Raw genomic sequence first — 144,179 nt, 5'->3', positions numbered from 1 at the left:
TCTCTCTAACAGCCGGGAGACCAGTTTCACTAGTAGTGGTGGGGAGGAGAGCAGAGCTAGGCCTAAACAGATGGTGGTTATAGGGGATTCGATCATTAGGAAAGTGGACAGGGTAATCTGTCAAGCGGATCGCTTCAACCGGACAGTTTGCTGTCTTCCTGGTGCCAGGGTTCGGCATGTGGTTGATCGGGTTGACACATTATTGGGAGGGGCTGGGCATGACCCGGCTGTCTTGGTACATATCGGTACTAACGACAAAATGAACGGTAGGTGGGGGACTTTAAAGAGTGAGTTCAGGGATCTAGGCTCTAAGATTAGGCAAAGGTCCTCCAATGTCATTTTTTCGGAAATTTTGCCGGTGCCACGTGCAAGTTTAGGGAGACAGCGGGAGCTTAGGGAGCTAAATGCGTGGCTAAAGTCTTGGTGTAGGAAGGAAGGGTTTGGGTTCCTAGAGCACTGGGCTGACTTTTCCTTGGGGTACAATCTATACAGCCCTGACGGATTGCACCTCAATGGAAGGGGGTCTGCTGTGCTAGGGGAGAGAATGGTTAAGAGGTTGGAGGAGTGTTTAAACTAGACAAGGGGGGGGTGGGTGAGCTAGAATTCCATGGGAAAATTAGTGTAGACTGGGTAGGGGGACTAGCAAAGGGTTGTGGGGGAGGAGTGAGGGGGGCATATAGTTTATCAGATAAGGAGCTTCCGTTACAAGGAAAGCAGTCTCATAATTGCCTTAGCTCTAATTCTCCCTTAGCTAATGTAAACATCAGAGGGAGAAGTAGTAATCTCCGCTGCATGCTGGGTAATGCGCGTAGCTTGTCGGGTAAATTAGGGGAGCTGCAAGCTATTGCATGTATTGAAAATTATGATTTAATTGGTATCACTGAGACCTGGTGGGATGATAAATGCGACTGGGCTGTGAATTTAAATGGTTATACACTTTTTAGGAGGGACAGAGAGATTAAAAAGGGTGGAGGGGTTTGTCTTTACGTAAAGTCAGACTTAAAGCCATGTAATAAAGACATTACCAATGAAAACGTCGAATCTCTTTGGGTAGAAATTTCAGTAGGGCTGAAGGTCACAAAGAAAATGATCATTGGTGTATGTTATAAACCACCCCGTATAGATGAGGGGGATGAGGCCCAGCTATTGTTGCAAATGGAGGAGGCTTCAAAACTGGGTCAAGTTGTCAAGTTGTTGTTATGGGGGACTTTAATTATCCGGACATTGACTGGAGTAATGGGGGGGCTAAGTCAGAAAAAGCTAGTAGGTTTGTAAATATGCTAAATGACAACTTTTTATTTCAGGCGGTTCAAGAACCCACTAGGAATGACGCTATTTTGGACCTGGCGATTTCTAATAATATTGAACTTATCTCTAACATTTGTGTGGGTGAGCATTTGGGGAACAGTGATCCCAACATGGTCTCCTTTGAGATAATGCTGCAGAGACAGCGCTATAAGGGAGTTACTAAAACACTCAATTTTAGACATGCAGACTTTGCCAGTATAAGGGCATCTCTGCAATGTGTCAACTGGGAAAGGCTTTTCATGGGGTTAGACACAGAAGGAAAATGGAACATCTTTAAAACATTGCTTTGTAGGTATACACAACAGTATATCCCCCTTGTAAGCAAGGAGAGGCATCGCAAAGCAAAACCTTTATGGCTGAATAAAAGTGTTATTGTCGAGGTTGGTAAGAAAAAACGTGCTTTTAGGGCATTCAAGTTAGCTGGGACAGCGGAAACTTTCATCAGGTACAAGGAAGCAAATAAAGCATGCAAAAAAGCTATCAGGCAAGCTAAAATAGAGATGGAAAGGGATATTGCAGCTAGGAGTAAAAAGAATCCAAAATTATTTTTTAATTATGTGAATAGTAAAAAAATGAAGCAAGAAGGGGTGGGAACCTTATTATCACGGGGGGGTACGTTGGTTGATGAAAACGGGGGAAAAGCTGAAATTTTGAACTCTTATTTTTCATCTGTCTATACATCTGAGGAGCCAGATAATGAAGGCTTCCCTTGTAATATGCCCAGTGCTAGTAATTTAGCTACTGACGCATGGGTCACTCGGGAGGAAATTCAAAAGAGACTTGAACATGTAAAGGTAAACAAAGGTCCAGGGCCGGATGGGATTCATCCCAGGGTATTAAATGAGCTGAGCGCTGTGATTGCCAAACCTCTTCACTTAATTTTTCAGGATTCATTGAGGTCTGGCATGGTGCCAAGAGACTGGCGGATTGCTAATGTGGTGCCGTTATTTAAAAAGGGATCCCGTTCTCAGCCTGAAAACTATAGGCCTGTTAGTCTGACATCAGTAGTAGGAAAGCTTTTGGAAGGGGTAATAAGGGATAGGGTACTTGAATACATTGCAGTTCACAATACTATTAGTTTGTGCCAGCATGGTTTTATGCGTAACAGATCTTGCCAGACTAATTTAGTTGCCTTTTATGAGGAGGTGAGTAGGAACCTCGATGCTGGAATGGCAGTTGATGTCATCTACTTGGACTTTGCTAAAGCGTTTGATACAGTACCTCACAGAAGGTTAATGATCAAATTAAGGAATATTGGCCTAGAACATAATATTTGTAATTGGATAGAGAACTGGCTGAAGGATAGAGTACAAAGAGTGGTTGTAAATGGAACATTTTCTAATTGGACCAGTGTGGTTAGTGGAGTACCGCAGGGGTCAGTCCTTGGGCCTTTGCTGTTTAACTTGTTTATTAATGACCTGGAGGTGGGCATAGACAGTATTGTTTCTATTTTTGCTGATGACACTAAATTGTGCAAAACTATAAGTTCCATGCAGGATGTGCCGCTTTGCAGAGCGATTTGACAAAATTAGATAACTGGGCAGCAAACTGGAAAATGAGGTTCAATGTTGATAAGTGCAAAGTTATGCACTTTGGTAGAAATAATATAAACGCAAACTATCTACTGAATGGTAGTGTGTTGGGGGTATCCTTAATGGAGAAGGATCTAGGGGTTTTTGTTGATAACAAGTTGTCTAATTCCAGGCAGTGTCATTCTGTGGCTACTAAAGCAAATAAAGTGCTGTCTTGTATAAAAAAGGGCATTGACTCAAGGGATGAGAACATAATTTTGCCCCTTTATAGGTCCCTGGTAAGGCCTCACCTTGAGTATGCAGTGCAGTTTTGGGCTCCAGTCCTTAAGAAGGATATTAATGAGCTGGAGAGAGTGCAGAGACGTGCAACTAAACTGGTTAAGGGGATGGAAGATTTAAACTATGAGGTTAGACTGTCGAGGTTGGGGTTGTTTTCTCTGGAAAAGAGGCGCTTGCGAGGGGACATGATTACTCTGTACAAGTACATTAGAGGGGATTATAGGCAGTTGGGGGGTGTTCTTTTTTCCCATAAAAACAATCAACGCACCAGAGGCCCCCCCTTTAGATTAGAGGAAAGGAGTTTCCATTTGAAGCAGCGTAGGTGGTTTTTCACGGTGAGGGCAGTGAGGTTATGGAATGCCCTTCCTAGTGATGTGGTAATGGCAGATTCTGTTAATGCCTTTAAGAGGGGCCTGGATGAGTTCTTGATCAATCAGAATATCCAAGGCTATTGTGATACTAATATCTACAGTTAGTACTAGTGGTTGTATTTATAGTTTATGTATGTGAGTGTATAGATTGGTAGGTGTGGGTTAGGTGTGCTGGGTTTACTTGGATGGGTTGAACTTGATGGACACTGGTCTTTTTTCAACCCTATGTAACTATGTAACTATGTAATACATGAGTGATACTCAGAGTTCCCTGTATAACTCAGCCTGCAGCCTTGTGCCTTTATATGGGGGGCACAGAACCCCTCAGTGACTGCTAATATCCTTATCATTTACAGTAGGGGGTACATTATCCCTTATAATACATGAGTGATACTCAGAGTTCCCTGTATAACTCAGCCTGCAGCCTTGTGCCTTTATATGGGGGGCACAGAACCCCTCAGTGACTGCTAATATCCTTATCATTTGTAAGGGTTAATCTCTTTAACTCTGTCTGTGCTTCTCTGCACTGTATCTAAGCAGTCACGAACCGGTTCGATTTAATCTGTGCGTCGGCGAAACATCTGATATCGTCTGCGCATGTGCGCTGATCAGGGAACTTGTACAAACGATACAACCAGTATGTGTATTGCAAACAAGTTCAAATTTATTTTGTTTTGATATTACTTATATAGTAGATAGAAAAACACATCCCATTATGCTTACGTATCATGGGTGGGTACATATGCCTTGCAATTATTAGTAGAAATACAGAAATTATTTAAGTAGCTGCTGAAGCTTTATTATGATCTCTTAGCCTTGAAAATTAGCTGAGATAATCAAGGCCAGAGCAACTTGGACAGACAAGATAGTGAGGATAATCATAACAACTGAAGTAATACTTTCTCAGACCTTCGTGATTCAAAACAAAATTGTGTAAATTCAGCATTAAGCAATTTTAACCCCTATCACAGCATTTAGTAATTTAATCCCTATCAATCCCCCTTTTAGTCACATAAGTGACTACATATGTGAAGCATGTATAAGCTTAAGTTGTTCAGACGGAGCATGTGAAATCATTTTTTGAATACGTTTACGATAAGTACATGAGAGATATAAATTGAAAAATACAAGTAAAATAAACACAGTAATAACAGCAAAAAGTGGATAAAAAGACTTTGCATAATAGCAGAACCTGTTGGAGACCAGCCAGTTGGGGTTGCAGCTCATCTTGTATTTTAGAGCCCAGAGAGAGCAATTTGTTCTTGGTAGCAACAGTCTTAATAGCAATGTCATGCAATTGGGTATCATGCTTACGATAAGCAGCAATCATGTTAGTGTTATGGATAATAAGTGATTGATGTACAGTATTGGGAATCTGATATTCACCTACAGGTAAGGTAGGCGGGAAATACACAAAGGAACGATGGACAGTGGGGATAGGAGAAAAATAATAGGTATAATTATACCAACGTAAAAGGGTGACCTTAGTGAGGCAACCACTGAAAGGTAGTGAGGAATCTATAGCAGGAATTAATTTGAGTTGTTCTAGTTGAGAAATGGAAATCATCTTTTGTATGTGTTTGCAAAAGGTACATGACAAATACAAGTTGAACAAAAAATAAGCAAAAGAAATATAGCTACAACAATGATAAATGGATAGAAGATGCTTTGAACAATAGAATAGCCAATGTGTGACCAACCTGAGAATATATCATACCAATGATGCTGTAAATTGTCCTGTATTTGAGATCCTAGGGATATTAACTTGTTCTAAGTTGCTACTGTTTTAATAGCTGTGTCATACAGTTATTGGTCATGTGACAAGCGGCTATAGCATTAGTATTATCAGTGATTAAGGAACAGTACACTGAAGTAGGGATCTGATACTGATCTAAGGTAAAGCAGATGGGAAATACATGAATGACTTATGAACAGTAGGAAATGGGAGAAAAATAGTAAATACAATTGAAACATCGTAGCAGAGTGACATTGGCAAAGCAGCCACTAAAAGTTAGAGAAGAATCAACAGCATAAACACCGACAGGAAAGTCTGTAGCTAGGCAAACATACTGTGGGACAACTGTAATCATTACAGAATAGTCAGATAAACATTCTAATGACATACATTCAAATCTTTGTGTAAAAAGTAAGGTTCATATATTGATGACAAGCAAGAGCATAGTTATTAGCAAGAAAAGAAAAAAAAAGCAAGTTTAGCAGAGCGTTGTGGTTTACTTGGTATTCAGCCTTGAGCATTTTAACCTTGATGGTATTGGCAAAAAGAAAAACAAAAACAGCTTGTCCAATAACAGGATGGCTAAGATTATTTAAGAAGGACAGAGACAAAAAAGAAAAAAACATGTATATAGATTTTTAGCACTAAGTTCATAATCATATTAACCCTTCAATCCCCTCTTAGATCATGAAATGATCAACTATACATATGATTATCTAGTTTCTTTAGATGTGATTGCTTAGAATATTGAAGCACAGAGGGCCGCTGACTAGAAGAAGAATGTGTATTTCTTATTCAGGGGCCCAATAGATAAACCTCTTCTCATTGGTAGTCGTCTATCATCCCCTGATACTGTATTTGCTACAACAAAATATCAACCTTACTACTACATACAATATCAAACATATTAGGAATTTTAAGCATATTTTCAAGTTCTAAAAGGGTTATATGTTAGATTACCTAGGTATTGGATCATTTGCTTGTCTAATGTTAATGGAGTAACTTGTGATTCAACAACAGTAGGGCCCATTGAGCAATAATATGGAATGTAGTTTTAAGGTGAGAAGCAGCTGTAGGTAACTTGTTACATAAAATTTTCATATCAACACCATTAAGAACCTCTAGCGTGGTACCTGTCCCACGTTTAGTACGGGAAGAAAGATAGCAAATGGGAACTACTGGAATAGAAACCATTAATAAAAACTAACACAAGGTCTACAGGAAGAGAAAAATTAGTGACATAAGTCCAGGTATAAGTAGTGGACACAATGTTATTCAAAAAAGGTTAAATCATAAACAACAGAAAAGTAAAGAATAATAGATTGGAATGCAGTGATATTAGATATGGAACAGTTACAGGTGGTGTTAGAAAACATAAAATAACCTTTTAACAGATCTGGAACCTTATAGATAGAGAAAGTTGCAGACATATTCCATATAGTACAGTGATTATTAGCAGAGCAAGTAATATTATCTTTAAGTGTAAATAGTAATAGCATTGAACCAACCTCATTGCATTATCCTAATCCCATTAAAACCTTGAAACAAAGAAACTAATAAGGTAAGGTGATTAAGCTTCACGTTTAACCTTAGATACTGTAGATAAATTGGTTGTAGAAATAGGAAAAATGTAATTAATGGGAGGCTTATAACAGAGACTGAAAAGTTTCTGCAAATGAAGAAGAGTAGATGCAGTTAAGTAATATTCACAATGGGATAAACATCAAAAGGAAAATAAGAGGCTGCACCAAAGTGCATATTTTGTCTATTTCCTGTTCATTACAGGTAGTTATCAGTTCTTGAGTTTCTCTCTGATCATCCTCCTGCTCATCCTGGTCATTCTGTCTGTCCTGATGTCTTGGGGCGGTGTTATCAGGCAAGAAGAGGTCATCTTTGGTAGTGTTATAATCTTTAGAAGGTACTGGTGGTGGTAGCAACTCGGGCAAGTTTCACTCTCGAAGCGTGAATCCACTGGTCACTGGAGTCTGTTAGAATGGAGGTTTGTGTGATGGCAATCACTGTGGTTTTGGGTCCAAATGGAAATCCCCCGTTTCGATAATGATGCAGCTGTCGAACAACAAGAGAGTCTTCAGGGCAGAAGGTATATGTAGGTTCCTGTGTGGGTAAACGAAAAGATAAAGAGACATCACCATAGTTGCCATTCAAAGTAATGATAAAGTTATGTACATATTCTTATTTGAATAGTTCTAAATCACCGGGAATAATAAGTGGACTTCTAACTCAAGGAGTTAGTAGTTAATGGACCTGACTAAATGACTATATCAGGGAGTTGCACAACTACGTAGTCTGCCTGGTACTCGTGATCTAAGGTCCTGGAACAAGAACCCTCAACGAAAATGTTAATAGTATTCTCTAAGGGATATCCTATAAATCCCCTTTTGGGTAGTACTATTATGAATTTCTGTAACACACAGAGCTTGTAACAATGGATTGCTATCAGGATTAGAAAAATATAATAATGCATTGAAAACTGCTGCGGGACCTTTTGTTGTAGAAGCATATTCAATAGTTAAAATTTTACGTGCCAAGTAAGATGTCTCCACTAAGGCATTGGGAAGTCTTATGTTGGGTGGTAATGTTTTCTAGCAAATGTGTGACTTGGTGTGAAGTATGCAAGATAGTATTGTGACCAATCGTGACTGACTATGACATTTCTACAGCCATAGCACTAGCTGCTAAAGCTTTGAGACACGCCGGCATCCCCTGTACCGGAACAAGCATTACTTTGGAAAAATGGGCTACCGGACGCAAATTGCCTCCAGACTCCTGAGCATAGACTGCAGTCATGGTTTTACAGGTGTCCTTACAATAATTTGGTAGTCCTAAAGCAGGGGCTTGAACCAGAGATTTATTAAGCTGATAAAACACATTTTGCATAGCTGGTGACCATATAATTAACGCATATTGATCTTTCTTTGTGCACTGCCCAAGAATATTGTATTAGTATTCGACAGACTCAGCCCCCATCTGAGTTTTGTGTTTAGCAATTTTGTGACCTTCAAGTGCAAGGTGTTGTAAAAGACTAACCATGTGAGCAACATTAGCAGCCTGATTAGGACTACACAACAGTAGGTCATTGACATACTGAAGCAGGACGGAACCATGGCTAGGAGTCCATGACTTCAAGGAGTATTGGAGCATCAGGGAATGGCCACTGATGAAATCCAATAACCTTAGGGATGATGGGTCTAGGTATATTAGGTCCCATCAAAAATAAAAGCCAATAGTAACTGTGTCTCAAGGTCAACTGGGACCGAGGAAAAAACATTACTTTAAATCAAAACTGTGAATACAAACACATCACAGGGTATAGATGTAAGTAGAACTGTCATATCTGGAATAATGAACACAATAAGTGTAATTAAAGCGTTAATGGCCTTTAGGTCTTGGATTAAACAATATTCAGACCCTTTTTTTTTTTTAGGCACTGGGTTGACAGGTGTGTTGTAAGGGGAGAACAATCAGGCGTGAAATGCCTTGCTGTAGGAAGGAGTTAACAAGGGGACAAATACCATTTACTGATAGGATACTGTTTGAGAAAACAGGGTGAGAATGCGGGCGTATAGAAGCTTTGTATGGGGTACAGTCAACTAGTTACGTTTGGAATCTACCGACACTGAAATGGGAATTCCTATTAAAGGGAAGATAGTATTGGTTTTGGGAACAAAAATATTGAATGCAGTTTTGTGGCTTATTAACATAATAACCTCAATCTCTATTCCCCCTTTCCTCTATTTTGGAATGGGACATTGGGCTGTTACCAATAGGCATTGTCAGTGTCCCGTTTCTCTTTCTTTGTACTCTAATAACAACATGCTGCTTTTTTCTCTAACACTTTCTTATCTTTCTTATAAAAATAGCAGTGAGGCTAGGCCATTCAGAAATGAACTAAAACAAGTTTATAACTTTAATTGTGCCATATGTCCTCTAATATTCTCTGAAACCTTTTTGTTTACAGGCTAAGGCAACTGCCATAGACTATCAGTCCATAATCTTTCCATTTCTACATGCATTGACCCTGACACATACATACAGGATAGATAAGGCAGGCATCAGGATTTTTCTAGGATCTGGAGCATTTATTAAAATGTTCCTAAAATCTGTAGGAGTTAGGGGTTTCATAATTAATTGAGCTCCTAAAGTGAGAAAGGGCATAGCTTTGTTAGGCTGTGTATTAAAGGAGTTGTACCAGAACTACGTAACCCCATTTTTCTATCTAATTGCTACCTCTTGGGCTAGTAAGATGTTTGTAAACACACAGAAAAGCTCTTTTAGGCAGAGCCCTCTTCACCTCTTGTATCGGTTATTGATTGCTTTATAAATAAATGTTAACAAGAATAATAATAATATAAAAGGATATAAGTTATCATTGGACAGATGTAAGTGTTCCTTTCAGGGCTGGGGTCTTTTTGCAGTGGGAGCTGTAGTTCCAAACAGATTCCTTTAGCATCACTTAGTCCTCGGGCTGCAGTTCCCTCAGTGAAGATGGGATCTGTTGCAAAAGAGAACACCTGGCCATGCACTTTAGTTAGTTCATAAGTTAATTGAGATACAAAATTATTTTTTTATTATTTTATTATATTAGACAAGTACAATAATCATTGGGAAACAAACAATCCCAAACGGGATTAATAAGGTACATAAGTAGATCAATACAATGAGCAATTCAAACAATTTTACAAATGACTATGGATGAAAAGGTAATGGCAGAAAAACATGGATTATTGTGATACAATTGGATAAGATTAATACTATATTAAACAATTCTTATTGATACAATTAAACAGGCTAGTGGAGTTTGGAAATATTCATGGAACTATGGATAGTAAAGAAATGAGTCCAAATGAGAACTATCATTGGGAGAAAGGGTATGCATGAGGAATCTCCATTTAGACAAGAATCTTGTGCGGTTTTTTGTATTACTAAATTTGAAAGCAATGGCTTCATTTGTACAGAGAATTTGTAACTCCGAAATGACCTCCAATAATAATGGGGGGTTTGGATCGATCCACTTTTTGAAAATAATCCTCTTTGCTGCTGCCAAAATAAGGTTCAGGTAATTTTTTGGAGTAGGAAATGTTCCCAAATTTAGGCTGAATTAGGCGAGACACTTTTATAATGTCTTCTGAAAAATTTAATAAGGCAGATTTTGGAGTCAGATTATGTTTAAAGTCCAATGTAGATTTTAAATGGCTCTCAATGACTTGCCAAAAACTTTTAATATGAGGGCAATCCCAAAGTAGATGAATAATGTTTGGAAGCGGTGTATTACATTTGGGACAATTTTTAAGGAAATTTGTTTTTTTGCAATCAAAGTTAAAACCTTTATAGACTAGATGGATTAGTCTAAAGTTTTGCTCCCTCCAGATTTCTGTGTGGATGAGTTTATCAAAACGCTTTATGCAATTTGTTAAGGTTTCTGGGGAAATTTCTGTATGTAGATAGATGGACCATTTTTTAGAGATACAAAATTAGTTAAAGCATCAGAGTGTAATTGTAACTGTTGGGGAAACAAACATTCAGCGCTGCGGAATATGTTGGAGCTTTATAAATAAATGTTAATAATAATAATAGTAACACCTTAATCTGGGAGCTGACCCAAACAAAATTTTAAAGAAAGACAGTTTACAATTTCTTTCTTTCCTTTTTATCTGATATTTCTTCCCCTCTCTGGCTGCCATCAGCTCACATACTGAGATCCCTTCACCCACCTTACTATTGGTTTGATCCCTGGAACCCAGCAGAGAGAGATATCCAGGGTCCTAAATTTCTAACTCGGTTTTGCTCATCTTGTTCACACTCTAACATCCCTTCTGTAATACCAAAGAAAAGTCCACATACACAATTATGACACGACATGGCTCCCACGCACACTGTACTAGGTTAACCCACCAAAGTTATGACACCCCACACACACAATCGCAATTCGCATGTGATTATCCCCTTTCCAACATGTACACCTCTCAACTGGAATGTAACCATTAACCCCTCTTATCCCTGCCCATAAGAATCCTCCTGCCACTGAACTTCATGGACACAACCTTAGATTGTTAACAGAGACCAATTATAGGGAGGCAAAAGAAAACATAGAAAAACAGAAAACATCAAGCAATAAATACCATGTACAGGTTCAGTAAATGGGCTGCAGGCAAGAGGAACCTGTCTTTGCTGGCTGCCAGGAAGCCACTGGGACTACGGACTAATTCACAATAGGATATGGGGATGACACGGTAAAGAAACTAAAACCTAGGTTCTTATCATGTCCCGGAGGTGATCAGTCTCCGTCCCGTCCCGTGTCAACTGTCCAGAATCCTTATATTTGGCTTAAAGACAGACAGGACCTGCAGTCTCACATTGGGCTCAAATTGTTAAAGACATAATCAGTCCTCACGGTATTTATTCCTGTCCGAATTAGTTCAACAAAGCGTATGGGTGCGCACCGATAGAATCATACTGACACCAGGTTCAGTATTCCTTGCAAGTTTTATCACGAATGGGTATTGGTAATTTCTTAGAATTTTTTATTTTTATTTCCTTTATTTTCAACTTCGTATAATGAAAATTAATTGCAACAATTCCAAAAAAAGCAAACAGGCTGTACTGGGATCAAGGTCCCTACAAAACCTTATTAGCTCATTCAGAGGTATTCCTTAATGTTGCAATAAATTTTAGATGACCGGTTTAAAAATATAACATTTACTTCTAAAGAAAATAACAAAGACACAACGCAGGCAAACAGTAATTCATCCAACAGTATCGCAACAAGAGACCCGTACCTACCTAATGCCCCTCCTTTAGAGGTTTACCTTTGATTTTCTCTCACGATCAAATCTTAATACCATAAATTTCCAAAATTGAAAATATAAACACATTTGGCAAAGCAAAGTCGTTAGGGCTGAACTGAGATCAAGGTCCCAACAAGACCCACAATGACTTGCGATCACTCTTAATACCCGGTGTGCTTATATGAGCAGATACATAAAATACAGTTACAGGTACAACACAGAGATACACATGCAGAGACGAATCAGTCAGTAAATAATGTTTCCCACACACGTCCTGAGAATTCCCTATTCTCTTATTAACTATATCTCTACCCTAGAGACTATTTTAATCACATCTCTACCCTAGAGACTGTTTAACCTCTACCCTAGAGGACCTCTACCCTAGAGGATTATAATTAGACTGCTAGCTGTACCCTTTTTAAATCGGCTTGTAGGGAAGAGCCAGAGGTAAGAGGAAAACCATCAATTAAGATGTAAATTCTACTTACCGCTGGATTTTCCTGCCGATCCCACATTTCTGACACCAAACTGTAAGGGTTAATCTCTTTAACTCTGTCTGTGCTTCTCTGCACTGTATCTAAGCAGTCACGATCCGGTTCGCTTTAAATCTGTGTGTCGGCGAAACATCTGATATCGTCTGCGCATGTGCGCTGATCAGGGAACTTGTACAAACGATACAACCAGTATGTGTATTGCAAACAAGTTCAACTTTATTTTGTTTTGATATTACTTATATAGTAGATAGAAAAACACATCCCATTATGCTTACGTATCATGGGTGGGTACATTGCAATTATTAGTAGAAATACAGAAATTATTAAAGTAGCTACTGAAGCTTTATTATGATCTCTTAGCCTTGAATATTAGCTGAGATAATCAAGGCCAGAGCAACTTGGACACAGACAAGATAATGAGGATAATCATAACAACTGAAATAATACTTTCTCAGACCTTCGTGATTTAAAACAAAATTTGTATAAATTCAGCATTAAGCAATTTAACCCTATCATGGGGTGCCTTAAATACAGCATATTTAGCAGCCTGAAACAGCCCTGGAACAGCCCCTTATAGCAGGACTGGCTAAAGGGCAAGGATAGTGATGCAGCTGCATTGGATCCCAGATTTTAGGGTGCCCCATGATTGTGCTGATAAAGAGCTGTAGGTATCATGACTGGCTAAACATGGCACTCTGCTAAAGTAAATAACATGGCATTGGACTTATCAGCCTGGTACATTTATATAAAGTGCCCTGCATCCCTGTGGCACCTCTGCATAATGTTCTGTATTTGCCGGCAGTTATTGTTACCAACAGGCAGGTTCCCGGCGAGTGCAGAGTAGTGATTGTGTAACTGGGAATTGGCTGTTCACCCTCTGGTTAATATGCCGGCTTGTGATTTATATGGATATAACTGGGACCATTGCAAATGTATTAACTGAGACCTCTGCGATAATCACTCACATACACAGCCATGTGGGAAATGCTTTAAAAAGTGTTTAATCCAATAAATTCCATTTCCATTCAGGTCGGGCAGAAATTGAATTAAGCTAAGTTCCTTAATTAAAATGGGAAACTTCCTTCCTTTCCAGGCATCACAGGGCTAAAGGCAGCTCTGGGAATGGGGTTCCTGCTGGGCAGTGGGCAGGGCCCTAACTAATGATTCTCACCCAGTCACCATCATCCCAACCTACCCAGAATGCAGCATGAAGGGGCTCAGTGAAGGAGGCAGTGAAGGTGTGTAAGTGCCTGATTGGCTCACTCAGCTCATAAAAGGACAGGCGTTCGGCCTCATAGTCCAATGAGATCCTGATTCTCCTGCAGGAAGGGACGTGGGGTAACTGGGTGTCTTTCCTGTCATGTCTCACTGTATAGTTATTATTATCCCATCTGTACAAACACCAGGACTTGTTATTATTCCCAATCCTAGACTTGTGCCCTCCCCTCTCTATACTGGGATAGGCCACCCCTACCCCCCAGTCCCCTGATTCACTGCCCTCCACTTCCCAGTAATGTCGCCCTGAGGGGAAACTCCTGGTGCTTAAAGCCTGAAGCTCATCCTGAGATCTCTCTGGGGTTTGTGGGCGACGCTGGGCTGTAAATGAGTAGGAAGCAGATTTCCCGTCCCCTGATACAGATACATCATTCCCAGCCGTGTTTATATCTAGTAACAGGCCTGTAGCCTCCTGCCCATAGATCCTTCCCTTTACCCCAGTCACAATCCCAGCTAAGCCTGTGAGTAATGTCTCTGAGATCCGAACCACATCCAGATCCCCTACAGCCGGGACCTTTATACCCCCTCTCTCTCTGCCCTCAGTATCTGCCCCCTCAGTATCCTCTCTCTCTCTGCCCTCATTATCTGCCCCCTCAGTATCCTCTCTCTCTCTGCCCTCAGTATCTGACCCCTCAGCCCCACAAAAGGCAGCTCCATGGGATTCCCATTGTTCCTGTAGGACAGTGAGTGGATCCGCCATGTTGCACAGCTCCTCAATGTGACGTATCTTCCTGGACAGCTCATCCTTCTTAAATTTTAGTTGGTTGATCAGTTCATTGAATGGAAGAGAAAGCTCCTCTCTCTGCCTGGACACCTCACCAAGGACTTGATTCTCTAGGGCTTCCAGCTCTTCCCTGATGCCCCTAAACAGGGCAGTGACTCTCTCTGTCTCACCGGCTGCCACTTCTGCCACTTCTCTCCCGCGCTCCTGCAGCCTCTGGGCTCCTCTCTCAGTCTCCTCTCTCTCTGGGCTCAGTTTCTCCAGAACTTTCCTCAGTTTCTCTTTCTTCTTCTCAGAGGCCTCACTCAGCAGCTCCACCCTGTGGCCCCGGTGCTCCCCGGCCAGGCAGCAGGACACACAGATACAGGCAGAGTCCTCACAGCAGTGATACTCCAGAACCTTGTGATGTACAGAACATTTTCTCCCCATAAAGGAAACAGTGGGCTTAGTGAGTACATGTTCTGCTGACTGGCAGTACCCCCTCAGGTGGGTATCACACAGAGAAGCCTCACACAGAAGACAGGATTTAGCAGCAGGTACAGGAGAGAGGAGACAGTAAGTGCAGAAGATCCCAGTCTCCCCCGTCTCAGTTGGACGAAATCGATCTGCTATGTTCCCCAGAGCTCTGTTCCTGTGCAGGGCAGGGCGCTTCCGAAACTTCTTCATACATTCAGGACATGAATAATCTCCTGATATCTTCTGGGAACCCAGCACTACCCCAATGCAGCCCCGGCAGAAGGTATGGCCACAGGGCAGGGATACCGGATCAGTATAAATGCTCAGGCAGATGGAGCAGCTCAGCTCGTCTCTCAGATCAGCAGCCGCCATCGCTGGAATCAGGAATGAAACTAAAGTTTTCTCTCTCACTTTATAACCAGTGGGACTTTTTTTATCTCCCTGTATCAGACAGGACAGGGCAAGTTCATTATTTAGACAGTACCTTCCTGTTAACTCTTTAACTTCCCATTCTTTTATCCCCATTAATGGACTCCCTCAGGAAATGAATGGGGGGTGATTACAGAGTTAATTGAGTATTTCCCAGCAGGCACAGCACACACACACTCCCTAGAGAGCCAAAGTGCCAGTTCTGCCAGTTACAGGCCCATCAGCATTAGCGCTTCTCTCACTGCCAGACTCAGGCTGGGTCTCTCCCTGAACCTAATAGTATCTCTATGGATTGTTGCTGAAAAGACTAAACAGGACTGCTGCAATTAAAGACATGCATAAAGCCAAGCCTAGAGTTGTCACTGTGACATTTCTTAATAATACGGAAAAATATCTAATTTTTCAAGCATAAAAAAAAAATTGAAAAAATGACTGAAGTAAAAAAGAAAAAAAAATCAAGTTTTTATTATATCAGTCACACACATTGACAGTCATTAATTTCTATAAATATTACATTTTCACTGATGTATCAGGATAAACTAAAAGATTTTTTGGCCTGATGGAACTCCTGTATATAGTGATCCTAAAAAATCTATCCAATTTGTGGCACAACTGGAAAAACAAGGACTAAAAAGTGCAAAGGGCCATGATATAGATTATAGAATGTTTGCATGCATCAGCCTTGGACTAAGGAGTTGGCAGCACCAAGTGAGGATGATATGGTGTTTGAATCTTGGATTCTGACCTGTTTTGCAGTGATGCTGTAGGGCAGGGCCCCCCAACATTTCTTACTTATGAGTCACTTTAAAATGTAAGATTTGGGGAGCAACACAAGCACCATAAAAGTTCATAGAGGTACCAAATAAGGGCTCTGATTGGCTATTAGGGGCCTCTATGCACCCTATCAGCTTACAGGGGGCTTTATTTGGTAGGGAATCTTGTTTTTATTCAACCTAAACTTATAACCAAGTCAGGAATTCAAAAATAACTCCCTGGTTTGGGGGCACTGAGAGCAACATCCAAGGGGTTGGGGAGCAACATGTTGCCCCCGAGCCACTGGTTGGGGATCACTGGTGTAGACTATATGTCCAAATAAATGAAAGAAGAGAGAAAATATAAAAAAAGATAATAAAAAAAAACTGATAAAAAACAAACCAAGTTCTTGTACCTGAATTCTTACCATCTTTTTGACAATAGCATCCAAGTTTAATGGGAAAACAAATATTGAACACAAAAACTCCAATACCTCAATCTTTGTGCAACCACAAAAAGCTTTACCACAAAAATCAGTTGTTGGTGAGAAACACTTTTTGACAGTAACTGAAGTGACATAATTACTAAAGGCTCTCATTGAACTGACAGTTGATAAAGCAACTGACAAACTTCATTTGGAAATAGGTAAAATGTATCAGCAGTTGGGACGTCATGATAGGAACTTTACTGAACTGGAATCAACTCTTTCTTCTATGTATGATAACTCTAACAAAGAGTAAATGAAAATGTAATTTTGGGGAAAAAGTTTGCAAACTTTTTTTGAAGGATGATGACCTTGAGAACAGATCTAGACGTTATGATTTGTGAGCAATCGGAATTTCACAAATTGGAGTTTTTGATCTTTAGCTAATTACTAAAATATTTTTTTTCTGGATTTAATACTATGAAAGTAGAAAGACTCCATAGGATTGGACCACTCAAAGACATACATCACACCAAGCCTAGAGTTGTCATTGCCAAATTCCTCAGTTATTCTGAAAAAAATAACCTATTCCAAGAGTACGAAAAAAATCAAAGGGCTGGAGTTAGAAGGGATAAAATCCTTATTTTTTAAGTTTATTCACTATAGGGTCAATTCACTAAAGTGCGTTGAAACAAGCGCTATTAAATGCAAACGAGCATGCGTTAAAAAATTTTTTGCTTCTTATTTTTTGCGACTTAACGCACGATTCATGAAAAGGATACTTGCGTTAATTTAGACACGATGTTGTTCATGTTATTTAAGTCACGATGAGCATTTTTCTAGTGTTATTTTCCGCACGTGTTAATTCCCGCTACGCGCAATATATTTCACCGCTTGCTATATTAGCGCACCATTTAACGCACGTAACCATTATGTTCGTAAACTACTTTTCTGCAAATGACAATTTCCCTGCAAACTGGCGGCTGCATGACTCTGGGGCCAACACAGATTTGAATAAATCCCACTGCAAAGTCCATGTTGTGTTGCCAAAAGCTTACAAACCACAATTTTTTTAAGTACCGCCTGCCCCAAGTAGGTGTTAATTTTCGCACAGACTAATGCGATATTTAGCGCGTCTAAGTGTTTGTGAATCATGCGTTAGTATTATTTCTGCACGAGAATTAACGCAATGGGTTAAAATTAATGCATTTGGTTGCGCACTATTTAATGCACGCGATATGCGACTTAACGCATGTAATAATAGTTTAGCAAATCACGCTTTTTTTTCGCGTCAATTTTAATGCAAAAAAGCATGCGATAACGCTTATTGACCTTTAGTGAATCAACCCTTATGTCTCTCTCAAAAGAGGAAAGAATTTTTTAAAGCCGCCAGTCACTGCTACCTGTGACTTACCTTTTCCCTGTTTCCAGCAAATATGAAAATCTTTTTGCCTACTGGAATTTGTATCTGCAACAATACTAAAGAGGCTACCCATCTGGAATATCTGGAAAAATCAGGATCTTAAAAGTTCAAAATCTTCTTGGTCTAGCAATAAGAATTATAGTATGAGTCCCCCAGAGAGATCAGAGAGGAGAAAAGCATGAGAGGTAATACCCAGAGTCTAGACAAGTCCAAGATGGTAAACAAGGATCAAGATCCAGATTGTCTCTTCCCATCTAAACTACTATCTCTGCCACTTTCAAGTGAAGATGATATGGTGGATATGGTTACATCTTCAAAATCTTCTTTATATTAGATAGAGGTTCTCTGCATTCTGATTATCTCTCTTAAGAAGTGGGTTGATAGACCTCTATTTCTAGGGGAAAAATTTGGTCATTTATGTTATTTCTCATTTTGGGCATGCATTTCTGTGTTTGGTCACTTGTTATATTACTAATTATGATCTTCGTTAAAATGGGAATTGTTTAATTTATTTGTCTAACTGTCTAAATTATTTGTGGTAGCTTATTCTTTCGATTAGTGATTTTATATCTTGGTGTCTCTAGAATCTAAGAGAATTGCTCATCTTTATGATCTTAAATCTTAGTATAATTACATTAAATATAGTCTCTCTTCACATTAATGGTTTAAACCATTACATCAAAATAAAAATGTTCTCCATTATCTTAAAAGATTAAAATGCGATATAGCTCTCCTATAAAAGACTCACCTTAATGAGCTAGATAATGATACCATGAACAGAGACCAGGTTGGTGAGACAGCATTCTCCTGAGATATTAAAAAAAGTAGAGTGGATATGTTATTTCATCACAACTTAAAAACCCCAAATTTGGCAATAAATAAAAATAAGCATAGCAGTGTTAGATTATGATGAACAATTTGTGTTTTATATTATGAATCCTGTGGCAAGCAGCAATAGGGATGTGAATTGAGAATCACTTTAATGGGCAAAAGAGTCTCTCTCTTCCAGATGACAAAAAAAAAAATAATAATAATAAAATAAAGCGACAGGTCTGGAGAAGACAGCAGGAACATGCGGGGATGTTAAACTGTTAGCTGGAAAAGTGTCCTTAGAAATATTGTGATATTAATGGTCAATTTGTTTTTCAGGTACCAGTACAAGAAGAACTCAGAAGGTTCATATAATTATGGTCTGTGCAATAAGGATTATGCAGGAATGATAGTCAATTCAATAATGAAGTAATGAGCTGGAGAAACTGTGCTTTGTGAAGTCTCAAAAAGTGGTCAATCAACAACTTACTTACACTGAGCAGCCAGCAAGGTTAGCAGCCTTGTACTGAGTATGCAGATAGAGTAACACAGGCAGCAAGGGTTAATAGTTTTTGCAGAGAAACAACCAGCATTTAAACTGCTGTTTGCAGGAACAAGCAGGCAGACAAGTAAAAACCCTTTAAGCAGTTATGAGTCACAAAATTTTTCAGAAGCCAGCACGATGAGGAATGAAGCAGGGAACGTGCCGAGTCAAGCCAGATATCCACCCACATAAGCAAAGGTACAGGAGGGATGAGCTGAAAGCCAACAATCTTCACCAAAGGTCAAACAAATGACCAGCCCCTTCCAGAAGGCCAAACAATAACTGCACAACCCGCTGCACGTATGCATCTCTTAAAAAACCCGATGAGGCAAATTGCAAACTCCGAAATGGAGTAGCGGTGCCTCACAGGAAGATATGATTATGCTGAAGTATTAAATAATGATAGAATGTGGTTCTTTGTTTCTATTTATGCTCCTAATCATACAAAAGAAAGTACCTTTGCTGATCTAAATCATAGAATTTCTGCATTACCCAAGTCAAATGTTATTTTAGGAAGTGATTTTTGGATCAGTGATATACTGAATACATTTGGTCTTAGCAATTAGTGATGGGTGAAATGTTTCGCCAGGCATGGATTCGCGGCGAATTTCCGTGTTTCGCGAAATGGATGAAGCAAATTTGGCCCACTTCCAAAAATTGTCACCGGCATCAAAAAAGAATAGTCGCAGGCGTCAAAAGAATATCACACGACAAAATAATAGTCACGGGCGACAAAAGAATAGTCGCATGCCATTTTCGCCGTTTCGTGAATTTTTCGCTGTTTCGCAGATCTTTTGAAAGATTCACAAATTTTTCGGCAAAGCGAAACGGAACAGATTCGCTCATCACTTTTAGCGATATTTGGAGCTTATTCCATCCAACAGAAAAGGAGCTTACTGAGTTTTCTTTTCAGTATAAGTTTCAGACTAGAACCAATAATATTTTAGTTTCAAATAGTATAGTAGGCAAAACTCTTATAGGTCATATAGGTACCAATGATCAATCTGATTGTGCTCCAGTTTCAGTTCATATTTTTAACTCTGACGCATGCAAACATTCTATATCATTCTGTGGCTACTAAAGCAAATAAAGTGCTGTCTTGTATAAAAAAGGGCATTGACTCAAGGGATGAGAACATACTTTTGCCCCTTTATAGGTCCCTGGTAAGGCCTCACCTTGAGTATGCAGTGCAGTTCTGGGCTCCAGTCCTTAAGAAGGATATTAATGAGCTGGAGAGAGTGCAGAGACTGCAACTAAACTGGTTAAGGGGATGGAAGGGTTAAACTATGAGGTGGGACTGTCAGGGTTGGGGTTGTTTTCTCTGGAAAAGAGGCACTTGCGAGGGGACATGATTATGGGGGATGTTCTTTTTTCCCATAAAAACAATCAACGCACCAGAGGCCCCCCCTATAGATTAGAGGAACGGAGCTTCCATTTGAAGCAGCGTAGGGGGTTCCTCACGGTGAGGGCAGTGAGGGGGTTGGGGAATGCCCTGCCGGGGGATGTTGGGTAGGGGGTTCCTCATGGTGAGGACAGTGAGGGGGTTGGGGAATGCCCTGCCGGGGGATGTTGGGTAGGGGGTTCCTCACGGTGAGGGCAGTGAGGGGGTTGGGGAATGCCCTGCCGGGGGATGTTGGGTAGGGGGTTCCTCACGGTGAGGGCAGTGAGGGGGTTGGGGAATGCCCTGCCGGGGGATGTTGGGTAGGGGGTTCCTCACGATGAGGACAGTGAGGGGGTTGGGGAATGCCCTGCCGGGGGATGTTGGGTAGGGGGTTCCTCACGGTGAGGACAGTGAGGGGGTTGGGGAATGCCCTGCCGGGGGATGTTGGGTAAGGGGTTCCTCACGGTGAGGGCAGTGAGGGGGTTGGGGAATGCCCTGCCGGGGGATGTTGGGTAGGGGGTTCCTCATGGTGAGGACAGTGAGGAGGTTGGGGAATGCCCTGCCGGGGGATGTTGGGTAGGGGGTTCCTCACGGTGAGGGCAGTGAGGGGGTTGGGGAATGCCCTGCCGGGGGATGTTGGGTAGGGGGTTCCTCACGTTGAGGGCAGTGAGGGGGTTGGGGAATGCCCTGCTGGGGGATGTTGGGTAGGGGGTTCCTCACGGTGAGGGCAGTGAGGGGGTTGGGGAATGCCCTGCCGGGGGATGTTGGGTAGGGGGTTCCTCACGGTGAGGGCAGTGAGGGGGTTGGGGAATGCCCTGCCGGGGGATGTTGGGTAGGGGGTTCCTCATGGTGAGGGCAGTGAGGGGGTTGGGGAATGCCCTGCTGGGGGATGTTGGGTAGGGGGTTCCTCACGGTGAGGACAGTGAGGGGGTTGGGGAATGCCCTGCCGGGGGATGTTGGGTAGGGGGTTCCTCACGGTGAGGACAGTGAGGAGGTTGGGGAATGCCCTGCCGGGGGATGTTGGGTAGGGGGTTCCTCACGGTGAGGGCAGTGAGGGGGTTGGGGAATGCCCTGCCTGGGGATGTTGGGTAGGGGTTTCCTCACGGTGAGGGCAGTGAGGTTGGGGAACGCCCTGCCTAGAGATGGGGTAATGGCAGATTCTGTTAATGCCTATAAGAGGGGCCTGGATGAGTTCTTGAACAATCAGAATATCCAAGGCTATTGTGATACTAATACCTACAGTTAGTATTAGTGGGTGTATATATAGTTTATGTATGTGAGTGTATAGATCGGTAAGTATAGGGTGTGGGTGCTGAGTTTACTTGCTGGGTTGAACTTGATGGTCTCTGGTCTTTTTTCAACCCTATGTAACTATGTAACTATATGTAACTATGTAACTATGAGTAACATATAAAGCAATCAGTAACCGATACAAGAGGGGAAGAGAGCCCTGCCCAAAAGAGCTTACACTCTACAAGGAGTAACATATAAAGCAATCAGTAACTGATACAAGAGGGGAAGAGAGCCCTGCCCAAAAGAGCTTACACTCTACAAGGAGTAACATATAAAGCAATCAGTAACCGATACAGGAGGGGAAGAGAGCCCTGCCCCAAAGAGCTTACACTCTACAAGGAGTAACATATAAAGCAATCAGTAACCGATACAGGAGGGGAAGGGAGCCCTGCCCAAAATAGCTTACACTCTACAAGGAGTAACATATAAAGCAATCAGTAACCGATACAAGAGGGGAAGGGAGCCCTGCCCAAAAGAGCTTACAATCTACAAGGAGTAACATATAAAGCAATCAGTAACCGATACAAGAGGTGAAGAGAGCCCTGCCCAAAAGAGCTTACAATCTACAAAGAGGTGTGGGGATATCCCAGTTGTATGTAACTATCTCAGTTTTTGCTGACTGATTAAAGGGATACCACAAAGCAAAGATAAGGCAGATACCAAGTGGCGGCAGTCTCAGTGTTTATGTTGCCTAATACTTAGAGGACTAAATTATCTTATAAAACCGCAAACCTCAAGGATCTTATAGGGAAAACAGTGTTAAGATAAATGTTAAGGAGAAAGAGTTTTAAGAATCACTATTAGGAGACACGGTTGGCTTAAGCTGCAGCTTTTTTTCAGTTAAGCCCCCAGCAGCCCCCCCACACACCCTCAAGTATCAATTTGGCATTCCAGTAGTAAAAAATGTTCATATATTAATATCAAAAAGACTATCAAATGTTAAAAGATCTGCACCACAGTGCCTTGGGGCACATTTTGCTTGATTAGCTTTCTCAAAAGGCAAAAGAGTCTACAGGCTTGTTGTTGGCGTTATTTTAAATGCACATCCCAATAATCCCTCCTTCCCCTCCCTCCATGTCATCCCGCCTCCTTCTACATGTGACACAGCACGCTCACTCTGAAGCGTCCGGTTGCCTAGCAACCTGCTCAACCAGGAAGCGACAAGCATTTGGCTTCCCCTGCCGTGCCACACTCCCCACCTCTATCTCCCTCACTCTGCATTTGGGGGGCAGCACTGACACTTCTCTCCCATTAGTGCCTCAATGTAGCCGCAATCTATCTCCCCACCCATCTGCATTCTATCTTCAAGGCGAGCGGGCAGCGTCTTTACGTAGGGTTGCCTAGCAACCACACAACTCCCACTCTATATAGATATAGAGTGTAACCTCTACGGGGCAGGGACCTCCATCCTCTTGTGTCTTTGACTCTTAACTTGTTGCAACTGTATTTATTGTTATACTTTGAATTTATCTATTATTATCTTAATAACCCCCATTTGTATTAATGTATTCAACTGTACAGCGCTGCGTACATAAGTAGCACTTTATAAATAAAGATATACATATATACTCTCCTGTACACAGTGACAGTACTTTCAAATAATTGCACTTTCCTTATTTATTTAGCACAAATCACTTTATGGAATCAATTAATGAACCCCTGATTGGTATTTGGAGCTGAATCAAATAGTGGGAAGTTATTTTGAAAAGTGTTTTCTAATTAAGGGGTTATCTTTCTCTTCTTCATCTAATACTTTAAATTTTATTCCCCCAGGAAAACACTAGTTTCAGAGAAAATTTATTGGATAAGTGTTATAAATATTCTTTCTCTAATATATTTGTGTAAGTACTATGGTCAACAGCTTCCCAATACAATACAAAGTATATATGTATTCATTTAAAGTATTAAATGTGTATGCATGTGTGTTAGAGTGAATGTGTGTGTAAGGGTGTGTGTGTAAGTGTAAGTGTGAGACCAGCCTTTTGTTACTGATATACAGGGCCGGAACTAGGGGTAGGCAGAAGAGGCAGCTGCCTAGGGTGCAACGATTGGGGAGCGCCAGGCAGCCTCTCCTGCCTACCCCTAATCCTGCTACTTGTCATTGCCCCTGCCGCTTGTAATTAGTGGTGGAGGCAATGACCGATCGGATTGCAACCCCCTTGCGTTTGCTTTGGCGCGCATGCGCCGTTCGGGGGGAGGGGGAGTGGCCGAATGTCTAAGCACATGCAAGGGTGTGGGTGGCGACCGGGTTGCCTAGGGCACCCGGTTGGCTTGGCCCGCCCCTGCTGATATATAACCCTGTTGGAAAACCCCTCCCCCACTGTATACATTCCATGTGTTTCCTATAACGTGACCACATTCCAGACTTAAGGAACAATGGGGTATGTGAGGGATAGTGTGAATGGCAAGTCAGTTGCACACTTTTAACATGTTAACCCATTCAGGCCTGGGGTTTAACTTATTTTGCAATACCCAATATTTAACAATTTCCCCTTTGCACACTGACTTGACAAGAACACAATATTTGTATGCAAACTAAAAAATGAGAGAGAGAGTCCTTGAAAACCCAGTCTACAAATTTCCAGGAATTCTTTGCAATGCATCAAATGTCCATTACACAAATGACAACTGATGTAATATTATGTAATGAGATGGTAAACAGTGATAATTTAAAAGAATTAAAAATAATCTATTATCTATAGGCGGTTCCATCTTCTGATCATCCATTCACAGCCTCTTGGGTTGAGTTTAAAAATCTTTCATTACAGTCTTTGCTCATTGCCCTGTGTTTCACTGCAATTGCCGTTGAACTTCTTACCCCACCTTTCATGGTGTTGCATTAAAGTGTCAGCAAACATCAAAAGTGGCAAATAAAAGTATGGTACTCAATTATGGGAGTCAGTTTTACCAAATTACAGTCTCTGGCATTCCTTGTTACATTCTGTTACTCCATATTCATCCAACATTTCTCCTGTGAATGAATCCAGATGGGCTCCCTGTAGCTTGGGTAAATCCCCAGCACCCTGCAACCCTTTGTCCTGTAGGGCCCAACGGATTTACGCCTTGGCTCTTATAGTAGATCCGCCACTAAGCACCTGTATAGAATCAGGGAGTTGTACCCGTACCGGCATCACCAATGCCCCTCTGGGGTTCTTGGCATTTTTGCAGCCATAACGTAGGCCGTACCCTATGAAAGGAAGGTGTGACTTGAATAAGCAGTAATAACACAGTCTTTAGCAGGATCTTAGGAAAAACAGTCTGTTAGAGACTGAACCAGACACAGTTGTTAAAGTTAATAATCAAATAATTTCTCAGATAACCCTTATGAATGTTATTCCTTCCATGTTAATTTCCCCCTGAGTCAAAGTCTTTGTTACAAATCACTTTACTCCTAAACCTGCACTTCCCTTTAAAGGATGTTGTTCCTCCCGCTGTTTGGCAGAGTCGTGCCCAGCGCGGCCTATAGCTACTGCTAAACTGCACATTTATATTAATCTAAAATTCTATCACTGTATTACCCTGTCATTCTCATGAATATGATGTTATGCATTTCATGATTAATAATGTCCTTCTTATTGAAATCATAAATCTCTTGTAAATGCATGACAAACATAAATAGGGAAAAAATTATAAAGAAAAATTAAAACATGTAAAAATGATGCCTTCTTCCCAGTACTTAAAAACATGTGTTTAAAGGAGAATGCAAGTCAAAATTTTAAAAGCATACTGCCCAAAAATCCTCCTTTTGTTTAGTACAAACCCCACACTTTTGGCTCAGCCAATCACATAGTTACTCAGTCACACTTACTGCACATTTTCTAGAACAGGCAGCCATCTCTAAAAAGGTATTCTCCCTTCCTTTCCCTCCTTGCTTCATACTGCCCATGTGTTTCATTCCCTCCCCCCCCTCCCCTCTGCCAGATCTGCTTCTGATTGGCTGGTGGGCATGTTGTGCTCAGAACAGGAGACAGGATCAAGTTACACACATGCTCAGAGAATAGGAAGGCTGCCGCTGGCACCTACAGGAAGGGGAGAGAGATTTCAGTGACTGTAGGCTTCACACTGCTGTAGGCTGCCAGCACCATATCTCAGAGAAGCAAGCAGGGATCTGGGAATTTAGATATGCAGTAAGTACTTACACAGAATGCCTTTAGACTTACTTTTAATTTATATTAACCTTTCATTTTCCTTTAAGGCATAGACATAAAAATTGTTCTTGTCCACTTACATTACTTTAACCTTTTAAAATGCTGTAAATAATAACTATTTCCCTGGTCCCAACATAATTGCATATTAAGGAAACATTCTTAAAATATATAATCTGTTATCTATCGCATTATACTTTTATCCATGTGATACTTTTACCCATGATCAGCACATATTATATTTCCTATAAAATTATAAAAGGAATATTTCAGCAGCTGATGTTATTCAGATGTTTCTTCTCATCCAGATCAGTGTCTAAGGTGTATTACTTGTAAAATAGAATATTAAATCCCCAACTTTGCTGTTATTTTGCAGAGCCGGCCCATTAGCCATGAGAACTTTACTCTTATTTATACAAATAATGATAACACATATACATGTTGTTAAAATGAGAATAATTTCTTTGTTCTTTGCTGGGAAATGTATTTGTCACTGGTGTCTTATGGTCTTTTTGTTTTCATTATTGTTAATAATTGTTAACTATTGACACATACACTTTTTACCCTGTATTAACTATATCATATATAGATCAGTAGTATGTGTGTATATTATTATTATATTATTATAGAACCACATGTCTCAACTTTCATGGGCTTTAATAACTAAAGGTAACCATGTGTCCCTGTGTAATAGGATAACAAACCCGTCTGTTTGAGAGACCTTTAGAAACAAAGGTTCTCGACCAATTACCCAGACTCCATGTTACAACAAATAACCTTACATAGTCAAAAGGGCGAGTATTTCTGTTATTTGAAACCTTAAAAAAACATAATCCTATCCATCCCAGCAGTTGCCTCATACCTTAATAATTCCTGCCTACATTAAAGTTGGCCATCATTTCTGCATTTTATCTTAATATGCAGCACAAAGATAACATTTCTATAATGACATCTTCTTTCATAGGTTTAGATATAGTATCTAGATAACATTTCTTATTTATATTAAGTTAGTTAACCTCTCACAACAATGCACCATCTCTGCTGGAATCCAGTTCAATGGGATGACTACTATCATACATAATTAGTTAAACTAATTAACCCATGCAATTTAAACTTTGATGGATATTATATTTTGTTACATGTAAAAAATGAACACTGAGTATGACTGAGTATACTTCAAAAAACATAGACTAAAACATATGTAAATGCAGTTGATAATCTTGCAAGAAAAATATCGGATCCATAAACATAACTTCCATAGTTGCTAAACATATACATCTTATAATCATCTTTGATAGTTTCAAACATTTTATCACATAACTGGCCGGGTCATATGATAATCCAAACTATCAAAGGTCTATAAGATGTATATGGAGTACTCTTCCAACATATTCAAAATCTGAATGGATTAAAACATATGTTATCAATAATAATTTATACTGAAAAATGATGTGAATTAGGATTTTCCTGCATTGGAACCATGCCTGTATGTTACCCAACCACTCAGACTGTAAGCTCTACGGGGCAGGGACCTCCTTCCTACTGTGTCTCATACCACATGGCACTTATATATATACATATATGTATTTATTTATTATATCACTTGTCCTCCCTGTGTGTAATTGTGTATTCTGTAAGACTGTACAGTGCTGCGTACCCTTGTGGCGCTTTATAAATAAAGTTATACATACATACATACATACATGCAATCATGCTCCTGTTACTCACTACAAACAAACATATAACAAACTTATGAGACAAAGGATTAACAGACAATAAAAAAATTCCTTAAACAATCATCACATAAATCTACACTGCAGGCACTGTCTGTCCATGGGCTGCAAGGAGACACATTTCCTTTATTATCCTTGGTCTGTTCCGCAGAGGGAGAAACCCATCTGAAAAAGCACAAAAACTTGGAGCAAATTTCACAATTAGTAAATAAGATATAACTTGGGTACTCTAATTCACTAATTTTACAAGATCCCAACATTCTTTAAACCTTCAGGAATTTCATCTGTTTAACTTTTACATATCCCTTATATATCACTCAGGGCCTAAGCCTTCCCTTTACTCTCTGTGACTCCCCTAACAGATTTTACTATATTCATGCTTTCTAGCTCACACATATCAAATTTCCCATCTTTCACCATTACTCTTTAGCCAAATAAAACCAAAATATTGGGTTGTACTAATGCAATTATAGATTAGAATGCATTTACTCTCTTGTTCCTGTACTTATTCGGTAAAGGTTAGTAAAATAATTCCCTTCTTGGCCAATATGCCAAAATTTCCTATAATAATAATTTCTCTCTGTTTATTAAACAATTTACATGATTTGTTTATCGTCCCAACTTTTATACAGTAGAAGTATGCTTATAATATGAACGCAAATCAGTCCCTGGTGTAACCTGAGTATTAACAGTGAACCAAAGTCTTTAAATTACATCATTTATTGTACTGATCTCTAGTTTATAGGGGAAACCAAATCAAAATCTTTGTGAATCTGATTTTGATAATGAAAAGTCAACATAGAGTCCTACACAAACTTCTATAGATGTCACTATTTTAGGTATATTGGTCAGTGGAAACACAACATTCTCCTGGTTCTAGTAAATCAGACTAGAAAAACATGGCACCCTGGGATGGGGGTGGGTAGATTTTTGTCTGCCATGTTTAAAAGAAAAACAGTGCTGATGCCTTGCTGACTACTCTGAATCTTAAAAATTTACCAAAATAATTCCCAACCCAGTCATTGAACCAGCGTTAGAAATTTGAAACAATCAACACCCAAACCTCCTTTATTTGAGCATCACAAGCAAACTTAGATGCCTTTGAGCAATAGATTAATAAATATTGCTCCACAACTTTTGGGTGAGGCCATTCTATCTCCTTAAATGTTCACTGTCTCCCTTATACCCATTATAATATCTGGGCTGCATAATCTCAAGAATAATTTCCTGACATTCAGGCTACAGGCAGTAAATATTTTATATTTAGAACCCATAATGCATATAGAGACACTTTAAGCTACAAATAAAACAAGATACAATTCTAATGTTTATGATTCCACTGCCAAAATAGCTTTTCAACAAACCTAACTTGGCATTTGGCTAACTAGGGGGTTATTATTTGCAGAAATTCGACAGTATAAAACTTTTAACATACATTAAACTTTCCTGCTTCTGCAGGTTAATGAAAAACAGTACAATCACAATAACACTGCTATATATTTCCATGTAAATGTTTTTTCTCAATAGGTATACCCAATCTTATTCATTTACACAATGTTTACAAACCTTTAAGGAACAAGTACATTCCTTTAGCACTAACCCTATAATGTGATTATTCCTTTTCTCAGTAACAATGAGTAACTCCTTTTCTCTTCAGTCCTGGGTCTGTTCATGGGACCCTGGGAGCGGCCATTCTGTGCATCAGGTTCCCTTGCCTGTGTAACAGCACAGACCTGAGCTTGCTCATGCATCATTTCAGAATCTTTATCAACTTTCATTTGCTTTTTAAATAATTTATATCTTTTAAAGCACTTTTTTAAATAATGCCCTGCCCGACCGCAAAAATGGCAGATATATGCCTCAATCTTTGCTTTATTTGATTGGCATATTTCCCTTATCACGTGACTGTTTGAGGGGTGTGAGTTCTGCAGTATAAGCAGTCTCCTGTACTTATCTATATGTGAGGCTGCTTTCTGAAGAGTATCAAGACTGCAAGCAAAAATATTAGCTCCAGGATCTAGATATTTAAACTTGTTTACAAAAGCTTTTATCATTTGCTGTGTAACTTGATCTTCTCCAATACCCATAACCAGTCTGTAAACTGCTCAAACATAACCAGAAATATAAAGGGGGTCATCATCTATAGAGGTCTCGAGATTATTAAGCACCTCTATATCAAGCACATTCTCACCATTAATTATATAATTAAGCATTAATAGCCGGTCCCTTCTTGTGCCGTGTATTAGATTCCCATCTGTATCAGTGCCGGGAGCACTCACAGGGATTGATAACCTCTGGGAAATACGTGCCGGCACCCACAGTTTAACCGCTTTATTCTTCTGTTCTTCACTTAAATCATATCTCTCTATATGAGACTCAAACAGATCACAGTTCATTAAAACATTCTTGTTTGCATTAAAATGTGTAATCTTTTTCACAATTTTTAAAAGCTGTTTATTAACTTTTAACTGCAGTCTATCATAATCTAAAGTTGGGTCACTGAGATCCGGAATAAATGTAGATCTCTGTTCTTTTGTAATAACCGAAACCTGGTTATTCCTTTGCAAAACTGATTGTACTGCTGCCAATCTCAGTTCATGCTGAGCAATCCCCTTAGCCAGACAGTCAGTACTAACTGTGTCACTTTCCACTTTTCCCTCATCAGAATGAGAATTAGTCTTTCCTACATAATTTCCCTTCCTACCTGAGCACATCAACATATTAAATGTTTTCACCATTAACATAACATTGTTAATCTTGTGCTTCATTTTACAAAATGACATTCCTTCTTCCAACTTTAAATTTGCCCCCACACACTGACTGTACAGATCTGACCATATCTCTGCATCAGATATAATTCTATGAGGGATTTTAAACTCGAATTTGCTTTTTCTAGCCAAATTATCAAGAAAATCCATCCTCACCGGTTCTTTTACTCATATAGACATCTGGAAGCTTCAGTTCAGCTACACCCTTCTGTCCCCCTTTGAAGCTGACAGAGTGTGTATATGTGTAGTGTCATGGTCTATAGTTTGGTTGGACTCGCCATCTGTTATAAATATCCTTTGTCTAATATATATGTGTAAGTACTATGGTCAACAAACACCACTCACCAAGGTGATATTTTAAGTATATTTAATGTGTGGAAAAGAGTTACAGAAGTTACATACAAATTACCAATGGTTAAGCCTGACAAAAACAATATTGACAGCTTCCCAATACAATACAAAGTATGTATGTATTCATTTAAAGTAGTAAAAATGTATGTATGTGTGTGAGAGTGAATGTGTGTAAGGGTGTGTGTGTAAGGGTGTGTGTGTCTGTATATCTGTGAGACCAGCCTTTTGTTGCTGATATATATCCCTGTTGGAAACTCCCCACTGTATTACCCCTAAGACCATATGTTTCCAATTAATCACATTCCAGACTTAAGGAACAATGGGGTATGTGAGGGATAGTGTGAATGGCAAGTCAGTTGCACACTTGTAACATGTAACCCATTCACGTCTGGGGTATAACTTTTTTGCAATACCCAATATTTAACAATAAGAGAATTTCTTCTTTCCCCATTCCCCTTTTCCTGTAATAAGTTAATTGTTTAAAAAGTAACAACTGGAAGTTCAGCAAATGCTGCTTTCAATACCAATTATATTTACACAGAACTTTTAAAGCACTAAAACAATTTAATCAATTCACATTGGAAAGTTGCCTGGAATTATGTTTTCTTTTATTAGGCAAAAACCTTTTTTTAGGGTTGTCATGACCATTAAACCATCATGAATTCTTGTGTGCCAGAAGCTCTGATACATACAGAACTTGGAAAATAAGAAGCCTAATAACTTTAGCAAAGTTTAGCAGTTTGATAGTTTGCAGTAGAAATACATATTCCCAGAATGCACACATTCTAAAAATATATCGTTTTCTGCAGGCAACTTACTCCTAGGGGCATTTTGCACCCAACAATGTAAAGTAATCTTATTTATGGTGATGGGATTTGAAAATTCAGTATTGAACTGATGTTGGAGTCGCAAATCTCCATAAAACTAAATATTTAGCACTGGCACACTCAGCAGACACAGGGATTAAAATCATTTGTATTTTTCACCCATAATAAAATATATTTTTCATACATTTCTCTAAACTACGAATAATTTTTTTAACTTTTAAGAATTTTTAGCATATAGAATTGTATATATTAATACAGAAGTGCAATAACACAAAACATTTAGACAGATTTACAAAACTTAAATTATCCTAAAATTAAAAAGAAATAGTTTTCTTAAATAAAAACCTTTCCTCTTAGAAATGCACGTACAGTAAAATCACATAACCCAATCCTGTATAATCTGTACTGTACAAATGCAAGTGCTGTATTACACAAACTGAAATTTATATAATTGCCAAAACTAGAGGCCCAAGCTGAAGGCAGTACAGAACTGCATGTAGCACCACCAGCAGCACCCCAAGCAGTACAGCCTGCAGCACCCACCAGCAGCACCCCAAGCAGTACAGCCTGCAGCACTACCAGCAGCACCCCAAGCAGTACAGCCTGCAGCAGCACCAGCATCCCCCCAAGCAGTACAGCCTGCAGCACCACCAGCATCCCCCCAAGCAGTACAGCCTGCAGCACTACCAGCAGCACCCCAAGCAGTACAGCCTGCAGCACCACCAGCAGCACCCCAAGCAGTACAGCCTGCAGCACCACCAGCAGCACCCCAAGCAGTACAGCCTGCAGCACCCCAAGCAGTACAGCCTGCAGCACCACCAGCAGCACCCCAAGCAGTACAGCCTTCAGCAGCACCCCAAGCAGTACAGCCTGCAGCAGCACCCCAAGCAGTACAGCCTACAGCAGCACCCCAAGCAGTACAGCCTGCAGCAGCACCACCAGCAGCACCCCAAGCAGTACAGCCCGCAGCAGCACCCCAAGCAGTACAGCCTGCAGCAGCACCAGCAGCACCCCAAGCAGTACAGCCTGCAGCAGCACCACCAGCAGCACCCCAAGCAGTACAGCCCGCAGCAGCACCCCAAGCAGTACAGCCTGCAGCAGCACCAGCAGCACCCCAAGCAGTACAGCCTACAGCACCACCAGCAGCACCCCAAGCAGTACAGCCTGCAGCAGCACCCCAAGCAGTACAGCCTGCAGCAGCACCAGCAGCACCCCAAGCAGTACAGCCTGCAGCACCCACCAGCAGCACCCCAAGCAGTACAGCCTGCAGAAGCACCAGCAGGAGGGTGCTAGAGATGGTATCAGTAGGAGAAGAGATGGCATTACCCAGTGTGGGGAGAGATCCTGTTAGAGCTCCCTCTAGGGGTGATAGGCTGAGGGAGTTACCAGACCAGCCAGAGTCGCTTCTCTAGGGCTTCCAGCTCTTCCCTGATGCCCCTAAACAGGGCAGTGACTCTCTCTGTCTCACCGGCTGCCGCTTCTGCCACTTCTCTCCTGCGCTCCTGCAGCCTCTGGGCTCCTCTCTCAGTCTCCTCTCTCTCTGGGCTCAGTTTCTCCAGAACTTTCCTCAGTTTCTCTTTCTTCTTCTCAGAGGCCTCACTCAGCAGCTCCACCCTGTGGCCCCGGTGCCCCCCGGCCAGGCAACAATACACACAGATACAGACAGAGTCCTCACAGCAGTGATACTCCAGAATCTTGTGATGTACAGAACATTTTCTCCCCATAAAGGAAGCGGTGGGCTCAGTGAGTACATGTTCTGCTGACTGGCAGTGCCCCCTCAGGTGGGTATCACACAGAGAAGCCTCACACAGGAGACAGGATTTAGCAGCAGGTACAGGAGAGAGGAGACAGTAGGAGCAGGGAATCCCAGTCTCCCCCAGAACTGTCTCAGTCCGACGGAACCTCTCTGCTATGTTCCCCAGAGCTCTGTTCCTGGGCAGGGCAGGGCGCTCCTGATACTCAGCTCTGCATTCAGGGCAGGAATAAGCCCCAGATCCCTCCTGGGTACCCAGCACCAACCCAATGCAGCCCCGGCAGAAGTTATGGCCACAGGGCAGGGATACCGGATCAGTATAAATGCTCAGGCAGATGGAGCAGATCAGCTCGTCTCTCAGATCAGCAGCCGCCATCGCTGAAATCAGGAACAAGAAATGAAACTGAACTTTCCTCTCTCTCTATAACCAGTTGGACTTGTTTTATCTCCCCCTCTCACACAGAGTGGGGCAAGTTTGTTGTTTGGACTTTGACTTCCTGTTAACTCCTAAACTCCTATGTACTCTATAGATGGCAATAGTGGCAGCTCTGCCCATTTAGATGACCTATCAGCATTACCACTTATTATTAGGGAACAATCATAAATTATCAGGATGGGGGTACAGGGGGTCATTTATATTCCTTCATCTCTTTATATCAGTTGTAGGACCCCTGTTTATTACAAACTAATGCAAAGAGCTGTGCCACTGGCACTATATAAATAACTGATAATGATCATTTTCCTCCTGGAACCAATAGGTCCCTATAACTGATAAAAGAGAAATATTGTACTAAATTATCCGTTACCTTCTGGGTAGCCGGGCAAGGTATGGGTTCCTTTAACAGCCTGGTACAAAGTAGAGATAATACACTTGCTGAATTTATGGTGAGAGTGAATGCAGCAATCTCTCTTTTACTAGAACAGGTAAACAAAAACTATAAGGGAACAAGTATAAATAATATCAGTAAGTATAAACCAACACAATAGTATGATTTATTAACCCCTGGGGGGCACCACATATAACTGAGAGTTCAGGCCGGGGGGCCGGGGACACTTTATGCTGGTTCCACTTATCTGTAACCCAAGGTGTGACATCCATAAGATCCAGTACATTAGAATTATAATGCGGTGAAGGAAATCTATCCAGTGTTCCCAGGGATTACAGTGCCCAGCATTTAGTCCTGGTTCTCCTCTTGGGTAGAACTGGGCCACTAACTAAGCAGGGGTGACTGACTCTAATGGGCACCGGAACCTGGGGCTCTAACCTACTCTGATCAGAGAAGGGACCTGACTACTGAACCTTCTGGTTCTTATAAAACAATTCCGTAAATCCCTAACTGGGCCCTAAATCTGCACTAGTTACAGCGAGGGCCTATTGGAACTTAGCAAAGTTTAGCAGTTTGATAGTTTGCAGTAGAAATACATATTCCCAGAATGCACACATTCTAAAAATATATCGTTTTCTGCAGGCAACTTACTCCTAGGGGCATTTTGCACCCAACAATGTAAAGTAATCTTATTTATGGTGATGGGATTTGAAAATTCAGTATTGAACTGATGTTGGAGTCACAAATCTCCATAAAACTAAATATTTAGCACTGGCACACTCAGCAGACACAGGGATTAAAATCATTTGTATTTTTCACCCATAATAAAATATATTTTTCATACATTTCTCTAAACTACGAATAATTTTTTTAACTTTTAAGAATTTTTAGCATATAGAATTGTATATATTAATACAGAAGTGCAATAACACAAAACATTTAGACAGATTTACAAAACTTAATTATCCTAAAATTAAAAAGAAATAGTTTTCTTAAATAAAAACCTTTCCTCTTAGAAATGCACGTACAGTAAAATCACATAACCCAATCCTGTATAATCTGTACTGTACAAATGCAAGTGCTGTATTACACAAACTGAAATTTATATAATTGCCAAAACTAGAGGCCCAAGCTGAAGGCAGTACAGAACTGCATGTAGCACCACCAGCAGCACCCCAAGCAGTACAGCCTGCAGCACCACCAGCAGCACCCCAAGCAGTACAGCCTGCAGCACTACCAGCAGCACCCCAAGCAGTACAGCCTGCAGCACCACCAGCAGCACCCCAAGCAGTACAGCCTGCAGCACCACCAGCAGCACCCCAAGCAGTACAGCCTGCAGCACCACCAGCAGCACCCCAAGCAGTACAGCCTGCAGCACCCCAAGCAGTACAGCCTGCAGCACCACCAGCAGCACCCCAAGCAGTACAGCCTTCAGCAGCACCCCAAGCAGTACAGCCTGCAGCAGCACCCCAAGCAGTACAGCCTGCAGCACCACCAGCAGCACCCCAAGCAGTACAGCCCGCAGCAGCACCCCAAGCAGTACAGCCTGCAGCACCACCAGCAGCACCCCAAGCAGTACAGCCCGCAGCAGCACCCCAAGCAGTACAGCCTGCAGCAGCACCAGCAGCACCCCAAGCAGTACAGCCTGCAGCAGCACCACCAGCAGCACCCCAAGCAGTACAGCCCGCAGCAGCACCCCAAGCAGTACAGCCTGCAGCAGCACCAGCAGCACCCCAAGCAGTACAGCCTACAGCACCACCAGCAGCACCCCAAGCAGTACAGCCTGCAGCAGCACCCCAAGCAGTACAGCCTGCAGCAGCACCAGCAGCACCCCAAGCAGTACAGCCTGCAGCACCCACCAGCAGCACCCCAAGCAGTACAGCCTGCAGAAGCACCAGCAGGAGGGTGCTAGAGATGGTATCAGTAGGAGAAGAGATGGCATTACCCAGTGTGGGGAGAGATCCTGTTAGAGCTCCCTCTAGGGGTGATAGGCTGAGGGAGTTACCAGACCAGCCAAAGACCCCAAAAAGAAGGGTGGAAGGGTTAGCACTCGGGGGGGCGGGTGGTGGGGTTGACCAACGGTGGCAGCCTCAAGGCACCTGGAAGACAAATCCGGCATTGGTGAGAACTCAAGCAGATTGTGTTTAAAGAACCAAGTCATTGGTTTCCAGCTGGGCAGTGGGCAGGGCCCGAACTAATGATTCTCACATAGACACCATTATACCCCACTACCCAGAATGCAGCATGAAGGGGCTCAGTGAAGGAGGCAGTGAAGGTGTGTAAGTGCCTGATTGGCTCACTCAGCTCATAAAAGGACAGGCGTCCGGCCTCATAGTCCAATGAGATCCTGATTCTCCTGCAGGAAGGGGCGTGGGGTAACTGTGTGTCTTTCCTGTCATGTCTCACTGTATAGTTATTATTCCATCTGTACAAACCCCAGGACTTGTTATTATTCCCAATGAGAGACTGATCCCCTCCCCTCTCTATACTGGGATAGGCCGCCCCTACCCTCCAGTACCCTGATTCACTGACCTCCACTTCCCAGTAATGTCGCCCTGAGGGGAAACTCCTGCTGCTTAAAGCCTGAGGAACCTGAAATCTCTCTGGGGTTTGTGGGTGACGCTGGTCTGTATGTGAGTAGGAAGCAGATTTCCCATCCCCTGATACAGATACATGATTCCCAGCCGTGTTTATATCCAGTACCAGCTCTGTAGCCTCCTGCCCATAGATCAGCCTTCCCTCTACCCCAGTCACAATCCCAGCTAAGCCTGTGAGTAATGTCTCTGAGATCCGACCCACATCCAGATGCCCTACAGCCGGGACCTTTATACCCCCTCTCTCTCTGCCCTCAGTATCTGCCCCCTCAGTATCCTCTCTCTCTCTGCCCTCAGTATCTGCCCCCTCAGCCCCACAAAAGGCAGCTCCATGGGATTCCCATTGTTCCTGTAGGACAGTGAGTGGATCTGCCATGTTGCACAGCTCCTCAATGTGACGGATCTTCCTGGACAGCTCGTCCTTCTTTATTTCCAGCTGTTGGATCAGCTCAGTGAGTTGGAGGCAAAGCTCCTCTTTCTGCCTGGAGATGTCACTCAGGAGTCGCTTCTCTAGGGCTTCCAGCTCTTCCCTGATGCCCCTAAACAGGGCAGTGACTCTCTCTGTCTCACCGGCTGCCACTTCTGCCACTTCTCTCCTGCGCTCCTGCAGCCTCTGGGCTCCTCTCTCAGTCTCCTCTCTCTCTGGGCTCAGTTTCTCCAGAACTTTCCTCAGTTTCTCTTTCTTCTTCTCAGAGGCCTCACTCAGCAGCTCCACCCTGTGGCCCCGGTGCTCCCCGGCCAGGCAACAATACACACAGATAAAGGCAGAGTCCTCACAGCAGTGATACTCCAGAACCTTGTGATGTACAGAACATTTTCTCCCCATAAAGGAAGCGGTGGGCTCAGTGAGTACATGTTCTGCTGACTGGCAGTGCCCCCTCAGGTGGGTATCACACAGAGAAGCCTCACACAGGAGACAGGATTTAGCAGCAGGTACAGGAGAGAGGAGACAGTAGGAGCAGGGAATCCCAGTCTCCCCCGGCTCTGTCTCAGTCGGACGGAACCTCTCTGCTATGTTCCCCAGAGCTCTGTTCCTGGGCAGGGCAGGGCGCTCCTGATACTCAGCTCTGCATTCAGGGCAGGAATAAGCCCCAGATCCCTCCTGGGTACCCAGCACCCCCCCAATGCAGTCCCGGCAGAAGTTATGGCCACAGGGCAGGGATACCGGATCAGTATAAATGCTCAGGCAGATGGAGCAGATCAGCTCGTCTCTCAGATCAGCAGCCGCCATCGCTGAAATCAGGAACAAGAAATGAAACTGAACTTTCCTCTCTCTTTATAACCAGTTGGACTTGTTTTATCTCCCCCTCTCACACAGAGTGGGGCAAGTTTGTTGTTTGGACTTTGACTTCCTGTTAACCCCTAAACTCCTATGTACTCTATAGATGGCAATAGTGGCAGCTCTGCCCATTTAGATGACCTATCAGCATTACCACTTATTATTAGGGAACAATCATAAATTATCAGGATGGGGTACAGGGGGTCATTTATATTCCTTCATCTCTTTATATCGGTTGTAGGACCCCTGTTTATTACAAACTAATGCAAAGAGCTGTGCCACTGGCACTATATAAATAACTGATAATGATCATTTTCCTCCTGGAACCAATAGGTCCCTATAACTGATAAAAGAGAAATATTGTACTAAATTATCCGTTGCCTTCTGGGTAGCCGGGCAAGGTATGGGTTCCTTTAACAGCCTGGTACAAAGTAGAGATAATACACTTGCTGAATTTATGGTGAGAGTGAATGCAGCAATCTCTCTTTTACTAGAACAGGTAAACAAAAACTATAAGGGAACAAGTATAAATAATATCAGTAAGTATAAACCAACACACTAGTATGATTTATTAACCCCTGGGGGGCACCACATATAACTGAGAGTTCAGGCCGGGGGGCCGGGGACACTTTATGCTGGTGCCACTTATCTGTAACCCAAGGTGTGACATCCATAAGATCCAGTACATTAGAATTATAATGCGGTGAAGGAAATCTATCCAGTGTTCCCAGGGATTACAGTGCCCAGCATTTAGTCCTGGTTCTCCTCTTGGGTAGAACTGGGCCACTAACTAAGCAGGGGTGACTGACTCTAATGGGCACCGGAACCTGGGGCTCTAACCTACTCTGATCAGAGAAGGGACCTGACTACTGAACCTTCTGGTTCTTATAAAACAATTCCGTAAATCCCTAACTGGGCCCTAAATCTGCACTAGTTACAGCGAGGGCCTATTGGAACTGGAACCTAATTGTCCTAAGGTGCAAGGAGAGTAAAATCCTTCCCTGACTGACACTTACTAGCACTGACTGACACTTACTGGCACTGACTGACACTGACTGACACTTACTAGCACTGACTGACACTTACTGGCACAGTAAGGGGAACCTGCAGTTGGTGCAGCCTTTCCTGCACTTTTTTCCAACCATGCATCTCTCTCTCCCTGCTGCCAGCTCTGTGCTTTCCCCTTGCCTTATTGCCTTGGCTTCCTCTTTCCCATCTCTCCTTGCAAAGTCACATGGTCTCAGCCTTACTGTTTCCAGATTGTCTAAGGCTGCCCCCTGCAGGCTGGAGGTGACATTTGCACAGTACTCATTTGCCTGCCTGTTACACTGCCCCCTCCTTTGAAAAGATGCATCCTCGTATCTGGTTAACTGAACACAATAGTCTGAATGCCACTTGGGTGCCTTTCTCTGTCTCTGGGGCCTGGCTTGTAAGTTAGGAGGATCTGTATGTCGTAGTATCTATATACTCCAATGATCCTCCACTAGGGATATAGGATTCTCGCCCACAGTGAGTGTCACTCTTGGATTTAAATAAATACTTACTCAAATCAAGCCTGGCCCCGAAGTTCCCCCTGGGCCTGACCTGAACCATTCAGATTCACAAAGGATTTTACCCAGACAGCTTTATTAGAGATATACATTAATACAGAGTATTAAATAATAGCTCATACGGCCTGAAAGCTCGTGAGGACGTGAGGGAACAAATTCAATATAAAAATGTTGCCATTTAACCATTTCTTCCTACTTGGGGCTGATCCCATGGCAGCCAATCATTAGCCTTGTTTTAGCATAACTGTGTCTCTGTCCATCTTTAGAGAAGGATTAAGTGTCCCAGTCTCAGCACAATTGCCCAAAAATCTTCTACATCAGCGCAGTGTCCCAAATGGTATTTGAGCAGTGTTTCTGAGACTTTTTGTGACATTCATAACCTTGCACTAGGGATACTCGGCCCCGCACTAGGGATACTCGGCCCCGCACTAGGGACACTCGGCCCCGCACTAGGGACACTCGGCCCCGCACTAGGGACACTCGGCCCCGCACTAGGGACACTCGGCCCCGCACTAGGGACACTCGGCCCCGCACTAGGGACACTCGGCCCCGCACTAGGGACACTCGGCCCCGCACTAGGGATACTTGTGACAGGAGACAACAAATGCATTCCTTGTTCTATGTAAACATTCTAAGGCCCAAGTACAGTAAATAGAATGACCTCTAGTCTTTATGTCTAAAATCAACCTACAAGTGCAGTTGTTCTGTGCCTGTGTCCTGTTCTAAATCTTTGTTCTTTGATAATAACTAAAATATAATTGTTTATAGCATAAACCTAAAACACCAATATCTACACTCCCCCACTTTTGTTTCTTCTAATATAGGCAAAATCCCCAAACTAGCACAGTTGGCTGAAAACAAAAAATACATATATAAAAAAGAGAAAAAAAAATTGCTCTACCAGACAAATACAAAATGCTGCAATCACATTGGACTTATTTGACATTATTATCAGCACATATAAAGCTTAGTCCTCAGTGGTGCTGGATCATCTGGATATTAAATGGACTATGGATTTCTCAATCTTCATAAGTGAAGATTGAGAAATCCATAGTCCGTTTAATATCCAGATGATCCAGAACCACTGAGGACTAAGCTTAGCTCAGGATAGTATGGTGCATTGAAGAATATCAGCGCAGAAATGTCTTTGATTAAGTATGTTTAAGCATTAGTCCAAAATGTCACTTTAGCATGTGCAATGGTTATGCAAGTCCATAGCAGAGTTGGTACAACTAATTTTTGCATCTGTGCGTCTGTGTGCTTCACCACTGATATACTCTCATGTGTAGCCATTATACAGCAATTGGTTATTCAGCTGTGGAATCTGTCTGGTATATAGTTAATCAAATGTGCCATGTGCCAGTTAAAAGATTCAGCCAGGAATAGAAGAAAGTAAGTAAAGGAGTTATCTACAAAGAAATAAAGAAATAGAATATGAGCTCACAGAAAAAGGAATATTTTAAATCAAAACAGGATGATGATTGGGGTGTATAGGCAAGGTATAAGCACTATTAAGAAATAGCAATAACAAACATTTGAAAATGTAATAATATCCATCAGGTAATTAATATATAGTCTGTCTGGTATTTTTTTATATAAAAATATAGCATGCATAAATATACACAAATACAAACATGTCATTTTACCCAAAGTAAATGCTGAGAAAACAGGATTTTTGTTTTTACCAGAATATTTTTTATAACTAGGAGCAGTTGTTAGCACTTCCCTGATAATGTCCTATTTGTGTTTCTCAGTGACTTGTGGTCAATGATATCAATTAACCCTTAGCATTGATCATTTCTACTATGAAGATTATTTCTGCATAGTAAGATTGAACTTATATAAAAACATTTAATATATGCAGATGTAACTAGTTTATCCAGTTGAATTATGGAATGGTATTAAAGATGATATACAGTTACAACAAACATTACCAACAAGTGTTTCAAAGTTGTACTAAATTAATAAATGCAATGCGATGATACACTAATAATAATATACAAGTTAATTAAGAGTAAACTTGTACAACATGACCTATCACCCAACCACATGGTCTAGAAGTCAAGTATCAAGTGATACATGGATAACTATGAGATACATCACATGTATATATTGATTGAAGTACAAAACAAACATTTGTTAGATATCAGACTTTAGAAGTGATCAAATATCCCATATAATACATAGTATAATATTATTATAAGGTAATAGTTATGCAAAAATATCCCAGTAAGCCATGTACTGTATAGTATGCGGGTATAAAGGTTTGAAGAAAAAAATTGTATGAGATGGCAAAAATTTTAAGCCTTCTGCATTTCTTTGTAACCCTAATAGTAAACGATCAAGTAGGCTTTGTTCCTACTACACAAGCTCCGGATAATACTAGAAAATTAATTAATATAGCTCTTCATGCTAATTCACACAAAATTCCTTGCTTGATCCTTTCTTTAGATGCTGAAAAAGCATTTGATAGAGTAGCTTGGCCTTTTATTAAAGCGGTATTAATAAAATTTGTTTTTTCTGATTTTTTTTAACAGTATTTTATCATTATATATTAAACCATCTGCTAAAGTGATTACAAATGGTTTTAGCTCTGCTTTATTTTCTCTGTCTAATGGTACAAGACAAGGTTGTCCTCTTTCCCCGTTAATATTTGCTCTTATAATGGAACCATTGGCTGAAACCATACGGAAATCTGTTAAAATTCAGGGGTATACAATTGGTTCTCATACCTGCAAAACTTCATTATTTGCGGAAGATGTGATTATTACACTTACTGATCCGACTAATTCATTACCAGCTTTATTTCAAGTTCTCCAGCAGTTTTCAGCAGTTTCTTACTATAAAATTAACACAACCAAAACAGAAGCTTTACCTATTTGGATTCCAAATCATACTCTGCAGTGTTTAAAAGCTTCTTATGGGTTTGAATGGCAGCGGTCTTCCATAAAATATTTGGGTATTCATTTAGGTTTTTCTGTTAATTTATTTAAAGATAATTTTATTCCTATGTTGGCAACTTTTCAAAAACTTACACAGGATTGGATGTATAAAGATATTTCGTGGCTTGGTCGGCTAGCTGTAATTAAATGTAATTTGTTACCAAAAATTTTATATTTATTTAGAACTATCCCAATATCTATTTCTGCTAAATTTTTTGTGTCATTACAAGGGTTATTATCCAAATTTATCTGGCAAAAAAAGAAACCTAGAACTGCATATAATATAATGGCAAAGCTGAAAAATAAAAGAGGTTTAGCTCTGCCAAATTTTAAAAAGTATTATCAAGCTTGCAATGATTTTTTTATATAAATAATCCTCCACAATGGATAGTTCAAGAAAATTCAGTTATACATCACTCTGAGCATTCTATTATTTCTACTATTTGGATTCCTCCTAGATTAAGAACTGGACAAAAAACTCTTTTACCTACTACTATAGCTACAATTAAAATTTGGGACACATTTATGTACTCTGGTAATTTGAAAGATGGACTATTTCCTTTATTTCCGTTCTCTGGATTTTAAAAACTGATAGATAATTTGAATTTAACTCCATGGAAGGAGGTAAATATTCTTACTTTTTCTGATATGTGTCATAACTCGATATTTCAACCTTTTACTTACTAAAGGAACAAATTTAATGTCTCAAATGCAACTTTTTTAACTTATCTGCAAATAGTAAGTTATTTAAAAATGCATTCTTTACAGACAATAAATACTTTCTCCAGATCAAAAACGGCTTACCTCTTTAATACAGCAACCCTCAAAAATCTCTCATTACTATGGTTTTTTGTCAGATATAAATTAGCAAAAAGTGGATTCTTTCATAACAAAATGGGAATCTGAAATTACATAGTTACATAGGGTTAAAAAAAGACCAGTGTCCACCAAGTTCAACCCATCCAAGTAAACCCAGCACACCTAACCCACACCTATCAATCTATACACTCACATACATAAACTATAAATACAACCACTAGTACTAACTGTAGGTATTAGTATCACAATAGCCTTGGATATTCTGATTGTTCAAGAACTCATCCAGGCCCCTCTTAAAGGCATTAACAGAGTCTGCCATTACCCCATCACTAGGAAGGGCATTCCACAACCTCACTGCCCTCACTGTGAAAAACCCCCTACCCAACACCCCCCGGCAGGGCATTCCCCAACCCCCTCACTGCCCTCACCGTGAGGAACCCCCTACCCAACACCCCCCGGCAGGGCATTCCCCAACCCCCTCACTGCCCTCACTGTGAGGAACCCCCTACCCAACATCCCCCGGCAGGGCATTCCCCAACCCCCTCACTGCCCTCACCGTGAGGAACCCCCTACCCAACATCCCCCGGCAGGGCATTCCCCAACCCCCTCACCGTGAGGAACCCCCTACCCAACATCCCCCGGCAGGGCATTCCCCAACCCCCTCACTGCCCTCACTGTGAAAAACCACCCTACGCTGCTTCAAATGGAAGCTCCATTCCTCTAATCTATAGGGGGGCCTCTGGTGCGCTGATTGTTTTTATGGGAAAAAAGAACATCCCCCATCTGCCTATAATCCCCTCTAATGTACTTGTACAGAGTAATCATGTCCCCTCGCAAGCGCCTCTTTTCCAGAGAAAACAACCCCAACCCTGACAGTCTCACCTCATAGTTTAACCCTTCCATCCCCTTTACCAGTTTAGTTGCAGTCTCTGCACTCTCTCCAGCTCAATAATATCCTTCTTAAGGACTGGAGCCCAAAACTGCCCCCCATACTCACTGTTACTGCCCCCCCATACTCACTGTTACTGCCCCCCATACTCACTGTTACTGCCCCCCATACTCACTGTTACTGCCCCCCCATACTCACTGTTACTGCCCCCCATACTCACTGTTACTGCCCCCATACTCACTGTTACTGCCCCCATACTCACTGTTACTGCCCCCATACTCACTGTTACTGCCCCCCATACTCACTGTTACTGCCCCCCATACTCACTGTTACTGCCCCCCCATACTCACTGTTACTGCCCCCCATACTCACTGTTACTGCCCCCATACTCACTGTTACTGCCCCCCATACTCACTGTTACTGCCCCCCATACTCACTGTTACTGCCCCCCATACTCAAGGTGAGGCCTTACCAGGGGCCTATAAAGGGGCAAAATGATGTTCTCATCCCTTGAGTCAATGCCCTGTTTATACAAGACAGCACTTTATTTGCTTTAGTAGCCACAGAATGACACTGCCTGGAATTAGACAACTTGTTATCAACAAAAACCCCCAGATCCTTCTCCATTAAGGATACCCCCAACACACTACCATTCAGTAGATAGTTCGCGTTTATATTATTTCTACCAAAGTGCATAACTTTGCACTTATCAACATTGAAATTAATATAACAATTGATGTTATAGATTGGAATACAGAATTTTTTGCCCTTTTATCATCTACTAGATCAATTCGTCTAATTGAATCCATTGTCAAATTAATGTATAGATGGTATTTGACCCCTCCAAAACTTTACAGAATCTTTCCAGCCACAGCATCAAATAAATGCTGGAGAAATTGTAATCAAATTGGAACTTTTATTCATATTTGGTGGGACTGCCCTAAGATCTATCAGTTCTGGACTTGATTATTTTCAATTCTAACAGAGATATTTCAAATGTCATTTACACTTTCTCCTGGATTGGCTCTTTTGAATTTGGATTTGGATCATGTTTCTTGGGATAAAAAGTGTTTGATAATTCATATTTTGGCAGCGTCCCGTTTGATTTTGGCAAGAAATTGGAAATCAATATCCGTTCCAACGACTGGTGAAATTTTGGCTTTAATTAATAGTAACAACACTATGGAATACTATAATGCTAGGAATAATCATTTTCTCCACAAATATTATGCTAAATGGAATCTATGGAATGCTAGCAAATATGCAGTTAAACCATTTCAGTCATTTTAACCCTAATTAAAAATCATATTAAACCTTTATATCCTGGTATATGGGTAATGATGGAGCTAATAGTGCTCATCTGTAGTGATGGGTGAAAAGTTTCGCCAGGCATGGATTCACAGCGAATTTCCGCATTTCGCCATTGGCGGATTGTTTCGGGAAACGGATGAAAAATTTCGCCGCGGAAAAATTCGCCGCACGTCCAAAAACTGTTGCCGGCGTCAAAAAAGAATAGTCGCGGGCGACAAAATAATAGCCGTGCGACAAAATAATAGCGGCGGGCGACGAAACAATAGCCGCGGGCGATGAAACAATAGCCGTGCGACAAAACAATAGCCGTGCGACAAAACAATAGCCGCGGGCGACGAAACAATAGCCGCGGGCGACGAAACAATAGCCGCGGGCGACGAAACAATAGCCGCGGGCGACGAAACAATAGCCGCGGGCGACGAAACAATAGCCGCGGGCGACGAAACAATAGCCGCGCGACAAAATAATAGCCGGGGGCGACGAAACAATAGCCGCGCGACAAAATAATAGCCGCGGGCGACAATTTTTTTTGTCGCACGACATTTTCGGCGTCTCGCGAATTTTTCGCCGTTTCGCGGATCTTTTGGAAGATTTGCGAATTTTCCGGCGAAGCGAAACGGAACAGATTCGTCATCACTACTCATGTCTTTTTTAGTTTTATGGGTTTTTTTGGTTTTTTCCTCTTTTTCTTTTTCAAAAAAGGGAAAAGGAGAAAAAGAAAGTTAAAACAAATAAAGGCAGAATAAGAATAAGGAAACAAACAACATAAACTTCTTTAGAGATGTCCGATCTCTCTTGCAGACTGACAGATATCTGTGCCCTCGAGGTTGAGCAGCTGTTAAAGAGATAAACTGGTCTCATAATCAATCTTTGTCATTGTGTTATATCTTCTATTAAGAAAAGAAAAAAAAAATTGAGAAAAAATTAAAAAAAGTAATTATAGTGCATCTAAAGTTTTAAATGCATACTAGCATTACTGAAAACATTGACTTTAAAGGAACAGTAACACCAAAAAATGAAAGTGTATAAAAATAATTAATATATTATATACGATTGCCCTGCACTGGTAAAGTTGTGTGTTTTCTTTATGAACACTACTACAGTTTATATAAATACCCTGCTGTGTGGCCATGGGGGCAGCCATTTAAATTGAAAAAAGGAGAAAAGGCACAGGTTACTAAGCAGATAACAGATAAGTAGCATAGATTCCCATTGTATTCTACACAGTTTATCTGTTCTCTCCTTATGTAACCTGTGCCTTTTCTCCTTTTTTCAATTTAAATGGCTGCCCCCATGGCTACACAGCAGCTATTTCTATTAACTATAGTAGTCTTTCTGAAGCAAACACACGACTTTTACCAGTGCAGGGCAACAGTACATTATATTTTAATTATTTTAAAACATTTTTATTTTTTAGTGTTACTGTTCCTTTAATATATGGAAACAAGATGTTCCCTACAGTATTATTTGCAAGTCCTTTAGCCGAGTCTAAAACTACTGAAACAGGTCTGGTTCTCTGGTCAGTCTGACGCTTTAAACACCTACATTAGAAAACATTCACAAAGTGCAGATGGTTTCCCTCGAATAAATAATACCAACACAATACTAGATTCCTAACTCTGATACCAAAAGAGATGTATAAATGCAAAATTGTCTGATTTAATTCATTTACAACCTTTTACAGAGATTATGGAACCCGGCATAGCTTTCTTCTACTATTAACCTAACCTCCATTGTCAGAGCAAAGCGAGAGGTTTTCCTTTCTAGGATTAAACTTTTTACACTTTTGGTGCAATTCATCTGTATATCTTGTTGCTGCTGTCCTGGTTCTTACATACAGATGGTTAAATAAAAGTAATTCAAATGCAAAGGTTGGGTCAGTTGCAGCATTCAGATGGTCAGAACCCACCAATAACTTCTTATTACATTCAACTAACATTGGTGCAATATTGGATATTTTAGAGTCAGTTGGACTTACTCTGTTAGTTGTATTAGTAAAGGTGTTACAATTATCAGTTTCTTGTTTAACAATAGCACATTTCTTATTATTTCTCATCCTATTTAAATAACATCACTGGCAGCTGTTAGTTGGTTTATACTGTGCTGTAGGAGGGCAGCTGATTGTCTACAATTTTTTAACTGAACCATCAGTTTTTCTATTTCTTAGTTTTCTGTAAACTGTTGCTGACCAGCAGCTTTACAGTTAATGACAGGTAAGTGATTACTAAATCCATTGATTTACTAATTTTCCCTGTTTTAATAAATCAACTCTATTATTGAGTATTGGGATACAGAAACCAGACTGTCCTCTATTCAACTTTCATTTCTCTTAAATGGCCAGCCACTTATTCTTAAAATATATAACAAGACAATGGGTTACAAAAGGAAAAGTTAACAAGACAAAGGTTATAAAAACTCCTGTGCTGCCTGGCAAAACAGCACTTTGAGATACATTATTCCTAAGACTAATGATATCCCCACTGGGAACCTTGTGGTAGCGCTCTATCCCAAGTTATAAAAAGAAACTTACTTACAGAGAGCTGAGACAATCAATCCTCTTGTGACAATCAGAACCACAGGACCATGATGAAGCCCCCATAAATGTTGTAGTATCTATATACTCCAATGATCCTCCACTAGGGATATAAGATTCTCGCCCACACTGAGTGTCACTCTTGGATTTAAATAAATACTTACTCAAACCGAGCCTGGCCCCGAAGTTCCCCCTGGGCCTGACCTGAACCATTCAGATTCACTCAGGATATTACCCAGACAGCTTTATTAGAGGTATACATTAATACAGAGTATTACAATACAGAGTATTAAATAATAGCTCATAGGGGCTGAAAGCTCGTGAGGACGTGAGGGAACAAAGTCAAGTACAAAAATGTTGCCATTTAACCATTTCTTCCTACATGGGGCTGATCCCATGGCAGCCAATCATTAGACTTGTTTTAGCATAACTGTGTCTCTGTCCATCTTTAGGGAAGGATTAAGTGTCTCACAGTCTCAGCACAATTGCCCAAAAATCTTCTACATCAGCGCAGTGTCCCAAATGGTATTTGAGCAGTGTTTCTGAGACTATTTGTGACATTCTTAACCTTGCACTAGGGATACTCGGCCCCGCACTAGGGATACTCGGCCCCGCACTAGGGATACTCGGCCCCGCACTAGGGATACTCGGCCCCGCACTAGGGATACTCGGCCCCGCACTAGGGATACTCGGCCCCGCACTAGGGATACTCGGCCCCGCACTAGGGATACTCGGCCCCGCACTAGGGATACTTGGCCCCGCACTAGGGCCTGGTTTGAACAGGTATTGCTACGTGGGAGCAACCACCTTTTCAAAAGGGAAGGTACTCTGGGGCAGGTAGCGCTATGGATCCAAGTTGGGACTGGGCACCTACAGAGACTGTGCCAGGAGTGGATAGACTGCACAAGTTCCTGAGGACAGGATTATCAGTTATCCATAAAGCTGTTTTGCATTCTATTTCAACAGTTATATAAAGTTTGATATTGCTGCAAAACTGTGTGTGATTATTCCTAGTGGAAACTCCCTTGAGGTGTGTTCCTCAATGTCCACTAGGTGGCGGCACTGCGCTAAATCCCAGTTCCCAGTATCTTATTCAAAGAGAACAAAAAAAAATCTCCTGTACCAAAGTCTATATACAGCCCAAATTAAGCGAGTGTGCCAAGAAAGGGTTACAGTAAGTATTTGGAAGTTCACAATTTAAAGCCAACTATTAAATCCCAACATACTTCATTCATACTCGATCCACAACAACCTTGAAACAAAAAAAGTAGAAAATGAAAAAAGGAATTACTTGTACCACAATATGAAGGAATTTTAATGTGAAAAGAATTTTAAAATAAATTCCAAATATCAATAAAGGAGAAATTACATTTTCACCAGTTTGCTCACTGGTTCAAAAATTATACAAAAAATCCCCTCATCTGACAAACTTTAAACTCAACCAGCTTTCGAATTCAAAGTCAGATAAAATTAACATACAGTAATTCAAAAGAAGTTATAGAAAAATGGAGATATTACTCCTCATATTGATCCTACACAAAAATATATGGTTTTTCTGGGGTTTATAAATATATAGTTTTTTTGGGGTCTCTGTACAGTTATAATATGCAGTCCGGGGGTTCTTTTAGCAGAAGCTGAGTTGGCAGCCAAGAAAATTCACTGCACTATTTTCCATTTGTAATTTAGGTAAATGTAAGCTATAAAAATTAGTATGCACATGGTATATTTTTGGGATCTCTTGAGGCGAGTTTTGGAAATGTCATCAAAATCGTCAATTTTAGAAATACTTTGCAGCTTGGTACTTTGAAGTAGAAAGACATGTACCAATTTTGGTCAACAAATAATAGATCATATGGTGTATCTTCATCTTGGGGCCCCTAAATGCCACCTACTTAGGTAAACCTATGCAAATTGGGCATCAAACTGTTCAGTGGACCCCTGGGGTACATATTTAGGATGCTTTAGCTTGGTAATGGTATGTAGGAGATAAGATGCTGCAAAGCTTTGAGGTGATTTTCAGAAATAGGAAAATCATCAATTTTTCATACAGATTCGGTATCAACCTATTCATTGGAGCCCTTTCATATTTAGGGTGTTTTATCTTGGTACCTAATGATATGTAGGAGATAAGATGCTGCAAAATGAAAGCTTTGTGGTGATATTTGAAAAATGTCATCAAAATTATTAATTTTAGAAAAGCTTTGCGGCTTGGTGCTTAGGAGTAGAAAAACATGGGTACCCATTTTGGATTCGGTTGAATGTCTACTTTCCAAAAATATATGGCTATCTATTTTTTTGTAGCCTTACCCTACATAAAATGATGTAAATGTGTTTATTTTGCAGTAGGAGCAATGATAAAAATAATGAAATATATGGGGGTATTTTCATTTTGGGCCCCTTAATATAGGGTAAACCTATGCACATTGGACATCAAACTGTTCCTGTGGACCGCTGGCATTCATATTTACAGTGTTTTATCTTGGTCCCTAATGATCTGTGGGAGATAAGATGCTACAAACTGAAAGCTTTGAAATGAATTTCCAAAAATATCACAAATTTGTATAAAAACTGATACATTTAGAAAGCATTGCAACTTGGTAATTTGCCCATTTTGGATTCATCAAAATCTGTTCTTTGCAAAAATATAGTTTTCAAGGGTAAACCTACTATAAGTGGAATATTTTGCAGTTTTCTAGAGCAGGCTTAGGAAATTTGGTAGTGTACTGCTGGGAGGTGTTGACCTATACAAGTCAGAAACCACCATAAACTACATATATTTGTTATTGGCACATTCAGGAGACATTGGACTTTCCAAATCAGTTGTATTTTCGTGCATAAAATAATTTAGGTTTTTGTTTCTGCAACTTGCTTGCTTTCAACGTTAAACCCCAAAATGTCTGCCACTTGGATCACCTGACTATAGCTGGGAAGGGTGGGAGTTACAACATGGAGCTGGCCACTGCTCCCATATAAACTATGGCAAACAAGGGTAAGTTGCGCTCACCACTAAATTTTAAAACTTTAGGTGGGGGGTGCAATGAAGCTGTGACAACAACATGAATATATATAATATATATATAGATCAATAATACATTTAATGTAGTAACCAAGTTACTTTTTTTCCATCACAGGGCTAAGCACCCCTCTGGGAATGGGTTTTCCTGCTGGGAGGTGGGCAACTAATGATTCTCACCCAGGCACCTCCTACTACCCAGAATGCAGCATGAAGGGGCTCAGTGAAGGAGGCAGTGAAGGTGTGTAAGTGCCTGATTGGCTCACTCAGCTCATAAAAGGACAGGCGTCCGGCCTCATAGTCCAATAAGATCCTGATTCTCCTGCAGGAAGGGACATGGGTTAACTTAATTTCTTTCCTGCCATGTCTCACTGAATAGTTATTATTCCATTTGTACAAACACCAGGACTTGTTATTATTCCCAATCCAGGACTGAGCCCCTCCCCTCTCTATACTGGAATAGGCCACCCCTACCCTCCACTGCCCCAGTTCACTGCCCTCCACTTCCCAGTAATGTCGCCCTGAGGGGAAACTCCTGGTACTTAAAGCCTGAGGATAATCCTGAAATCTCTCTGAGGTTTGTGGGTAAATCTGGATTTTACGTGAGTAGGATACAGTTTTCCTGTCCCCTGACAAAGACACATGATCCCCAGCTGTGTTTATATCCAGTACTAGCTCTGTAGCCTCCTGCCCAGGGATCCTTTCCTCTACCCCAGTCACAATCCCAGCTAAGCCTGTGAGTAATGTCTCTGAGATCCGACCCACATCCAGATCCCCTACAGCCGGGACCTTTATACCCTCTCTCTCTCTGCCCTCACTATCTGCCCCCTCAGCCCCACAAAAGGCAGCTCCATGGGATTCCCATTGTTCCTGTAGGACAGTGAGTGGATCTGCCATGTTGCACAGCTCCTCAATGTGACTGATCTTCCTGGACAGCTCATCCTTCTTTATTTCCAGCTGTTGGATCAGCTCAGTGAGTGTGAGTGAGAGCTCCTCTTTCTGCCTGGAGAGGTCACTCAGGAGTCGCTTCTCTAGGGCTTCCAGCTCTTTCCTGATGCCCCTAAACAGGGCAGTGACTCTCTCTGTCTCACCGGCTGCCGCTTCTGCCACTTCTCTCCTGCGCTCCTGCAGCCTCTGGGCTCCTCTCTCAGTCTCCTCTCTCTCTGGGCTCAGTTTCTCCAGAACTTTCCTCAGTTTCTCTTTCTTCTTCTCAGAGGCCTCACTCAGCAGCTCCACCCTGTGGCCCTGGTGCTCCCCGGCCAGGCAGCAGGACAAACAGATACAGGCAGAGTCCTCACAGCAGAAATACTTTAGGGGCTCATTGTGTACAGAACATTTTCTCCCCACAAAGGTAGCGGTGGGCTCAGTGAGTACATGTTCTGCTGACTGGCAGTGCCCCCTCAGGTGGGTATCACACAGAGAAGCCTCACACAGGAGACAGGATTTAGCAGCAGGTACAGGAGAGAGGAGACAGTAAGTGCAGAAGATCTCAGTCTCCCCTGGCTCTGTCTCAGTCGGACGGAACCTCTCTGCTATGTTCCCCAGAGCTCTGTTCCTGGGCAGGGCAGGGCGTTCCTGATACTCAGCTCTGCATTCAGGGCAGGAATAAGCCCCAGACCCCTCCTGGGTACCCAGCACCCCCCCAATGCAGCCCCGGCAGAAGTTATGGCCACAGGGCAGGGATACCGGATCAGTATAAATGCTCAGGCAGAGGGAGCAGCTCAGCTCGTCTCTCAGATCAGCAGCCGCCATCGCTGAAATCAGGAACAAGAAATTAAACCAAAATGTACACATTCTTTCTATAACTGGTGGAACTTGTTTTGTCTCCCCCTCTCACACAGAGTCGGGGAAACGTATTGCTTCAACTTTCTGTTAACCCTTAGGTTCCCTTTCACTTCCTAGAGAGTTGAAATATCAGTCTGCCCATATATATTTCCCGTATGCATAAGCAATTATTATTGTGAGGGAACAAACCCAATTTGTATAGATTAATACCAATAATCAAGAGTTCTCCTCACATATAGCTGGTTGTCCCCACTACACATTCCAGGGTTCTGGTACTATACTTATTACTAAAGGTACACAAAAGTCTGATAAATCCACCAGGAAGGCCAACAGTCTCAGGAGTAGAATCAGTACTGCAAGCTCGGTCACAATTTGTGGAAACTTTTTGCAAGAAAGTGCAAGAAATTGATGATGATATTGATTATTGGACACTATGTGGCACTTAGGTACAGTCTCTATATACTGCCATAGCCCGTGAGGAAGGGATGCATTTCATAGAGGAACCATTAATACAAACACCTGTATCTCACACTGTAACATAGTTTATAGTGTAACTATTAGACACAACTATTTTAGATTTGGCAACCAACTCTACACACAGACGGAAGGGCCCGCCCTGGGCAGTAACCTTGCACCAAGTTATACAGACATCTTAACGCAGAATATAGAGGAACAATTCATAACTTGCAATACCAAATATAAGGACCACGTTCAATCCACTATTTTCCAATCAATATTTTCCTCATATGGAAATCAGATCAGTTGGGATTCCTGGGAATGTCCTGGGATGTCTTCGCAGGACTGGCATATGAAATGTTGGGTTGGTTGCTGTTGTGACTGATGGTTCAGAAAAGTGGCAAGTCAAAAGGGCCATGACAAAATTCAAAGAGTTAAGAGACCTGCTGTACGCAGCAGTCTCCCTTCCAGGCACTGACCAGGGCAAGCCCTGCTTAGCTTTCCAGATCTATCAAGATCAGGTTCATTTGGGCCACAGGTGACTTGATTGCCAAAGTATTTAAAACTTTTTCAAAGTGTAAAAGTCCGGAGAAAGAATCGAAGTTGAGAAAGGCAGCAAGCTAAAGTTAGGAGACCTGTTGTATAGATCACAAAACACATCCCCAGTCTAGCAGCCAGTGAAGAGATGGCATTGCTGGTTCCCATAGAAAATCCGCTCTAGCTGTCTGCTTCAATTTTTTTCTTCTAACCTCTTCTCCTGAGCTCAGCTCAAACAAAGCAGACAGTTCTGCCTGTGTAAGCCTGCATTCTTGATGAAATGTATGCTGAATAAGGGTCTGTGTGTGTGTATACTGTTTGCAGATTTAAATGTATCTGATTATGTATCAGAGGTGAGGCTGCTGGGTGAAAGCTCTTTGCTTTAGGAAAATGTTGGTGCTAGCAAGAGGAGGGGATATATTCAGTACAAATGATGCCATTTGGGTGGGGGAGACTGATATACATTGTAGGCAAATGCAGGCTTTACATGTAGTAGGTGAGGCTGTCTGCAAAGCAGCCACTGCTGTCACTTTAGTGAAAAGGGCCACTGGAGGAAATCGTAAAGAAAGGAAAAGAAATAAACAAATTAACATGCTTCAAGATATTAATGTCGGCAATGATTTTGCAGCCGAGACTTCTATAGATTCAGTGAAATCTGTCTTATCAATCATCCAACTTCAACTGTAAGAATCTGTCAACCAGTTAAACCCCTCAGACATAAGACTTGCTCTTCGTGATCCTATCAAGCCCTAAGCCAACTGGATCAAGCAGGGCCTCCACCTCGCTCATGATGCACCCAACACGGTACCCTCTTATGTCAGAACACACTCTACTAGGGCTTTGGCAGCGTCCTGGGTGTTTTAAATCCAGAACTCAAGGATTCTTCAGAAGACATGTGCAAGGCAGAGGCTTGGACTTCCCTTTATAACTCAAGCATTATAAGCTGTTCTGTTTAATGAGATGGATAGAGATCCAAAGCCTCAGTTGCCCTTTTCCTTCTTTCACCAAAACATGGCACGTACCAGTTGGAAAGGGGTCTGAGAAGCTGAAAAAAACTTTTTTCAAAATAAGCAAGAAAAAGGCTGGCATAAGGTGGGTCAGGGTGGCAATTGCATGATCTTCTGGGCTTTTCTTCTGGATTTACCTTTTGCTTTGGTTTCTCACCAGTTTACAAAACCCGAGTTTCACATTGATTCACATTAAAATCATCAATTCTTCTAAGCAGAATTCTGTTAGTGGAGTAGTGGGAATGTTGGCCAAGGGTGGACTTTTACCTGCAACAAATGAAAGTCATCTCTTAGCATTCCTTCCCTAATTAGGATAGAGATCAAAAGCCTCAAGTTGTCCTTTTCCTTATTCCACCATAACATGGCACGCACCAGTTGGAAAGGGGTCGGAGAAGCCGAAGCGGAGTTGGAAGACTGCGGAAAACCTCAGTATTTTTTTTCAAAAAAAGCAAGAAAATAAGGCCGCCACAAGGTGGGCATATGATTTCCAAGCTTGCTGGATTTACCTTTTCCTTTGGTTTCTCACCAGTTGTAGTTTATAAAGCCTGAGTTTAGCTGTAGGGATTCACATTAAAATCATCAATTCTTCTAAGCAGAATTCTGTTAATGGAGTAGTGGGAATGTTGGCCAAGGGTGGACTTGTAACTGCAACAAATGAAAGTCATCTCTCAGCATTCTCCTCCTGTATCACAAATGCATCCTCTTCTCTGTTGTGTGCTGTGCAGTTGCATTGACAACCCCACACAAAACAAACAGGAGAAATTAAGCTCCTCATATACTGACTGCCAAATACAAAAAAGTGCTTCATATGCTGATCATACAGATATATAGAAATGTGGAATAGGGCGTTAAATGCAGGGTGTGTTTAACCCATTCCTTTTCTTTCGGCTATGCCACAGTCAAGGCTGTGTGAGGATGGCACCACCCGAGAAGAGGTTATAAGGTAAAACGTCTCAGTAACAGGTCTTTGATCTATGGTATCATGGGGTGTTAGAGGCTGTTGAAGCTTGATGTTCAATCATAATTTTGTAAGAAACATGCATATTACTGAGTGTATCTTTAATTAACGGGAACGTTGATGTTTCTCAAGTGGGGGGAGAGAGAGGTGAGGTCCCAGGAAAAGACCTCAAGCACATTTGGGCTTTCCCTTTTATACTGGAGTCCCCTGCTACCTATTGGGCCTAGAGAAGCAACCAGAAAGGGGACACCATACTCACACACTGTAGGACCTCCTCTAGGTGTCCAAACTAGGAGAAACCTGCCTGAACAAAAACTGTGGGTTGTCACACACAGTTATATATATTAAAAGTCCAGGAATGGTGCACACAGAAAACTCCAGGTACTGCCTGGGTGCATGGTTAACATAACATAATTAGTAAGCACAAACAAACCGCACTCACAGGACTTGTATGAAGCAAAAAATGGTGTTTAATTCAACGTGTCGGCTTAAACTCAAGCCATCTTCAGGACACACAATTACAATGTGATGAAGTGATGAAACATATAGCTGAAAAGGGCACCAGTTTGTGCAGAGCCCTCCCCCAACACTACCTCATTCCCTGATCGTGACATCACTTAATGAGATGACGAAAAACAGCTGTGTAGAAAGACCTTCCACAAGTGCATTGGTAATACTGTAGAAGTCAAGGGATCCTTAGCCCTACATAGCTTTTTTTTTGCTTCATACAAGTCCTGTGAGTGCGGTTTGTTTGTGCTTATATACATATATATATTCCATTTTATACAGAACATGTGCTTTTAGATCTGAAGAAAAAAATGGACAAAATTATTGACATGCTAGACTTAAGGGTGACCTGTCACTCTAAGGGGGAGATTTACTAATCCACGAACGGTCCGAAGGTGTTTTTTCGTAACGATCGGTATTTTTGCAACTTTTTCGTCGCTGTCGTGACTTTTTCTTACATATTTTCCGCAACTTTTTCGTCGCCGTCGCAAAAAAATCAGATTGGTTTTTCCGCTATTTACAATCGTTCAATATGAAAAAATTGCGCCGGCGACGAAATAGTCGCGCAAAATACAATAAAGTTGCGAAAAATACGAAAAAGACGGCAAGATTTTCGTTTCCAATCCGAATTTTTCCCTTTCGGGATTCGGATTCGTGGATTAGTAAATCTCCCCCTAAGAAATAATTCCAAATCCAATTTTATTGTTAATTATTCAAAATAAACTGTAATTATATTAATTAAATCAAGTTTCCTTTGTTTTTTCAAAATCCACATTTAGAGAAGACGGGCAGGTGACATTTTGTGGGAACAGTTATCAGTGTAAGCTTTGCATCACCCTAAAACCTAATGTACGCAGCAGAATGGGGTACCTGATGCCCATGTTACACAACTATAGCCAGCGAGGGTCCTTTCTGTCTCTCCTCCTCTCTCGTGTCTGGAGAAAACAAATGAAGCAAAGAGAAAATTCTATACCCCCCAAGACTGGAACATGTGCCTTGGGCAACAAATGATTTAATTCCCCTGCTGCGTGAAAAGACCGCAACTCTGGTTGTGCTTTGTAAATCAGCTCCAACCTTTAGTTCCATTGTGAACAGATAAAACGTGACTGCATTCAACCTCAATTTAATATTTCCAGACATTATGTGTTTCCAGATTTATGGCCTGTTTGAGTGAAATGGGTCCAAACACAGCAATCAATTTGATTCAATGCAGGGTAAGAACATACAGAACATGTAACAGCAACCCCAATGTGTCTCCATAACAGCATCGGGGGTTTGTGACCCCAGCATTGGGAAACACTTCTGAAGGGCCCAGCCCAGTGGAAATGGCAACTGGTTTGTTACACTTCACTCTAATTATAATTCACACTAATAGGCAGTTTAGAGTAAAAATAGAATTCACCGAGCCCTGAAATGTCCCTCTGCTGAACTCTATTTTCTATTCTTTGATGGGGCCCAACAATGGGCCTGCCGACTGTAGTCTAACAAAAAATTGATATCAACCAGGCAGGTTTGAAAATCCTATTGGACACAAAGCAGATCTGCATACTGATATGGTCTTCATCTGGCAGGGTAACTACAGAGGTGGGCACCAGTGGAGTAATGCAAGGGGTTAACTACAGAGGTGGGCACCAGTGGAGTAATGCAAGGGGTTAACTACAGAGGTGGGCACCAGTGGAGTAATGCAAGGGGTTAACTACAAAGGTGGGCACCAGTGAATGGTCATTGGCCTTAGGGTTGACTGTCGGGTGAATGAAATTTAAGTTCTACTCCACTTGCTGGTGTTTGTGCCCCCCCCCCCCCCACCCCCCACCCCACACACACACACACACATTATAACAGATTAAAAAACACACTCGCCAATTACATTCTGTTATTTTTATTAATATAACAGCAATCTCCTTTGCATAAAAAAATAACAGAACCATTTGGATGAGACATCAGGACGGTGTCGGTTTCCCACAGAGCTCTCTCACACGTGTATCTAAACATTCGTAGAAAAATAATTGGCTGCTACTACATTCAATAGAAGGAGACCTCATCTTCCCTTTGGTACTGCACCATACCACTAACCTGACCAGGACCTGCGGAACCCACTATGTCCCTTCCCCAGACCCGCTACTTGCCCCTTCCTCCAAGGGGATCTCAGAACCGGAAGCGAGTTCACTCCAGAGGAGGATCAACCAGGTCAGGGGAAAAATAAATTTTTCCTCAAAGGGGGTGTGGGAATTAGACAATACTTTCATGGTAAGGGAATCATGGACTTTCCACCCAAAACCTGACCATTCCGCAGGTACACAAATCAGATGTGGGATGCACCATGGTATATTCAGAGAACAAATCCCTGTTTGTCGGACAGCTCCCCACAGCAGAACTCTACAAATCCAATAGAAATGGTGGTGGTTCCTCTGGGGACCAACCATTTTTAATTGATAATGGAAAGGGGGTCACAGGGCTCAGAAGTCAATGTACCTTACCACTAGGTGGCATCTCATGAGTTCTAGAAACTCCAAAACAGGACAATTACACCTAAAACATTTGCTAAAAAGGAATATAACAAATTGGACCTGTGTTGAAATTACGTCATGTCTATTATTTTAATTGAATAATCCATGTTCATTTTTCGCTCCCTCCCAATAAACAGGGCAGTGGTTCAGATCTCCTTATCTACCATTAAACAACCAGACTCCTCCAGCCTTTGAGCAGCTCATTATCATAGGACATCTCAGTGGACTGGTAATTAGTTTTATCAGCTCCTCCTCTTATCAGCAGAACCAGGGCACGAAAGGAAGAGATATAGTGAAAGTGGCTTCAAAAAGTATATTTAGCACAAACCCAATTCACTGAGCTCACGTTAGAAAGGGGAGTATACTGTCCCTTTATAAGGAACAGGATTATTGGGGTTATTTCTTTGTAAGCGCCCTCTCTCTGGGTACTCATACCTCCATATACAACTTTATATGCCGCGCATCACGTACATTGGGATAATATGGCAGGAAGTACTGGCTAGCTTAAAGGGTAAGTTATCCCTTTTATCAAAAAATCTAATAAATATGACAGCTCAGTCATATCTAAGAGATGCTTCCATTTGATAACAGTCAAACACAATGTATTTGCAATAAACGGCATTCTACTTGCTTCTTCGTTATATCTTTAAGCTTATTGCTTTCTTTTTATTGGGGAGGAGAAAGGGCGAGAGGGGTCCTGGGGACAACAAGGTGTGGGGAACATTTCACATTTCAATAACTATAAGAACAAAACACAGATTTACATCCAAAATCACATTTAAAAAAGTGCAATAAATTCCTCGTTGTGCCCAGAGAGCTTATCAGACTTGTATACAAAAGATACAGACAGAGCAAATTAAAATCAGCAGCTCCAGGTAATGATGAACTCCCAGCATGCCCTGGAAACTGGTAACTCAGCACTATCTGGAGGCCCAAATAATAAACTATTAAAATAGGCGAGTGGCAAACAACTGACAAATAATCAGGGTGCTGGAAAGATGGAGCACCCCCTCCCTATAAGCTGCAATATCAGCAGGGGGCACAGGGCCCCAGGGGTAGGCACACAGATGTGGAACACTATAAGCAATAATACTGTTTCTTGTGATCCCTCACACCGACCCAATGGGTCAAAATGTGTCTATGGCAAAAGGAAAATATGAGACCACACAGAAGTACTTGGGACCTTGTGAAGCACACAGCAATCCCACAATGCAACTTAAAAGCAGGGATCCTGGGGGCCTATTCATAAAAACAGAGGAAGTGACACCCCCTGCATGCTGCACCAATCAGAACACAGCATTGCAAGTTCTTCTACAGTTCAGCTATTTACCAGTCAACCTGTATTTGCCAGACTCCCATTTATAGGATGAATGTCTTTAAAAGTTAATACAGGTTCCAGGGCACAGACTGGTTAAAGAGAGCACAAAGCCTTGGGGTAATACAGATATAGAAAGAGAATGCAAAGAATCTATTGCAGAGCCACATGCACCCCCAAACTGGCTCAGTGGGTTCCACACAACACACAAGAAGATAAACACTATCAGGTACACACATAAGTTCAGGAACACAATACTCATTCCACAGTAAGGGCGGCCATTGGGCTTCCAATGATCTGGGCCAATATGGCTACACAGACGTCAAACACGGCAAGAATATCAGCGTCTAGTTGAGAGATGGCAACGCAGCATGTTCAGGCTTATAACAAAGTCTCTCGGAATAAATGGGTGGAGGTTTCTTTTGGTGTAAGTTCCATATTAAGTTTTCCAAGATTCCCTTTTTGAGATTTTTTCCCCCCAAGCCATTGCACTTGTACATTCTCACCTACAATCGTGTGCCAGGCAATCCATTCACACTTGGCACCTACAAACGGTTAATAAGGCACACGGGAAAGAGCAATGGGATCAATGTCATAAAATAAAGATGTGCAGTTTAGTCGCAATACACTCCGAGCTGGCAACAACGTGAAAGGCAACGATGTGAAAACTCATGAAAACACTAAGGGACGGGAGGCACAACCCTACGTGGCCAGCTAAGCTCACGTTTCATTCTACTTTCAGTACCTGGGTGCCGCCTGGATGGCTTACACAAATATCTATACACCGTAAATATCGGTTAGTTAGTCAGTAAGTCATGAAAATCTCATTGGGCGATGCACCATGTCGGCCAGTGTACGGAGCTGCAATAAGTTCTTTCGATCGAGTTGTTGGCCCCTTGTATGAGATTTAGTCATTCGGCATCAAAGGCTTATTGGTCGGATCCCATACGGAACTGCCACCCCAGATATTGTATTGTGCCCCCCCAGTTATCCCATCTCCAGGCAATGAAAAGAACATTTCCATTAAGCAATACATTTTAGTCCCAAGTACATAAGGTTGAGATCATTTTGGCACACAATTTACGACGTCTGTCTTCCAGTTGAGCCTCAGGAGCAGTTTTTTTTCCTCGGAGAAAAGTACCAGCAGCACAAAATTACTGAAGGGTTGCGTCTGGATAATCAGTCCAATATGAGTCAGGGTTGTGCAGATATCTAGGAGTCTTCCCTAACTGTTCAGCTTGGGTCTGAACACAGGCACATTAATATCAAATGATCCAGTCTGAACCCCACCGCAGGTGGAGATAGCAAAAAGTTATGATATGTCCCCAGTTTCCTAGGCAAAACTATCTATATCCGCCTCTAGGGTTCTTATATCTCCCAGGTCAGCCAACAAGCTAACATTTTCCCGGTGCTGAGGGCTGTACTGGGTATCTTCCCTTATTGCATCCTCTGCTGAACATATACACACACCTACATACTGCTAGTAAGGGCTGCATGCCCCTCTATTCCAAGTCTATCACCCTATTGCCAAATGATAGAGAGATGACAATATAGTGTATATACACACACCCCTGTATATGTAAATTGCATATAAACTCCCCAGTAGAAATGTTGGGTTTGGGTGCCAAGCACCAAACCTATAGCCAGAGGGAGCGAATTCCGCCAGATTAAAAAAAAAACAAAACAAAAACACTCCAAAGATCCAACGGACAGGCCAAATCATGTTAAAAATATACTTTTATTAAAGTTTACATGTTGTTAAAAGCCTTATGCATTTCATGCTGATAAGCACATATGTATGTAGCCTATGCTTATCAGCACAAAATGCCAAAGGCTTTCAAGGACATTGTCCGTTTGGGTCTTTGGAGTGCCTGCTCATTTTTTTATGAACTAAAATCAACATAAAGAATAGTTAAAAACAAAAACTAAACATAAGGTGGCCATACACGCTAAGATTCACTCACTTGGCGATCTTCTCCCGATATCCCCACCTACAGGTGGGGGCTATCAGGCTAATTCAGTCGTTTGGCCCCAGAAGACCCGAATTAGAATGACGGGTACAGGCGTCTGGATTGGGGACAGCATCAGCTTGTTAATGCAGTCCCCGAACCGACAACTGATTTCTAAACCTGCTTGACTGAGATCTGGCCAATTCAGGCCAGATGTCGGTCAGGCAGGCCTGTCGTTAGTGCCCATACAAGGGCTTGATATCGGCAGCTAGAATTGGCCCGTGTGTGGCCACCTTTAGACTAGGTTAGAATTAAGGTTATACCACCTGGGGCTGATTCTCAGCCTACCAGAATCAGCCAATCCGCTGGCCTCTGATTGTTTGTATTTCTGCACCTACAAACACAGCAGATACACAAATGAGCAGAGGGAAGTAAATCGGCCATTTTACAGCCTGCGTATCAGCCCCCTGTGGCACTACTCTAATGCATTATTCAGTGTATAGAGTATTAGGGTTCTCTGCTCCCTCCATTTACCTTCGGGGGACAACCCCCTTGTCTGATAAGCAGATATATACGATAATATGGTTTTGTGGGTACAGTCCAGGAGTGGAGCACTGTGCTTATACTAAAGTTCACAGTGCAATATTTCAATCCACAAAGGGCAACTCTAAGCCCTAACTTAAAAAGCATATCTTAGGTTAGATTTCAGATTTCGTTTACCCACAATAAAAACCCACCAACCCAGACGGGAAAGAAAGATCCGGGCGACACTTAGATCTGCACAATGTGTCTCCCAGGTCAACAAACTTCTTTCCCACAAGGCAGAGATTAATACTAAGTGCTGACCGTTTCTTCTGATGCCCAAATGAAATAGGCAACTTCATCTAAATCCACTGGGTAGTCTGTAAGAAGGACAGGAGTCGATTGGAAGAGTTCCCCCTTGTAACTTCTCCACCGGCCTTCTGGGAGGTAGACGTCCCTTTCCTGCTTCCCCGGCTCCAACACTGGTGCCACCATCAAGGTGTCTCCTATGAGGAACTGAGAATCTATTTTATGTGCATTTTCATCATTGGGCGAGATCCACCAGATGGGTCTAATGATGGGGTCTCCTGTGTCAGTAACTTCTCCAGCCAGCTCCAGTAATAGGGGGGCTACTAGTGTAGCGTGTATCTGGGTAAACTTCTGAGCTATTTCAATCACCTCTTTATCGTATAGCCAAGGGGGCACAGAGAACTGCATAGACGGCATAAAAGCCGAGAGCTCCAACCATCTAATATATAATTCCCGGTCGGGAATCTTATCAGAATCCATTGTGCCATTGGTATAGATGTTTCCTCCAATCATATCAGGCAGGATGAAAGGATATCCCAGCATGCTTATGGTGAGAACTGTAGGTATCAGTGACTTTAGCCCCAATTCATATCCCCAAACAGAATCACGATCTATAATTCGGAAAAAGCAAGATATGTTTTGCGACTGGTAGCCAACCCTCACCTCGGCACGGTCATAAAAGGGAATGGCCATTTCAGTGTACCGCCGACTAAACATGCTCGGATCAGACAGAGGTCGGTATGTGCTAAACTGTTCGGGTAAATAACTGGTCTCCCCAGCGTCGAACTTAAAAGATGAAATTCCGTATTTAGTCCTGAGCCTTTTTAGGTTGTTCTGGAACCACTCTCTCGCATTGGGATTGGTAAAGTCAAGTATAGCCCCGATGCCGTTCCACCACTGGACCATGGCTGGTAGCCGACCATTTGGTTCCTTAACAAAGAGCTCCCTTTCTATGCCCACCCCGAAATTGGAAGAGTTGTAATTGATAAACGGATGAATCCAAAGAGTGACTTTGAAGCCGTCTTCCTTCATCTTTGCAAACATTTCCGTAACATTCGGAAACTTGATGGGATCGAAGTCGAAGTCTCCGTAGGTTTTCGAGTACATATCGTCTATTTCTATGTGGCTGTAGTTAAATTTGTATTTTTTAATCTTTTCTGTAAAGCGCAGCAGCTTGTCCTGGTCAATATCGGTTTTGTACAAGGCCCAGGTAGACCATATGGGGTATTTAAAGTTGCTTTCCGACGGTATCTTGGTGGGTTTGTTAAAGTACCTCCTCACCATGTATTTATGGATCGAGGTGACGTCGGAGCCCACACACACTCGGTAGCTAAGTTCTGGGAAGGGTTGGTTACCGGGTGGAGCTTTATAGGGGGAGTCTTTATATCTCGCTTCAAAGAAAAGAGATTTCTCTGTGCTGTTCCAGCCAAGGTGGAAAGGTACGGAGTCGTTTATTTTGATAGCTGCTGCATTTGACGAGAGCCAGTACCGTTCCAGTATTCCCCCAAAGTGGTCTCTGAAGGAATAAATGTCACTAGTCACAAAGGGTTTGGGCTCTTGATATCCGAAGAGCTTTATAGGCCAATGTTGAGTGCTCATTTCCGCTCCTCCGTACCAGTAAGCATCATCCCAATACATGGTATGCTGGACCACTGTGTCGGCCACAAACTCCTCCCACCTGACTCTGTAGCACATGACGGTATCTTTTGGATTCACAGTTTGGATGAAGAAGTTCAGTTTCCCTTTATCTGATCTGGTGCAGGTTAAAATGTCCCCGTACTTTGAACAAGACTCCAAATCCAAATCCCCAGAGTCGAAAGAGAGTCGGAAAACCTGTTTGCCTTGTTGGTTGCGTATAACGAAGCCATCTTTCCTGAGGTCCAACAACTCGGTCTTTAAACGCTCTGCTTTGCGGAGGGAGACGGAGTAGTAACTCCAGGAAACCACAGCGGCGATAACCAATATCAGGCCCAGGATGATGGCCCCGATCATAGACTTCTGCTCTTTAGATGCCTTTTGCTTCACTGGCGTGATATTCTCCGGTAGGAATGTATACATCGTGGGAGGCTTGCTGGCTGCCCTCTTGTGGACGGGCAGGGGGGCTCAGGAGTAAGAATAAAGTCACAATGAGCTGCAGGACACGGACACCATCTCCAGAGATCCTTGTGTTGCCTACAATAAGAGAGAGGAAATGTACAATTTGTTTTCTATTGAAGGAAATCCCATTCCTCGACTAGTTTCATATTTAATAGGATCAAATCGTAAGTATTTACTGCCCATTTTTCCATGCAGCCAAGTCAATCAGCGGAAGCAACAGCAGTGTGGACTGACTAGGTAAGGATTGGGGTACAAGCGTGCTGGGGGGAGGGAGGATAAAAGCATGTGGGGGTGAAAGCACAGGAGGGGGGGGGTGGGGAGTTTTGCATGGCCTAGGGGCGCCCCACTTGAGAGATACTATGGCAGCATAGGGATTCCCCTGTACTAAGCACAATTCAGCAGGAACAGCCCCCTAAGTTTGCTCATAGCCTGTACAGAGAGATACCATAATACTATGGCAGCATAGGGATTCCCCTGTACTAAGCACAATTCAGCAGGAACAGCCCCCTAAGTTTGCCAATAGCCTGTACAGAAAGATACCATAATACTATGGCACATAGGGATTCCCCTGTTCTAAGCACAATTCAGCAGGAACAGCCCCCTAAGTTTGCTCATAGCCTGTACAGAGAGATACCATAATACTATGGCACATAGGGATTCCCCTGTACTAAGCACAATTCAGCAGGAACAGCCCCCTAAGTTTGCCCATAGCCTGCCCTGTACAGAGAGATACCATAATACTATGGCAGCATAGGGATTCCCCTGTACTAAGCACAATTCAGCAGGAACAGCCCCATAAGTTTGCTCATAGCCTGTACAGAGAGATACCATAAAACTATGGCACATAGGGATTCCCCTGTACTAAGCACAATTCAGCAGGAACAGCCCCCTAAGTTTGCTCATAGCCTGTACAGAGAGATACCATAAAACTATGGCACATAGGGATTCCCCTGTACTAAGCACAATTCAGCAGGAACAGCCCCCTAAGTTTGCTCATAGCCTGTACAGAGAGATACCATAATACTATGGCACATAGGGATTCCCCTGTACTAAGCACAATTCAGCAGGAACAGCCCCCTAAGTTTGCCCATAGCCTGCCCTGTACAGAGAGATACCATAATACTATGGCAGCATAGGGATTCCCCTGTACTAAGCACAATTCAGCAGGAACAGCCCCATAAGTTTGCTCATAGCCTGTACAGAGAGATACCATAAAACTATGGCACATAGGGATTCCCCTGTACTAAGCACAATTCAGCAGGAACAGCCCCCTAAGTTTGCTCATAGCCTGTACAGAGAGATACCATAAAACTATGGCACATAGGGATTCCCCTGTACTAAGCACAATTCAGCAGGAACAGCCCCCTAAGTTTGCTCATAGCCTGTACAGAGAGATACCATAATACTATGGCACATAGGGATTCCCCTGTACTAAGCACAATTCAGCAGGAACAGCCCCCTAAGTTTGCCCATAGCCTGCCCTGTACAGAGAGATACCATAATACTATGGCAGCATAGGGATTCCCCTGTACTAAGCACAATTCAGCAGGAACAGCCCCATAAGTTTGCTCATAGCCTGTACAGAGAGATACCATAAAACTATGGCACATAGGGATTCCCCTGTACTAAGCACAATTCAGCAGGAACAGCCCCCTAAGTTTGCTCATAGCCTGTACAGAGAGATACCATAAAACTATGGCACATAGGGATTCCCCTGTACTAAGCACAATTCAGCAGGAACAGCCCCCTAAGTTTGCTCATAGCCTGTACAGAGAGATACCATAATACTATGGCACATAGGGATTCCCCTGTACTAAGCACAATTCAGCAGGAACAGCCCCCTAAGTTTGCCCATAGCCTGCCCTGTACAGAGAGATACCATAATACTATGGCAGCATAGGGATTCCCCTGTACTAAGCACAATTCAGCAGGAACAGCCCCCTAAGTTTGCTCATAGCCTGTACAGAGAGATACCATAAAACTATGGCACATAGGGATTCCCCTGTACTAAGCACAATTCAGCAGGAACAGCCCCCTAAGTTTGCTCATAGCCTGTACAGAGAGATACCATAAAACTATGGCACATAGGGATTCCCCTGTACTAAGCACAATTCAGCAGGAACAGCCCCCTAAGTTTGCTCATAGCCTGTACAGAGAGATACCATAATACTATGGCACATAGGGATTCCCCTGTACTAAGCACAATTCAGCAGGAACAGCCCCCTAAGTTTGCCCATAGCCTGCCCTGTACAGAGAGATACCATAATACTATGGCAGCATAGGGATTCCCCTGTACTAAGCACAATTCAGCAGGAACAGCCCCATAAGTTTGCTCATAGCCTGTACAGAGAGATACCATAAAACTATGGCACATAGGGATTCCCCTGTACTAAGCACAATTCAGCAGGAACAGCCCCATAAGTTTGCTCATAGCCTGTACAGAGAGATACCATAAAACTATGGCACATAGGGATTCCCCTGTACTAAGCACAATTCAGCAGGAACAGCCCCCTAAGTTTGCTCATAGCCTGTACAGAGAGATACCATAAAACTATGGCACATAGGGATTCCCCTGTACTAAGCACAATTCAGCAGGAACAGCCCCCTAAGTTTGCTCATAGCCTGTACAGAGAGATACCATAATACTATGGCACATAGGGATTCCCCTGTACTAAGCACAATTCAGCAGGAACAGCCCCCTAAGTTTGCCCATAGCCTGCCCTGTACAGAGAGATACCATAATACTATGGCAGCATAGGGATTCCCCTGTACTAAGCACAATTCAGCAGGAACAGCCCCATAAGTTTGCTCATAGCCTGTACAGAGAGATACCATAAAACTATGGCACATAGGGATTCCCCTGTACTAAGCACAATTCAGCAGGAACAGCCCCATAAGTTTGCTCATAGCCTGTACAGAGAGATACCATAAAACTATGGCACATAGGGATTCCCCTGTACTAAGCACAATTCAGCAGGAACAGCCCCCTAAGTTTGCTCATAGCCTGTACAGAGAGATACCATAATATTGTGACACCGAGTTTATTCAGTCAGACAAAAATGAAGGTATTTTTAAAGGAGAAGGAAAGGCTAAGTCACTTGGGGGTGCCAAAATGTTAGGCTCACCTCATACCCCGGGCTGGTGCCCCTGTAGGGAGAGAACAGCACCAGCCCGGGGTAGCAGCGAGCGCTTCCTCCTTCCTGTAGCACCGCGCGCGCATGCGCAGTAGAGGGAATAGTGGAACTTAAAAAACAAAGTCGGCTTTTTACTCTACTGCGCATGCGCCGGCCGACGGATTTCGCCCGGAGAAGAGAGAGGAAGGAGGAAGCGCTTCCTACAGGTACCCCGGGCTGGTGCTTTTTTCTCCTAACAGCGGCACCAGCCCAGGGTACAAGGTAAGCGATCTAAGTCACTTGGGGGTGCCTAACATTTTGGCACCCCCAAGTGACTTAGCCTTTCCTTCTCCTTTAACATAATATTGTTACAAATTAAGAAAAGAAGGAAGAAACAATGGCTTGTAATATGGTGTCTGGTAATACACATTTGTGCCGGGGGGGGGGGGGAAGAGAGAGAGAGTTGGCAGTCAGTTTGCAGTGAGAGGAAACACTGGCAGATTCTCAGCCTCCGACACCGGGAGGGAGAGAGGGCAAAGTCCTGCCAACAAAGTCATCCGACTCCCAGCAGCTGCCAAGTACAGACGGGAAGGCCGCAGACTATTTATAAAGGTACATCACACCCAGGTCTAACCAAGGACCCTCTCTTTTGGCCTGGGGGGGGGGCTTTGCCTAATGACAGTGAGAGATAAGAATTCTGCCCAACAGAACCTTTGGGCCATATGACATTATGTTACTTGGGCTGCACTGCAACTAAAATGTTCTGAGTTGCCAGCCATCCCGTCCCTTAGTAACCTATAGGAAACACAGTACCTGCAGCACAAACACCAGGGGACAGGGGATCCCTTATACAGAAAGACTCGAGCAACATGTATGTGGGTAAGAGCAGCGCCATAGCTGGACCCACGGGCTGAAGCCTGGGCACCTGAGTGGCAAATGCCCAATTGTGCCCGTACCCACCCAACACTCTCGCTCCCTAGGGTACTCTGGGCATTCGTGATCTGATACAAAATAACAGCACTATTATATACAAAATAAACTGCAATTACCCACTAGGGGGTAATTATGTGATAAAGTTCCCAGTTAAAGGGCAAAAATAAAAATGCCCCTCATGCAATAGTACTTGTGGGTAATTTACCCTTTAAATAAAGCTGTAAGGGTTGCACGCGGGGAGTTTGTCGGGTCGGGGGGAGTAGTTTGTCGGGTGGGGGGAGTGTTTGTCGGGTCGGGGGGAGTTTGTCGGGTGGGGGGGAGTTTGTCGGGTCGGGGGGAGTTTGTCGGTCGGGGGTTCGGGGGGGAGTTTGTCGGGTGGGGGGGAGTTTGTCGGGTCGGGGGGGAGTTTGTCGGGTCGGGGGGGAGTTTGTCGGGTCGGGGGGGGAGTTTGTCGGGTCGGGGGGGAGTTTGTCGGGTCGGGGGGGAGTTTGTCGGGTCGGGGGGGAGTTTGTCGGGTCGGGGGGAGTTTGTCGGGTCGGGGGGAGTTTGTCGGGTCGGGGGGAGTTTGTCGGGTTGGGGGGGGAGTTTGTCGGGTCGGGGGGAGTTTGTCGGGTCGGGGGGAGTTTGTCGGGTGGGGGGAGTTTGTCGGGTGGGGGGGAGTTTGTCGGGTGGGGGGGAGTTTGTCGGGTCGGGGGGAGTTTGTCGGGTCGGGGGGAGTTTGTCGGGTGGGGGGAGTTTGTCGGGTCGGGGGAGTTTGTCGGGTCGGGGGGAGTTTGTCGGGTCGGGGGGAGTTTGTCGGGTCGGGGGGAGTTTGTCGGGTCGGGGGGGAGTTTGTCGGGTCGGGGGGAGTTTGTCGGGTCGGGGGGAGTTTGTCGGGTCGGGGGGGAGTTTGTCGGGTCGGGGGGAGTTTGTCGGGTCGGGGGGGAGTTCGTGGGTCGGGGGGGTTAGTTTGTCGGGTCGGGGGAGTTTGTCGGGTGGGGGGGGAGTTCGTCGGGTCGGGGGGGGGTAGTTTGTCGGGTCGGGGGGAGTTTGTAGAGGAACAATAAGCCTCACACAATTCCTGCACTTCCAGCAACTGGGCCCCTCACTGTCCCATAAATCTAAGGGGCCCCTGTGCTCCCTGGGAACTCACACCCCCCAGGCCCCTCACTATCCCCACTGCCCCAGTACATACATACAGTGCCCGGGGTACCCCGAAACAGAACGTCTCCCCCCTGTCATGCACCCAAACCCGCCCCATGCCCCCCCATGCCCCCACACACAGCCCCGCACCCCTCAGACCCCCCGGACCCACCTGTACAACAAGGAAGCGCTTCCAACTTTCTGAGTCACGTGACGAGGGCGAACTTGTTATTAACTGGGAGCTCAGGGAGGCGGAACCGCGGTGCATTGTGGGGAATGTAGTTTTACAGCCCCGGCTACTTCCTGTTTCCGCACGGAGCTGCGCGCCCTGACTGTCATGTGACAGGAACGTCACCGCATCATGTGACCGCTGTTTGTATGAACTGCACTTAGTGAGAGAGTAAAGCGGGAAATGAGGGGAAAGCGGAGAACTCTGACTGGGGGAAGGAGTGGGGGAGGGAGTGGGGGAGGGGCTGGGGAAGGAGTGGGGGAGGGGCTGGGGGAGGGGAACTTCCTGCAACCGGTAGTTTATTACTTATTTACTCCCATTCCTGCCCTGGGCCTCTCTGTCAGTAACGTACAGACTGGGTGCCCACCCAATGGCATGTCTGTTCCCATAGTAACTAGTGCCCCGGGAGGGCATTTGGAGGGTCTCAGAGCTCTCACAACATTCCTGATAGAGGTTACTGGGGAACCAATGGGAACTGATAGAGATTCATTAATGAGCTGCTAATTACTTTGCACGTTTGGTTTATGTTCAGGAAAAAAAGAAAAATAGTGTAAAGGGCCAATAAAGCTGGGCCTCTGCGGGATTACGGATATGGGGTTCCCTATGTAATATGGGAGAGTATTCTCAGCTGTGAGAAGGTTTATACAGTGTGTTGGGAACACAGGATCCGATGAACCAGAGAGACATTAAAGCCAATAGGCGCGTAACCCCCAGCGTAACCCCCACTGTAACCCCCAGCGTAACCACCAGCGTAACCCCCAGCGTAACAGCTAGTGTAACCCCCACCGTAACCCCCAGCGTAACCCAAGCGAAACCCCCAGCGTAACCACCAGCGTAACCCAAGCGAAACCCCCAGCGTAACCACCAGCGTAACAGCTAGTGTAACCCCCAGTGTAACCCGCAGCGTAACCCCTAGCGTAACCCAAGTGAAACCCCCAGCGTAACCCCCAGCGTAACCCAAGCGAAACCCCCAGCGTAACCCAAACGAAACCCCCAGCGTAACCCCCAGCGTAACCCCCAGCGTAACCCAAGCGAAACCCCCAGCGTAACCCCCAGCGTAACCCCCAGTGAAACCTCCAGCGTAACCCCCAGCGTAACCCCCAGCGAAACCTCCAGCGAAACCTCCAGCGTAACCCCCAGCGTAACCCAAGCGAAACCCCCAGCGTAACAGCTAGTGTAACCGCCAGTGTAACCCCCAGTGTAACTGCCAGTGTAACCCCCACTGTAACCCCCACTGTAACCCCCAGCGTAACCCCCAGCGTAACCCAAGCGAAACCCCCAGCGTAACCCCCAGCGTAACAGCTAGTGTAACCGCCAGTGTAACCCCCACTGTAACCCCCAGCGTAACCCCCAGCGTAACCCGCAGCGTAACCCCCAGTGTAACCGCCAGCGTAACCCCCAGCGTAACCCCCAGTGTAACCCCCACTGTAACCCCCAGCGTAACCCGCAGCGTAACCGCCAGTGTAACCCCCAGTGTAACCGCCAGCGTAACCCCAGCGTAACCGCCAGTGTAACCCCCAGTGTAACAGCTAGTGTAACCGCCAGCGTAACCCCCAGTGTAACAGCTAGTGTAACCCCCAGTGTAACAGCTAGTGTAACCCCCAGCGTAACAGCTAGTGTAACCCCCAGTGTAACAGCTAGTGTAACCCCCAGTGTAACAGCTAGTGTAACCCCCAGCGTAACAGCTAGTGTAACCCCCAGTGTAACCCGCAGCGTAACCCCCAGCGTAACCCAAGTGAAACCCCCAGCGTAACCCCCAGCGTAACCCCAGCGTAACCCAAGCGAAACCCCCAGTGTAACCCCCAGCGTAACCCAAGCGAAACCCCCAGCGTAACCCCCAGCGTAACAGCTAGTGTAACCCCCAGCGTAACCCCCAGCGTAACCCAAACGAAACCCCCAGCGTAACCCCCAGCGTAACCCAAGCGAAACCCCCAGCGTAACCCCCAGCGTAACCCCCAGCGTAACCCCCAGTGAAACCTCCAGCGTAACCCCCAGCGTAACCCCCAGCGAAACCTCCAGCGAAACCTCCAGCGTAACCCCCAGCGTAACCCAAGCGAAACCCCCAGCGTAACAGCTAGTGTAACCGCCAGTGTAACCCCCAGTGTAACTGCCAGTGTAACCCCCACTGTAACCCCCACTGTAACCCCCAGCGTAACCCCCAGCGTAACCCAAGCGAAACCCCCAGCGTAACCCCCAGCGTAACAGCTAGTGTAACCGCCAGTGTAACCCCCACTGTAACCCCCACTGTAACCCCCAGCGTAACCCCCAGTGTAACCGCCAGCGTAACCCCCAGCGTAACCCCCAGCGTAACCCCCACTGTAACCCCCAGCGTAACCCGCAGCGTAACCGCCAGTGTAACCCCCAGTGTAACCGCCAGCGTAACCCCCAGCGTAACCGCCAGTGTAACCCCCAGTGTAACAGCTAGTGTAACCGCCAGCGTAACCCCCAGTGTAACAGCTAGTGTAACCCCCAGTGTAACAGCTAGTGTAACCCCCAGCGTAACAGCTAGTGTAACCCCCAGTGTAACAGCTAGTGTAACCCCCAGTGTAACAGCTAGTGTAACCGCCAGTGTAACCCCCAGCGTAACCCCCAGTGTAACAGCTAGTGTAACCGCCAGTGTAACCCCCAGCGTAACCCCCAGTGTAACCCCCAGTGTAACAGCTAGTGTAACCGCCAGTGTAACCCCCAGCGTAACCCCCAGTGTAACCCCCAGTGTAACAGCTAGTGTAACCCCCAGTGTAACAGCTAGTGCAGGGGTAGGGAACCTATGGCTCGGGAGCCATATGTGGCTCTTTTGATGGCTGCATCTGGCTCGCTGCCAAATCTTTAATAAAAAAAATAACGGGGGGCGTGGCTTGCACTCGGCGGATAGAAGACGTGTTCTAAGCCTTAAGGTCCCCATACACGGTAAGATCCGCTCGCTTGGCGAGATCGCCAAGCGAGCGGATCTTCCCCCGATATCCCCACCTACGGGTGGGCGATATCGGGGAGCTTGAAGTTAAAAAAAAAAAATAATCCGATCGTTTGGCCCTGGGGCCAAACGACCGGATTATGCAGGCGGCAATGGGGCAGTCGGTTCGGGGACCATATCAACGAGCCGATGCGGTCCCCGATCCGACTGGATTTTCTACCCTGGCCGATCGATATCTGGCCAATTTCAGTCCAGATATCGGTCGGCCAGCACGCTCGTTTCTGCCCCTACACGGGCCGATTAGCTGCCGAGTCGGTCCAAGGGACTGATATCGGCAGCTTCTATCGGCCCGTGTATGGGGACCTTTAAAACACGTCTTCTATCCGCCGAGCGCAGGCCACGCCCTCCTCCACATCTGGTATCCTTACCAGGTTGCATTTGAACCAGGGCCCAGGGAACTGAGGGGACATTGGAGCAGAAACCTGCGACAGTTCATGCTTGAATTTAAAATAAAATGTGGCTAATATGTCTCTGTTGGGGCTACAAAGAGAAGCAAACTGTGCACTGTGCTAGGTAGCCCTCTAGTTATACCACAAACAAACCATATTGAACAGCTAAAGATGACACCCACCCTACCTTGCCCCGCAGCATCCACGGGCGAATGGGTCTGAAGCCGAATCGTCCTCCACGGGTAGCCGCAAATCGAGGCCCCGGCTTCGGCCTAGCTCCCGTCGGCCATTGTATGGCTCTCACGGAATTACATTTTAAAATATGTGGTGTTTATGGCTCACTCAGCCAAAAAGGTTCCCGACCCCTGAGCTAGTGTAACCCCCAGTGTAACCGCCAGCGTAACCGCCAGCGTAACCCCCAGTGTAACAGCTAGTGTAACCCCCAGTGTAACAGCTAGCGTAACCCCCAGCGTAACCCCCAGTGTAACCGCTAGTGTAACCCCCAGTGTAACCCCCAGCAATTAGTATTGGGCACTGCGAGCGCTACTGTCCCAGCGGCAAAATACCTGTCTAACCTTGAAAAAGCTTCAGTCCCAAATGTAGAAGTAAATCGAATTAACTGAGAAACAGGTTATGCGCATAGTTATGTGCCCCAGTTATATAACTCGGCCTCATCGCTAGTCAGTTAGATCATTAATAGATCATTGAGGCCCCTGGGGGCTACTTTATGCCATTTGGGAATTCGACTTGCCCCCAAGCACAAAAGAGCCACTTCTCTATCACCTCCCTTCTGATAAGGATACGTGCTTGGCATTTAGTAGGTCAGTTATACAGGGAACTCTGAGTATCACTCATGTATTATAAGGGATAATCTACCCCCTACTGTAAATGATAAGGATATTAGCAGTCACTGAGGGGTTCTGTGCCCCCCATATAAAGGCACAAGGCTGCAGGCTGAGTTATACAGGGAACTCTGAGTATCACTCATGTATTATAAGGGATAATGTACCCCCTACTGTAAATGATAAGGATATTAGCAGTCACTGAGGGGTTCTGTGCCCCCCATATAAAGGCACAAGGCTGCAGGCTGAGTTATACAGGGAACTCTGAGTATCACTCATGTATTATAAGGGATAATGTACCCCCGTACTGTAAATGATAAGAATATTAGCAGTCACTGAGGGGTTCTGTGCCCCCCATATAAAGGCACAAGGCTGCAGGCTGAGTTATACAGGGAACTCTGAGTATCACTCATGTATTATAAGGGATAATGTACCCCCTACTGTAAATGATAAGAATATTAGCAGTCACTGAGGGGTTCTGTGCCCCCCATATAAAGGCACAAGGCTGCAGGCTGAGTTATACAGGGAACTCTGAGTATCACTCATGTATTATAAGGGATAATGTACCCCCTACTGTAAATGATAAGGATATTAGCAGTCACTGAGGGGTTCTGTGCCCATATAAAGGCACAAGGCTGCAGGCTGAGTTATACAGGGAACTCTGAGTATCACTCATGTATTATAAGGGATAATGTACACCCTACTGTAAATGATAAGGATATTAGCAGTCACTGAGGGGTTCTGTGCCCCCCATATAAAGGCACAAGGCTGCAGGCTGAGTTATACAGGGAACTCTGAGTATCACTCATGTATTATAAGGGATAATGTACCCCCTACTGTAAATGATAAGAATATTAGCAGTCACTGAGGGGTTCTGTGCCCCCCATATAAAGGCACAAGGCTGCAGGCTGAGTTATACAGGGAACTCTGAGTATCACTCATGTATTATAAGGGATAATGTACCCCCTACTGTAAATGATAAGAATATTAGCAGTCACTGAGGGGTTCTGTGCCCCCCATATAAAGGCACAAGGCTGCAGGCTGAGTTATACAGGGAACTCTGAGTATCACTCATGTATTATAAGGGATAATGTACCCCCTACTGTAAATGATAAGGATATTAGCAGTCACTGAGGGGTTCTGTGCCCATATAAAGGCACAAGGCTGCAGGCTGAGTTATACAGGGAACTCTGAGTATCACTCATGTATTATAAGGGATAATGTACCCCCTACTGTAAATGATAAGGATATTAGCAGTCACTGAGGGGTTCTGTGCCCCCCATATAAAGGCACAAGGCTGCAGGCTGAGTTATACAGGGAACTCTGAGTATCACTCATGTATTATAAGGGATAATGTACCCCCTACTGTAAATGATAAGGATATTTGCAGTCACTGAGGGGTTCTGTGCCCCCCATATAAAGGCACAAGGCTGCAGGCTGAGTTATACAGGGAACTCTGAGTATCACTCATGTATTATAAGGGATAATGTACCCCCTACTGTAAATGATAAGGATATTAGCAGTCACTGAGAGGTTCTGTGCCCATATAAAGGCACAAGGCTGCAGGCTGAGTTATACAGGGAATTTTGAGTATCACTCATGTATTATAAGGGATAATGTACCCCCTACTGTAAATGATAAGGATATTAGCAGTCACTGAGGGGTTCTGTGCCCCCCATATAAAGGCACAAGGCTGCAGGCTGAGTTATACAGGGAACTCTGAGTATCACTCATGTATTATAAGGGATAATGTACCCCCTACTGTAAATGATAAGGATATTAGCAGTCACTGAGGGGTTCTGTGCCCCCCATATAAAGGCACAAGGCTGCAGGCTGAGTTATACAGGGAACTCTGAGTATCACTCATGTATTATAAGGGATAATGTACCCCCTACTGTAAATGATAAGGATATTAGCAGTCACTGAGGGGTTCTGTGCCCCCCATATAAAGGCACAAGGCTGCAGGCTGAGTTATACAGGGAACTCTGAGTATCACTCATGTATTATAAGGGATAATGTACCCCCTACTGTAAATGATAAGGATATTAGCAGTCACTGAGGGGTTCTGTGCCCATATAAAGGCACAAGGCTGCAGGATTGTAAGGGATAGGGTACTTGAATACATTGCAAACACAATACTATGAATTTGTGCCAGCATGGTTTTATGGGTAACAGATCTTGCCAGACTTCTTTAATTCAGAAGACAGAAAGAAATCGCCAGCGCTCGGTCTAACCCACAATCTGGAGTTGACCAGCTGCTATAAACGATAAAAAGCCATTAAATATACACAAAGAGAAAGAAAGTTTGCCAGCGCTTAGTTTGCCTTTAAAAATAATTTTTACAAAAAATGAGGTGTTAGTACCACACTTTGGCCAAAATATGTAAGCTCACGTGCCACGTCAAGGCCCCTCATTGTATGTGAGTCCTACACTGTCTAATGACTTTGAGTCTGTGATGCAATTAAAATAAAGTCCCCCAGAAAGCAATGTGACTGAGTATCAAGACCTATTGCACCTACCTTTAGCTCAAAAAGGCTCTAGTGGGAAAGCAGGGAGCTTTTAAGCCCCAGCTCATTAACACACACATGAAAGTGATTCATTGGTTTAAAGGCTACATAGCAGCTAGAAGCAAAATTTGCTTCTTTAATTGCCTTTTATGAGGAGGTGAGCAGGAACCTCGATGCTGGAATGGCAGTGGATGGGATCTACTTGGGCTTTGCTTAAGCATTTTGTACAGTACCTCATAGAAAGTTACTAATGAAATTGAGGAATATTTGGCTGAAACATAATATATGTAATTGGATAGAAAACTGGTGGAAGGATAGATTAGCAAAAAAATCCAGTAGCACACTGAAGATGCAAGCCGTGAAAAAAGTGTTTTATTTGCCCAAGTACATACAAAAAACAAGAGCAACGTTTCGGGCCCCTCCGGACCCTTTCTCAAGGTCCTTGTTTTTGTATGTACTTGGGCAAATAAAACACTTTTTTCACGGCTTGCATCTTCAGTGTGCTACTGGATTTTTTTGCTGTTGGATATTGACCCCCATGCAAGGTGAGGTTCTTCCAGTATTTTCACCTGATACCCGTTTGGGTAAGTTAACAGAGAGTTGAGCTCCCCAATACTGCTATTCTTAAGGGAGGCATGGCTGTGCTGCCCTTACTTATATTAGCCAGACCCCCCCTGCTGTCAGCACCTAAAGCAGAGAGCTTTTACATTACTCTTACTTTGCTGCCCGCCCCATTCCCGAGTGGCCCCGCCATCCCCCAACCTGATTGGCCCAGCCATTCCCTGCTCAGATTGGCCTACATGCTTTCTCCAGCCCGGTTTGGCCCAACCTGCACCCAGCCGAGACTGGCCCAGCCTTCCCCCAACCTGATTGTTCCAGCCAGCCCCAACCCAGATTGGCCCAGTCCTCCCCCATAGAGAACAGGATGGAAAAAACAAGGCACAGGTAAGAAAAAGTGTTGGGGAGAATAATAGTGTAAAAAAAAAAAAAGGCGATTAATAAAGAAATTGGAAATGCGTTGGATTAATACATTAGGCACCCTGTCACCTGGGGCTCTTAAGAGGGAATATACCCCTGTGATGTTTATGTAAGTAAGTTGATGTCATCTGCTTGTTTTTAACAAATACTTGTGTTTTATGTCTTATGTCTTAATTTTTGCTTATTATACGTTTTGTTTCATCTTTCTTTAGGACATTAAGATTTAAAGATATGGAGGCTCCTGATCCATATTAGTTCTGGGGTGAATTGTCCCCTGAATTTGGCATTAGAGCCAGAGAGATATTTGATGGATGAAATACACTGCAGTAAGATACTGTCCATTTCAAGATCTGTTCAATTTGTTATATGTGATACATGTCACAGGGCACTTAGTATATTGTATACACAGGCACTTAGTTTGTATTTAATTGTGTGCACTAAATATATTCACAGAATACTATGGGTTAAATGGAGGTGAATATGGATGGACCCTCCTCTTCCTGTGGGTATTTAAACACTTGATTGTATTTGTACTAGTAGGCTTGATAAAGGGCTGGATTGAAGCCCGAAACGTTACCTTTGGCACTTGAGTAAAGTTTCATATTTTTTTCAAATCAACCGGAGTGCTGCTGTTTTCATCATTTTTCCCCTATCGTATAAACATTGCAATAGTTGTCTAAAGGGGGATACAGTGTATCATCCCCACGAGGGGACTGCGATTAAAATAAGGGGTTATCATACCTGTCTGTCCTCCTATGTTGCCTATGTTGTATATGCCCTTAAGTGTCCATGGGGACTTATGTATGTGGGCCGGACAATCAGGCAACTTTTGGATAGAATAGGGGAACATAACTCTGATATTGGGAGAAAGGTGAGACAAAGTCCCGTGGCCAGTCATTTTGTAGATGTTGGCCACACCGTGGCTCAATTGTGTTTTCAGGTGTTGCAGCATGTCCCCAAACCCAGGCGTGGGGGGAGATAGAACTAAACAACTTTTGAATAAAGAGTATAAATTAAGCCCACTGATATAAATGTGGCGCAGATTGTTTCTAATTATTTATTATGTTTTTACTTTTTTTCCCTAGTGGCTACCGAGCAAATGCATGGGAAATAATGAAGCAAAGTAGGCTCCCTCTTTCCTTTACTATTTATGAGAAGGTATTAATTGTTGAGAATTGTATATTATGGATTAGCTGGGAAAGGGTAACATGGGATGGGTTAAAGGGATTTGTTGGGGTATTTTGTATCAAACACTATGGGGCTGATTCACAAAAAGTCGTTATCGCTTACCACATAGTTTTATGCATTAAAAAATTATGTTTAATAAAAAGCCATCAAAGTAATTTCACATGTGCAAAAATCTTAACTATCGTAAAGCGCTATGTCCATCACATTGCAATAATTATCAAATAGAAATAGTCCTAATGCATAATTCACTGACATATTTGAAGCGTTAAAAGTCCGAATTATATGCTGATTTTAAAGTGGAAAATGCCTGATGGATGGCTTTTAGGTAAGTATTTGTGCCATGTCTATCGCAAGTTTCCTAGATTTGCTTTCTGTCTCCCACTGTGAAACCAGGGCCTGCCTGCCATAAGCATGGTTTGCTATTGCAAGCAGGCCCTCTTTTCACAGTGGGAGACTGGAAGCATCTTATTTGATTTCATGAATTTATTTAATCTTAATTTGTTTCAGGAGATGCTGGCTACCCATGTTATCGGTGGCTAATGACTCCAATAACCAGGCCGTGTACAAGGGCTGAATCTGCTTTTAATGAAGCACATGTGAGAGTGTGGTCTGTAATTGAGAGAACTTTTGGGGTGCTGAAAAGCCGCTTCAGATGTCTGGATAAGTCAGGAGGAAGCCTGATGTACAACCCCAGTAAAGTGGCCCAAATTGCAGTAGCCTGCGCTGTACTGCACAATATTGCCAACTGTCATGGCTTACCTGAGTTTGTGGCTGATGATCTAGATGATCCAATTCATCCCATACATCCTGTACAAAGTGCAGATAACAGAGGCAATCGAGTACGAGGAGAAATCGTAAACAATTACTTTGCGTGTAAGTACCTACAATCTTTACTATAATGAAAAAGAAACACAAAACATCTGAAATAATACTCTTTTTATTTGCAATGAAAATAGTTGCCCACTTTCAAAAAATAGTTCATGTATTTTATTTCTCTCAGCAGTAGTGAGTGGCAATATGCAACATTGACAGTAACTAGGATTAACTAACTGCTTATTGCTGCTAATAATAAAGTAATTCAAACTGCAATAGCTAACTTAAAATAGTTGTATATGAAAACATAACTGGATATTCTCCACTAAGGCTCATGTCCCTGGGAGCGGGTGAGTCCCCCACGACAAATCTCTGCTATTGCGTCCGACAAGCCGCTCCGAAAAGGCTTTCCACCCACGACTATTGTTAGTGGAAAGGCTTTTCGGAGTGGCTAGTTGACCACAATAGCACAGATCTGTTGTGGGGGACTCAACCATTCTGTGTGTTATTGACCAAATATGTGAAATAGTAAAAAGATAAATGTTGATTTATATAGCACTGTCAGTTTCCTCACTTTCTAGTTCACTTTGTTCCTCAGGAGGATAATCTTTGTAAGTTCAATATCAGATAAATCTTCTGGGCTGTTAATGTAATGAGGCCTCTCTCCGTCACTGTCATCATTAGACAAATCTGAATTTGCACAAGTTTGAATTTTTCCACGTTATTCCTTTTTCTTTCTTGAGATTCTGTTCTCTCGTATCTACTAACTCCTGAGCTCTCACTTTCTTTCACAGTCAATAATGGTTCCAAAAATTGTTCTTTTGGGCCAAATCTCTCATATAAAAGTTCCCCTGGTCCCTTCTGCTTCCAATTCTGACTTTTCTGTATTCCGGCCTCTGCTCTTTTCTACTCTCTTTTTTCCTTTTTTGCATTGTGTTTGCTTTACTGTTCTGAGAGCCCTCATGCCTCCATCTCCTGGCACCTCTATCATGCCCCAGCATGCCATGCCTACCTTGCTCATATTTCATTTTTTAAATATTTTAATTACCGCCACTGTTACCCGACTCATTGTTGCCCCTCCTCTCCGGTCTTTGGCTAGCAAAGGGTTAGCCCTTGAGGTGGTGATTGCCCATCTGCATCATCTGCGTCCTCTATCTTACAAATGAGAGCAGAAATGGCAAAAATGGTGGGAGTCATGTGATATGTGACGTGTAACGGTTACCTGGGCAATAGCGTGTGATAATATCGCGCTCTATAAAATAACGGATAAACATATTGCTTGCTTTAAAATATCAATTAAAATATGGCATGTGAAAAAATATCGCACTTGGCTCACCGAAAAATAATGACAATTTTGTGAAATTTTTGTGAAATTTTGTGAATCAGCTCTAAAGGGTTTATTGGTAAAGCTAATGGTTTTGGAAGGCCCGGGTAGCCCCACTTCACAATACCCTTACAAAGGTAATAGAAAAATTTGAGGTTTGGGTTTCTAGCCTCCTAGTCAAGAGCCGAGAGATTAGCATAGCAGCCAAAACTCATTAAACAGAAAAACTGTAGATTAACTAAATTTTTGCTTCAATAATAAAAAAATATAGAGCATCAAAGAGTTCTTCTTCCCCCTGTTCTGCCTGTGACATCATCAAGCCCAATTACAGGCAGGGGAATTATCTGATTTGAGTTTGGGAGAAAAGCCTGAGGCTTGCTGGGAGCCCCAGAAGACATGTGGGAAAAAAGAAGGACCTTGAGAGAGCCTGGGTTTGGAGCCACAATCCATGGGGTTCCCTTGCAGAATCTTCCAGAGTGAGAGGGCTGCCGAGGAACACTGACCAGACCTCTGTAAAAAGCTGTGGTGAGCCATGTTGTTCCCTGCCCAGCTGCCCGGGATCCCTTTGCCAGCCTTATGATCCCCCGGTGAGTGATCCACCCAGAGGGAAGGTATTGGAAGGCACAAGTGTGGGTCCCCTCTGTGAGGGCAGTTGTTGATTGTGTGCCTGCTATGTGGGAGCAACTGCCTTTGTCCAAGGAGAGGTACTTTAGGACAGGTAGTGCTACCTAGGGGAACTTATTTGTAGAGGCCATTATGTAGCACAGGGCCATAAATAGGACAACTTACTGTAGTCTGTGAGGTAGTCTTTTGTGGGATAACATGTGGTTGCCTCACTTCAATGAGATGGTAGGGAACCCCTGACCCCCCAAGTACTGGGCATTGGTTTCTTCAGCCTCTCACTGTAGCACCTTTTATACCATCACCAATCAATTCCCTTGCTCCTCGCTGTAGGTGTAACACAAAATACCCAACATCCATTGCTGTCGCCCCATTCCCACAAGAAGTTAAATCAACTCGTCCTCTGTCTGGGCACTACTTTTTTAGCAATAAAAGCAATAGGCTGTACCCAGGGTTCCCTATGCTTGATTTGGAGTAGAAGAAGATCTCAGAAAGAAACCCCTATAAGGATTAGATCTATAGGGGCAAGGGGTTCAGATCTATATTTCAGGGTTCAGTTTTGGGTTCAGCTGGGTCTCAGCACTCAGATAGCATCCTTGGAAAGAAATTAAATCCTATTTGTTTATTACAGATGTTTTGTTCTGATTCTATGATCCAATTTCAATATATAAATTAAGGCTCAGATTTGATTTGTATTAAGTGTTGTGGCCTCCTTTCTCCATAGTGTTTAAGAAAACACCATTATTGGCCCAAACCTTTGGGTTAGATTTTTGCGAATCATTTTTGAAAATGATTTTTTTGGCAGATTTCTATTGTTTTCCACAGAGAAAAAACATCACATGTTCATTTTTACAATAATATTTATTAAAAGCTGTTCAGAACCTTCATACAATTAACTCACACCAAGGCTACTATGACAAAATAGTTACATGTAAATACAAGAGGAAATAAACTCAACCCAAAATATAATATTTTGCCCAATAAAAGGAAACATAATTATAATCTACTTACAAATTACAAATGTGCAATTGTTTTAAGTCATTTGTATATATATATATAATTGCTATTAGAAGCAGTGTCTGTCCCTTTTCTATTCCCTGCCCTGGGGGCTCTGGCATATGAAACACTGTAACACAAGGCAGCAGCCTGACAGACCTGACTCGCTGGGGGAGACTGACCCCTGAAACACTGTAACACAAGGCAGCAGCCTGACAGACCTGACTCGCTGGGGGAGACTGACCCCTGAAACAGTGTAACACAAGGCAGCAGCCTGACAGACCTGACTCGCTGGGGGAGACTGACCCCTGAAACAATATAACACAAGGCAGCAGCCTGACAGACCTGACTCGCTGGGGGAGACTGACCCCTGAAACACTGTAACACAAGGCAGCAGCCTGACAGACCTGACTCGCTGGGGGAGACTGACCCCTGAAACAATATAACACAAGGCAGCAGCCTGACAGACCTGACTCGCTGGGGGAGACTGACCCCTGAAACAGTGTAACACAAGGCAGCAGCCTGACAGACCTGACTCGCTGGGGGAGACTGACCCCTGAAACAGTGTAACACAAGGCAGCAGCCTGACAGACCTGACTCGCTGGGGGAGACTGACCCCTGAAACAGTGTAACACAAGGCAGCAGCCTGACAGACCTGACTCGCTGGGGGAGACTGACCCCTGAAACAATATAACACAAGGCAGCAGCCTGACAGACCTGACTCGCTGGGGGAGACTGACCCCTGAAACAGTGTAACACAAGGCAGCAGCCTGACAGACCTGACTCGCTGGGGGAGGCTGACCCCTGAAACAATATAACACAAGGCAGCAGCCTGACAGACCTGACTCGCTGGGGGAGACTGACCCCTGAAACAGTGTAACACAAGGCAGCAGCCTGACAGACCTGACTCGCTGGGGGAGACCGACCCCTGAAACAGTGTAACACAAGGCAGCAGCCTGACAGACCTGACTCGCTGGGGGAGACCGACCCCTGAAACACTGTATCACAAGGCAGCAGCCTGACAGACCTGACTCACTGGGGGAGACCAACCCCTGAAACAGTGTAACACAAGGCAGCAGCCTGACAGACCTGACTCACTGGGGGAGACTGACCCCTGAAACACTGTAACACAAGGCAGCAGCCTGACAGACCTGACTCACTGGGGGAGACTGACCCCTGAAACACTGTAACACAAGGCAGCAGCCTGACAGACCTGACTCGCTGGGGGAGACTGACCCCTGAAACAGTGTAACACAAGGCAGCAGCCTGACAGACCTGACTCGCTGGGGGAGACTGACCCCTGAAACACTGTAACACAAGGCAGCAGCCTGACAGACCTGACTCGCTGGGGGAGACTGACCCCTGAAACACTGTAACACAAGGCAGCAGCCTGACAGACCTGACTCGCTGGGGGAGACTGACCCCTGAAACACTGTAACACAAGGCAGCAGCCTGACAGACCTGACTCGCTGGGGGAGACTGACCCCTGAAACAGTGTAACACAAGGCAGCAGCCTGACAGACCTGACTCACTGGGGGAGACTGACCCCTGAAACACTGTAACACAAGGCAGCAGCCTGACAGACCTGACTCGCTGGGGGAGACTGACCCCTGAAACACTGTAACACAAGGCAGCAGCCTGACAGACCTGACTCATTGGGGGAGACTGACCCCTGAAACACTGTAACACAAGGCAGCAGCCTGACAGACCTGACTCGCTGGGGGAGACTGACCCCTGAAACAGTGTAACACAAGGCAGCAGCCTGACAGACCTGACTCGCTGGGGGAGACCGACCCCTGAAACACTGTAACACAAGGCAGCAGCCTGACAGACCTGACTCGCTGGGGGAGACTGACCCCTGAAACACTGTAACACAAGGCAGCAGCCTGACAGACCTGACTCGCTGGGGGAGACTGACCCCTGAAACACTGTAACACAAGGCAGCAGCCTGACAGACCTGACTCGCTGGGGGAGACCGACCCCTGAAACACTGTAACACAAGGCAGCAGCCTGACAGACCTGACTCGCTGGGGGAGACCGACCCCTGAAACACTGTAACACAAGGCAGCAGCCTGACAGACCTGACTCGCTGGGGGAGACCGACCCCTGAAACACTGTAACACAAGGCAGCAGCCTGACAGACCTGACTCGCTGGGGGAGACCGACCCCTGAAACAGTGTAACACAAGGCAGCAGCCTGACAGACCTGACTCACTGGGGGAGACTGACCCCTGAAACACTGTAACACAAGGCAGCAGCCTGACAGACCTGACTCACTGGGGGAGACTGACCCCTGAAACACTAACACAAGGCAGCAGCCTGACAGACCTGACTCACTGGGGGAGACCGACCCCTGAAACACTGTAACACAAGGCAGCAGCCTGACAGACCTGACTCGCTGGGGGAGACCGACCCCTGAAACACTGTAACACAAGGCAGCAGCCTGACAGACCTGACTCACTGGGGGAGACTGACCCCTGAAACACTGTAACACAAGGCAGCAGCCTGACAGACCTGACTCACTGGGGGAGACTGACCCCTGAAACACTGTAACACAAGGCAGCAGCCTGACAGACCTGACTCGCTGGGGGAGACCGACCCCTGAAACACTGTAACACAAGGCAGCAGCCTGACAGACCTGACTCGCTGGGGGAGACTGACCCCTGAAACACTGTAACACAAGGCAGCAGCCTGACAGACCTGACTCGCTGGGGGAGACTGACCCCTGAAACAGTGTAACACAAGGCAGCAGCCTGACAGACCTGACTCGCTGGGGGAGACTGACCCCTGAAACACTAACACAAGGCAGCAGCCTGACAGACCTGACTCACTGGGGGAGACTGACCCCTGAAACACTGTAACACAAGGCAGCAGCCTGACAGACCTGACTCGCTGGGGGAGACCGACCCCTGAAACAATGTAACACAAGGCAGCAGCCTGACAGACCTGACTCGCTGGGGGAGACTGACCCCTGAAACAGTGTAACACAGGGCAGCAGCCTGACAGACCTGACTCACTGGGGGAGACTGACCCCTGAAACACTGTAACACAAGGCAGCAGCCTGACAGACCTGACTCACTGGGGGAGACTGACCCCTGAAACACTGTAACACAAGGCAGCAGCCTGACAGACCTGACTCGCTGTGGGAGACTTTTGTAACATTGTTTACAAAGAAACAACCAGGACTTCAGCAAATGCTGCTTTCTATAGCAATTACATTTACAGAGAACATTTAAAGCAAAACCTTTATTTAGTGTTGACATGTCCTATAAACCCTCATGCATTCTTGTGTGCCAGAAGCTCTTATACATGCAGAACTTGGAAAATAAGAACCCTAATAATTTTTTCCCAGAATGCACACTTTCTAAAACTATATCATTTTCTGCAGGCAACTTACTCCTAGGGGCATTTTGCACCCAACAATTTAAAGTAATCTTATTTATGGTGATGGGATTTGAAAATTCAGTATTGAACTGATGTTGGTTTTTATCTATTCAAGTCACAAATCTCCATTGGCGCACTCAGCAGACACAGAGATTAAAAATCATTTGTATTTTTCACCACATAAAATATATTTTTGATACATTTCTCAACACTATAAATAATTTTTTAACTTTTAAAAGTTTAAGGTCAAACGTTTTTCTAGTATATAGAATCATATATATTAATACAGAAGTGCAATAGCACAAACATTTAGACAGATTTACAAAATGTAATTATCCTAAAATAATAAAAATACATAGTTTTCTTAGATAAAAACGTTTTCGCTTTGAAATGCACGTACAGTAAAATCACATAACCCAATCCTGTATAATCTGTACTGTACAAATGCAAGTGCTGTATTACACAAACTACAGCCTGCAGCACCCCAAGCAGTACAGCCTGCAGCACCCCAAGCAGTACAGCCTGCAACACCCAAAGCATTACAGCCTGCAGCAGCAGCACCCCAAGCAGTACAGCCTGCAGCAGCAGCACCCCAAGCAGTACAGCCTGCAGCACCCACCAGCAGCACCCCAAGCAGTACAGCCTGCAGCACCATCAGCAGCACCCCAAGCAGTACAGCCTGCAGCACCATCAGCAGCACCCCAAGCAGTACAGCCTGCAGCAGCACCAGCAGCACCCCAAGCAGTACAGCCTGCAGCACCCCAAGCAGTACAGCCTGCAGCACCCCAAGCAGTACAGCCTGCAGCAGCATCAGCAGCACCCCAAGCAGTACAGCCTGCAGCACCGCCAGCAGCACCCCAACCAGTACAGCCTGCAGCACCCCAAGCAGTACAGCCTGCAGCACCCCAAGCAGTACAGCCTGCAACACCCAAAGCATTACAGCCTGCAGCAGCAGCACCCCAAGCAGTACAGCCTGCAGCACCCACCAGCAGCACCCCAAGCAGTACAGCCTGCAGCAGCAGCACCCCAAGCAGTACAGCCTGCAGTACCACCAGCAGCACCCCAAGCAGTACAGCCTGCAGCAGCACCAGCAGCACCCCAAGCAGTACAGCCTGCAGCAGCACCAGCACGAACACAACAAGCAGCAACAACACCTTCCTGGGATGAGGCAACACAAACTGGGGGGGGGCAAATTAGGCCCCAACAACCTGCAGCTGCAGCAGCTCAATTCCATGCAGTGGGAGCAGCAAGAGATAAAATAAATCCTACTGAGGGGGAACCTTCCTCTAACTCAGTGATTTTTATTTTTCTTATTTAATTTCTTTTTTCTAATATTCTCATTCTGTAACGTTGTGACTGAGATGCCAGAGGCCCAACAGAAAACCTTGGACTATAGGCCCACTCTGTAAACTATTATTCCCCTCTCCTCCCTCAACCTCTTTATTATTCTAGTTTCTTAACACACTATACACTATTCTTCCATCTATTAAGCCACTTTGTTTCTATACAGAAACAGGGAATAACTATGAAATAGGCCCAATAGTTAGAAGCAAGAGGGGCCACTGACACCTGGGCCCACCGGGAGTTTCCCTGGTACCCTGGGGGGCCAGTCCGACACTGTCTGACAAACATAATTATAGCAAAGCAAAAATGTCACTACTCAGTCGGTACTAGAAGTTGTTTGGATTATTACAGCAACAATGACAATTCTCATTCTCATCCATGTAACATTACATAATAATTCAATACACTTAAGGGGGCCATATGTGTTCAGATTTAAGCTGCTGATCAGGGTCCTTGACCAATTCAGTAGCTTATCTGCCCCTGTATGGGCCCTCCAACAAGCCCCAAGCAGCTCTGGGAATGGGGTTCCTGCTGGGCAGTGGGCGGGGCCCTAACTAATGATTCTCACACAGGTATCTCCCCCCACTACACTGAATGCAGCATGAAGGGGCTCAGTGAAGGAGGCAGTGAAGGTGTGTAAGTGCCTGATTGGCTCACTCAGCTCATAAAAGGACAGGCATCCGGCCTCATAGTCCAATGAGATCCTGATACTCCCGCAGGAAGGGACGTGGGGTAACTGTGTGACTTTATTGTCATGTCTCACTGTATAGTTATTATACCCTCTGTACAAACCCCAGGACTTGTTATTATTCCCAATCCAGGACTGATACGTTCCCCTCTCTATACTGGGATAGGCCGCCCCTACCCTCCAGCCTCCTGATTCACTGCCCTCCACTTCCCAGTAATGTCGCCCTGAGGGGAAACTCCTGGTGCTTAAAGCCTGAGGAACCCGAAATCTCCCTGGGGTTTGTGGGCGACGCTGGGCTGTATGTGAGTAGGAAGCAGATTTCCCATCCCCTGATACAGATACTTCATTCCCAGCCGTGTTTATATCCAGTACCAGCTCTGTAGCCTCCTGCCCAGGGATCAGCCTTCTCTCTACCCCAGTCACAATCCCAGCTAAGCCTGTGAGTAATGTCTCTGAGATCCGACCCACATCCAGATTCCCTACAGCCGGGTCCTTTATACCCTCTCTCTCTCTGCCCTCATTATCTGCCCCCTCAGTATCCTCTCTCTCTCTGCCCTCAGTATCTGCCCCCTCAGTATCCTCTCTCTCTCTGCCCTCAGTATCTGCCCCCTCAGCCCCACAAAAGGCAGCTCCATGGGATTCCCATTGTTCCTGTAGGACAGTGAGTGGATCTGCCATGTTGCACAGCTCCTCAATGTGCCGGATCTTCCTGGACAGCTCGTCCTTCTTTATTTCCAGCTGTTGGATCAGCTCAGTGAGTGTGAGTGAGAGCTCCTCTTTCTGCCTGGAGATGTCACTCAGGAGTCGCTTCTCTAGGGCTTCCAGCTCTTCCCTGATGCCCCTAAACAGGGCAGTGACTCTCTCTGTCTCACCGGCTGCCGCTTCTGTCACTTCTCTCCTGCGCTCCTGCAGCCTCTGGGCTCCTCTCTCAGTCTCCTCTCTCTCTTGGCTCAGTTGCTCCAGAACTTTCCTCAGTTTCTCTTTCTTCTTCTCAGAGGCCTCACTCAGCAGCTCCACCCTGTGGCCCCGGTGCCCCCCGGCCAGGCAGCAGGACACACAGATACAGGCAGAGCCCTCACAGCAGTGATACTCCAGAACCTTGTGATGTACAGAACATTTTCTCCCCATAAAGGAAGCGGTGGGCTCAGTGAGTACATGTTCTGCTGACTGGCAGTGCCCCCTCAGGTGGGTATCACACAGAGAAGCCTCACACAGGAGACAGGATTTAGCAGCAGGTACAGGAGAGAGGAGACAGTAAGTGCAGAAGATCCCAGTCTCCCCCGGCTCTGTCTCAGTCGGACGGAACCTCTCTGCTATGTTCCCCAGAGCTCTGTTCCTGTACAGGGCAGGGCGCTCCTGATACTCAGCTCTGCATTCAGGGCAGGAATAAGCCCCAGACCCCTCCTGGGTGTCCCATGTTCTCCCAATGCAGCCCCGGCAGAAGGTATGGCCACAGGGCAGGGATACCGGATCAGTATAAATGCTCAGGCAGATGGAGCAGCTCAGCTCGTCTCTCAGATCAGCAGCCGCCATCGCTGAAATCAGGAACAAGAAATGAAACTGAATTTTCTTTTCTCTCTCTTTCTCTAGAACCAGTTGGGCATATTTTAACTCCCCTCTCACACAGGGTGGGGCATTTGTATTCACTCCCTACAGACTCCAAGTGCCAGTTCTGCCCATTTACAGGACCCATGGTGGGAAACTAAACCCAAACCATCAGGCTGGGGGTACAGGGGGAACATATATTTCCTCATCTGTTGTGTCTTTTAATGTCCCCGAAAACCTAAACAAATAATTAAATAATAGTTTGGCTCCTGAAACCAACAGTTCCCTATAACTGTTAAGAGAGAAATATGTTAGTGGGGGTAATAAACCTCCAGTTTTGCCAGTCTGTATCCAGTCAGGATCTGCCCCCTTTGTGTTATATGAGTTTATATATATATATATATATATATATATATATATATATGTGTGTGTGTGTGTGTGTGTGTGTGTGTAACAGTATATAAAACACAGGTAATATAGTTGCCCTTTTCTATGATGTCTCGGACAAGAGATAAATGATCAGAAAACAGAACCCACTGGCAGAATTTTCTGGTTACATTTGTGGATCAGATGTATGGGGCCCATATGGCACAGTCACAGGGTAAAGGCTATGGTAATGTCCCACTATGGTTCCTCTGGGTGGAATCTGCTAGGATCACTAAACTCACACATTTCCACTGCTCATTCTGCCACTTTTCAGCTTATCTGCCCATGTATGGGCCCTGTCATATAGTTAATCCAATACATATCTGGCCAAAAATCTGCCAATTATCTACCTGACAGGTTTAACCATAGATTCTACATTCTGTGGATAAAATGCACTAGGTGCCATAGAACAGATATTTTATTAATGGCAGCACTTCTGGATAAAGGAGCAACTTTTAAACCCCACCCTTGTTCCTCAACCCCTAGACACCGATCAAAAGTGGTGGATGAGTGGGAGTGTGATTGCCCAGGGGCCCTCAGGCAGCAGCAGACACATGGAAACTACTTGTGTGCTGCTGCTTGTACTTCCTGTGGCCCCTACCATCACCCTACCTGGATCCTGAGCGTCAATACAACTACCTCCTGCTGCTGAGGTCCTCTTGCCTTTCCTGCCTGCCTTGTTTTGCTACTAAGTAACACGGACACAAACACACTTTTTACACTAACGCACACTAACATACTCTGTACAGCACATTTTTGTATGTTATTTTGGTGATTTCAGAGTAATTATATAACTTGTTTTACTATATTATATTTGGGTGATTTCATTGCATTTTTATTTCTGCATAGGGTTGTGTGCTTGTTGGCAACCATATGCGTAATTGGCAAAGTGGCACTACCCAGGCTTCATGGCCCGATGGCCCTTACTGGGACCGAGGAGGAAGCTTGAGTTCAGAAAGTCCAATTTGCAGTATCCACAGGGTTAGGGAACTCATAGTCCTGTCCGGGCAGAAGATCAGGGCAGGGAGGGATTGGCATAGTCAGAATCAAGGCAAGGAGTCAGGAACCAAAGGATCAGGGCAGGCAGCGATTGGCATAGTTAGAATCAAGGCAAGGAGTCAGGAACCAAAGGATCAGGGCAGGCAGCGATTGGAATAGTTAGAATCAAGGCAAGGAGTCAGGAACCAAAGGATCAGGGCAGGCAGGGATTGGCATAGTTAGAATCAAGGCAAGGAGTCAGGAACCAAAGGATCAGGGCAGGGAGGGATTGGCATAGTCAGAATCAAGGCAAGAAGTCAGGAACCAAAGGATCAGGGCAGGCAGGGATTGGCATAGTAAGAATCAAGGCAAGGAGTCAGGAACCAAAGGATCAGGGCAGGCAGGGATTGGCATAGTCAGAATAAAGGCAAGGAGTCAGGAACCAAAGGATCAGGGCAGGCAGGGATTGGCATAGTCAGAATAAAGGCAAGGAGTCAGGAACCAAAGGATCAGGGCAGGCAGGGATTGGCATAGTCAGAATAAAGGCAAGGAGTCAGGAACCAAAGGATCAGGGCAGGCAGGGATTGGCATAGTCAGAATCAAGGCAAAGCGTCATGAACCAAAGGATCAAACCAGATTTCCATTCCAAGAGCACCCAGGAACCCATTGAACCCCATCATGTGACCCACGTGGCAGTCATGGGCACCACCATTTTGGATGTGGAGCTGGCGCTCCTTACACTTCATTTCTGACTGCTGATTACACAAAGAGAAAAGAATGCACTGATTTTAGAGGTTTAATTAGATTTTAGTGATACTGTGGCATTCTACATTGTTCTTAATTTGTTTTTTTTTTTGCTCATGACAATTTTGGGGGCATTCTCTTCCCCTCCCTTTAGTGCTCTGGCACCCCCCTTGGTTGAGAATGACACCTTTGATTTTCAAGTGTCTCCATACTGACAGGGGTTCTTATGGCACATAATACACATTTTGGGACTTATTTGCAGCAGCCAGAGTATCAGTAGTGAAAATCTATATGCAGAACTTATGCAGATTGAGCATCAAACAGTTCAGTAGACTCCTGGTGTTAATATTTAGGCTGATTTATGATGGTACATTAGGATATGTGGGGCTTTTGGTGTAAAATGCAAACTTTGAGATCATTTTCAGCTATTTCAACAAAACTATTAACTATAGGAAAGCTTTTTGGAGTCAAACAATTACTCAATGCACACCTACTAACCACAAAAAAGGCAGCAAATGGTATATTTAACATACAGTATAATGCTTTATATGGTAAATACTCACAAAACAGGAAACTCAGCTTAAGACCCTCTATTCCAGGTGATTGGTGTATAAGACATGCCAATGGCTCCATGGCGTTGGCAAATAGTAGAGGTGAGAGGGGACACTCCTGCCTGGTAGCCCTGTGCAGTACGAAGGGTGAGGATATGTTTCATAAAGTCTTTTCTGAACCCCATACAGGGCATGGTGGGCCTCAAGTAAGTGATTGCACTTACTTGAGTCAAACTCCTTTTCATTATCTAGAGTGGCAATGACTCTACAGGCAACATTATTGTGCATCACAGTAAGGTTTGTGTAAAGGTGTCTAATGTTTATTGGTGGCCTCCTTGGGATAAAACTCAGTTGTTCCACATCTATAATTTGCGTGATCATCTCATTGAGCGTTTAATAAGAAATTGTAGGATATTTGTAGTTCATTATAAAATCGGCCTAAAGGATAATCATTCTTTGGGGTCCTTGCTTGTTTTGACTCCGGCAGGGGGGATCCATTCCTAACATTCCAGTTCTCTCAGGTATCTCATCTACCGCACCATGTGATGGCCATCCATTCTATGTATTTGTCCCACTGGTATAGCATCAGATACCTCCTATAGGTGCTTCCCATAGGAGACACCCCTCAGCATCTAACACTGGTTTATATGTATATACACATACACATACACACACACACATACACACTGTCACTGTCACTGCCCTAAAGTGGGAAGCCAAAAGTAAGTTTAATGCTTAGAAACGAAACTGGCTGTTAATCCCCATTAATTACCTGTGACAGTTCAGCCCCTAATTCTGCCCCAGGGGCACCTGTTGGAACCTGAAGTTCCTGCTTAAGGGCAGAGGGGACCTATTCTTGTTACTCATGCTGAGCTGCTTTCATTCCTGACATTCATTTTCAGCCTCGGGTTTCCATTTTATCATTACAGGTTTGTAACCCCTATACCTGTATTTATATTTGGATTCATGAGAAAGTTTTTTCTTGAGGACCCTTTTTATATGTTGGTATCATTTCTTGCAATGCCGCACGCTTCTTGGCCAGACACCAACACTGTGACATGGGCAGCTCTGTCCTCCCAGTATTTAGTTTTCAGCGCAGTAGCAGTTTTAGCAGAATATTTGCCAATTATTCTGTCAAACACTAATTTTTCAATAAGAGCTTCAAACTCTGTAAATTTGAGTTTTCTCGGTCTGTTCTCATGATCTTTTTTCTTTGTTTGGGTGACGAGGGGGTGTTAATTTACTCACTTTCTAGTTGACTTTGTTCCTCAGGAGGATAATCTTTGTCTGTAAGTTCAATATCAGATAAATCTTCTGGGCTGTAATGTAATGAGGCCTCTCTTCCTCACTGTCATCATTAGACAAATCGGAATTTGCACAAGTTTGAATTTTTTCACGTGATTACTTTTTTCTTTGCGATTCTGTTCTTTCATATCTACTTATACCTGAGCGCTCACTGCACTCATTAAGGTGAATAGGTATTTCAATTTTTTTCAAATTCACTAACTCTTCCATATTTGGTGGTTTAGGCCAAATCTCTCATATAAAAGTTCCCCTGGTCCCTTCTGCTTCCAACTCTGACTTTTCTGTATACCGGCCTCTGCTCTTTTCTACTCTCTTCTTTCATTTTTTGCATTGTGTTTGCTTTACTGTTCTGAGAACCCTCATGCCTCCATCTCCTGGCACCTCTATCATGCCCCAGCATGCCATGCCTAACTTGCTCATATTTCATTTTTTTAATATTTTTATTGCCGCCACTGTTACCCGACTCACTGTTGCGTCTCCTCTCCAGTCTTTGGCTAGCAAAGGGGTTCCGTGTTAGCACTTGAGGTGGTGTTTGTGCACCTGCGTCATCTGCGTCCTCCATGTTATGACAAAAATAACTGAAGTCATGTGATATGTGATGTGTAACGATTTCCTGGGTAATAGCATGCGATAATATTGGGTGCTATGAAATAATGCATAAACATATTGCATGCTTTTAAATATCGCTTAAAATATGGCATCGCATGAAAAATAACTACAATAAAATCGCTTCTTAAGTCAGACAAGTGGCCTTTTTGTGAATCGATTGTTAATTCTAAAAATATAAGAAGTGATACTATTTTAAAGCTTGCTAAAAAGAACACTCACTTTTTTGACATTTTGTGAATCAGTCCCATAATGCTCTTTATATGGTAAATATTCACAAAACAGGAAACTCAGCCTCAGACCCTCTATTCCAGGCGATTGGTGTGTAAGACATGCCAATGGCTCCATGGCTTTTGCAAATAGTAGAGGTGAGAGGGGACACTCCTGCCTGGTACCCCTGTGCAGTACAAAGGATATGTTTCATAAAGTCTTATTTGAACCCCATACAGGGCATGGTGGGCCTCAAGTAAATGATTGTACAGAGTCAAACGCCTTTTCATTATCTAGAGTGGCAATGACTCTACAGGCAACATTATTGTGCATCACAGTAAGGTTTGTGTAAAGGAGTCTAATGTTTATTGGTGGCCTCCTTGGGTTAATTTGGGTGATCATCATCACAAGAAATGTTAGGATTTTTGTAGTTCATTATTATATCGGCCTAAAGCATAAGCATCCTTTGGGGTTCTTGCTTGGTTTGACTCTGGGAGGGGGGATCCCTTCACACACACACACAGTGTCACTGTCACTGCCCTAAAGTGGGAACCCGAAAGTAAGTTTAATGCTAAGAAACGAAACTGGCTGTTCCTCCCCATTAATTACCTGTGACAGTTCAGCCCCTAATTCTGCCCCAGGGGCACCTGTTGGAACCTGAAGTTCCTGCTTAAGGGCAGAGGGGACCTATTCTTGTTACTCACGCTGAGCTGCTTTCATTCCTCACATTCTCTTTCAGCCTCTGGATTCCATTTTACCATTACAGGTTTTACATTAGCTTCAATATCCACAACATTTGTTCTAAATCGTTGGTAACAATCATGTGAGTATGTATGTGAGTGTATAGATTGGTAGGTGTGGGTTAGGTGTGCTGGGTTTACTCGGATGGGTTGAACTTGATGGACAATGGTCTTTTTTCAACCCTATGTAACTATGTAACTATGTAGATGCAGGAAAAGGTGATGTACCGTGTTAGCCAATGTAATACCCCACTATACCCCTAAATACTATCATCCGATCATTAGACACAGATTGGGGTCAGGCTTGGATTGTTTATTTCTAAATCCAAAATATGAATTTACTCACAAGGCTTCTCCAAGAACTTATAGGCGTTTACGTATATTTTCTATTTTTTTTTATTTCTGAGATATTTACACTTTTAGACTTCTAATGCCCAGTGCAATCACTCATTTTTGCTGCCAGCCATGGATTCGAAGCAAATTTCTAAGTTTTGTCAGTGGCAGATTTTTTTGTAAAATGGCCACAAAAATCCACCACAAAAAAAAATTGTCAAAAAATTTGCGCGTGCCAAAAAACTGCATGTTGCGCAAATTTTCCCATTGTTCCACAGTTTCTGGCTTCACATAACCCCACTCTCCAGGTGGCGATAAAAATCGTGACAATTTTGACAATTCTGGCAATAATCTTTAGTGAACCTTGCGAGACAACTTCTGTAGCCTGAATGTGATAATAAGTGATTATGTATTTGGGCTCGCACTTTAGTAAACCTACGTTTTTTCTGGCGCAAGTCATTATCATTGCCTATCGCACATCAGTAAATGGACACTCTTGGCCTCAGAGAGCTGCTGAGCTGAAAGCCTGTCTGGCAGTATAAAACTGCTAATATCATAGAGGTCTCTAAATATAGCAAACAAAGAAAGCCCATACACTCTTGCTTCCTTGTTAATGCAGTGCATTATCCACTGGTGCAGATCCTCCTGATACCCCTGGCTACACTGGGAGGGAGTTTCCACCCTAAGGCCCAGGTACGCTCTATTCCATTTAGCCAAATGACTAGGATCAAAAGGATAGTTAGCAATTCAGAGGTGTTACCTGAAAGGATAAATGATAGAATTTTAGTTATAAACTATATACAAGGTTATAGTCAAATAACCAGAACTGGACACTGGTATAGAATAGATGACAAAACAACTGAGGGTCAAAGGCCAAGGTCTAGGCACAGAAAAAGAAAATTAAGCTGTTGTCCTTGGTTAATGGGCTTCTTAGTGTTAAGATGTCACAAATAGCCCTAAAAACACCCCCACTGCACAGATACCATTCTAGACACTGTGCGGACATAACAGATATACCTTTTTGGGGCTATTGTGCTGATGCTAGGAACAGTTTTACTAAAGATGGACAGAGGGGGATAGTTATGCAAAACCAAAGATGATGATTGGATGCCACAGGATCTGCCCCATAGAAGAAGAAATGGTTAAATGGTAACATGCTGTATTGTTAGATGTTCCCTCACATCCTCACGAGCTTTCACGATTATTATTTAACCCTTTCCCTGCCAACGATGTAGCTCCTATGTGCTGGCATAAAAAGATGTTAAGTGCCAAGCACATAGGAGCTATGTTTTCTTTATCTTGCACTCGTTCTCTGTGCTCGCCACTTAATCTGAGTGCAGAGAATGAGCGCAAGGTAAAGAACCCCCTAGAGAATGAGCAGAGGGGGTAACTAGTGGCCCCTGTGGTGCAATTGCCCAGGGGCCCCATGGGAAAACCCAGACATGTAGATTCTGTGTCAGGCTTTTGCTGCTCTCCTCCTCACTTCCTGAGGTTTCCCCTCACTTCCTGCACCGCCCACACACCGGACCTGACTGCAGCTGCTGTGCCTGCTTCTCTCCTGTCTCCCTCCTGCGATCTCCAGCTTCTTGACCCCAGGCTAGTGCCAGATACACAGAAACACACAATCACACACTTATTACACTAATACACACTTATACTTACAGCACTCACACTAACTTGCACACTCACACACATGCACACAAAACACATTTTGCCATGTGTACACAGACACTAACACACATGAAATTTTGTAATTTTTTTTATCGCATCGTTTTTTTTCTTGCTTGAAAAAAATGTTTTATTGCCATTGCGGATAGTGTATTCGGTAACCACACTGCACAATACCTTTTGTGTATTATTTTGGTGTTTTTATTACATTTTCTGTGATTTTGGTGCATTTTTAGTCATTTTATTGCATTTTCAGTTATGCATAGTTGTTGTTCGCTTGACTTTGTCTGTAAAACTAATTTGCCCAAGCCAAAATACTCAAACTGTGATTCAGACTGCAGATATCAATAGGAAAAAAAACAAACATTGATTTTAGTTTTTTTGGGGATTTTAGCAATTTTATTGCATTTTACATTGTTCTTGTCTTTGCATATGGACATTTTGTCTGCTGTATTTCAGTTTGGCTTCCTCTGTACCCCACTTAGTTTGGTAAATCTATGCATATAGGGCATCAAACTATTCAGAAGACCCCTGGCATTTATATTTAGAGTGTTTTATGTTGGTACGTTATGAAATGTGGGGTACATAATGGGGCAAAATGCAAGCTTTGTGACGATTTTCAGAAATATTATAAAAACCGTTCTGTTTAGCATAGCTTTGTAATTTGGTAGTTTGCAGTAGAAAGATCTATTTACCCATTTTTGTTTTGTCAGAAGGTGTATTTTTTGGAAAATACTGTATATACTCGAGTATAAGCCTAGTTTTTTCAGCACCCAAAATGTGCTGAAAAAGTCACCCTCGGCTTATACTTGAGTCGGGTGCCATGGGGCCCTCTAGACTAGCACCTTCTGTCATTTGTGTGCAAATAAGGCCAACTGCAACAAGACCCTCTAGTGCCCTGGCCGCTCCCAAATTCATCTTCATCTACCATCCTCACCTGTCCCATTCTGCGCTATACATTGCACTTATATTCTATATAAACCATAGTTTTGAAGGATTTTAACTCTTTGGACCTGATTCACTAAAGTGCGAAATAACGAGCGCTATTTATAGCGTGCGGCAAAAATTTTATTGCGTCTTAATTTTTGCTACTTTTCGCACGATTCACTATAAGCATACTTGTGCTATTTTACGTGCGATATTGCATGCGTTATTTAAATCGCGAAGACTATTTCAATGTGGTATTTGCCGGTACTTGCGCTAAATAACACACGCGAAGTCGCCGCATATGAATAGTAGCTTAGAAATAGTGTATAAAAATTGTCGCCGCATATAAATAGTGTATATAAATATTAGCCACATATAAATGGTAGCATATAAATGGTATCATATAAATAGTAGCATATAAATAGTAGCATATAAATGGTAGCATATATATAGTAGCATATAACTGGTAGCATATAAATGGTAGCATATAAATAGTAGCATATAAATGGTACCATATAAATGGTAGCATATAACTGGTAGCATATAAATGGTAGCATATAAATAGTAGCATATAAATGGTAGCATATAAATGGTAGCATATAAATAGTAGCATATAACTGGTAGCATATAAATGGTAGCATATAAATAGTAGCATATAAATGGTAGCATATAAATGGTAGCATATAAATAGTAGCATAAAACTGGTAGCATATAAATGGTAGCATATAAATAGTAGCATATAAATGGTAGCATATAAATGGTAGCATATAAATGGTAGCATATAAATAGTAGCATATAACTGGTAGCATATAAATAGTAGCATATAAATGGTAGCATATAAATGGTAGCATATAAATAGTAGCATATAACTGGTAGCATATAAATGGTAGCATATAAATGGTAGCATATAAATAGTAGCATATAAATAGTAGCATATACATAGTAGCCACTAGTGATGAGCAAATGTGTTCTGGTTTCTTTAGTGAAAAATTAGCAAATCTTTCAAAGATCCACGAAACGGTAAAAATGTTGTTCGGGCAAAAAAATTGTTGCCCGTGACTATTATTTTTTGATGCTTGTATAAATTTTTGGACGTGCGGTGAATTTTTGTGTGGCGAATTTTTTCATGCGTTTTGCCATTGGCGGATTGTTTTACGAAACGCATGAAAGAATCCACCGCGGAAAAATTCAACGCACGTCCAAAAATTCGCTGTGAATCCATGCCTGGCGAAACATTTCATCACTTGTAGCCACATATAAATATTTGCGCAAATGAACGCACGGCATGTTAGCCATACACGCCAATACTTGCGGAAAATTACTGTATTAAAAATGAACATTTCGCTCCAAACTGGCGGCTGCGTCACTCTGGGGCCGACACAGACTGAATAAATAACACTGTAAGTCCATATTTTATTGGCAAAAGCTCATTTACTGTACTTTTCTATAATTATTGCCTGCCTGTAGTAGGGGTTAATTTTCACATAGCCGAATGCGATATTTAGCGCGCCTAAGTTATAGTGAATCATGCGTTCGTATTCTTTTCAGCGCAGAAATTAACGCATGCGGTAAAACTAGAGCGAGAAATACTGCATACGAAAATGGCGACTTATCGCACACGAAATTCCTTAAGGCTCCTAGAAAAGTCCATTTACACGGGCTTTGTCCCATTTACATGGGTTTATCCTATAGGCTAAAGCTCACCCACTGGGTTTAAAGCAGAAGCCGGGATAATAGCTGATCAGATTCCCAACTACAGACCGGTTTCGCCCTTTTTGGGGCTCATCAGTGTAGTGCAGGGTTTTCTGATCAGCTTAGGGAGAGCCAGGAGTGGGTGATACACAAACAAGCTAAAAGGGTTGAGGAGACTCTACCTTTAGCCTATAGGATAAACCCATGTAAATGGGACAAGCCCCTGTAAATGGACTTTTCTAAGAGCCTTAAGGAATTTCTTCCCAGAATCCTGTTATGACTTATTTGCATACGTATGAGGCGGTCTCCTCAACCCTTTTAGCTTGCTCGTGTATCCCCACTCCTGGCTCTACCTAAGTTGATCAGAAAACCCTGTGCTTCACTGATGAGCCCCAAAAAGGGTGAAACTGGTCTGTAGTTGGGAATCTGATCAGCTATTATCCTGGCTTTTGCTTTAAACCCAGTGGGTGAGCTTTAGCCTATAGGATAAACCCATGTAAATGGGACAAAGCCCGTGTAAATGGACTTTTCTAGGAGCCTTAAGGAATTTCTTCCCAGAATCCTGTTATGACTTATTTGCATACATATGAGGCAGTCTCCTCAACCCTTTTAGCATAGTTTGCAGTAGAAATACATATTCCCAGAATGCACACTTTCTAAAACTATATCATTTTCTGCAGGCAACTTACTCCTAGGGGCATTTTTCACCAACAATGTAAAGTAATGTTATTTATGGTGATGGGATTTGAAAACTCAGTGTTGAACTGATGTTAGTTTTTATCTATTTTTATCTATGGCGCACTCAGCAGACACAGAAATTAAAAATCATTTGTATTTTGACCATATAATAAAATATATGTTTGATACATTTCTCTACACTATGAATAATTTTTTAACTTTTAAGAATTTTTAGTATATAGAATCATATATATTAATACAGAAGTGCAATCACACAAACATTTAGACAGATTTACAAAACTACATAGTTTTCTTAGATAAAAACCTTTCCCCTTTGAAATACATTTACAGTAAAATCACATAACCCAATCCTGTATAATCTGTACTGTACAAATGCAAGTGCTGTATTACACAAGCAGTACTGACTTTTGTTTGTTTTTTTTATTTAATTTCTTCTTTTTTCTAATATTCTCATTGTGTAATGTTGTGCTGCTGTTTTTTTATGACTGAGATGCCAGGGGCCCCCCAGAAAAACGTGGACTTTAGGCCCACTCTCTAAACTATTATTCCCCCTCTCCTCCCTAAACCTCTTTATTATACTAGTTTCTTAACACACTATACACTATTCTTCCATCCATTAAGCCACTTTGTTCCTATACAGAAACAGGGAATAACCATGAAATAGGCCCAATAGTTAGAAGCAAGAGGGGCCACTGACACCTGGGCCCACTGGGAGTTTCCCTGGTACCCTGGGGGGCCAGTCCGACACTGTCTGACAAACATAATTATAGCAAAGCAAAAATGTCACTACTCAGTCGGTACTAGAGTTGTTTGGATTATTACAGCAACAATGACAATTCTCAATCTCATCCATGTAACATTACATAATATTTCAATACACTTAAGGGGGCCATACGTGTGCAGATTTAAGCTGCAGATCAGAGTCCTTGACTGATTCAGTAGCTTATCTGCCCCTGTATGGGCCCTCCAACAAGCCTCCCAGACCGATATATGGGCAAAAATTGTTGATTGGGCAGGTTTGATTTTCCCATTGAATCAAGGTTGATGAAGTCCTCAGTCAAGGGTTGGCACCTCTGCTGGCTTGTGGCAGTGACATTACAGGGGCAGGAATGAGACAGGGCCATGATGTCACAGGGGGAAGAGGCGGTACAGTGACATCATAGGGTGGGTCTATGACACGGAGATTGGCTATTGGCTGATTCCTAATTTGGAAAACTGAGCAGGAGGTTTTGACCTGGATAGCCCTTTCAAAAACTGGGTCTGGGTCAAAAGTGGACCGGTGGCAAAATTTCCCAGGTCGCTACTGATGTGAAAAAGCGAAGTCTGGAGGGAGTGAAGGGGCGGGAAGAACTTGGCCCCTCAGGCAGCTAGGGCCCTTGAGGCAACACAGATCATTTCAACCTAGGGCCAAAGAATCGCATTAGCACAATATCACTCACCCAAGGTGGGCATACTGGGGGAAAGATTGGCAAATAAGCGGATCTTATGGTACGTGGCCACCGTTACACATAAATATATGGTTCATTCATTTCATGTATCACATGGTACAACTTCATTAATAACTATCTCCTTTCTAACATCTATTTCCTTGTCTGTTAATCCATCAATCTATTTGGCCGGGTCCCACTGAAAGCTCAGTAAGGGAGTTACAATCAAAAGGGACCCTATGGGGGATACAAACATTTATACACACTGAAGGGCCAATATAAGATTGATATAAACTGTACGAAATAAACCACAATAATAATTGGCCATTTATAATCATTTCTGACATCCCAACTCAACTAAACTAGAAGGGAGACATCTGCCAAGCCTTTTACCTTTACTTAAGGAAAAACCCTTAAAGGGTTAAACTCACCATTGGATGGTGCTAGAGAGACTGAGGCAGATGGTATCAGTAGGAGGAGAGATGGCATTGGCCAGTGTGGGGAGAGATCCTTTTAGAGCTCCCTCTAGGGGTGATAGGCTGAGGGGAGTTATCAGAGCAGCCAGAGACCCCAATAAGAAGGGTGGAAGGGTTAGAACCCTGGGCAACACCAACCAGTGTGAGAACTAAAGCAGGTTGTGGTTTTTTATAACCAAGTCGTTCTGTAAAGAGTGTAAGGGGAAACCTTTCCTCCAATTCTAAACATGGGCTGAGAGGGTCATTTGTAATACAGGCTCTATTGGGAGTTACAGGGAGTTGTAAGGGTCTGTATGGGAAAAGGCAGCATTTTAGAGAACTGCACAATTGCAGTTACCGATAGCAACCAATCAGCATTTAGATATGAGCATTCTGTTGCACAATAAAAGAAAAAATGTTATTGGTTGTTACTGGCAACTGCATTTGTGTAACTTAACACCTAGTAATGCAGCCACACTTAGTTATTGTGGCTGCCCAACATAAACATGGCTCTTGCACCCCTTCCTTCCCTGGCATCACAGGGCTAAGGGCAGCTCTGGGAATGGGGTTCCTGCTGGGCAGTGGGCAGGGCCCTAACTAATGATTCTCACACAGGCACCCCACCCTACCCAGAATGCAGCATGAAGGGGCTCAGTGAAGGAGGCAGTGAAGGTGTGTAAGTGCCTGATTGGCTCACTCAGCTCATAAAAGGACAGGTGTCCGGCCTCATAGTCCAATGAGATCCTGATTCTCCTGCAGGGAGGGACGTGGGGTAACTGTGTAACTTTCCCATCATGTCTCACTGTATAGTTATTATTAAACAATCTGCACAAACACCAGGACTTGTTATTATTCCCAATCCAGAAATGACCCCCTCCCCTCTCTATACTGGGATAGGCCGCCCCTACCCTCCAGCCCCCTGATTCACTGACCTCCACTTCCCAGTAATGTCGCCCTGAGGGGAAACTCCTGGTGCTTAAAGCCTGAAAGTACTGAGATCTCTCTGGGGTTTGTGGGCGACGCTGGTCTGTATGTGAGTAGGAAGCAGATTTCCCATCCCCTGATACAGATACATGACTCCCAGCCGTGTTTATATCCAGTACCAGCTCTGTAGCCTCCTGCCCATAGATCCATCCCTCTACCCCAGTCACAATCCCAGCTAAGCCTGTGAGTAATGTCTCTGAGATCCGACCCACATCCAGATCCCCTACAGTCGGGGTATTTATATGATTTATTTTTCTGCGCTTCCTGTCTCCCCCCTCAGTATCTGCCCCCTCAGCCCCACAAAAGGCAGCTCCATGGGATTCCCATTGTTCCTGTAGGACAGTGAGTGGATCTGCCATGTTGCACAGCTCCTCAATGTGCCGGATCTTCCTGGACAGCTCGTCCTTCTTTATTTCCAGCTGTTGGATCAGCTCAGTGAGTGTGAGTGAGAGCTCCTCTTTCTGCCTGGAGATGTCACTCAGGAGTCGCTTCTCTAGGGCTTCCAGCTCTTCCCTGATGCCCCTAAACAGGGCAGTGACTCTCTCTGTCTCACCGTCTGCCGCTTCTGCCACTTCTCTCCTGCGCTCCTGCAGCCTCTGGGCTCCTCTCTCAGTCTCCTCTCTCTCTGGGCTCAGTTTCTCCAGAACTTTCCTCAGTTTCTCTTTCTTCTTCTCAGAGGCCTCACTCAGCAGCTCCACCCTGTGGCCCCGGTGCCCCCCGGCCAGGCAGCAGGATGCACAGATACAGGCAGAGTCCTTCCAGCAGAAATACTTTAGGAGCTCATTGTGTACAGAACATTTTCTCCCCGTAAAGGAAGCGGTGGGCTCAGTGAGTACATGTTCTGCTGACTGGCAGTGCCCCCTCAGGTGGGTATCACACAGAGAAGCCTCACACAGGAGACAGGATTTAGCAGCAGGTACAGGAGAGAGGAGACAGTAAGTGCAGAAGATCCCAGTCTCCCCCGGCTCTGTCTCAGTCGGACGGAACCTCTCTGCTATGTTCCCCAGAGCTCTGTTCCTGGGCAGGGCAGGGCGCTCCTGATACTCAGCTCTGCATTCAGGGCAGGAATAAGCCCCAGACCCCTCCTGGGTACCCAGCACCCCCCCAATGCAGCCCCGGCAGAAGTTATGGCCACAGGGCAGCATTACCGGATCAGTATAAATGCTCAGGCAGATGGAGCAGCTCAGCTCGTCTCTCAGATCAGCAGCCGCCGTCACTGAAATCAGGAACAAAAAATGAAACTGAACTTTCTTTTCTCTCTCTATAACCAGTAGAATTACTTCTAACTCCCCTCTAACACAGGGAGGGGCATTTGCATTCACTCCCTACAGATGCTTTTTTACACTAACACACACCTACAGACATACATTTTGGGGGATAAGGGGTTTTGAACTTTCACAACAGTTACACATACTTACACACTCACACAATGTGCAGTTTGCCAAGTATACACACACACAGACACAATTTTGTGTTTTTTTTACTGCATTGTGGGTTTTCTGCTGAAAAACATGTTTTATCTATCACCATTGGGAAAAGTGTATAATCTAATTACTCTGTACAACACTTTTTTGTATGTTTGTAAAATATGTTCATACAGAATTATAATTCTACAGCATATGGAATGTACACCTGCCATTCACACATACTTGTAAGTTAATTTGGGAAAGGACTGAGCTGCCTTTTAAAATATGCTCTTGCCTTTTATAGATACTTGGGGGGTAGGGACATACTGACACCCGGCATATACTCTGGGGCACAAGTCTCTCTCTCTTCCCAGGAGGGACAGACAGGTCTCTCTTCCTGAGAGATGGGCACACATCCAGGCACACACAGACATATATGAAACATACACACATATCACATATACTTTACATTATATTTATATGCATTAATGTACAGATTACTCCTGTGAGCTGCCAAGGGTATGTGTGACTGGCTGTTTGTACTTTGCATATAATTTGTAACTCCACACAATTAAGATATTTTGTTATCACGTTGGTGAGTGGTACTTTGACCATAATACTTTTTTATTTTTATAATAAATACATGATATTCTACATTGGCATTGCCAGCCAGATAACTAGATACTGGGCTTTACATATCACACATATACCCACTTTGAAAGCTTCCTAAGGGGGGATATAGTGTGCTGTATGTATGAAGCTTCCAGAAGTCTGTAAGTAAAAGAACCTAGAGCGGATTTGTGTGTAAGTATCAGAGGCACTGACACAGGGGTGCAGCAAGGAGTATTCTGCTTTCTGTATGGATTTTATTAATAATTTGTCAAGTAAGAGCAAATTAGAATTTAAAATTCCAAAAGACTTGTCTGATGCAAACTTATTGTCATATCTTTATAGTCAGTGTGTGGGTGCGAATATGAAGTTAGATGAAGGAGTGTCATTTTCTAAACCAAAGCACAAAATTAACAATGTAATGTTACTGGTTAAAACATTTAACACGTTAATGTGCTCTAGTGAGAGGGACACTGAGGGAGTACAGGCTGTCTCTGGAACTTTGAATAAAGAGAAATGTGACTCAGTTAGTGCTGAGATTCTGACAGAGCTAGGAAAACATAATGTCAGACTGACAGAAATTGAGTCAGTTTTGCAACAAAGTAAAGTGACACATGTTTTTGTGATCATTAGAGAACAGAGACAGTCCCAGAGTATCCGGATATTAAATTTATTAAATTAAAAATGGACAAACATTTGTTAAAAATTGCTGAGACCTTTCCAAAGTTTGATAAGTGCAGAACATTAATAGGAAATAGTCACATATTTGAGACTTACTGCTCCAAATATGATCTCTCAAAAGCACAAAAATACCACATTTTAAAGATGGCTGCCTGTGTCTAGTTGGGTGCGAGAATTAAACAGTATTGAGTATTGGTGAGTGCAATGAGTTTGAAAGAGTCAAACAGCTGTTTTTAATCACTAAGGGTGAGATTCCTTCTGTAGAATTGATCAGTAGATTTGAGACATACAAGTTGCAGGATGATGTTTTTGCATTTGCAGCAATGTTTGAAAAAGCCTACAGATTGGTCATGGAATTAACTGATGCAAATCAACCAGCACCCAAGGCCATGATCAATGGATTTGTGCAAAAATGTATATTTCTTGATCCTGTAGCTATTGTTCATGCATCCAGTTGCAGTTTTTTACAAGAAACAATAGCTTATATTGAGAAATATAGATTGGAACTTCTGTCACGCAGCTCAGAATCTACTGACAAGCAGGTAGGATCCCTGAGAGGAGCAGTGGTAAAGAAAGCCAATTCCTATGAATCTTTGGTTTGTCATTTTTGCAAGAAAATAGGGCACCTAATCTGCAAATGCTTTCGGTTACATCGGCATACAAAAAGAATTCATTAAAATAATGCTATGAGGAAAGGAAAAGGTCAGATAAATAGGAATTCACAAAGATGTGACTATGGTATACAGACTAGCAACAGCTGCAATCCCAAAATGACCAGCACAATATATAGGGGTCAGGAGAGAAGGAGCTATTCTCTGTTGTTAAAACGATTAATAGAAATAAAATTAAAAGATTAATGTTAATTTGACCTAAATTATTCACTAAAGGTTTGCAAAAATTGTATTAAGTAACAAAGGTTTTTTGATTGTTGTAATGCAAAGTTAATATATACACGGAAATATGTATTGTGTTTAAATAGCCTGTCTTTCACATAAACATATATTTAAAGCAGGTCCCATATAATTTTGCCTAATATGGGCAGGGTTATCCCCAGATTAATTAAACAATACTTTATATGCTGCTAACTGGCGCTGGTAAGCCATGGGATAATGTGCAGATATTGTTTATGTGGGAGAATGTATTCTAGTATGTTGCATTTTCATTTCCATGTATATTGACTGTTGAAAAAGTATCATAAATTAAAAATTTAGTTTGCCAACCTTTACTGAATAAAACCCTATGAAGGTTAAATACTGAAAGTCCTTATGATGTATGTGTATTAACAGATGCACTTAGTGTATATTGTTACTTTGTTAAAAGGGAATGGAATTGGCTAAGGTGCTAGAACAGCAATTCCTTGAGACAGTAGAACAGCTGCTGGGGGTCATTAGTATACGGGGTATATTCCCCTATATGAGGGGGAGGGAATGGCCAACTCATAGTATGGTATGACTGGAAGAAAATTATTTCTGAACCAATGTCTCTTATATGTTGAACCTTGTTTTAATGTTTTTTCTAATAATTCAACCTGCTGCCATTCTCACAGTATTAACCCCAGGGTCCCCAAACTTTTTACACTTGGTCACTAGGGGACTGCAGTTTAAGTTTTGAAAAGTGGGCGGAGCCACCATCAGCCAATCAAATTTCATCTATTGATTTTTATTGGTTTGATGCCAGATTTTCCAAACTTTGCACAGTCAGTCACTGGGTGACTACACATTCAGGTTTTTTTTTTTTTTTAAACCCGCAAAGTGGGAGGGGCCAACAGCAGCCAATCAAATTTTAATCATTGACTTTAATGGGGAAATTGAAACTGCTTCCAAACTTACAGCTTTGAGGCTTCACTCCCCAAACTTGAATCACACCTTCATGGGCTCAGCCTGAATGGAAATATGATGATTGTTGGATGCCCAAAAGTGGGCGGAGATGTGAACAGCCAATCAGATTTTATTTATTGACTTGGCAGAAATCAAACCTGCTGTCAGTCTCACAGTAATAACACCAGGGTCCCCAAACTTTGCAGAGTTAGGCACCAGGTAACTGTGTTTCAAGGTAAGAAAAAGTGGGCAGAGCCACCAACAGCCAATCAGAGTTTACCTATTGACTTTCAATGGGGAAATCCAACCTGCTGCCAGTCTCACAGTAATAACACCAGGGTCTCCAAACTTTTCACAGTTGGTCACTAGGGGACCGCAATTTTAGTTTTGGAAAAGTGGGTGGAGCCACCAACAACCAATCAGATTTCACCTATTGATTTTTATTGGTTTGTTGCCAGGCTTCCCAAACTTTGCATAGTCAGACACTGGGTGACTACGCATTTAAGGTTTTTTGTATTTTTGTAAATGGGTGGAGCCACCAACAGCCAATCAGATTTTACCTATTGACTCTAAATGGGGACATTCAACCTGCTGCCATTCTCACAGAATTAATCCCAGGGTCCCCAAACTTTTCACAGTTGGTCACTAGAGGACTACAGTTTTAGTTTTGAAAAAGTGGGCGGGGCCACCAACAGCCAATCAGATTTCACCTATTGAATTTTATTGGTTTGATGCCAGAGTTCGCAAACTTTGCACAGTCAGTCACTGCGTGACTTTGTACTCAAGGTTAGAAAAAGTGGGCGGAGCCGCCAAAAGCCAATCACATTTCTTTCATTGTTTTCAGTGGGAAAATATTAACTGCTGCCATTCTCACATGTTTAATGTCAGGGTCCCCAAACTTTGCACAGTTTGTCACTAGGTGATTATGTTCCAAGTTTAGAAAAGTGGGTGGGGCCAACAACAACCAATTAGATATCACCTATAGACTTCATATGTTTAAATTTAAACTGCAGCTATTCTTTAAATATTAATACTAAGGACTCCAAACTTTGCAGAGCTAGTCACCTGGTAACTGCAGTTCAGAGTTAGAAAAAGTGGGTGGAGCCAACAACAGCCAATCAGTTTTTACCTATTGATTTTCAATATGAAATTCAACCTGCTGCCATTCTCACAGTATTAACACCAGGGTCACTAGGGAACTGCATTTTTAGGTTTTAAAAAGTGGGTGGAGCCACCAACAGCCAATCAGACTTCACCTATTGAATTTTTTTGGTTTATATTTAAAATGTTGCTTTGCTCACACTATTTATGTCAGGGTTCCCAAACAAGTGGGAGGAGCCACCAACAGCCAATCCATTTCCACCCATTAGATTTCCTTGGTTTATATTTAAACTGATGCCATTATTTAAATTTTAATTCCAGGGTTGTTAAAGTTTCCAGAGTCAGTCACTGGGTATTTGCCATTCAAAGTTTAAAAAAAGTGGGCGGAGCCACCAACAGCCAATAACATTTCACCTATTTATTTTCAATGGTGAAGTGTAAAATGCTGTCAGCCTCACAATGAATGCCTGAGTCCCCAAAATTTGCAAAGTTGGCCACTGGGGGACTGCAGTTCAAAAATAGGAAAAGTAGGTTGGGCCACTAACAGCCAATTAGATTTCATCCATTGAATTTTATTGGTTTAAATTTAAAATGCTGTCTTTCACAAACTATTTATGCCAGGGTGCCCACTGTTTGTCACTGGGTGACTTGGACTCAAAGTTAGAAAAAGTGGGTGGAACCACCAATCACAATTCACCTATTGACTTTTATTGGTGTAATTGCTGCCGTTCTTTAACTATTAATCCTAGGGTCCCTAAACTTCACAGTTAGTCACTGGGCAACTGCAGTTCCATGTTAGAAAAAGGGGGTGGAGCCACCAACCGTCAATCAGATGTCGTTGACTTTCAGTGGGGAAATTTAAGTTGCTGCCATGCAGACACTATTAAAACCAGGGTCCCCAAACTTTGCACAGTGGTTTTTACTGTATAACTGTGGTCCAAGGTCAGAGAAAGTGGGCGGAGCCCATTCAGCGACTTCATGTTTTTCAACCCAACATGAAGTTTGTTCTCAAACTTCCCTTTCTAGTTGATATTGTTTCTCATCCATGGAATGTAACATTATAGGTTTTAATTAGTTATTACTTTTGTAAAAGTGTAAAATGATTGGTCATTTTTATTGACATGTTCCCTTTATTCCCCTAATAGTACTGACAGTACTGCACCCCTACTATTTGTTTATATTATTTTTTGTTAAAATAATTCAGTTTTTTTGTAAATTCATCATACACTTACATAATAGACAAAAGCTCCCATTTTATTTCTTGTTGTTTTTTCCAGACAGTAACAAGTTCTGAATGGAATTACATGGTAATACAGTGATTGGGTTATTATATACCTATAAATACTGTATATATATATATATAGGTTTAGTGACACTGATTGTTCAGTGTAGGTCAGGAATAGAGGACACATGGAGAAGATTCATCTGTTGCAACAGGAATGGAGACATCACCCAAGGAAACCTGATGTAAAAGTGATGCAATCGTAACAGAGACTGTGATTTAGAATAAAATTGAAGACTATTTGGAGAAGTGGAATTTTAGCAAAAGACATATGAAAGATGATTGAAATGTGTCATTAACCAGTGATGGACTGGCTATATTTTTAACTTTCTTTTAAAGAGGTTGTCTTTGTCTTTGCCTGTTATTCCAGCTGGTGTTTTCCCCAAAGACTGTGTTTGCTGTTAAAGGCCTACCTAAGGGGGTGTGATAAATCTGTTCTTAAGTTGAGCCGATGAAAGTCATTTTTAAACCTGAAACAACTGTGTCACTACCCCCAGTGTTGCCCCTGGCTGCTATAGTGTCTGATACTCAGTGACTGATATTCTAATAGCCTTCCCAAGCCTGCATAAGCCTAAAGCAGTACAGCTTACCCAGGCTACACCTGTTCCTGACTCTGTATAGACTGGGTTCTAGCTCTGAGTAGCCAGAGAATGGCCAGGGGCTATAAAGGGTGTTGGTGAATCCCTGTACCAGTGCGGCTCCCTTAATCCCCATAGGGGCTCAGTAGCTCAGGCCTGAATGGATGTCAAGTATTATTGTGTTCTGAGCCTTGCAAGACCAGAGAATCAAAGAAACCTCTTACATGAAATGGATTCCAGAAAGATGTTCCTGGCATCATTCACAGGAGAAATGTTTTCCAAGTGCTGTATAAAAGAATGTGTTAAGAAATAATGAGAGACTACTTGTTAAACTGATTTCTGGACACCTCTAATACTATTGGTTTCTGCTTAGGTACATGATGGTACTATACTGTAGAAACTGTGAAACTAGAGACTGGATGAAGAAGTTACAATCAACTATAATCAAATACAGAGTGATAAGGAAGGTTGCACAGAAAGTTTAATGCTAAACCTTAGAGAACAATGACTAAAGCTGAATCCAAGAGGAAATAAAGGTCATCTGAGTGGGAAAAGACAAATTTAGGGATAGTTAGATCTTATATCCTATCGCTGTTTACCATCTCATTACATGATAATGAATTGTTATTACATAATATTTACATCATGGGCATTTCACAGGTTCCATGAGACATTTGAAGATCTAGGGAGTTTTTCCCATGTACTTAACATAACTAAGTTCAAAATAAAATTATGATGTGTTGAATGAATAGGTGATACATTTGAGGGGAATATATTCACACAGAATTATAATTCCACAGCAAATGAAATGTAAACCTGCCATTCACACATACTTGTAAGTTAATTTGGGAAAGGACTGAGCCGCCTTTTAACATATAGATACTTGGGGGGTAGGGGCATACTGAAACCCGGCATATACTTTTGGACACAAGTCTCTTTCTTGCTCTCTCTTCTTAGGAGGGACAGACACATCTCTCTCTTCCCAGGAGGGACAGACACATCTCTCTCTTCCCAGGAGGGACAGACACATCTCTCTCTTCCCAGGAGGGACAGACACATCTCTCTCTTCCCAGGAGGGACAGACACATCTCTCTCTTCCCAGGAGGGACAGACACATCTCTCTCTTCCCAGGAGGGACAGACACATCTCTCTCTCTCTCTTCCCAGGAGGGTCAGACACATCTCTCTCTTCCCAGGAGGGACAGACACATCTCTCTCTCTCTCTTCCCAGGAGGGACAGACACATCTCTCTCTCTCTCTTCCCAGGAGGGACAGACACATCTCTCTCTCTCTCTTCCCAGGAGGGACAGACACATCTCTCTCTCTTCCCAGGAGGGACAGACACACCTTGCTCTCTGCCCTGGAGGGACAGACAGATGTCTCTTCCTGAGAGATGGGCACACATCCAGGCACACACATATATGAAACATACACACATATCACATATACTTAACATTATATTTATATGCATTAATTGTACAGATTGCTCCTGTGAGCTGCCAAGGGTATGTGTGACTGGCTGTTTGTACTTTGCATATAATTTGTAACTCCACACAATAAAGATATGTTGTTATCACGTTGGTGTGTGGTACTTTGACCATAATACTTATACAAAAAATTTATAATAAATACATGATATTCTATACATTCTCAACTATATTTGAAAGGTTCAAAATGCTGTCAGCTAATAGCTTCACATTAATATCCCTAGGATCCATTCTGGAGAGCATGTGCTAGAAAAATAGCAGCCACAGGGGAGGGGAAACACAGCAAAGGAGTTTGAGCCTCATGATCAAAATGCAGGATCAGAAAAAAGCAAAACCTTATATTATTGGCCAAATCACTGTTGCTGGGTAAAAAGTGAATGAAGTGATACAGGGACTACAGTTAAAATGAAAGAATGCTTGTTATTGGTTAAGAAGTATGCTTGATCTTATTGATTCCTTTTTATGGATTCTGTGATAGGGTATATTCCTTTCTGTAATAAGCATCTATTTTGACATTTCAAACTGGTAAATTAGAGTGAGGTATCAATTGTGTGACTTTGCCTATGATAGCCATTTACAACATTATATATTTTGTTAAAAAAGTTTTTTACATAATTCATCTTGAAAGTACCTTTACACAGCAATGGTTTTGTTACATGGATTTTATACATTTGAGAGACAAAATATAGTGTGAGAGACAAAATGCTTGTTTACATTTACAAAATGTAATTTGCAATATTATGATATCCTTTTTGTGTAGAAATTAGATTTTGTTCTAATTCTTGAATAAACATATTGTTTTTTTGTACATTTTTTACCAGTGTATCTAACCACAGTTACATCTGTATCCTGGTGAAATTCATTTTGTGTCCTAAACAATATTGAAAATATTTTTGCAGACAGAATGTCATTTTGTTCACAAAATATACACTGGACAAATGGCACCCCATATCAGTTAAGAAGCATATTCATTATCCAGAAACATGCAGATTTTAATTGGAGTGCATTTACTGATCTTTCTTCCCACTGTTTTAATTGGTCTACAAAGTGTTAACCCCCCTCAGACACATTTGTTTGGAGGATTTACCAAGATGAAACACTGCCAGCTCTGCCCCACATGGCTGCATTATCCCTAGTGCAGAGGCCTGCTATAGAGGGCACCCTCTAAAGTCTATTTTGCTGAATAGCAATAACCATGAACAAATAACAAACAGGGAACCTGTCAACCAAACAGACCAAAGTCCTTTGCAAATTAATCATGAAACTAATCATATATTGCCAATCATATATTGCCTGCCCTGCCTCTATGCCTCAGGTATTTACTTTCACTTTCAATTCAGCACTTCCTGTATAGCACTGCTCTCCTCACATTCCCCCTCCCTCCTTACAGTCTATAATTGTCTTTCCTGTGCATGGACATGGGCATCAGATTCCCTATTTTTGCACATATGCAAAATTTTGGGTTGATAGCAGGGTTGCTAGGATCTAAAATGCCATCTGCTTTTATTGTGAATTCCCAGACTGAGGGGAAACCATTTTAAATAATTTATATATTGTAAGTAAAGTTAATTTTGTTCAACTAACAGGATAGAAAAGGATTTGGAATTATTTCTTAGGATGAAAGATCCCCTTTAAAAGGTTCAGCTGTTAAACACTACAGGTTCCTAAATGGATGGTCTTACAGATGGATGAAAGATTTAATGCTGCACTGATTCTGTGGCACAACACAGATCTAATGGTGTTTATAAGGATTTTGTAGCTGAAAATGAATTTTAAAGTAAAGCATTCAAAACATAAATATAATACCTTGAAGTGAGATGGCTATTCCCTTCATTACGATAGGCCTAATATCCTCTCATTAGGGTTGCCCCTTTTTTTTTCAAGAAAAAAAATCTTGTCTGAGGTAAGAGGGAGGGGGTGGGACCCTGAGGGGGCAGATAAGTGACATGGGAGGGGGTGAGACAGTGATGTAGGGGGAGGAGCAGTGATACAGAAGGAGTTGGACCAGTGACATAGGTGGGCAGGCTAGAGGCAGATCTTTTGTATATGGGCAATAACTACTTGGCTTAATTAGTGATATGGGGCAGGTTGGGGGTGGGCCGGTGGCAGAATGACAGGTAGTTACAAATTTACTGGCAAATACATTGCTATTAAATTCATAATCCTGGCCCCAGCCTTGGTTGGTATTTTACTGGGCAGGTAGCAACCCTACCCTCCATAAACATGCCAAAATGTTAGGCACCCGCTAGTGACTTAAATCACCTACCTTTTACCCTGGGCTGGTGCCCCTGTCCAGAGAGAACAGCCCCAGCCCGGGGTACCTGCTTCCTCCTTCCTGTTCGCTTGCGCACGCATGCGCAGTATAGAGTGAGAATTTGCCGGCAAAACGCAGCTGGAAGGAAGTGCATCGCTCCAGGTACCCCGGGCTGGGGCTATTTTCTCGTAACAGGGGCACCAGCCCGGGATACAAGGTAAGTGATTAAAGTCACTTGGGGGTGCCTAACATTTTGGCACCCACAAGTGACTTTGCCTTTCCTTCTCCTTTAAGGAAGATTGTGTAATTTTGAAAGCACCAGACAAGTTTCTTCCTAAAGTCAGCTCAGAATTTAATATAAATCAGACATTGTCCTCCCAGTGTTTTTCCCATGTCCTCAAACAGATATTGTGGCACAGCTTGGATGTTGCCAGGATCCTCGATATTTACTTGCAGAGAGTGAAGGATATAAGGACAGACCAGACTATTCTTATTATTCCAGCAGGGCCTAAAGTTGCTAAAGCTACAGATGGATCAAATCTTGTATCTCGGAGGCACACAAGGCTAGTGCAGTGCAAGTCCCTAATGTGTTGAGAGCCCACTGTAAAAGAGCGGTAGGGCCTTCCATGCCCAGGTATCGGTGGAAAATCTGAATACGTTCATAAAATTCTATAAACTGGACATTTTTTCAGCTAATCAAGGTATGATATGTGCATTCGTATTCCCTCCCATGTGGTACTGCTTTGTAGGGTCCAGTTGGTGCCACTGCCATGTGAAGGACCAGGAAAGGGGAAAATCTTATACTTACCATGATTTTTTTTCCAGACTGGAACATGGCAGTGGGCACAGGTTCCCAGCCCTTTTGGGGAGAGCTTTTGTCAAAAATAGGAGACCAGATGTTGGGCGGGGAGGAATTTGTGCTATTGAATGTCATTTCCCGTCCTTCACATGATGGGGGCATTAACCCATTGGTGCCCACTGCCATGTTCCAGTCCAAGAAAAGAAAATCATGGTACGTATAAGATTTTCCCCTTTCTCCTACTGTCCCATGTGAAACTGCAGGAATGCAACCCGACCTGTCACTGTGCACCCGGGGCAGATTGTGGGGCAATAAATGCAGATGGATTACATTCCTGTCAGTGAGTCTCACTGGGGCAGTAGGAAAGAATGAGAAGATTCTCGGTTAGCAGAAAATCGCCTGCAGTAAAACCGCCCTGTTTGCCATTAGACTTAACCCCTTGCATGTATATGTGGTGGGGATTCCCCCTGCTGGTTCAACCTTTAAATTACTACTTTGTGTCTGTGTTGGTTGCATCAAACATAGGAAAGTTTCAGCCCTCCAAGGAGAAGTAGCAGCAGGGCCTGTTCCCCCAGTGGATCCAAAGTGATATCTCCTCAATGGGAACAGTGCAATGACACAAATATAATGTTTTCTGGTGTAATATGGAAATTACAAAATTATCATAAAAACACACTTATATGGCTTAGGCCCAAGCTCATGTGATACTGCTTATGAATGAATCGGTTGAAAGATTAAAAGCCTATATACACAATTAGTATTGCTCCTCTAATTTAGGATTATTGGGAATTTCCTGAGAAATCACATATAGCTTTAAACTCTACCACTTCCTTATTCCTTATTACTGGGTAAAGACCCATGTAACTATTTCTATTTACACATTAGGGCTGATTCACTAAAGTGCGATAAAACGTGCGCTATATATATAGCGCGCGTTAAAAATTTTATCGCGTCTAAATTTTCGCGACTTATCGCACGATTCACTATAAGCATACTTGCACTAATTAACACGTGATATTGCATGCGTTATTTACCTCGCGAAGACTATTTACGTGCTGTATTTGACGGTACATGCGCTAATTAACGCCCGCATATAGTCGCCGCAAATAGATAGTAGCCGCATATGAATTGTCGCCACATATATATGGTAGCATATAATTGGTAGCATATAAATAGTAGCATATAATTGGTAGCATATAAATAGTAGCATATAAATGCTAGCATATAATTAGTAGCATATAAATGGTAGCATATAAATAGTAGCATATAAATAGTAGCATATAAATAGTGCATATAAATAGTAGCATATAAATAGTAGCATATAAATAGTGCATATAAATAGTAGCATATAAATAGTGCATATAAATAGTAGCAAATAATTGGTAGCATATAAATAGTAGCATATAAATAGTGCATATAAATAGTAGCATATAATTGGTAGCATATAAATAGTAGCATATAAATAGTGCATATAAATGGTAGCATATAAATAGTAGCATATAATTGGTAGTATATAAATAGTTGCATATAAATAGTGCATATAAATAGTAGCATATAATTGGTAGCATATAAATAGTAGCATATAAATAGTGCATATAAATGGTAGCATATACATAGTAGCATATAATTGGTAGCATATAAATAGTAGCATATAAATAGTGCATATAAATAGTATCATATAATTGGTAGCATATAAATAGTAGCATATAAATAGTGCATATAAATGGTAGCATATAAATAGTAGCATATAATTGGTAGCATATAAATAGTAGCATATAAATAGTGCATATAAATAGTAGCATATAATTGGTAGCATATAAATAGTAGCATATAAATAGTGCATATAAATGGTAGCATATAAATAGTAGCATATAATTGGTAGCATATAAATAGTTGCATATAAATAGTGCATATAAATGGTAGCATATAAATAGTAGCATATAATTGGTAGCATATAAATAGTAGCATATAAATAGTGCATATAAATGGTAGCATATAAATAGTGCATATAAATGGTAGCATATAATTGGTAGCATATAAATAGTAGCATATAATTGGTAGCATATAAATAGTTGCATATAAATAGTGCATATAAATGGTAGCATATAAATAGTAGCATATAAATAGTGCATATAAATGGTAGCATATAATTGGTAGCATATAAATAGTAGCATATAAATAGTGCATATAAATAGTAGCATATAATTGGTAGCATATAAATAGTAGCATATAATTGGTAGCATATAAATAGTAGCATATAAATAGTGCATATAAATGGTAGCATATAATTGGTAGCATATAAATAGTAGCATATAAATAGTGCATATAAAAGGTAGCATATAATTGGTAGCATATAAATAGTAGCATATAAATAGTAGCATATAAATAGTGCATATAAATGGTAGAATATAAATAGTAGCATATAAATAGTAGCATATAAATGGTAGAAGCTTAAATAGTAGCCGCTAGTGATGAGCGAATGTGTTCTGGTTTCTTTGGTGAAAAATTAGCAAATCTTTTGAAAGATCCACGAAATGGCAAAAATGTTGTGCGGGCAAAAAAATTGTTGTCTGCGACTATTATTTTTTGACGCTTGTGTAAATTTTTGGACGTGCGGTGAACTTTTGCGTGGCGAATTTTTTCATGCGTTTTGCCATTGGCAGATTGTTTTGCGAAACGCATGAAAAAATTTACCGCACGTCCAAAAATCCGCTGCAAATCCATGCCTGGCAAAACATTTCATCACTTGTAGCCACATATAAATAGTCGTGCGAATAAACGCACGCCATGTTAGCCATACACGCCAATACTTGCGGAAAATTACTGTATTAAAAATGCCCATTTCCCTGCAAACTGGCGGCTGCATCACTCTGGGGCCAACACAGACTGAATAAATAACACTGTAAAGTCCATATTTTATTGCCAAAAACTCATTTACTGTACTTTTCTATAATTATTATTAGTGATGGGCGAAACGTTTCGTCAGGCATGGATTCGCGGCGAATTTCCGCGTCTCGCCATTGGCGGATTGTTTCGCCATTGGCGGATTGTTTCGCGAGACGGATGAAAAAATTTGCCGCGGAAAAATTCGCCGCACGTCCAAAAATTGTCGCCGGCGTCAAAAAAGATTTGTCGCAGGCGTCAAAAGAATAGCCTTGCGTCAAAAGAATAGGCGCGTGATGAGATAATAGCCGCGCGACGAAATAATAGCCGCGGGCGACGAAATAATAGCCGCGTGCGACTAAATAATATGTATATATAATATATATATAATATATACATATATATATATAATAATAAATATGTATAGATATACAAAAGTCTGCGGTATGTACTGACCCCAAAATGAAAATAGCGCATAAGGATTTCTCGCCTGCCAACTCAGCTTTTGCACACAGAGCCCCCTGTCAGTGTATTATGTGCAGTAACCCCCCCTAACTATACAGAGACCCCTGTCAGTGTATTATGTGCCGTAACCCCCCCTAACTATACAGAGACCCCTGTCAGTGTATTATGTGCCGTAACCCCCCCTAACTATACAGAGCCCCCTGTCAGTGTATTATGTGCCGTAACCCCCCTAACGATACAGAGCCCCCTGTCAGTGTATTATGTGCCGTAACCCCCCCTAACTATACAGAGACCCCTGTCAGTGTATTATGTGCCGTAACCCCCCTAACTATACAGAGCCCCCTGTCAGTGTATTATGTGCCGTAACCCCCCTAACTATACAGAGCCCCCTGTCAGTGTATTATGTGCCGTAACCCCCCCTAACTATACAGAGCCCCCTGTCAGTGTATTATGTGCCGTAACCCCCCTAACTATACAGAGCCCCCTGTCAGCGTATTATGTGCCGTAACCCCCCCTAACTATAAAGAGCCCCCTGTCAGTGTATTATGTGCCGTAACCCCCCCTAACTATACAGAGCCCCCTGTCAGTGTATTATGTGCCTTAACCCCCCCTAAATATACAGAGACCCCTGTCAGTGTATTATGTGCAGTAACCCCCCTAACTATACAGAGCCCCCTGTCAGCGTACTATGTGCCATAACCCCCCTAACTATACAGAGCCCCCTGTCAGCGTATTATGTGCAGTAACCCCCCCTAACTATACAGAGCCCCCTGTCAGTGTATTATGTGCCGTAACCCCCCTAACTATACAGAGACCCCTGTCAGCGTATTATGTGCCGTAACCCCCCTAACTATACAGAGCCCCCTGTCAGCGTATTATGTGCCGTAACCCCCCCTAACTATACAGAGCCCCCTGTCAGTGTATTATGTGCCGTAACCCCCCTAACTATACAGAGACCCCTGTCAGTATATTATGTGCAGTAACGCCCCTAACTATACAAGGTCCCCTGTCAGTGTATTATGTGCCGTAACCCCCCCTAACTATACAGAGACCCCTGTCAGCGTATTATGTGCAGTAACCCCCCCTAACTATACAGAGCCCCCTGTCAGTGTATTATGTGCCGTAACCCCCCCTAACTATACAGAGCCCCCTGTCAGCGTATTATGTGCAGTAACCCCCCCTAACTATACAGAGCCCCCTGTCAGTGTATTATGTGCCGTAACCCCCCTAACTATACAGAGACCCCTGTCAGCGTATTATGTGCCGTAACCCCCCTAACTATACAGAGCTTCCTGTCAGTGTATTATGTGCCGTAACCCCCCCAACTATACAGAGCCCCCTGTCAGTGTATTATGTGCCGTAACCCCCCCTAACTATACAGAGCCCCCATCAGCGTATTATGTGCCGTAACCCCCCCTAACTATACAGAGACCCCTGTCAGTGTATTATGTGCAGTAACCCCCCTAACTATACAGAGCCCCCTGTCAGTGTATTATGTGCTGTAACCCCCCCTAACTATACAGAGCCCCCTGTCAGTGTATTATGTGCAGTAACCCCCCTAACTATACAGAGCCCCCTGTCAGTGTATTATGTGCCGTAACCCCCCCTAACTATACAGAGACCCCTGTCGGTGTATTATGTGCCATAACACCCCTAACTATACAGAGCCCCCTGTCAGTGTATTATGTGCTGTAACCCCCCCAACTATACAGAGCCCCCTGTCAGTGTATTATGTGCCGTAACCCCCCTAACTATACAGAGCCCCCTGTCAGCGTATTATGTGCCGTAACCCCCCCAACTATACAGAGACCCCTGTCAGTGTATTATATGCCGTAACCCCCCCTAATTATACAGAGGCCCGCAGAAAACCATATAGTTTTGGAAAGTACACATTCTGACAAATCCAACAAGGGTAAAGAGTCCTTTCTACACCAAAGTACCAATCTGCAAAGCTTTCCTAAAGTTATTGGTTTTTATGACATTTCAGAAAATCGCCTAAAAATGTTGCAATTTGCCGCATTTATCTCACACAATTTCTTGCGTACAAAGGCAAGTCACCCCAAATAGGAACCCCAGGGGTCCCCTGAACAGTTTGATGCCCAATATGCATAGATATACCAAAGTCTGCAGTATGTACTGACCCCAAAATTAAAATAGCGCATATGGATTTCTTGCCTGCCAGCTCAGCTTTTGCACACAGAGCCCCCTGTCAGTGTATTATGTGCAGTAACCCCCCTAACTATACAGAGACCCCTGTCAGCGTATTATGTGCCGTAACCCCCCCTAACTATACAGAGACCCCTGTCAGTGTATTTTGTGCCGTAACCCCCATAACTATACAGAGCCCCCTGTCAGTGTATTATGTGCCGTAACCCCCCCTAACTATAAAGAGACCCCATGTCAGTGTATTATGTGCCGTAACCCCCCCTAACTATACAGAGACCCCTGTCAGTGTATTATGTGCCGTAACCCCCCTAACTATACAGAGCCCCCTGTCAGTGTATTATGTGCCGTAACCCCCCCTAACTATACAGAGCCCCCTGTCAGTGTATTATGTGCCGTAACCCCCCTAACTATACAGAGCCCCCTGTCAGTGTATTATGTGCCATAACCCCCCAACTATACAGAGCCCCCTGTCAGTGTATTATGTGCTGTAACCCCCCCAACTAAACAGAGCCCCCTGTCAGTGTATTATGTGCCGTAACCCCCCCTAACTATACAGAGCCCCCATCAGCATATTATGTGCCGTAAACCCCCTAACTATACAGAGACCCCTGTCAGTGTATTATATGCCGTAACCCCCCCTACTTATACAGAGGCCCGCAGAAAACCATATAGTTTTGGAAAGTACACATTCTGACAAATCCAACAAGGGTTAAGAGTCCTTTCTACACCAAAGTACCAATCTGCAAAGCTTTCCTAAAGTTATTGGTTTTTATGACATTTCAGAAAATTGCCTAAAAATGTTGCAATTTGCCGCATTTATCTCACACAATTTCTTGCGTACAAAGGCAAGTCACCCGAAATAGGAACCCCAGGGGTCCCCTGAACAGTTTGATGCCCAATATGCATAGATATACCAAAGTCTGCGGTATGTACTGACCCCAAAATTAAAATAGCGCACATGGATTTCTCGCCTGCCAGCTCAGCTTTTGCACACAGAGCCCCCTGTCAGTGTATTATGTGCCGTAACCCCCCTAACTATACAGAGACCCCTGTCAGCGTATTATGTGCCGTAACCCCCCCTAACTATACAGAGACCCCTGTCAGTGTATTTTGTGCCGTAACCCCCCTAACTATGCAGAGCCCCCTGTCAGTGTATTATGTGCCGTAACCCCCCCTAACTATAAAGAGACCCCATGTCAGTGTATTATGTGCCGTAACCCCCCCTAACTATACAGAGACCCCTGTCAGTGTATTATGTGCCGTAACCCCCCCTAACTATACAGAGCCCCCTGTCAGTGTATTATGTGCCGTAACCCCCCTAACTATACAGAGCCCCCTGTCAGTGTATTATGTGCCGTAACCCCCCTAACTATACAGAGCCCCCTGTCAGTGTATTATGTGCCATAACCCCCCAACTATACAGAGCCCCCTGTCAGTGTATTATGTGCCGTAACCCCCCAAACTATACAGAGCCCCCTGTCAGTGTATTATGTGCCGTAACCCCCCCTAACTATACAGAGCCCCCGTCAGCGTATTATGTGCCGTAACCCCCCTAACTATACAGAGACCCCTGTCAGTGTATTATATGCTGTAACCCCCTCTACTTATATAGAGGCCCGCAGAAAACCATATAGTTTTGGAAAGTACACATTCTGACAAATCCAACAAGGGTTAAGAGTCCTTTCTACACCAAAGTACCAATCTGCAAAGCTTTCCTAAAGTTATTGGTTTTTATGACATTTCAGAAAATTGCCTAAAAATGTTGCAATTTGCCGCATTTATCTCACACAATTTCTTGCGTACAAAGGCAAGTCACCCCAAATAGGAACCCCAGGGGTCCCCTGAACAGTTTGATGCCCAATATGCATAGATATACCAAAGTCTGCGGTATGTACTGACCCCAAAATTAAAATAGCGCATATGGATTTCTCGCCTGCCAGCTCAGCTTTTGCACACAGAGCCCCCTGTCAGTGTATTATGTGCAGTAACCCCCCTAACTATACAGAGACCCCTGTCAGTGTATTATGTGCCGTAAACCCCCCTAACTATACAGAGACCCCTGTCAGTGTATTATGTGCCGTAACCCCCCCTAACTATACAGAGCCCCCTGTCAGTGTATTATGTGCCATAACCCCCCCTAACTATACAGAGACCCCTGTCAGTGTATTATGTGCCGTAACCCCCCTAACTATACAGAGACCCCTGTCAGTGTATTATGTGCCGTAACCCCCCTAACTATACAGAGCCCCCTGTCAGTGTATTATGTGCCGTAACCCCCCCTAACTATACAGAGCCCTCTGTCAGCGTATTATGTGCAGTAACCCCCCCTAACTATACAGAGCCCCCTGTCAGTGTATTATGTGCCGTAACCCCCCTAACTATACAGAGCCCACTGTCAGCGTATTATGTGCAGTAACCCCCCCTAACTATACAGAGCCCCCTGTCAGTGTATTATGTGCCGTAACCCCCCAACTATACAGAGCCCCCTGTCAGTGTATTATGTGCCGTAACCCCCCCTAACTATACAGAGACCCCTGTCAGTGTATTATGTGCCGTAACCCCCCTAACTATACAGAGCCCCCTGTCAGTGTATTATGTGCCATAACCCCCCCTAACTATACAGAGATATGGATTTCTCGCCTGCCAGCTCAGCTTTTGCACACAGAGCCCCCTGTCAGTGTATTATGTGCAGTAACCCCCCTAACTATACAGAGACCCCTGTCAGTGTATTATGTGCCGTAACCCCCCCTAACTATACAGAGACCCCTGTCAGTGTATTATGTGCCGTAACCCCCCCTAACTATACAGAGCCCCCTGTCAGTGTATTATGTGCCATAACCCCCCTAACTATACAGAGACCCCTGTCAGTGTATTATGTGCCGTAACCCCCCCTAACTATACAGAGCCCTCTGTCAGCGTATTATGTGCAGTAACCCCCCCTAACTATACAGAGCCGCCTGTCAGTGTATTATGTGCCGTAACCCCCCTAACTATACAGAGCCCACTGTCAGCGTATTATGTGCAGTAACCCCCTCTAACTATACAGAGCCCCCTGTCAGTGTATTATGTGCCGTAACCCCCCAACTATACAGAGCCCCCTGTCAGTGTATTATGTGCCATAACCCCCCTAACTATACAGAGCCCCCTGTCAGTGTATTATGTGCCGTAACCCCCCTAACTATACAGAGCCCCCTGTCAGCGTATTATGTGCCGTAACCCCCCCTAACTATAGAGAGACCCCCAGAAAACCATATATTTTTGGAAAGTACACATTCTGATGAATTCAAAATAGGCAAAGTTATTTTTGTACACCAAAGTTACACACAGCAAAGCTACGCTAAAAACAGATCAGGAACACTTATACAGGGATAAAATGCAATAAAACCACAAAAATTGTGCAAATCAGTGAAACAACAAAATAAGTCACATGACAGTGTAATTAGTGGTCAGAATATCTGATCCAATAGTAACGCTGTCAAAATAAACAGTTTTTAGGTAAAAGAAACTAAAAACAAAGTGGTAAAATGAAAAAAAAAACAAAACAAAAAAACCCCAAAGTGTTTGTGTATACATGTGTGTACATGAGTAAAAGTTGTGTGATAGTGTGTAAGTGTGTATATGAGTGTAAATAAGTGTATAAAAGTGTGAAAAATGAAAAAAAGAACTGCTAAAATTTGTGCTGTAAGTGTGTGTAAATGTATGTAAGTGTGTATGTGTGTAAATGCAAAAATAAAAAATAAATCCTTACCTGTCCTGAAGACCCAGTCACCTCCTCTTCAGTTGGCCGGCGCTCCTGGGGGAAGTAGGAAGCAGCAGACGCGATGCGATCACGTCTCTGTTTCCTGGAGGGTTCTGCGAGCGATCGTCTCGCAGGACCGTCATGACAGCCCCCCTGGCACATTGCCCAGGGGGGCTGTCATGGATAGAAGCTCTCTGCCGCGGCGGCACATGCCGTATGGGACACGTCATTGGCATTTAAGCCCTTTTACTGCCACGGCGTATCCCATACATCGTTGGCAGTAAAAGAGTTAACCATTAAATAAACCCAATAGGGCTGTTCTGCCCCAATAAGGGGTAATTATATCTTAGTTGGGATCAAGTACAGGTACTGTTTTATTATTACAGAGAAAAGGGAATCATTTAACCATTAAATAAACCCAATAGGGCTGTTCTGCCCCAATAAGGAGTAATTATATCTTAGTTGGGATCAAGTACAGGTACTGTTTTATTATTACAGAGAAAAGGGAATCATTTAACCATTAAATAAACCCAATAGGGCTGTTCTGCCCCCAATAAGGGGTAATTATATCTTAGTTGGGATCAAGTACAGGTACTGTTTTATTATTACAGAGAAAAGGGAATCATTTAACCATTAAATAAACCCAATAGGGCTGTTCTGCCCCCAATAAGTGGTAATTATATCTTAGTTGGGATCAAGTACAGGTACTGTTTTATTATTACAGAGAAAAGGGAATCATTTAACCATTAAATAAACCCAATAGGGCTGTTCTGCCCCAATAAGGGGTAATTATATCTTAGTTGGGATCAAGTACAGGTACTGTTTTATTATTACAGAGAAAAGGGAATCATTTAACCATGAAATAAACCCAATAGGGCTGTTCTGCTCCAATAAGGGGTAATTATATCTTAGTTGGGATCAAGTACGGGTACTGTTTTATTATTACAGAGAAAAGGGAATCATTTAACCATTAAATAAACCCAATAGGGCTGTTCTGCCCCAATAAGGGGTAATTATATCTTAGTTGGGATCAAGTACAGGTACTGTTTTATTATTACAGAGAAAAGGGAATCATTTAACCATGAAAGAAACCCAATAGGGCTGTTCTGCCCCAATAAGGGGTAATTATATCTTAGTTGGGATCAAGTACAGGTACTGTTTTATTATTACAGAGAAAAGGGAATCATTTAACCATGAAATAAACCCAATAGGGCTGTTCTGCCCCAATAAGGGGTAATTATATCTTAGTTGGGATCAAGTACAGGTACTGATTTATTATTACAGAGAAAAGGGAATCATTTAACCATGAAATAAACCCAATAGGGCTGTTCTGCCCCAATAAGGGGTAATTATATCTTAGTTGGGATCAAGTACAGGTACTGTTTTATTATTACAGAGAAAAGGGAATTATTTAACCATGAAATAAACCCAATAGGGCTGTTCTGCCCCAATAAGGGGTAATTATATCTTAGTTGGGATCAAGTACAGGTACTGTTTCATTATTACAGAGAAAAGGGAATCATTTAACCATGAAATAAACCCAATAGGGCTGTTCTGCCCCAATAAGGGGTAATTATATCTTAGTTGGGATCAAGTACAGGTACTGTTTTATTATTACAGAGAAAAGGGAATCATTTAACCATTAAATAAACCCAATAGGGCTGTTCTGCCCCAATAAGGGGTAATTATATCTTAGTTGGGATCAAGTACAGGTACTGTTTTATTATTACAGAGAAAAGGGAATCATTTAACCATTAAATAAACCCAATAGGGCTGTTCTGTCCCCAATAAGGGGTAATTATATCTTAGTTGGGATCAAGTACAGGTACTGTTTTATTATTACAGAGAAAAGGGAATCATTTAACCATTAAATAAACCCAATAGGGCTGTTCTGCCCCAATAAGGGGTAATTATATCTTAGTTGGGATCAAGTACAGGTACTGTTTTATTATTACAGAGAAAAGGGAATCATTTAACCATGAAATAAACCCAATAGGGCTGTTCTGCCCCAATAAGGGGTAATTATATTTTAGTTGGGATCAAGTACAGGTACTGTTTTATTATTACAGAGAAAAGGAAATCAGTTTTAAAATTCTGAATTGTTTGATTAAAATGGAGTCTATGGGAGACGGGCTTTCTGTAATTCAGAGCTTTCTGGATAATGGGTTTCCGGATAAGGGATCCCATGCCTGTATTAAAGAAAATATTTTTCAAAGATCAAATCAGAAACTGCAACATTGTCCAGTTCCTCTTGTTATTTTGGGTTTGATTCTGAAATGCTACATTCCTGAAGACTGGGACCATTCTACATTTCAGTTTAATTGGATTCATGACATTGGCCTATTAAATTTATTCAACCTTTGAGGAATTCCAACTCCGGATAAGAATAATTGATAGGGGTTGTCCGTCAATACATTCAAATGAAGGGTTGGGTTGGGTTGGGTTAAAGTAACTGGTGGGCCAGGAGCTCATACATAAATATATGAAATAAATGATACCTTAACCAATAAAAACAATGACTGTAAAGTGAGCGTTAGGTGGCACGGCCTCAGTGTAGCCCCCAAAGGGAGAAGAATTTGATGAAGCCCTGATGAAGGGGGCGTGAAATACGCTGTCAGATCTTCTAGAAGGTAACCCTGTGGTTTTTATTTTATCTTTATGTAGGCCCTGTGGATTTCTGTTCTGAGGGGCCATTGCCGCTCACACGTGGGTCAGAGAAGCCGAAGTTTTTGTTCTACATATAGACTATAGGGCCACAAGGAATCATGGGAGATTGCGGAACACTGGAAGGGGCACGATTGTGTTGGATCAGTCCAACCAAGAGAGTTTATTTGAGTAAAATCAGAGAGAAATTGTAGTTCTGGCTGGGTAGGGAGGGTTTAACCTCAACTTGTGTTCTAAAGATCTGACCAGCAGAGGGCGGTGTTTCTGGGGAAGAGGTTACTTATCCATGGCACCTCCCACTCATTTGACTAAACACACATGTACCCACAAGCCACTGTTGGACTGTATGTTATATATACAGTATGGGGCCCTGAGCAATTAAAAGAATATAACGCAAATACAGTACAAACCCCACTCACTAACAGTATAAACCCCCCCAAACACATTTTTGGGGACACACAAGGTACCATTTCTCCCAACATTTGCATATTAAAAAGTACCCAGACAATTCCCCATGCTCAAGGCCCCAGTGCTGTAACCCATAGCAACCCCACATCTGAGTTTATTTGTCTAAAGCAGCGGACCAATCATTGCATGGATGTTACTTTCCTTATGGCGGATGTTAAACTCACCCATATGTAAGTGCGTCTCAAACAAACACTGAAGAACAGTTTTTTTGCCCATTTCATGAAGCCATTTTGTAATATAATATTTATTGTACTGTTGCCCAAATGAGCCTGGGTCACTCTGAGACTCAGTTTGGGGCAAGGAGTGTAACTGAATAAATCAGTGAATGTTTCCCACAATGCAATATATATATATATATTTTCCCCAGAATACCAGCTCCATTGTCCCCCCCGTATTCTGCACCCACCACTTGGTGCAAGCCATGCAGCAACATAGGGGCACTGTTTGTAAATCTCGCACTCATTGCCTCTGTATCCTTATGGGTGTCATAGACATTCCTTACATGTCTTCCATTCTAGCTGATAGAAAACCAAATTGGCTGTGGGCACAGAGGAACCCTGGTCAATAAGTGGCAGTAAGTGCCCAGTCAATGAGCGGCAGTAAGTACCCAGTCAATGAGCGGCAGTAAGTACCCAGTCAATGAGCGGCAGTAAGTACCCAGTCAATGAGCGGCAGTAAGTACCCAGTCAATGAGCGGCAGTAAGTACCCAGTCAATGAGCGACAGTAAGTACCCAGTCAATGAGCGGCAGCAAGTACCCAGTCAATGAGCGGCAGTATGTACCCAGTCAATGAGCGGCAGTATGTACCCAGTCAATGAGCGGCAGTAAGTACCCAGTCAATGAGCGGCAGCAAGTACCCAGTCAATGAGCGGCAGTAAGTACCCAGTCAATGAGCGACAGTAAGTACCCAGTCAATGAGCGTCAGTAAGTACCCAGTCAATGAGCGGCAGTAAGTGCCCAGTCAATGAGCGGCAGTAAGTACCCAGTCAATGAGCGGCAGTAAGTACCCAGTCAATGAGCGGCAGTAAGTACCCAGTCAATGAGCGGCAGTAAGTACCCAGTCAATGAGCGGCAGTAAGTACCCAGTCAATGAGCGACAGTAAGTACCCAGTCAATGAGCGGCAGCAAGTACCCAGTCAATGAGCGGCAGTATGTACCCAGTCAATGAGCGGCAGTATGTACCCAGTCAATGAGCAGCAGTAAGTACCCAGTCAATGAGCGGCAGCAAGTACCCAGTCAATGAGCGGCAGTAAGTACCCAGTCAATGAGCGGAAGCAAGTACCCAGTCAATGAGCGGAAGCAAGTACCCAGTCAATGAGCGACAGTAAGTACCCAGTCAATGAGCGGAAGCAAGTACCCAGTCAATGAGCGACAGTAAGTACCCAGTCAATGAGCGGCAGTAAGTACCCAGTCAATCCCAGAATTTCCCATGTGTGATACTCATTACCTCTCACCCAAGGAATAACGACGGTTTGTGCAGAAAGAGACAGAAAAGCTATTTATTTATAGGGAATAGTTACAGCGACTCCCCAGTGAGTATCAGTAGGAAGAGGTTGGAGCCTGAGGGGGAACACGACCTACTGGAACCACAAGGGGCTGAATGTTTGTGTCTCACAAGCCCATTATTGGGGTATTTATGGGACTGGGAGACTGGGGGTGATGCTCTCACTTGGGGGTCCCTAGAGATCTATAGGTTGTAAGAAGAAAATGCAGTTTTCCACAGAGCAGCAGGTCCCAGTACTGATATTCCTCCCTATAAGTTTACACCCAGAAGGGTCCGGGCAGCGCATTATCATCCGGGTTTTGGTTTCTGTACAAAGAAAGAGCCATAAGGTTTAATGTTCATTTTTAGTGCTGAAAAGTCAAAATACTGTTTTGATGTAAAGTGAGAGCAGCATATAAATACCATATACTAAATATATATAAAGATATTACTGTGCGGTGCCGCCCGGGGTCTCTCACCATTACCCTTATTCCCAGAGGGAGGGAGGAGGAACTAGAACTAAATGACTGAGGGAAGGAAAGTCCGGCTCTGGGTCCCACCATGAGAAACAGCAACTTCTCTCTGGGGTATAATGGGAATAATGTGTGTGAGTCACAGATACAGCAAAGGGAATCATCCTACCCACTAACCTACCTACCCATCTACTTACCTACCCACCTACCCTCCTACTCACCTACCCTCTTACATATCTACCCATCTACATGCTTACCCACCTACTTGCCTACCCACCTACCTATCCACCTACCCTCCTACGCACCTACCCACCTACCCTCCTACTCACCTACCTTCCATCCTACTTATTTACTCACCTACCCACCCACCTACCCACCTACTCACCTACCTACCCTTCTACTCACCTACCCACCTACTCACCTACCCTCCTACCCACCTACTCATGTACCCACCTACTCACCCACCTACCTACCCACCTACTTACCAACTCAGCTTCCCACCTACTTACCTACTCACCAACTCATCTACACACCCACCTACTCACCAACCTACCCACCTACATACCCACCTACCCATCCACCTACACACCTACCTACCCATCCACCTACTCACCTACCTACCCACCTACCCAGGCCAAGGAGCGTTATTAAGCTGGCCATACATGTTATAATTTTTATCATTTTAATTATCGTAGGCTTTTGCCCATCAATGAAAACGACCATTTTAAACTATATTGTCTAGTCGACACTAGGGAAACTACCTGCTTGGTCCTTCAAACAACTGAATAATTGTTCTGTTGGACAATTCTATTTTGAATATCGCTAGATCTACGATCCTTCAGTGCTCCTCAACCTTACGATAATTTGATGGATTTGTCGGGCCGCGATACAATTGGTCGTTAGGGAGAGAAAAATCTTCACATGCACGGCGGCTTTAGTTGGTGATCCAGGGAGACGACCAATAATCTGGGTCCTACATATTTGGCTAAAAATATCTCCAATTTTAACACATTGTGACGTAATGAACTTACTGGAACCCACTAATATCCTTTGCTCTTTGATGCAGTTGTTGGTTTCGCAGCAGGTCATTATAGTTGCCGACTCCCCCAGAGTACAGAGTTTGTTTCCAGCACAAACACCAAATACCTGAACCTCGGCATTGGGATCTGTGGGAAGAACAAACATTTCCAATGTAAAGGCTGTTGCACAAAAAGAAGTGTGTATGTCTGCAGTAAGTAAATAGAGCAATTACAGTACAGGATGGGATCCCTTATCCGGAAACCCATTATATATAGTTCTGTATTGGCACCAATAAGATATAATTACCCCTTATTGGCAGAACAGCCCTATTGGGTTTATTTAATGTTTAAATGATTCCCTTTTCTCTGTAATAATAAAACAGTACCTGTACTTGATCCCAACTAAGATATAATTACCCCTTCCCTTACGTCCCATACGGCAGCAACGCTGAGATTTATTCTCCTTTCCCTTTTGGTAGGACAAGTGAACAATAAAGTTAATTAAAACCAACCTATAAAAAAGGGTTAATGACAACAGACCATAGTGTTTTTTTCCTACCTGCGGTAGGCAAGTGTATTCATCCTAATATTCTTTTTTTCTTTTTTCTTTTTTCTACAGGTTTTCCAGGTCCCAAGGGGGCTTGTAGACCATAGGCACAGCACCCAAGGGGTTAAGTGCCGGGGGCCGAAGCCCTTAGGTATTCGGTAGGCTATCCACATTATGCAGCCAGGGGGTTTGCCTGTCCCAAGATGGCCGACCGCTGCTTCCATGAGGCCTGTCCCAAGATGGCCGACTGCTACTTCCATGTGGGGAACAGAGTACAGGAGAGCTTCCCCAGACACGCCGCTCGTTCCAGGAGCAACGTTTCAGGAAGCGCTGATGTGCACCTGCGCGTGTATGAGGCGTTTCTGGATGTGCGTCTGCAGTTTCAGTGGATAGGCGGTGCCTAGAGATGACGCGCTACCCAAGGGAGTGCTTCTGAAGGTGGTTGGGCACCTTCTGATGACATCACACACCCTCCGTGATCGCTGCAGAGGCAGTTCTATGGGGCTTCAGGTATTTAAACGGTCAGTTGCTTTCTGACTTTGCCTATTAGACGTTGTGTGTGCTTTTTTAACACTGAGAGTGTTGCTATTCTGTCTAAGGCTGCAGCCTCCTGAGTTAGGCTAAAGGTAAACCCTGGATCAAGTGCCCTCCTTCAGTTATTGTTGGGGTTAGGGTATTAACCCTGTTTTATTCTATTGTTTTACAGATGTCCACTACTAATGAGCCCCCATCTAAGAGACATAAAAAGGATAAGCACTTGCAATGCAGAGCTTGTGAGGATCAGTTACCAGATGGCTATACAAAGAGATTTTGTGTTACCTGCCTGCAGTATTTGGCTGATAAAGAAAGAGGAAATACTCCTAGCCCTCCATCTGAGTGGATGAAAGATTTTATAAAGTCCACCATGCAGGAAATGTTCTCCCAGTTCAGACAGAATACTACTGTGGAGAGTCCTTCTACTAATCCTCTGCCTATTGCTCAGATGGCCCCTAATGTGGTGTCCCTGGATGACTCTGACGGGGATTCTTCTTCTTCCGAAGAAGAGGATGCTTTGTATCTCTTTCCTGCTGAAAATACTCCTAAGCTGATTAAAAGGGTAAAAGCTACCATAGATTCCCTGGAGGGAGGGGATTCTGATGCTGCTTCTTCATCCCAGCCATTAAGGAAGTCTAAAGCCTTTCCAGTCCATTCTCTCATGAAGGAGCTTATGCTTAGAGAATGGAAGAGTCCTGAGAAAGCTCCATCCATAACTAAGAGACATAAATTACTCTTCCCAGTCCAGGAGGAGGAGCTTAAGATTTGGGAGGCACCTCCTAAAGTAGACATTGCTGTGGCCAGATTGTCCAAGAAAACACTTATTCCAGTGGAGGATGGGTCAGGATTGAAAGATCCTATGGATAGAAAGGTTGAGTGTCTACTTAAGCGCTCTTATTCTACAGCTGTGGCTTTATGTAAGCCTGCGCTGGCGGCATCAGGAGTTGCTCGCTCTGCCAAATTCTGGATTAAGCAACTGGGAGAGGATATAGACAACCGTGTGTCCAGAGATACCTTGCTAGAATCTCTTTCTCAGATAAGTTCTGCGGTGGATTTCCTCTGTGATTCTACCATTGAAAGCATTAAACTTTCCGCCAAGGCTATGGCGCTTTCATCTGCAGCTAGGAGAGCCTTGTGGCTCAGAAATTGGTCGGCAGATGTCATCTCAAAGAATAGCCTGTGTTCCATGGCTTTTGAGCCTGGTCATTTATTTGGTGCCGAATTAGACAAGCTTTTGGAGGCCATTTCTGGTTCTAAGCAGGGGAAGCGTCTCCCACAGGAGCCAAACAGAAAGAGGAATTTCTTTTTTCGGTCCAGAAGGTATTCTCCGAAAGAGAAAACGCGTCCCAAAGACCAAGAAACAGGTCTGAACAGGGTTCGTTTCGGCCTTATCGCTCCTTCAGAAATACTTTCTCCGGTAGAAATGACAAAAACAATGATAGGACCCTCGCGCAAAAGAAAAAGAACACCTTCTGACGCCAGAGACTCCCTACCGGTGGGGGGGAGACTTGCTTATTTTCTTCCACAATGGAAAGAAACAATTTCAGATCCTTGGGTTCTTCGTCTGATCTCACACGGCTATCGGATAGACTTCCTCTCGACTCCTCCTTCAAAATTCAGAATTACGCCTCCTCTAAAACAAATACAACAAAAAGCTTTGGAAGAAGCTATTATGGAATTCATTGCCTCCAGAGTGTTAGAGCCTGTTCCTCAGACAGAGGAGGGCCTAGGAACCTATTCAAAAGTTTTTTTGGTTCCAAAGCCAAATGGCAAATTTCGAATGATCATAGATCTTCGGTTCGTAAATCAGTTTATAGAAAAAAGATCCTTTCGTATGGAAACTATAAGATCGGTGACAAATGTCTTAGATCGGGGAGATTATATGGTCTCTTTAGACCTCAAAGACGCGTATCTCCATGTTCCTCTCTGCAGTGCTCACAGGAAATTTCTGCGTATCGCAGTTTACATCAGAGGAGTTCTACGACATTTGCAGTTCACAGCCCTGCCTTTTGGTATAACCACAGCCCCCCGTATCTTTACCAAGATTGTGGCAGCTATAGTGGCAGTTCTGAGGCAACAGGAAATCACAGTGATTCCGTACCTGGACGACTGGCTAATTGTGGCAGTTTCAGCATCCTTACTGAAGAAACATCTGACCAGAACGGTCTTGATGCTCCAGAGTCTGGGGTGGATAATCAACTGGGAGAAGTCATCAGTAACTCCTTCACGCTCGATCCGCTTCTTGGGGTTGCACATCAATTTCGTAGAGATGAAGGTTTTTCTCCCCCCAGACAAAATAATCAGGATTTCAGAAGAAGTCCACAGAATTCTGACACACAGTTCATCTTCTCTCAGGGATCTGATGAAGATTCTAGGCCTTATGACATCGTCCATAGAGGCAGTACCGTGGGCCAGATTCCATATGAGACCCCTGCAGATGGAAATTCTGTCAAAGTGGGACAAGAAAATCTCTACTTTAGATACAAGGGTCATTCTGTCCAGAGAGACAAAGATACAGCTGAAATGGTGGTTGCAGAAGGAGAATCTTTCTCGGGGTCTTTCCTTCCAGCAGACGGATTGGGCGATACTAACCACCGATGCCTCTCAGTTGGGATGGGGAGCCCATTTCGAGCATCAGATGGCCCAGGGGTTCTGGGATCCGATGGAAAGCTCCATGTCATCGAATTTCAGGGAGCTGAAGGCAGTGTTCAAAGCCATCCAAGCGTTTCAACAACACTTGAAAGGAGAAGGTCTGAGAGTCCTATCAGACAATGCCACAACGGTGGCATACATCAACAGGCAAGGCGGTACCAGATCAGTTATCCTAAACAGAGAGATTTTCAGGATTCTCACCTGGGCAGAGAGGAATGTTCCCAAGATATCAGCAGTACACATAAGAGGGGAACTCAATACTCTTGCAGATTCATTGAGCAGGAATTTCGCGAGGCCAGGGGAATGGTCCTTAGACCCGAACATATTCGGGGAGATCTCGAGACAGTGGGGTCTCCCATATATCGACCTTATGGCAACCAGGAGCAACCGGAAGCTTCAGACCTTTGCATCCCTATACAGGAAGGACCAGCCAGACTTCCTGGATGCTATGTCATTCAAGTGGGACTTTCCCCTAGTCTACATCTTCCCTCCGTTGCCTATGATTCCCAGAGTCCTGCAGAAAATCCGGCAGGAACAGGTGAACGCCATTCTAATAGCTCCCTTCTGGGCCAAGAGGAGCTGGTTCTCTCTCATGTGGAGGATGGCTCGGAACAACTTCTGGATTCTGCCACAGATTCCTTCCTTGTTGACACAGGGGTCCCTAACCTGTCAAAATCTGGAGGTCCTTCAGATGACTGCCTGGAGACTGATTGGGCCATATTAGAATCTCAGGGTCTGGCACCAAATGTTATTAACATTCTGATCCAGTCTAGGAAGAAGGCCACTAATAAAGTCTATGCCAGAGTATGGAGAACTTTCAAGAAGTGGTGCTTGAATAATCAAGTGGAGGATCAGTCTTCGATCAATTATGTCCTTAAATTTCTCCAGGAAGGGTTTGATAAAGGCCTGGCAGTCAACACCATCAAAGTTCAGATTTCTGCCCTTTCAGCACTGTTTAACAAGTCCTTGTCATCTTTGGCCCTTATCAAGAGATTTGTGAAAGCTATCTCTAGAATTCGTCCCAGAAGACTCCACGCCTGTCCTCCCTGGGATCTATCCTTGGTGTTGAACTCCCTGACCCAGTGTCCATTCGAGCCTCTAGAAGATTGTTCCTTAAAATGTTTATCGTTTAAAACCCTGTTTTTGGTTGCCATTACATCTGCAAAGAGAATAGGGGAACTTCAGGCCTTATCAGTAAGAGAACCTTACCTTACCTTTCTTCCAGATCGAGTGATCCTCCGGCCTCTTCCCACCTTTAGGCCCAAGGTTTTCTCTATGACTAATGTTAATCAAGAGATTGTTCTTCCATCCATCACGCAAACAACAGATGAAGACTCTAGTCAACTTCTCCTCTTGGATGTGGGAAGGGCAATCAAGATTTATGCAGATCGCACCAAAGAATTCAGGAGAGATGAAAGTTTGTTTGTCTCCTTTTCAGGAAAAAACAAGGGCTGTAAAGCGTCCAAAACTTCACTATCCAGATGGATTAAAGAGATCATTCAGATGGCATACATCAAGGATGACCGTGTGCCACCTCTTCGTGTCAGAGCGCATTCTACAAGAAATGTTTCCACCTCGTGGGCTGAAGTTGCGAATGTCTCAATGGAAAACATTTGTAGAGCAGCTACCTGGAGTGCTCCAAACACTTTCATTCAACATTATAGAGTGGATGTCTTAGCCTCTCAGGAAGCTTCCTTTGGCAGAAAGATTATCCAGAAGGCGGTGTGACCGGATCCCGCCCTTTTTGCTTGCTAAGTCTCAGCGTTGCTGCCGTATGGGACGTAAGGGAATTAGTAAATTTATACTTACCATAATTTACTTTTCCCTTAGTCCCTTCGGCAGCAAAATACCCCCCCAAAATAAATCCTTAAGCATTATCTGGTGTATTCTTGTTTATTCACTATGGTCTGTTGTCATTAACCCTTTTTTATAGGTTGGTTTTAATTAACTTTATTGTTCACTTGTCCTACCAAAAGGGAAAGGAGAATAAATCTCAGCGTTGCTGCCGAAGGGACTAAGGGAAAAGTAAATTACGGTAAGTATAAATTTACTAATTATTGGGGCAGAACAGCCCTATTGGGTTTATTTCATGGTTAAATGATTCCCTTTTCTCTGTAATAATAAAACAGTACCTGTACTTGATCCCAACTAAGATATAATTACCCCTTATTGGGGGCAGAACAGCCCTATTGGGTTTATTTAATGGTTAAATGATTCCCTTTTCTCTGTAATAATAAAACAGTACCTGTACTTGATCCCAACTAAGATATAATTACCCCTTATTGGGGCAGAACAGCCCTATTGGGTTTATTTAATGGTTAAATGATTCCCTTTTCTCTGTAATAATAAAACAGTACCTGTACTTGATCCCAACTAAGATATAATTACCCCTTATTGGGGCAGAACAGCCCTATTGGGTTTATTTAATGGTTAAATGATTCCCTTTTCTCTGTAATAATAAAACAGTACCTGTACTTGATCCCAACTAAGATATAATTACCCCTTATTGGGGCAGAACAGACCTATTGGGTTTATTTAATGGTTAAATGATTCCCTTTTCTCTGTAATAATAAAACAGTACCTGTACTTGATCCCAACTAAGATATAATTACCCCTTATTGGGGCAGAACAGCCCTATTGGGTTTATTTAATGGTTAAATGATTCCCTTTTCTCTGTAATAATAAAACAGTACCTGTACTTGATCCCAACTAAGATATAATTACCCCTTATTGGGACAGAACAGTCCTATTGGGTTTATTTCATGGTTAAATGATTCCCTTTTCTCTGTAATAATAAAACAGTACCTGTACTTGATCCCAACTAAGATATAATTACCCCTTATTGGGGGCAGAACAGCCCTATTGGGTTTATTAAGTATTAAAATGATTACAGAAAGATTCCTTATCTGGAAAACCCCAGGTTCAGTCACAAAATCTAAAGAGAAATCATGAAACTGGATTCCCATCGTATGAAATGGATTCCCAGAAGAATTGCCCCATAAAGCCAACAGATCACATATGAGAACAAAACTAAGAAATGAACTATAGCAAATACAGGGAACAATGCTGTAGATACTGTAGGTTCCATACTCACTGGTTTTACTCTGAAATGTCACACATAACTTATACTGAAGACCTGCAGGAATGATATGGGCCTGAGTGGGGTAGGTCGTCAAACACTCCAGCGCAGCACCTAGGCTCAAATAAAAGTACATTTGGGGAACAAAACAGCCATTTTCAACAACAAGAAAGATTACTTTCATACATGAACAACTTGTGTTGGATTGAATTGTCATTTATCTGCCCCCAACCCCTCCCAATAGTCTCATAACTGCACCCAGAAGCCTGATGCTTACAGCAGTTGGTCTCCAATGCTTCATCATTATTTACTTCTCTAGCTTCCTAACCCTGTCCCAAGGGCTTACGATCATTTCTTTTTTATTCTGAAGTTGACAGAATCAACAAATATATAATCATAGAGGGGCAGTAGGGTCTATCTAGCAAGCTGGGCAGATACATTTCTGTCCATCTGTGATGTCATAGGGGGGAGGGGCAACTATGGGAGCTGCTTTCCAGTAATTGTTGTTACAACTGATGACAATACTAAGGTGCTTGGAGTTACCCCTAACAAACAATTTGCCCTTGAAGGAGATCCAGGTATTTCCTTGGCAACTTCTAGATGTTTAGATTCTTGGGCAGTTGCTTTATGAAGCATCCAGCTAAGCTAAAGAAGTACAAAAGCCCTCAGAACTCCCAAACTAATTTGTTTCTGTGAAGTTAATTGTGTCCACATTTAGGTCCATCTTCTCAAAGACTTCAGATCCAGGTCAAGGCATGATGGGAGACAACAACCTCTCCCCAGAACCTCATTTACCTTATCTCCAAGCAACCAGTCTCCAAAAAAAGGTGGTGCCCATGACCTGATTCAATGAACCCATAGGAAATCTTCTTTTCAGCTTTTAGAACTCATAATGGAATCTTCAGAAAATAATGCTAAACACCACCAGTGGCCATACCATGCCCACACACCCTATTTCTACGATAGATTGTTTATACCCCTTTTTACAGCATTCTGCCTACTTTTCCACAACATCTGGATAAACAAACAGTAAATTTGGATGAGTAGAGCTTCCGATAATGGGAAGAGGTAAAAGATAAAAATGATCCCAATTCGGTGAATCTTCACCATGAAGGTCAACTTCTATCTATTCCACCACTGAACAATTAAAGCACAAAAGTCCAGCCAAGCCAACATATTCCCCTTGTACCTTTGTACCCCCCCAGCCAAGCCAACATATTACCCTTGTACCTTTGTATCCCCCCCAGCCAAGCCAACATATTACCCTTGTACCTTTGTATCCCCCCCAGCCAAGCCAACATATTCCCCTTGTACCTTTGTATTCCCCTTGTACCTTTGTATTCCCCTTGTACCTTTGTATCCCCCCCAGCCAAGCCAACATATTCCCCTTGTACCTTTGTACCCCCCCAGCCAAGCCAACATATTCCCCTTGTACCTTTGTATCCCCCCCAGCCAAGCCAACATATTCCCCTTGTACCTTTGTATCCCCCCCCAGCCATGCCAACATATTCCCCTTCTACCTTTGTATCCCCCCCAGCCAAGCCAACATATTCCCCTTGTACCTTTGAATCCCCCCCAGCCAAGCCAACATATTCCCCTTGTACCTTTGTATCCCCCCCAGCCAAGCCAACATATTCCCCTTGTACCTTTGTATCCCCCCCAGCCAAGCCAACATATTCCCCTTGTACCTTTGTACCCCCCCAGCCATGCCAACATATTCCCCTTGTACCTTTGTATCCCCCCCAGCCAAGCCAACATATTACCCTTGTACCTTTGAATCCCCCCCAGCCAAGCCAACATATTCCCCTTGTACCTTTGTATCCCCCCCAGCTAAGCCAACATATTCCCCTTGTACCTTTGTATCCCCCCCAGCCAAGCCAACATATTCCCCTTGTACCTTTGTATCCCCCCCCAGCCCAAGCCAACATATTCCCCTTGTACCTTTGTATCCCACCCCAGCTAAGCCAAACATATTCCCCTTGTACCTTTGTATCCCCCCCAGCCAAGCCAACATATTCCCCTTGTACCTTTGTATCCCCCCCAGCCAAGCCAACATATTCCCCTTGTACCTTTGTATCCCCCCCCAGCCAAGCCAACATATTCCCCTTGTACCTTTGTATCCCCCCCCAGCCAAGTCAACATATTCCCCTTGTACCTTTGTATCCCCCCCAGCCAAGCCAACATATTCCCCTTGTACCTTTGTATCCCCCCCAGCCAAGCCAACATATTCCCCTTGTACCTTTGTATCCCCCCCAGCCAAGCCAACATATTCCCCTTGTACCTTTGTATCCCCCCCAGCCAAGCCAACATATTCCCCTTGTACCTTTGTATCCCCCCCCAGCCAAGCCAACATATTCCCCTTGTACCTTTGTATCCCCCCCAGCCAAGCCAACATATTCCCCTTGTACCTTTGTATCCCCCCCAGCCAAGCCAACATATTCCCCTTGTACCTTTGTATCCCCCCCAGCCAAGCCAACATATTCCCCTTGTACCTTTGTATCCCCCCCAGCCAAGCCAACATATTCCCCTTGTACCTTTGTATCCCCCCAGCCAAGCCAACATATTCCCCTTGTACCTTTGTATCCCCCCCAGCCAAGCCAACATATTCCCCTTGTACCTTTGTATCCCCCCCAGCCAAGCCAACATATTCCCCTTGTACCTTTGTATCCCACCCCAGCAAAGCCAACATATTCCCCTTGTACCTTTGTATCCCCCCAGCCAAGCCAACATATTCCCCTTGTACCTTTGTATCCCCCCCAGCCAAGCCAACATATTCCCCTTGTACCTTTGTATCCCCCCCAGCCAAGCCAACATATTCCCCTTGTACCTTTGTATCCCCCCCAGCCAAGCCAACATATTCCCCTTGTACCTTTGTATCCCCCCCCAGCCAAGCCAACATATTCCCCTTGTACCTTTGTATCCCCCCCAGCCAAGCCAACATATTCCCCTTGTACCTTTGTATCCCCCCCAGCCAAGCCAACATATTCCCCTTGTACCTTTGTATCCCACCCCAGCTAAGCCAACATATTCCCTTGTACCTTTGTATCCCCCCCAGCCAAGCCAACATATTCCCCTTGTACCTTTGTATCCCCCCCAGCCAAGCCAACATATTCCCCTTGTACCTTTGTATCCCCCCCCAGCCAAGCCAACATATTCCCCTTGTACCTTTGTATCCCCCCCAGCCAAGTCAACATATTCCCCTTGTACCTTTGTATCCCCCCCAGCCAAGCCAACATATTCCCCTTGTTCCTTTGTATCCCCCCCCAGCCAAGCCAACATATTCCCCTTGTACCTTTGTATCCCCCCCAGCCAAGCCAACATATTCCCCTTGTACCTTTGTATCCCCCCCAGCCAAGCCAACATATTCCCCTTGTACCTTTGTATCCCCCCCCAGCCAAGCCAACATATTCCCCTTGTACCTTTGTATCCCCCCCAGCCAAGCCAACATATTCCCCTTGTACCTTTGTATCCCCCCCAGCCAAGCCAACATATTCCCCTTGTACCTTTGTATCCCCCCCCAGCCAAGCCAACATATTCCCCTTGTACCTTTGTATCCCCCCCAGCCAAGCCAACATATTCCCCTTGTACCTTTGTATCCCCCCAGCCAAGCCAACATATTCCCCTTGTACCTTTGTATCCCCCCCAGCCAAGCCAACATATTCCCCTTGTACCTTTGTATCCCCCCCAGCCAAGCCAACATATTCCCCTTGTACCTTTGTATCCCACCCCAGCAAAGCCAACATATTCCCCTTGTACCTTTGTATCCCCCCCAGCCAAGCCAACATATTCCCCTTGTACCTTTGTATCCCCCCCAGCCACGCCAACATATTTCCCTTGTACCTTTGTATCCCCCCCAGCCAAGCCAACATATTCCCTTTTACCTTTGTATCCCTCCCCAGCCAAGCCAACATATTCCCCTTGTACCTTTGTATCCCCCCCAGTCAAGCCAACATATTCCCCTTGTACCTTTGTATCCCCCCCAGCCAAGCCAACATATTCCCCTTGTACCTTTGTATCCCCCCCAGCCAAGCCAACATATTCCCCTTGTACCTTTGTATCCCCCCCAGCCAAGCCAACATATTCCCCTTGTACCTTTGTATCCCCCCCAGCCAAGCCAACATATTCCCTTTTACCTTTGTATCCCTCCCCAGCCAAGCCAACATATTCCCCTTGTACCTTTGTATCCCCCCCAGTCAAGCCAACATATTCCCCTTGTACCTTTGTATCCCCCCCAGCCAAGCAAACATATTCCCCTTGTACCTTTGTATCCCCCCCCAGCCAAGCCAACATATTCCCCTTGTACCTTTGTATCCCCCCCAGCCAAGCCAACACATTCCCCTTGTACCTTTGTATCCCCCCCAGCCAAGCCCACATATTCCCAGTTATACAGTAAGTACGACCTACCCAAGTGCAGGGGAACCAGGCAGAGCAGGAGAAGGAACCTCACAAGATACAGACGGAACATTCTCTCTCTCACGTTGATGATCAAGTCTCCACTTTCTGCCTGAAATGATCAATATCGCTGTGTAATATTCAGCATTATAGTGCGGTTTGGGGGAAATTGCTTTACATCAGAAGAAGTACTTCCATTGTACAAGGGACCAAATCGTTACTGAATTCTCTATATGGGGCTTTGTCAATGACATATAAAGGCATAGATACTGTAGCTACATTCAAGTTGATTATCTACATGTACTATTATGTTTTTATCCATTAAAAATTCACTTTATTAATATTAAAGTTACAGGTAATGTGTTTTTTTTAAACCTCAAATATATATAACCAGTTATCTACACTGAAACTCATTTGCCAGTTCAAGCCCCAGATCCCCTTATATTCCTAAAGTTCTATATCTGTATACAAAACAGCAGGAAGAAGGAATGATTTGCAGACTATACCCTGAACACTATACTATCTCCTCCCAAACACACATATACAGAGAAGAGCTCTTTCTGTCCAGTTCTAATGTAAAAACTATATAATATTAAGAATAACATTATTAGCAACAATCTCTGTTCCGATTAAATTAATTCACTTACCGTCCTACCAGTGTTTTGGATTTTCTTTTTTTCTAATTGCTCCATCTCCCTTCCTATTTATACCCTTCAGCCCCTCCCTTCAGACCGCCCACTTCATATATTATTCATTAAACCTCCAGCCTTTGCATAAAGCTAATTACAGAGAAGGGACGTCCCTGGCAGAGTTTATTGTAACAAAGCCCAGAGTTATAACTATGCTCAGATATGGAAATGTTTTATATTTTACTTGTTCTGTTTGCAGGTCTGTCCTTGCTCAGATAACTCCATCTATTTGGGTTCTTCAAAAAGTTCTTATTTTAGCTTGGGTCAATGAGGTCCACAGAGCCTATAAAGCTTTGGGCGATTTATTAAAAGTTACACACTAATGACAGTGTGAGAAGGATTGAGGGGTGTTTACGGATAACAGACTGTGCAACTCTAGGCAGTGTCAGTCAGTGGCTACTGAAGCAAATTGATTACAAAGGAGCATTGACATAAAGGATGAATGCACAATTTTGCCTCTGTAGAACCCTGGAAAGGCTTCACCTTATAGGTCTCCTTCATCCAAAAACTGATTTTTGCATAATAAAAAATTCTAAGCAACCTTCCAATATTTAATATATGTTAATTACAAATTATCGATGTTTTTAAAGTTATGTGGAAATGTAGTTGCTCTTGAAGTAGCAACTGTCTGACCCTTCTGTTCCTTGTGTCTGACTCTTAATACTATAAAGCAGGAGTAAGGACTCCACCACGGCTTTTAATCAACAGACTTGCAATAATTTGTTTGACGAGTCAGAGTCTTGGATCTTTTTTTGCCCATTAGTTTTGTTTGGTTCTGACTTTCCTACTGAAATGGTATATAATGCATGGTTGTGGTCTAAATCCAAGTTCTTTTTGCCAGTGACTCAGAAAAAAATCAAAACAA

At 43.2% G+C, this 144,179-nt stretch overlaps 5 protein-coding genes across 5 annotated transcripts; all 5 read right to left on the bottom strand.

The window, feature by feature from the left end:
• Positions 1–12,963: 12,963 nt before the first annotated feature.
• Positions 12,964–16,295, bottom strand: LOC116408235 (E3 ubiquitin/ISG15 ligase TRIM25-like). The gene is made up of 2 exons (XM_031894990.1): positions 14,400–16,295; positions 12,964–14,321 (listed from the first exon to the last, which is right to left on the bottom strand). The coding sequence occupies exons 1-2, from the start codon at positions 15,500–15,502 to the stop codon at positions 13,679–13,681; spliced, it is 1,746 nt and encodes a 581-aa protein (XP_031750850.1). The 5' UTR covers positions 15,503–16,295; the 3' UTR covers positions 12,964–13,678.
• A 17,659-nt stretch (positions 16,296–33,954) lies between these two features.
• On the bottom strand, positions 33,955–38,860 carry LOC116408234 (E3 ubiquitin-protein ligase TRIM7-like). Its single transcript, XM_031894989.1, has 2 exons — positions 36,384–38,860; positions 33,955–33,989 (listed from the first exon to the last, which is right to left on the bottom strand). Exon 1 carries the CDS (start codon positions 38,261–38,263, stop codon positions 36,596–36,598), a length of 1,668 nt encoding a protein of 555 aa, XP_031750849.1. The 5' UTR covers positions 38,264–38,860; the 3' UTR covers positions 33,955–33,989; positions 36,384–36,595.
• Positions 38,861–51,160: 12,300 nt separating this feature from the next.
• On the bottom strand, positions 51,161–90,350 carry LOC100493150 (E3 ubiquitin/ISG15 ligase TRIM25). The gene is made up of 3 exons (XM_031894988.1): positions 89,758–90,350; positions 70,786–70,813; positions 51,161–53,122 (listed from the first exon to the last, which is right to left on the bottom strand). The coding sequence occupies exons 1-3, from the start codon at positions 90,289–90,291 to the stop codon at positions 51,489–51,491; spliced, it is 2,196 nt and encodes a 731-aa protein (XP_031750848.1). The 5' UTR covers positions 90,292–90,350; the 3' UTR covers positions 51,161–51,488.
• myorg (myogenesis regulating glycosidase (putative)) lies at positions 62,546–70,804 on the bottom strand. The gene is made up of 2 exons (XM_002943962.5): positions 70,658–70,804; positions 62,546–65,392 (listed from the first exon to the last, which is right to left on the bottom strand). Exon 2 carries the CDS (start codon positions 65,276–65,278, stop codon positions 63,224–63,226), a length of 2,055 nt encoding a protein of 684 aa, XP_002944008.1. The 5' UTR covers positions 65,279–65,392; positions 70,658–70,804; the 3' UTR covers positions 62,546–63,223.
• Positions 90,351–103,318: 12,968 nt separating the features above from the next.
• On the bottom strand, positions 103,319–125,457 carry LOC100489068 (E3 ubiquitin-protein ligase TRIM7). Its single transcript, XM_031906814.1, has 2 exons — positions 125,345–125,457; positions 103,319–105,341 (listed from the first exon to the last, which is right to left on the bottom strand). The coding sequence occupies exons 1-2, from the start codon at positions 125,455–125,457 to the stop codon at positions 103,658–103,660; spliced, it is 1,797 nt and encodes a 598-aa protein (XP_031762674.1). The 3' UTR covers positions 103,319–103,657.
• Positions 125,458–144,179: the final 18,722 nt, after the last annotated feature.

This window comes from Xenopus tropicalis, chromosome 1 (genome assembly GCF_000004195.4).
Source record: "Xenopus tropicalis strain Nigerian chromosome 1, UCB_Xtro_10.0, whole genome shotgun sequence".
Taxonomy (NCBI): domain Eukaryota; kingdom Metazoa; phylum Chordata; class Amphibia; order Anura; family Pipidae; genus Xenopus; species Xenopus tropicalis.
This window is presented reverse-complemented; position numbering and strand designations above follow the sequence as displayed.

Excerpts from the sequence above, each read along its gene's own strand:
- LOC100489068 (XM_031906814.1), bottom strand. The coding sequence starts at position 125,457 with ATGACGGTCCTGCGAGACGATCGCTCGCAGAACCCTCCAGGAAACAGA. Across the intron at positions 105,342-125,344 it reads GCCGGCCAACTGAAGAGGAG|AGGGGAGTTAGAAGTAATTC; the intron begins GTGACTGGGTCT and ends TCCCTGTGTTAG.
- LOC116408234 (XM_031894989.1), bottom strand. The coding sequence starts at position 38,263 with ATGGCGGCTGCTGATCTGAGAGACGAGCTGATCTGCTCCATCTGCCTG.
- LOC100493150 (XM_031894988.1), bottom strand. The coding sequence starts at position 90,291 with ATGGCGGCTGCTGATCTGAGAGACGAGCTGAGCTGCTCCATCTGCCTG. Across the intron at positions 70,814-89,757 it reads GGGTGGAGCTGCTGAGTGAG|GGCGCGCAGCTCCGTGCGGA; the intron begins GCCTCTGAGAAG and ends CATGACAGTCAG. Across the intron at positions 53,123-70,785 it reads GCTCCGTGCGGAAACAGGAA|CGATGGCGGCTGCTGATCTG; the intron begins GTAGCCGGGGCT and ends TCCTGATTTCAG.
- myorg (XM_002943962.5), bottom strand. The coding sequence starts at position 65,278 with ATGTATACATTCCTACCGGAGAATATCACGCCAGTGAAGCAAAAGGCA.
- LOC116408235 (XM_031894990.1), bottom strand. The coding sequence starts at position 15,502 with ATGGGGATAAAAGAATGGGAAGTTAAAGAGTTAACAGGAAGGTACTGT. Across the intron at positions 14,322-14,399 it reads GAGGGCAGAGAGAGAGAGGA|TATAAAGGTCCCGGCTGTAG; the intron begins TACTGAGGGGGC and ends AGAGAGAGGGGG.